The sequence below is a fragment of the Manis javanica genome, chromosome 7 (assembly GCF_040802235.1).
Source record: "Manis javanica isolate MJ-LG chromosome 7, MJ_LKY, whole genome shotgun sequence".
Classification (NCBI taxonomy): domain Eukaryota; kingdom Metazoa; phylum Chordata; class Mammalia; order Pholidota; family Manidae; genus Manis; species Manis javanica.
In genome coordinates, this window is record NC_133162.1 from 74,533,004 (window position 1) to 74,677,182 (window position 144,179).

The following is a 144,179-nucleotide window of genomic DNA, read 5'->3' on the forward strand; positions in this document are numbered from 1 at the left end:
CTGTGTGAGTGAATGGTAGTGCGGTCTCAGCATTAGCACCTGAACAGCACTCACTCTTTCCCTAACAAAGGCTATTAGCCGGTTTAAGATACAGGGACCTAAAGTGAGAAGCAGTATAAAAATAAGCAAGGGCCCTGCCAGGGTGGATATCAGGGTTGTAAACCATGGGGATTTAGTAAACTAGGATTCAAATAGCCCTTGGCAGGCCTCTCGGCCTCTCTTCCTTTGATCTGGTCTCTCTCTAAGTTTAGACATTGAATCTCTTACTATTCCGGAATGGTCTGCTGTTAAGGTTTAGCTAAGTTTTATTAGTTCTTTTTCCTGACTCTTAATGCTCTCTGCACTCCTTTACATTTCCCCCCTTTTCTTGATTAGACTGTGGAATCTTCCACAGCGGCATCTGGGTCCTGATACCTTTGACGAAGGACTAAGAGTTGGACAGTGTCAATTCTTTCCTGCACAAACTTAACAAGCCTGTTAATTATGCACGGGCCAATCGTAAACAGCAACAGCAGGATAACGAGCGGCCCCGCAACGGCCGAGAGAAGGGTAGCAAACCAAGGCTTGTATTTGAACCAAGACTCAAACCAGCCTTCGCTACTTTCATATTCTTTACGCCTCTTCTCTAAATCTTTTTTCAGTTTGGCCAAGGAATCTCTGACTGCACCTGTTTTGTCTACATAGAAACAGCACTCTTCTCTTAAGGCTGCGCATAACCCACCTTCCTTTAAGAACAAGAGGTCCAGGCCTCTTCGGTTCTGTAGGACCACCTCGGACAAGGAGGTGAGGGATTGCTCTAGGTCTGATATTGTCTGTCGGAGTTGTTCTAGGTCTCTGTCGATTGCCAGCCTCAGGGCTGTGAGCCCCTTTTCTCGAGTTACAAGGGCTGCAACCCCCGTGCTTGCCCCTGTCATCCCTAGGGTGAAGAGGGTTCCAATGGTCAGGGCGGTAACAACCTCCCTCTTGCTCCGGTGGGGGCTCAGCCTTTCTTCCCAATAAGAAAGGAGAGATTCATGAGAATGATACATTAGGCGAGGTAGAAGGGCCACCAGCACACAAAACTCACTGTTAGCATTGAACACAGAGGTGGATAGGGCCGGAGTGAGGCCTGTCTTTGAGCAGAGCCACCAGCCCGAGGAGGGTATAATCCACTTTCCCTGCTCCCACGTAGTGTTATTATAGGAGGAGCATAACTGGCTCTGGGTCGTCGGGACTGTGCCTACACACGTACCAACGACTGAGACTTGAGCGATTGTAAGTCCCCACGGTCTCCCGTCCCAGTAAGTGGGATGGGAGTTGTTGATAGTGTAGGAGCCATTTATCCCAATTGCCTCATAGAAGGGGGGTGAACCTGGGTAGCATAGCCAACAGGGATCGGTGAGGGAGGAAGTGGTGTGGTTAAGAGTCTCTACAACTGCCTGCACCATTTCCCACATGGGATTATCTAACCCGGAGGGGGTGTGCTGGGCCCATAACCCAGAGGTCGATGCACTCGGTCCTCTCGTGGGCTCTGGAGCAAGCGTTCTGGTCGGCATTTTCTCATCCTTTTTGCTCAGGCCCTTGTCCTGGATTGAAGGTTTCTGGGGATTTATAACCGAGTTGGGACCTACGGCAGCGGTGGGAGTTGACACGGTTAATTTAATGATGAGGGTCGAGCCAGCATGCCCCCCATATTTATAATACACTATTCCCCACGCTAGTCCATTTATCCAGCGCGATACCTCAGTGTTTTTGCCTGTCTCGGTGAATTGAACTCTTACCCAATCCTGGTCCGTTTTGTCACAAGCCTTGGTTTTGTAAAGGGTCATAGGCTGGTGACGAGGGATGCCCTTGTTGACATAAGTAAATTTGACAGAATCGATTTTTGTAACTGTCCATCTCCAATCCCCATCGTTCGAGGTTACACAGTCCCAGCTGGCACAAAAGAAGTCATGCCCCCCCCCCCCCACAGTGCCTTCCTTTACCTGTTCCTGGGCAAGCATAAAACCCATGGGAGCGAGCCAAATTTGGAGGGATGGATCGGTAAACGGGGTTGATCTGTCGAAAGCAGAAATACAGGTCAGGCCACCAGGTTCCGATTGGCGCACTGTGTTGTGTGGAGTTGATGACTTCCCCATTGTCACTATCAATCAGCATCCAGGTCAGGTTCCTTGGTTGATGGGGGTTGGTGCCTCTGATCCCCACAGATGTGGCTCTCGTGAAGATCCATACTAAGGAGCTTATTAGCAGGATCTCTTTCATCTTCGGCTTAAGTGTAGTTTTAGGGGATTGGCAGGATGCTGCTGCACCTTCCACTTTTCCTTACAGGCCCCTGGGTCTTTATGAGGCAGGACTTTTCGAACGTGGGTGTGGTGTACCCAGGGAGCGATACCATCAACCTTGAGAGCAGTGGGGGTGGTAAACAATACAACATAAGGTCCTTTCCACCTGGGCTCGAGAGTCTTCACTTGATGTCTTTTGACCCATACTATATCCCCTGGGACTATGCCATGTTCCGGGCTCGGAATTTTCCCGCCCTCATAATATGCTCTGATCAGGGGCCAGATTTCTTGCTGCACTTTAGCAAGAACTTGCAACACATTCAGATAGTCAGGGGCCGGGTCCTCTGCATCGGGAAGCTGCACTCGTCGAGTTATAGGTGGAGGGGCCCCATACATTATCTCAAATGGAGTTAAACCATGTACATAGGGGGAGTTCCGAGCGCGGAAGATGGCTAAGGGAAGGAGAGTCACCCAGTCCCCACCAGTCTCCAATACCAATTTAGAAAGGGTCTCTTTCAAGGTCCGATTCATTCTCTCTACCTGCCCAGAGCTTTGTGGGTTATAAGCACAATGTAACTTCCAATCTACTCCCAAAGCTAGGGCTAGTCCTTGCAGGACTTTGCTAATGAAAGCCGGGCCGTTATCGGAACCTATTGCTTCAGGGACCCCATATCTGGGGATGATTTCTTCAATTAATCTTTTTGCTACTACCTGGCTAGTCTCATGCTTGGTTGGAAAGGCCTCCACCCACCCAGAAAAAGTATCTACCATAACTAGCAAATACCTGTATCCATACTTCCCTGGTTTTATTTCGGTGAAGTCTATTTCCCAATTCCTCCCTGGAGCCCTCCCCCTTTCCCGGGTACCTGCTGGGTGCAGCCCTCTTGGGGCTGGTCTTAGCATTGCACAGCTACTGCATTCTTTCATGATCTGGCGAGTCACCTCATTCTGGTGGGGAAACACCAACTGCGCAGACTGGAAAAGGCTGAGCAGTTTTTTTCCACCTAGATGGGTGGACTTATGCAGATTAGCAAGCAGGTACTGTCCTAATGCTTCTGGCAAGATCAATCTACCCTCCTGGTCCCTACCCCAATGTCCCTCTCCAAACACTTCCCCCGGGACTTGTTTCCTAATCCACTCAAGATCTTGAGGAGAATACTCAGGTTTGGGCGGCAGTGCGGGCAGTTGAGGTATGGGTATTTCGAGGGCCGCAAGCACAAGAGAGTCCGAGAGGGCTGCCCTTTTAGCTTCTGCATCTGCATGGCTGTTGCCGATGGCCTCGGGTGTCTTCTTTGATTGGTGGCCCGGTACATGTATAACTGCTACTGCTTTAGGTTTTTCGACAGCAGCTAATAGTCTTTGGACTTCTTGCAGATTCCTCAGTCCCTTCCCTTCCGCGGAACGGAATCCTCTTTCTCGGTAGATGGCACCATGGATATGGACAGTGCCAAAGGCGTATCTGCTATCTGTGTAAATGTTGGCCCGCTTTCCTTCTGCTCTTTCCAGGGCCTCAGCGAGAGCAATAAGTTCCGCCTTCTGTGCTGAGGTGCCAGGGGGCAGAGCTGTGCTCCAGACAACTTCCCCATCGTGGGTTACTACTGCTGCCCCTGCTCTCCTGACCCCCTCCTGCACAAAGCTGCTCCCATCCGTATACCAATTTAGCTCACAGTTCAGTAACGGTGTGTCTTTCAGGTCTGCTCGCACCTGGATAATTTCGGAAAGGATATCTCTACAGTCATGGATGGGGGTCGTCAGATCTGGGTCCGGCAGAAGGGTGGCAGGATTTAGGGTTACCGGGTCAGAAAAGGTGATTCAGGGAGAATCTAGTAGGAGCCCTTGATAGTGGGTGAGTCTTGCGTTCGTCATCCATTTGCCTGGAGGATGCTTGAGGATCCCCTCCACGGTATGTGGGGCTGTTATTCTCAGATTTTGGCCAAAAGTCAGCTTGTCTGCCTCTTTTACCAGTAGAGCGATGTCTGCTAGGATACGCAGACAAGGTGGCCACCCGGAGGCCACTGGGTCTAGCCGCTTGGACAAATAAGCCACAGGTCTCTTCCACGGGCCCAGCTGCTGAGCCAGAACTCCTTTAGCTACTCCCTTCTTTTCATCTACAAACAGGATAAAGGGTTTTTCTGGGTCTGGCAGAGATAGGGCGGGGGCCCGGAGGAGAGCTTCTTTTAATCTGTCAAACGCCTCTTGTTGTTCCTGCATCCATTGCCAGCCCGGCCCTTCTTTGGTTGCTTCATATAGTGGTCGGGCTATTTCTGCGTACCCTGGAATCCAGAGCCTGCAAAACCCGGCTGAGCCAAGAAATTCTCTCACTCCCCGGGGTGAGGAAGGGATGGGGATAGCCAGGACAGTTTGCTTCATGGCCTGTGTTAGCCACCTGGCCCCATTAGATACTGTGTACCCCAAGTAGACTACTGACCTCTGACAGATGTGGGCTTTCTTGGCGCTGGCTCGATATCCCAGTTCACCTAGTTCAGCCAGCAAGTTCCCCGTGGCTTCTTCGCACTCTTCACGGGTTTCTGTGGCCAGCAACAGGTCATCTACATACTGCAACAACGTCACGTGGGGGTGGCTCCTGCGAAAGGGCTCCAAGTCCTGGCTTAGGGCTTCATTGAATAAGGTGGGAGAGTTCTTGAAGCCCTGAGGCAGTCTAGTCCAGGTAAGCTGCCCTTTTCTTCCTCCCCCTGGCTCTTGCCACTCAAAGGCAAACAAAGGCTGACTAACTTCAGAGAGTGGAATACTAAAGAAGGCATCTTTCAGGTCCAGAGTAGTATACCACACATGCGTGGGTGGCAGGTGGCTGAGTAAGGTGTAAGGGTTAGGCACTGTAGGATGGATGTCTTCTACCCTCTCATTGACTTTCCGCAAGTCTTGCACTGGCCTATAATCTTTACTGCCAGGCTTCCTCACTGGAAGCAGAGGCGTATTCCATGCAGATTGGCAGGTCTTAAGGATTCCTGTCTCTAACAGTCTATGGATATGGGGTGCTATCCCTTTCCTAGCCTCTTCTGGCATTGGATATTGCCGGACCCGGATGGGTAGAGCTGCGGCTTTGAGTTGAACAACAACCGGGGATAGGTGTTTAGCGAGACCAATTCCTCCGGTCTCAGCCCATGCGGAAGGGAACTTCTGTACCCAAGAGTCTATCTCTCCCTGGCCCCCCTTTTCTTGATCCGCCTGAAACAGACGATGTTCATCGGCCAGGGAAAGAGTTAACACATGCGCCGGTTGTAGGGGCTGCCCTTCTTTGTCCATGATTTTTATCCCTTCAGGTTCAAAATGAATGCGAGCCCCGACCTTGGTTAATAAGTCTCTGCCCAGCAACGGTGCGGGGCTTTCGGGTACGACCAGGAATGAGTGAGAGACCTGATGCCTTCCTAGGTCCACTTTTCTGTTAGTAGTCCAGGCACATTTCCTGGACCCTGTCGCTCCCTGGACTATACTTGTGCGTCCTGGGTTTAGGGGGCCGTGGGCCTGGTTGAGAACTGAATACTGTGCCCCAGTATCTACCATAATCCCAATGGGAGTCCCCTCCACGCACAGGGTTACCCAGGACTCGGGGAGGGGTGCCGAGCCCCGTCTCCGTAAATCCTCCTCTCCTAGGTGCAGGGTCTTAACAGGGTTCCCTCTCCCTTGTTCCCTCCTTTGGGGGCACTCCCTCTTCCAATGTCCATATTTCTTACACAGGGCGCACTGATCTTGTCCTAGTCGGGACTGACGGGGTCCTGTTCCTTGAGGTGGCCTAGGGCCTTCCTTCACTCCGGCCAGGAATATCCTGGCCATCTCTTCCCTCTGCTTCTTGTTCTCCCTTTTCTGAAATTCCCTGTCTTCCTTCCTATTTTTCTCCTGCATTACCCATTTCTCTTTCCTCAGCCTTTCTTCTCTATCTTCCGGAGTTTCTCTAGCATTGAAGACATTCTCTGCCTGCTGCAGCAGCTCTCTAATAGAGATCTCCCCTAGGTCCTCCCGCTTGTGGAGTTTTCTCCGGATATCGGGGGCTGCCTGGTTGATGAATGAGAGGACTACAGCTGACCTATGTTCCTCTGCTTCCGGGTTTATGGGGGTATACTGCCGGTAAGCATCAAACAGCCTTTCCAGATACGCGGCTGGGCTTTCCATTTCCCCCTGAACAATAGTTTTTACCTTAGCCAAGTTAGTGGGCCGTCTGGCGGCCGCCCGGAGACCGGTCATCAGAGTCTGGCGGTAGACCCGGAGACGCTCCCTACCTTCTGCAGTTCCGAAGTCCCAATCTGGGCGCGTAAGTGGGAACGCCTCGTCGATGATGGGCTGGAGGGTAGTGGGTCTTCCATTTTCTCCGAGGACATTTTTCCTGGCTTCATTGAGGATACGCTCTCGTTCTTCAGTTGTGAAGAGAGTGCGGAGTAATTGCTGGCAGTCGTCCCATGTGGGATGATGGGTAAACATAATGGACTCCACTAAACCTATAAGACACTTGGGGTCCTCTGAGAAGGGAGGATTCTGAGTCCTCCAATTATAAAGGTCACTAGATGAAAAGGGCCAATATTGATATTGCTGAGCAATGCCGGTACCGATGGCACGCACAGGCAGAACTGGCACTGCTCCTTCTGAGGCGGAGGAGGGAGCCTCCCCTTCTTGTTCCCTGGCCCCTCTAGACCTTAGCTGCATTCCTCCAGTTCTACCTGGCGCCCAGCGTGGGGCCAGGGCGGGGGAGTGTGAGGAAGCTCTTTCCGGCATCCCGCCTCCCTCTGCTGAAGAATCTGGGGAAGCTGCAGCCGCCTGGTTCCCACTGGGTTCCCTAGCCGCATTTTCTATCCCCCCGGCAGCTTCACCCCTCTCCTCTGCATACGGGGGTGGCTGCTCAATCGGCGGGAGGGGGTAAAGAGGAGAACTGTCGGGGAGGACAGGCGGCGCACTTGGGCGCACAGGATTTCTGGCCCTGCGATCAGAGGGCTTTGATTTTTCCTGGGCAACTAGGACGGAGGTCTTTTGTGGGTCAGTATGAGGTTTCTCCACCAAAAAGGGCTCCAACCAGGAAGGGGGATTCTCGGCCAAATTTTCCCAGACAAGAATATAGGGAAGTTGGTCAGGGTGGCCCTCAGGACCTGGCCGGGAGATAATGGCTTTGATCTTGCCAATAAGGTCCAAAGAAAGAGACCCCTGGGCCGGCCAGCCTACTCCGATGGAAGGCCACTCGACTGAGCAAAAGGTGTCGAGCTTACCCTTCTTGATGCCAAGGCTCATACTTAAGGCCTGTTCCTTGACCTTGGGGAAATGGGAGAGGATCAGACTCTTAGGAGTAGCCTGAGTCTGACCCATGGTGAGAAAGAAGAAGAAAAAAGAATATGAGGGAGACAAAGGCGAAGGATGAAGATGCCACTTCAAACAAAATGACTGTTGTATGTGCTTATAAACGAGTGCCTGTCGTTGCACAGTTTTTCTTCCGCGGGGGACACAAATTTATCTGGGATTCGCGGCTGTGACCCCCTTATCCTGTCACGGGAGTCTTCTAGCGGCGGGCGCCCTAATGGCTCTTAATTGCCTGACCCGTGCCCACAGGAAATGATGTAGTGGCAGAAAGGAGGAACAGACAAACAAAATGACTGTTGTATGTGCTTGTGAACGAGTGCCTGTCGTTGCACAGTTTTTCTTCCGCGGGGGACGCGAATTTATCTGGGATTCACGGCTGTGACCCCCTTATCCTGTCACGGGAGTCTTCTAGTGGCGGGAGCCCTAATGGCTCTTAATTGCCCGACCCGTGCCCACGGGGAATGATATAGTGGCAGAAAGGAGGAACGGAGAGAGCAGGAGAACCTTAGAACAAGGAAACTTAAAATGAGAAGTGCAAAAAGAAATATAAACCAAAACCAAAACACAGTAAAACAATCAATGATAACACCAAACATACACACCACATCTGATCGCACTCGTTCGGACCGGTCCTTCTCTCACTCTGGTGCGCACCACACTCACCACTTTCAGGGTCCTCAAAAACTCTCGTAATTCTCCCGAAGGGCGTCCACTCGGACTGCCGCAGGGTGACGAGCTCGATCTTTTCCTCCTTGGGTGCCAGTTTTCTGCCGATCGGATTTGCCTTCCTAAGGCCGAGTCACTCGGACCCTAGGGCCAGGATTGGTTACCTGGACTTTTACCCAGGGTCACTAACCTGGGGGCCGGGACTACCAGCCCGGACTTCCTCACTCGGGACCACTAACCCGAGACCATACACGGGATGGCGACTCCCGCTTTATAATGGATTTATGCAGACACGAGGGGGCGACCCTCGAATTACACTGCCCCGTCCGGACAATTAGACCTTGCCTCCAGCTGTCCTTTGTTCTCAGGGAAGCCGCTCGAATCCCGGACGAGCCCCCAAATGTTAGGGTGCAGGCTTCCGAGGCTTCCCCAGAGAACAAACTACACAGGCATAGAGATGTAAATTCAAGCAAAGTCTTTATTCAGCCAACTAGTTGGGGTCCAAGTCAGCCCCGACGCAGCGGGTCTCAACAAGGACCCCGAGCACTCTGAGCCAAGGGTTTATATAGCAATTTCAAAGCACTTAACTCATAGCAATTTTCTATAACTATACATTATTCTTGCAAGACATATATCCTGGGGTTAAGCAAGGGCAGGGTAAGACTACTCCTCAATGGTTAGGGAGGTTCTGCACGATAAGCTTGGTATGTAAGATTTACTGACCAAGGTTAGCTGACCAAGGGTCACAGCTGCCCACCACCCGGTGCTCATGATTAACTTGTTTTTCAAGGCCTTACCCAGGCCCAGGGATTTTTTTTTTTTTTTTCCCTCTGAGTCACACTCTCAGAAAATGGTTTCTAGGTTTCTAAGATGGCTATGCTTATGTTAATTTACTAATCTTACTAATGCTTAGATTCTACATTTCCCCACTTTCCTTTGACCATTCCAATCATGGAATGTTTGTTTCTTCCTGCTGTGTGAGTGAATGATACTGCGGTCTCAGCATTAGCACCTGAACAGCACTCACTCTTTCCCTAACAAAGGCTATTAGCCGGTTTAAGATACAGGGACCTAAAGTGAGAAGCAGTATAAAAATAAGCAAGGGCCCTGCCAGGGTGGATATCAGGGTTGTAAACCATGGGGATTTAGTAAACTAGGATTCAAATAGCCCTTGGCAGGCCTCTCACTCTCTCTTCCTTTGATCTGGTCTCTCTCTAAGTTTAGACATTGAATCTCTTACTATTCCGGAATGGTCTGCTGTTAAGGTTTAGCTAAGTTTTATTAGTTCTTTTTCCTGACTCTTAATGCTCTCTGCACTCCTTTACAACCTAACACTTGACATAAAAATAAATTCCAACTGGATTGAAATCTAAATGTAAGAAATGAAACCGTACAAGTAATAGCAGAAAACATGAATAACTTCCTCTGTAACCTCACTGTAGGAAAAATTCTGGGACCCAATATACAGAACATTAAGAGAAATGACTGATAAATTTAAATACATAGAAATAAACTTTTTTCATGGCCCAGAAACCATCATAAATAAAGTCAAAAGACAATGGACAAACCAGAAGAAAATATGTACAACATGTCTCACAGAGGAATGACTAAAATCCCTCACACCTAAAGGACTCCTCATAATTGAGTGGCAAAAGATCAAAAACTCAATAATGAAGATTGAAAAAAGAAAAGAAAAATGGCACTTACCTGAGAAAAATATGCTCAAATATTCAAAAATTAAAAGCAAATTAAAACAGCACACATACTATTTTTTCACCTAACAGACTGGCAAAAATTAGGAAGTATGACAGCACATTCTGTTAAGGCTGTGCAGAAAGCCTTTCTAGCACAGTATTGGTGGGAATGCAGCCCAAACGGCAGGGGAACTTGCAATAGCTAGCAATATCCAGCAAAATTATACATGTATTTTTTCACCCAGGAATACCAACTTGAGAAATTTACCATGAAGATACATTTCCAACAATATGAAAAACATATGAACAAGGATGTTCAATGCAGAATTGTTTGTAATTGCAAAAGCTTGGACACAACCTATAAGCCCACCAAGAATTAGAAAGCAACTGCTGATATCTGGGAGCTGATTTGATACTCTCAGCTAGTCCTGTAGTTCTGTTGAACATAACCAACTGAAGGTCATGCAGCATTGTTTGTCCCCATGAATAGTTTTAGACTGTGGAAACTCCTGAGGTTAGAATTAATTCCAAACAGAAATAGACAGGGGAGGAGCTTTGCTGATTTTGACAGAGCATAATATAACCTAGAAGTGCTTAGATTAAGTTTTACTTGTGAAACTGCCATGGAGACTCTAAATGGAAGTTATTGCAATTGCAGTCACACCAAGATTTGTGACCTTGGCAAAGCACAACAGATACATGGCTTTCTCCTCTGCCTGTGCACATTCACAGTATTGCTAGTGTAAGTATTACAGTAGATGTATACAGGACTCACTAATTTAACATGAACTTTGGTATCCGATAGAACTGAAGTCAAAATCCCATGCTGTTTTTTTTCTTTTTTTGGTATCATTAATCTTCAATTACATGAAGAACACTATGTTTACTAGGCTACCCCCTTCACCAAGTCCCCCCAACAAACCCCATTACAGTCACTGTCCATCAGAGTAGTAAGATGCTATGGAATCAATACTTGTCTTCTCTGTGTTGCACAGACCCCTCTGTGCCGCCCCCCCGCCACATTATACATCCTAATCGTAATGCCCCCTTTCCCCCACCCATATCCCTCCCTTCCCACCCATCGTCCCCAGTCCCTTTCCCTTTGGTAACTGTTAGTCCATTCTTGGGTTCTGTGATTCTGCTGCTGTTTTGTTCCTTCAGTTTTTCTTTGTTCTTCTACTCCACAGATGAGTGAAATCATTTGGTACTTGTCTTTCTCTGCCTGGTTTATTTCACTGAGCATAATACCCTCTAGCTCCATCCATGTTGTTGCAAATGTTAGGATTTGTTTTCTTCTTATGACTTAATAATATTCCATTGTGTATATGTACCATATCTTCTTTATCCATTAATCTACTGATGGACACTTAGGTTGCTTCCATTTCTTGGCTATTGTAAATAGTGCAGTGATAAACATAGCGGAGAATCTATCTTTTTCAAACTGGGCTGCTGTATTCTTAGGGTAAATTCCTGGGAGTTGAATTCCTGGATCAAATGGTAAGTCTATTTTGAGCTCTTTGAGGAACCTCCATATTGCTTTCCACAATGGTTGAAATAACTTACATTCCTACCAGCAATGTAGGAGGGTTCCCATTTCTCCACAACCTCACCAACATTTGTTGTTGTTTTGTCTTTTGGATGAGTGTGATCCTTACTGGTATGAGGTGATATCTCATTGTGCTTTTAATTTGCGTTTCTCTGATGACTAGCGATGTGGAGCATCTTATCATGTGTCTGTTGAACATCTGAATTTCTTCTTTGGAGAAGTGTTTGTTCAGCACCTCTGCCCATCTTTTAATTGTATTGTTTACTTTGCATTTGTTGAGGTGTGTGAGCTCTTTATACATTTTGGATGTCAACCCTCTATCAGATCTGTCATTTATGAATATATTCTCCCATGCTGTAGGGTGCCTTTTTGTTCTATTGATGGTGTTCTTTGCTGTACAGAAGCTTTTCAGCTTGATATAGTCCCACTTGTTCATTTTTGCTTTTGTTTCCATTGCCCAGGGAGATATGTTTATGAAGACGTTGCTCATGTTTATGTCCAAGAGATTTTTGCCTATGTTTTTTTATAAGAGTTTTAGGTTTTCATGACTTACATTCAGGTCTTTGATCCATTTCGAATTTACTTTTGCGTATGGGGTTAGAGAATGATCCAGTTTCATTCTCTTACATGCAGCTGTCCAGTTTTGCCAACACCAACTGCTGAAGAGACTGTCATTTCCACATTGTATGTCCATGGCTCCTTTATTGTATATTAATTGACCATATATGTTTGGGTTAATGTCTGGAGTCTCTATTCTGTTCCACTGGTCTATGGCTCTGTTCTTGTGCCAGTACCAAATTGTCTTGATTGTGACTTAGGAGTAGAGCTTGACATTGGGGAGTAAGATCCCCTCTACTTTATTCTTCCTTCTCAAGGTTGCTTTGGCTATTTGGGATCTTTGGTGTTTCCATGTGAATTTTAGAACTATTTGTTCCAGTTTGTTGAAGAATGCTGTTGGTAATTTCATATGGATAGCATTGTATCTGTATATTGCTTTGGGCAGGATGGCCATTTTGATGATATTAATTATTCCTATCCAAGAGCATGGAATGAGTTTCCATTTGTTAGTGACCTCTTCAATTTCTCTTAAGAGTGTCTTATAGTTTTCAGTGTATAGGACTTTCACTTCCTTGGAAAGGTTTTTTCCTAAGTATTTTATTCTTTTTGCTGCTATTGTGAATGGAAGTGTTTTCCTGATTTCTCTTTCTATTAGTTCATTGTCAGTGTGTAGGAAAGCCACAGATTTCTGCATGTTAATTTCATATCCTGCAACCTTGCTGTATTCCTGTATCAGTTCTAGTAGTTTTGGAGTGGAGTCTCTAGGGTTTTTAATGTACAGTATCATGTCATTTGCAATTAGTGACAGTTAACTTCATCTTTACCAATTTAGATTCCTTGTATTTCTTTGTTTTATCTAACTGCCATGGCTAGGACCTCCAGTACTATGTTGAATAACAGTAGGGAGAGTGGGCATCCCTGTCTTGTTCCCGATCTCAGGGGAAAAGCTTTCAGCTTCTTGCTATTCAGTATGATGTTGGCTGTGGGTTTATCATATAAGGCCTTTATTATGTTGAGGTACTTGCCCTGTATACACATTTTGTTGAGAGTTTTTATCATGAATGGATGTTGAATTTTGTCGAATGCTTTTTCAGCATCTATGTAGGTGATCATGTGGTTTTTGTCTTTCTTTTTGTTTATGTGGTGGATGATGTTGATAGATTTTTGAATGTTGTACCATCCTTGCATCCCTGGGATGAATCCCACTTAGTCATGGTGTATGATCCTTTTGATGTATTTTTGAATTTGGGTTGCTAATATTTTGTTGAGTATTTTTTCATGTACGTTCATCAGGGATATTGGTCTGTCATTTTCTTTTTTGGTGGGGTCTTTGCCTGATTTTGATATTAGGGTGATGTTGGCTTCACAGAATGAGTTTGGGAATATTCCCTCCTCTTCTATTTTTTGGAAAACTTTAAGGAGAATGGGTATTATGTCTTCTCTGTATGTCTGATAAAATACTGAGGTAAATCCATCTGGCCCAGGGGTTTTGTTCCTGGGTAGTTTTTTTTATTACTGCTTCAATTTCTTTGCTGGTAATTGGTTTGTTTAGATTTTCTGTTTTTTCCTTGGTCAGTCATGGAAGGTTGTATTTTTCTAGGAAGCTGTCCATTTTTTCTAGGTTTTCCAGCTTTTTAGCATACAGCTTTTCATAGTATTCTCTAATAATTGTTTGTATTTCTGTGTGTTCCATCATGATTTTTCCTTTCTTGTTTCTCATTCTGTTGATGTGCGTTCATTCTCTTTTTCTCTTAGTAAGTCTGACTAGAGGCTTATCTATTTTTTTTATTTTTTCAAGAAGCAGCTCTTGGTTTCATTGATTTTTTTCTATTGTTTTATTCTTCTCAATTTTATTTATTTCTTCTCTGATCTTTATTATGCCCTCCTTCTGCTAACTTTAGGCCTCATTTGTTCTTCTTTTTCCTATTTCAATAATTGTGACATTAGGCTATTCAATTCGGATTGTTCTTCCTTCTTTAAATTTGCCTGAATTGCTATATACTTTCTTCTTAAGACTGCTTTCGCTGTGTCCCTCAGAAGTTGGGACTTTGTGTTGTTCTTGTCATTTGTTTCCATATTTTGCTTGATCTTTATTTTAATTTGGTCTTTGATCCATTGATTACTTAGGAGCATGTTGTTAAGCCTCCATGTGTTTGTGGGTCTTTTTTGCTTTCCTTGTTCAATTTATTTCTAGTTTTATACCTTTGTGGTCTGGGAAGTTGGTTGGTAAAATTTCAATCTGTTTAAATTTACTGAGGCTCTTTCTGTGGCCTAGTATGTGATCTATTCTGGAGAATGTTCCATGTGCACTTGAGAAGAATGTGTATCCTGTTGCTTTTGGATCTAGAGTTCTATAGATGTCTATTAGATCCATCTGTTCTAGTGTTTTGTACAGTGCCTCTGTGTCCTTACTTATCTTCTGTCTGGTGGATCTATCCTTTGGAGTGAGTGGTGTGTTGAAGTGTCTTAAAATCAATGCATTGCATTCTGTTTCCTCTTTCAATTCTGTTATTATTTATTTCACATATGCTGGTGCTCCTGTATTTGTGTATATATATTTACAATGGTTATATCTTCTTGTTGGACTGAGCCCTTTATCATTATGTAATGTCCTTCTTTATCTCTTGTTACTTTCCTTGTTTTGAAGTCTATTTTGTCTTATACCAGTACTGCAACACCTGCTTTTTTCTCCCTGTTGTTTGCATGGAATATGTTTTTCCATCCCTTGACTTTGAGTCTGTGCATGTCTTTGGGTTTGAGTTGAGTCTCTTGTAAGCAGCATATAGATGGGTCTTGCTTTTTTGTCCATTTTATTCCTCTGTGTCTTTTGATTGGTACATTCAGTCCTTTCACATTTAGGGTGATTATTGAAAGATAGGTACTTATTGTCATTGCAGGCTTTAGATTCATGGTTACCAAACTTCCAAGGTTAGCTTCTTTTGCATCTGACTGTCTAACTTAAGTCACTTATTGAGCTATTATAAACACTGTCTCGTGATTCTTTCTTTCTATCCCTTCTGATTCCTCCTCCTCCATTCTTTGTATGTTGGGTGTTTTATTGTGTGCTCTTTTGTGTTTCCTTTACCTGCTTTTGTGGGTAGTTGATTTTATTTTTTGACTTTAGTTAGTATTTGGTTGGTCTGATTTCTTTGCTGTGATTTTATTTTCTCTGGTGACATCTGTTCAGTCTTAGGCGTGCTCCCATCTAGAACAGTCCCTCTAAAATACCCTGTTGAGTTGGTTTGTGGGAGTCAAATTCCCTCAACTTTTGCTTGTCTGGGAATTGTTTAATCCCTCTTTCATATTTAAATGATAATCATGCTGGATACAATATTCTTGGTTTAAGGCCCTTCTGTTTCGTTGCATTAAATATATCATGCCATTCTCTTCTGGCCTGTAAGGTTTCTGTTGAGAAGTCTGATGGTAGCTTTATGGGTTTTCCTTTGTAGGTGACCTTTTTCCTCTCTCTAGCTGCCTTTAAAACTCTGTCCTTGTCCTTGATCTTTGTCATTTTAATTATTATGTGTCTTGGTGCTGTACTCCTTGGGTCCCTTCTGTTGGGAGTTCTGTGTACTTCCTTGGTCTAAGCTATTATTTCCTCCTCCACTTTGGGGAAGTTTGCAGCAATTATTTCTTCAATTACACTATCTATCCCTTTTTTTCTCTCTTCTCCTGGTACCCCTATAATGCAGATATTCTTCCTTTTGGATTGATCACACAGTTCTCTTAATATTGTTTCATTCCTGGGGATCCTTTTATCTCTCTCTGTGTCAGCTTCTATAAGTTCCTGTTCTCTGTTTTCTATTCCATCCATGCCCTCCTGCATCTCATCCATTTTGCTTTTAAATCCTTCCAGAGATTGTTTTATTTCTGTAGTCTTCATCCCGACTTTCCATTATCTCTTGTATTTTTCTCTGAAGCTCCATCAGCATGGTTGTGACCTTTATTTTGAATTCTTTTTCAGGAAGATTGGTTAGGTCTATCTCTCCAAGCTCCTTCTCAGAGGCTGTCTCTGTTTTTTTGGTCAGGATCAAATTCTTCTGCCTTTTCATGGAGATAGAGGTAGTTGCGGGGAGCTGGCGTGTGTGTCGGCTGGAGAATGTCCCTTCTTACTAGTTTGTGGCCTTCCTCTCCTGTGAGAATGTCAACCCCTAGAGGTTTGTGCTGGGTAGCTGTATGCAGACGGGACCTCTTATTCTTTCCTGGCCTCTGTGGGGTAAACTCCGTGGTTGCTGTGCATGTGGCTGGCTTCAGGCTGCTCTTCTGCTATGGCAGAGCCGCGTTGGAGGGGGAACTGGTGGGAAGCTGTTTATCGCCATGAGGGCCCTCCAAGCTGTGCTGCCACCCAACGGCTCAGGGCACCTGGAGTTCCCCGGGATTCCCAGCTCCTGGGCTGAGTGTGCGGGGCACTTCCATCCAGGTGTGGGATCCCTGTCCCTTTAAGTCTTTCAAAGGGCACTCACTTTTCTTTGTCCCATGGGTGCCAGCTACAGGGACACACTCACAGATTTTACTGTCCCATTTCCCTAGTGTCCAGCACCCCATGCACTGTGTGTCTGTGCTCCTGGTGCGGATGGCTAGCGCTAGGTATTTAGCAGTCCTGGGCTCCCTCCCCCTTCCCACTCTGACTCCTCTCCTCCCACATGGAGCTGTGGTGAGGGGCGCTCATTTCCCACCAGGCCATGGCTTGTATCTTACCCCCTTCACGAGGCACTGGGTTCTCACAGGTGTAGATGTAGTCTGGCTGCTGTCCTGTGTCCCCTGATCTCTTTTTCAGGAATAGTTGTATTTGTTGTATTTTCAAAAATATATATGGCTTTGGAGGAGATTTCTGCTGCTCTACTCACACCACCATCTTGGCTCCTTTCACATTCAATTGGTCTGAACTTTTGCAATGACTTTAAAAATTGAATCTGAAACCCATGATTCTTGGCACTTAAAGATAAAAACATTCTTTTTCCAAGAAAAATGAGAGATTGTTACCTGTAAAGTATCATTTTATATTTAGCAGATTCATTTCAACTAAACTTTCCTTCCGTATATTTCAACAGGTTTCATTTATAAGAATACAATAGAAAAGAACTGGTCAGTTTCAGACCTGATATGATCCCACTTCTTCTAAATGTACAAGAGACACTAGAGTTCTTCTAAATATGGTAGAAATTAGACCCAACATAGAACTGTCTTGAAAGACCTTGGTCACGATCTCTGCCAGTCTTTATTGGCAGGTCACACACATATCTGTCTAGACTGCAGAGCTTTGAAGTGTCTTGACTGTTTTGCCATGATCTAAGTTCTTCAGGACTGAATAGAAGCTTTATAGAGTTATTTTCTTTCAGAAACTTCCATCTTAGTGCTGATACAGTTCTATGATTCCAGTGGAGGGGAGGTGGTGCAGTTTGGCAACAAGAGGATCTTCCCAAATGTTCAAATCTAATAGGATTGCTGAGTTGGGTGTGTGTTTTCATTATGGCAACCAGGTGCATCCATGTACAGAGTATTTTTCAGGCATGAAAGTGTACCTTGATGTCTATTAAGTTTCTGAAAATAGAAGTCTCAGTGTTGACTTAAAAAGAGAAGAGATAAATTATAGCGTCAATGCACAATTGATGTGTCACATTATCAAAGACAGCTGTTTTCAAAGTGCTATGAAAATGGATTTAATTGAGAAAATGGTTTATGCTATGGCGTTTTGGAACATATTTTTCATTTTAAAAATGTAAAATATATGGCAAATATATCGGTGGGGTCATGTGAACACATCACTTTTTATGCTTTTGTCTTTTTTATTCCTGATATCCAACTATTTAAAAATTCCAGCTATTAAAAAATATTGTTGTCTGTTAGGATTTTAGATGCTGGTAAACTGTTATTCATGACTTTTCCAGTGTTTGATTCTGAACTTGCTGGCTTATCAACTATAACTTTTAAAATCAGATGTATTGCACTAGGAGTTGAATTATTTTTAAGTCATAAAATGAACTGCCAAAAGCTCTTTTCCTACAGTTTTCTGATAAATGTTTTCAGAAATACCTTTAAAATATCTAATTGGAAAATATTTTACATTTTAAAGTGCTCACTAATAAAATTAGAGACAATATTTTTTCTGCACTCTTGCTACGACTAAAGAAGTTGCTGTAATTTTGGGATTCCATTCTTGTTCACATACCTGGGTTCCTCATGGGAAGGTGTTCTGGTGGCATAGATCCAAAGACACTGAAGTAGCTCTGAAATGCAGCCACTTTCAAATACATTCAGTTGGCAGAGCTCCCAGTGCTCCTTGTAGGATTTTATAATATAAATAGTAGATGCTGTTGGTGCCCACCCTCTCTCCTGGTTCACCTTACGCTTCAGGGGACAGTGTTCCCATATATGGAGGGCTTCCTACCTCAAGATTCTGAGTTCCTTGCCTGGGGACTTTCTTTAGTCACAGGAATTTGCCTGGCTCTCTGAAGGAATTCATGGAAAGGAAATACCTCAGCTTGCCCCCTTCTCCATGGGACAACTCTGGAGTGTGTTCTCTATTCCCTTAGAGGCCCCAGTAGGCTTGCATCCCATTTACCCACAATGGTACTTCACATTCTTTCACACACCCTTGATTGATTTTCCTTCTTTTGGTGGCTCATTTTCCTAATGTCTGACTGTGCTTCTCAAAATATTTGACCTCAAGTCTTTGTTTCAGGGTCTCCTTTCTGGGGAGCCCAAAAGAAGATACCACATAGGCTAAGTAATATGACAGAACTGTTAGTCTTATTGGGCGGTAAAAAGTCTTTGTGGCCTCAAAACTACTTGAAAGAATGGGGAGTTAAAAAAAATTACCAAGCCCCAGTAGGAGAGGGTGTATTACTAACAAATCTGATGGACCAAGATAAATAGATGAAGCACTACTCATACCCACACACAAACCCACACCCACACCCCCTACACACCCACACCACACCCACACCTACACGCCCTACATGCACACACACACCCTACACCACCTCCACACACCCACACTGACACACACTACACACCCACACCCCCCACACACCCATACCTTACACACACACACCTTACACACCCACAACCCCCCACACCCCTGCCCCATCCCACACACCCCCTCCCACACACAGATATTGCGAACGAAACGAGTTTTGAACTCAGCATTTAAGGTGAGTTGTTAAACTGCATAATGAATGATAAATATTTATTTGTCATATGTTAGCTTTTTAGATGTTAGTAAACTTTTATTTATGACTTTTCCAGTATTTGATTCTGAACTTGGTGCCTTATTAATTACAATACTTTTAAAATAAAATTTATTGTGCTAGGAGTTGAAATGAGTTGTTTTTAAGTCATAAAATGAGCTGTTGAAAGCTCTTTCCCTACATTTTTCTGATAAACATTTTCAGACATACCTTCATGGATAAAACTTTAAAATATTTAATTGGAAAATATTCTACATTTAGAAGTGTTTACAAATAAAATTAGAGACACAATATTTTTTGTATAATTTTTAAACAGAAATATAAGTATTTATTATTTAGACTAAATAATAAAAGAATAGGAAAGGATGGGAAAGTGGACTGAGAGACATAAAGAATCACTGAAGTCCTACATTTCATGAAGGGCAAATACAAGTTTGCATGTTTATTGTTATTTTAAGATATATTTTAAATGAGGCTGATACTGTTTCAGGATAACAACTGTAGGATCAAAACTGCGCTGTTTTCCTGCTTAACCTTTTAAAAAGGGTAGAAGTGAATGGGAATACATTCACTCATATAAAAACAAGAAATAGACAAGCATAAAAAGTTGGGTGTGGTTTGGGAACATCCACAGTGCACCTCCCTGGTGGCACAGAAGCCCCTTCCCCCTCCCACGGTCCATCAGACACTGCTTCCTCCCAGTTTTACTCCTAACTATTGGATCGATCTGCTGCCTCCTCTCTTTCCTCTCTGCTTCTCCACAGCATGTGGACTTTTTTTTTCTGGATTTCCAGCATAGGTTCTTCAATGTTGATTTGTCTACAAATTATAATTCAGTATGCATATCAGGTACCCCATAAATAATAAGCCTTATTGGCTAGAAAAAAACTCCCAAGAAGGGACTTGGGAGCAGTCCCAAGTCTGATGCTTCTAGAAACAGGTGTGTCTATGTACACATTTATGCATGTTACATATAATGTAATCCTCACAATAACTCTATGTTGCAGGCACTGGCTTTCCCTCCACCCAAGGCACCCATTTTGTGCTTAAGGTCTCCCAAAGTGGTCAGTCTGGGATTCTGCCCAGGTCTGACTCCAAGGGCCTCACTCCTTCCAACTCACTTGAGTTGTCTTGATGGGGTGTGCACTGGACTGCACCAGGGTCCCTTGAAACAAAATAACCCAGAAAGGCTTTATCAAGTATAAACAAAACACTGACATTAATGTTAACATTAAAAAAGCATTGTTTAGTCAACAGAATTTGGATTATATATGCAGCATTTAACAAAAATTATGATCAATACTAAAGACGCTGTTTTTAAAACTGTGAATTTTGTTATTTTTTGACAAAGATTTTGACATAAACATTAAGAGTTAAGGAATATTTGACAAAATGTGCTATTTAGAAACTTGAATTTACTATTATCAGTTTATATTAAGTTAAGCTGGCAAGAGTAGGTATAGAATACAAAACAATAAAACAGAATCAATTGACAGGATTTGAGCTTTAGAGACTTCCTACTGTCTGAAATCTTTATAAATTGTGACGTATAAAGAACCAATACATTACAAAAGTAGAAAATTTTGCAGGCTATAAACCCTTTCCACAATATAGCAAAACTGGTAACAACATATATTTCAATGGAATTACAAAACTATGCATTAAAATTGCTCATTTCTATTTCAAGTAATAATTGGCCAGAGTGGGAAATTAGAGACTACAGCAACATAATATTTATTGAATGACAACACTACGTATGAACATCTGCAGTATTTATCAAAGTAATACTAAGAGAAAATTCACATGAAGTGTTTTTTTTACCACCAATAAAGAAAAAAACAAAAGAAGAAAACACTCAATATTCATTTCTTGGAAAGGGGGATTTAAAGAAGTATCAGACAAAAGTAACATAAATAAAAGGAACATTAAATTAGAAAACAGAAACTAAAAATTATAAACCTCACAAAAGACAACTCACTAAAAAAATTGGTCAAGGACAGATAAATATGTACAAACAGTACTATAATTAAAGAGTCTGGCAATGGTATAATTTACTTTATAAAATTATAAGCAAATACTGGTTGTAACTCAAGTACTTTGGGGAAATTTAATAGGTATTTTGGTGTGATTGGTCTCACTCATGACCACCAGAAGGCATAGCACTTTTAAGTTTCTTTCGCCCTCTTCTTTCCTGCAAAGTCCTGGATGAGTTCTAGGCAGTTGACTTCATCGACAGAGTGGGAGCAGCAAGGCTGCTAGAGGCTTAAATGCTCATGTTCCGAAGGGATCAAGGAGATTCTTGGTTGCTCACCCTCCGCTGGAGGGAACATCAGAATGACAGTCCTAGGGACCTTCTGGGAAAAGAAAAAGACATGCAATTTATAGCATGATTGGTAAATTGATATAGTTTCTATGAAAAGAGTAGGGGATTTGAACAGGAAAAAGATGCTAGCTCAAGCTGTGAAAGTCCAGTTGAGGAGCACTGGGCAGGGAGGGACTGTGCTTCTTCTCTCCGTGTTGAAGGGGCTTCAGAAACCCAGAGGGGAGGAATGTTGTCCCTGCCCCAAGAGGGCAAACAATCTCTCCAGAAAAACAGTGCCAACTTAGGAAAGAGGTTCACCAGAGTTCCTTCCCAGCCTAAGGATTTTATCCTTAAATAACTTCCAGGACCATCTTTGGCCCCATGGTGGTAAGTGTACAAATGCAGGAATCACACACCTGGCAGAGATGCATCATTCTGTGACCCTGGGAGACCACTGGGGGTGCTGTGTGTGTCGTGGAGCTGTGAGGGTTAGATCTGGTAGTAATGTTTCACTCTGTGAACAACATGAAGCTGCCTGTGTACATAACGGTGTCACATTACCCAGTGGTCCTAGAACTGCCCTCACTCCCTCAGACATTCCACAGCACTTTGTCAGTGTGTTTTGCAAACCTTGCTCTTTTCTATGCAGCATTAGCAATAGTTACATATGTCTCCTCTTGACTAGGAGAGCAAGAGCTTGATGAAGGGCATCTGTGAACTCCCTTCATTACTGGCAGCAGCATACATGTAGCAAGTAGTCAAAGACTATTTAGGAAATGAATAAATGAACATTTGTTCAATAATCCCCAAATGCTTCCCATCTTTATTTCTAACCTCCAGAGTAGACAAAGCATGCAGATTGGAAAAGAAGTAGTGAAACTGTCGTTAGTTTGACTTTGTGCTGTATGTAGAAAATCCCATGGAATATGGGAATAAGACCACTAGACTAATAGGATTCGGTTAAGGTCACAGGACACAGTCAATAAACAATTAATTGTATTCATATATAATGACAATTAGAAAATGAAATAAAAGCACTTTTTAATAAGAACATCAAAACCACCAAATATCTAGGAAGAAATCTAACAAAATACCTACAAGATCTCGATACAAACATTGTATGACTCCACTAGCATCAAGGACCTGGAATCAAATTCACTGAGACAGAAAGTAGAATGGTGGTTGCCAGCAACTGCAGGCAAAGTAGGATGGGGAGTTAGTGTTTAGTGGGCACAGAATGTCAGTTTGGGAAGATGGAATAGCTCTGGGGATGGGTGGTGGTGGCTGCACACACAGCAGTGTGAATGTACTTAATGCCACTGAGTTGTATACCTATAAACGGTATGTTCTATGTTATATATATTTTACCACAATAAAAAAGAGTAACAGAATTTTTCATTGACGCTATGTACAGATTGTCATCACAAAAGTTGTGATGACCCGCAACTTCTGTGATGCAGCAGGGAAGGACAGAGCAGAGCTCATGCGTCTCCCTAATGGCACGCTCCCAGATTGTCCCAAAGTCCCACGGGTGCCACAGGCATTGCCATTTGCTCTGTGCAGGCCCTCTCCCAAGTGCTCTCAGAAAGTTGATTTGTGTGCATGATTGGTAAATTGATATAGTTTTTATGAAAAGAGTAGGTTATTTGAACAGGAAAAAGATGCTAGCTCAGGCTGTTAAAGTACAGTTGAGGAGCACTGGGGAGGGAGGGACTGTGCTCTGAGTGGCAGTGGGGTATGTGTTGGGGGCACCGTCACCCTCCTGGGAGAAGCCTTGTTGGGGAGGCTGTGTTAAAGTGCTTGCCCCTGACCCTGAAGCCAGGAAGTCAGCCCCAGGTTTGCAATCTCTGACCACTGGACCCCCTGCCCCCACATGTCCCTTTCTCAGCTCCATCTGCCATGCCACCCCTCATGCTAAACTTTCACCATGGTAGCTCTTCCCTCAGCAGGCAGCATCTGGTCCTGTTTGGGAGGGAGACCCTCCAGGCCTGGCCCAGCTCCTCCAAATGCAGCCGCCAGAGCAGGCTTCCTGGGGCCACCCACTGCCTCTGTTGGAAGCACATGGTGTTTTCTTTTTGCCCAAGGTCAAGCACTCCAACTGCTTATCTTCTTGGGGAACGTGCTCTTTCATATAATCCTCACTTGCTTCCAAATGTCCTTTCTTTTTTAAAGCAAAGATGGTTTTACGATTTTAGGAACAATACAATTTGTAAGAATACAGAAAAATGCAAGGAGGAAAAATTTGTTACTATCAGAGAAAATCACCATGAACATTTCCGTTTCTTCGATGCATTTTAAAGATGCAATGTGGTCATATTAGTGAATAGAAATGGCCCCCTCTCAGTTAAACAGTTATTATTAATTATAACTATGCTTAGGTTGTTGGACACTTAGGAGGTTTCAAATGTGCACTTCAACGCTGGGTACCTTTTAAAGGTTTGTAGGGCTATTTTACATTATTGTGGCCCCTCCTTTGGGAGGTCCTCAGAGCTTCTCCTGCCCACCGAGATTAGGGCACTATCTCTCTCACTTTCTGGGGCTCAGAGGCCACCTCATATAGGATCTCCTCTCCTGCCGTTGGAGGCTCTTCCAATGTGCAGGTGGATGGCAGAGGGAACAGTGATGGGGGACCCCAATGGCGACAACCCACAGTCCTTACAGCACGTTTGTCGCCTACTTGGGCTGCTCGTTGACCCAGACCTGGCGGCCAGCCCGGCACGCTCTGTGTCTGCAGGCTTGAATGGGGCACTGCGCAGCCCACCGGCCCGTCAGTGTCGGGTGGTGTCCCCCGAAGGCCAGCGGCTCTGACGGGCGCACACGACAACCCTGCAGGGGCGGTGGAGCAGCAGGCGCGGTGGTGCATGGTCTCCTTGGGGCGGAATCCTCGGAAAGCTTGGAAGGCTAGATCTTTGTTTATGGTCTGAAGTTCATCGACTTTCCCTGCAAATGGGCCATTCCTACCGGAAGGCAGCAACATTGATTATAATCAGTGGATCCAAGGGAACTTGCTACCCCCCTTTGCAATTTCGTGTGATATATCTCACACTGTGTGACAATCTGGCCACAAGGACGGCCTGCGGGAGGGGCAGGGAGTTGGCGTCCGCAGGTGCAGCCGTGGCACGCACCGTCGTGAGGGTTAGAGCCACAGGCTGCAGGAAGGGCCTTTGTGGCTGGCCAGAGCTTGCCCGCAGGCTTGGGCATCAGAGAAGTGCAGCTCCCACGATCTTCTCAGTTCCAGTCTGGCTTCTTTGTCTTCTATGATTGATAGAGGTAAAGTAACCACTTCCTGGTTAACTCTGCCGAGTTAGTGATTGCTCAACCATTTTAGGTTTAAAACTGTCCGAATCCTCCTCCCCTCGTTCTTGGGTTGATTCTAACCAGGGAGCACAGGGCTTGACACAACTGCACATCTGGCGCTGGGGCCAGAGTGAGCCCTTCTGAGTGCCCCCGGGGGGTGGTCAGGTGGAGGTCCCAGGCCCAGCCGCAGCCAGGTGGGGCCTTTCTCATGACCCTTCACTGTCAGTTCCCAATCCTTTACTGAGAAGAGGAGGATCGGGGCAGGACTCGGGAAGTGTTGGGGTCTCTGAGCAGATACAGTAAATACATCCCCATATGTCCAAGTTCTGAACAAATAGAGGAATATCCCATGAGAGTGGTAGATGGAGGCCAAAGCATGTCTCCAGCGATGTAGTCAGGGCCAGATGCCAGGCTCCCTTCTCAGGTCTGTTATTCTTCCCTTGGCTTATTCCAGGGTCTTCAGATTCCCACTAAAATGTATAATTCGGCTCAGATTGTGGGGGTGGGGTGGGGGCAGGAGGACTTTGTGTCGGTGGCTTGGCAGGCAGCGCAGGACACAGTGCCCACTCCCCGAGGACGGGGTCCCACTTGCGGAGCCACGGGCAGCTGTGTCGGCGGACCTGACTCGTGGGGGCTGCTGGTGGCTGGGTGGTGGGAGACGGGGCTGTGGGAAAGGAAGGGAGGAAGGAGAGCTTGAGCGTTTGTCTCTCGGGTTTCCTGAGATAACTGCTGGTGGGCCCCTGGGGCCTCACCTTCCTAACTCCGGTCAGAGCAGAATCAAACCTCAGCCTGCGTTTTGAGTGCCGTGGGCGTCTTGCTGAGTCCCGCTGGGCTTGAAGAAGGTAGTCTGCACAACATGCCAGGCCCAGAGAGGTCCCACGTTCTGACAGGAGTCGTTGTACGTGGATGAGGAGATGGAAACTGGTTAGAGCTGATTCAGGGACTTGTCAGTTCATGGAGGAAAGGGGGTTGGCTGAGCCATAATACTCAGCCTTTCCCTTGCAGCATCCCTTTCCCAGGGTCCTAGAGAGCTCTAAAGGGCCTCTGGCCCATTGTACTGCTCCCCCCACCGTGTACCCACAAAGACCCATTGTCCCCACACTCAGCGCCAGGCTGCTCCTGTGCAGCTGTCATAACACAGATCCACTGGCCCTTCCTCAGACAGTTTTGTTACCAGATCTGGATCTCACATTTGCACTTTATCTTGCCCCCACTCCAGGCCCCACTACACGGAGCTCTAGGCATCCCAGGTCCCCTGCGTCCTAGCTGACAGGCACCTTGGGCTTCCGGAGTCTTCTCTGTGCCCACACCTGTTTTGCTGTGGGAACTTGACCTGGCTTCTCTCCTTGCCTGAGAGTGCTGGAAATGTCAGACTTGGGGGCAGGGGACACAGATCTCTGCTGTTCCTTTCCTCCTTGTTTCCCTAGTGAATACAGAGGTTTTGCTTTAAATTAGAGACGATGGCCCTTATAGCTTTGTAAATACCCCTTGGTCTCCGTCTCTGACGGTTTTCCTTCTTCCTCTTGACACCGGGGCACTCATCCCTGGGTCCGGAAGCCTAGAGCCATGTTACCAACTCTCTCCCCATGCTTCCTGGTTTTAGTAGAAGCAGACACTTTTCTCCAGTGTCCTATTCTCACTCCAGCCTCTCCAGCCCAGGATTGTACTTGCTAATTATGTGCAAAGGATGTTCATTTCCTAGTCACATAACTTCTGTGAGGTCACAACCTCCGGTAGTGAAACTGAGGCAGGAGGAGTTCAGGCGCTGACCCGGGATCATGGAGTCACTGGAAGAGCTTGGCCTCCCTAGGGTTCTCCTGGGCCTCAGCTCAGAGCCCTTTCAGAATCGGAGCTGCTGTGCTCTGCCATGTGGCCGACTGCCCCGCAGAAGGGCTGCCATGCAGAGTGCTTGAACCAGCAGGCGCCAATGACCTCTTTTCTGTCATTCCAGAGTTGGGTGGAAACAAGCTGGTGGGACTCACTTACCTGAGAAAGGCTTTCTGTTTGCAGAACACCTTCAGCGTCTTGCAAAGCACCAGTCCAGCCTGCAACGACGGGCGAGAACAGCACAGCACCGCCTCCTTCCTCCGCCCTCCTCCCTCCCATCACCCAGTTCCAAAAGTTGTGGAAGAGAGATCTTTTTGTCATTTACACGACATCTTCTGGGACTCCTGTGAGTTAGTTGCTCGCTAACTTAAACTGAACAAATGATAATCGCAAAACCGGAGAAAAATTGCCACTCAAATTCCTGCTTGGCATAGAACTGTGTATTATAACAGTTTCCAGTAGGTGGCAGGAAGGTGTTGTGAAGGGCAGGTGCGGTGATGCGATTTGTGCAGCGTCTGTTAGCTGGCAGCGGGCCTACCCTTGGCACCTCTGTTAAAGCTGTCTCCACTGAGCTGGGGCTGGGGCTGGGGGAAGACCTCGCTGGGGGCATGACCTTGAGGCTCCTGCTGCCTGGAGCCCTGGAGGGAGCGGGTGCAGGGTCCTCCCTTCCACCAGAGCCAGCAGGGTGGAACGCAGGCCTGGTCCTTGGGACTGCCCTGGTGGCTCCCAAGGCACACGGTTTAGTCCAGGGTCCTTGAACCGTGGCAGGTTGGCCGAATCCAGCCACTGCCCGGTTTTGTTTGGCCGGCAAGGTAAGAATGGTTTTTACATTTTTTAATGGTTGGGGAAGAAAACTCAAAAGAAAATAATTTTGTGATATGTGAAAATTACACAAAATTTAGATTTCAGTTTCATGAAGGGTGCTTTATGGGAACACAGCCATGCTTTTTTTGTTTACCTGTGGCGCTACAGCTGCTTCTGCTCTCTAACAGCAGAGCTGAGAAGTCGTGACACACTCTGTGGCGGCAAAGCCTAATATGGCCCTTTACTCGAAACTGTTGCCATTCCCTGGGTTGGTCCTTTGGGACTTCCACTGGCTCCCAATTGTCCTGGTGTTTTCGGGTCTGCAGACATAAGGGGCACATGAGCTTAGGCTGAGATGGAGCAGGAAGCAGTGGGTGGTCTCTGGGACCCCTGGTAGAGGTGGCTGTGGGCTCTCTGTTCCTGGCCGTATGTGGGGGCCCACTGCCTTGGGGGAAGGGTCTTCCCTCCCCTGCGGGAGCTGGCCCCAGGCCTGGCTCCAAAACTCTGGCGTGTGTCTTTGCTCTAGCATCCGTCTGACTGTCCCTGCATCCATGGTGACCCCTGGGCCTCGCAGAATGCTTCCAGCTTTTCACACTCTTTTGCTGAGTTTCTAAGAATATGTAAGGGAAATCCTTCCGGACCCTCCAGACAATAGGGTGATGTTCTTGGTCAAGAGGCTGCTATGCTCCGAAAACCTTGGCCTGCAGCTCCTGGTCCAGCAGTGGTCCAGGGTTCTCCGTGGAAACATCTCCAGCAGACCAGTTTGGTAGAAGTGGTGTCCACAGCCCAGTGGTGACTTCCTGGGCCACATTCTGTCCAAATGATGTGCTTCTGATATCTGACCAATATCCACCATTTGCCAGGAGGTCTGTCTCTACTTTCAAAAAATATCCAAGTTTCAATTTTACAAGGTGGAAAGAGTTACAGGGGATCGCCACACAACACAGTGTGAATGCGTTTAATACCACTGAACTGTACACTTAAAAATAGCTAAGATGGTACATTTTATGTTCTGTGTATTTCACCACAGTAAAAATGAAAAAGGAAAAAAATGCAAAAAAAAAATATGGTGTTTGAAAAGCTGGAAGCATTCTGTGAGGCCCAGGGATCACCATGGATGCAAGGATAGCCAGGGGGATGCTAGAGCAAAGACACGTGCCAAAATCCAATCACTTACGTCTCCTGTGCTGTCACTTGGTCCAAGCACTGCCACCGTGTTCCTAAGGATTATTGTGAGAACTTACCTGTCTCCCTGCTTCACGCTTCCTTGGCTGTGGTCTGCTGTCACCAGAGCAATTTCAAATATCAGAGAGCTCACCGCCCTCTTCTGTTTAAATTCCTGCCATACCTCTGAGCTCACTGAGAGCAGGAACTCAGTCCTTTAATTGTGCACAAGTCCTTCTACAATCTGGACCCGAATCTCTGACCCATCAGTTTGCCCCTCCCTCATTCCAGTCTGTTTCCTGTGGCCTCCTTGCTGTTCCTCTGTAGCAGCAGGCATGCACCCCTTGAGAACATTTGCACTGACAGCTGCCTCTATCCGGAATATTCCTCCCCCCGGTATTCTTCTAGTCAAATGTCATTTTCTCCATGAGGTTGAGCTTGACTCTCCTTAATGTGGCACCTGCCTTCCCACTGTCTTTGTGCTGCCCTGTTTCTTACACTATTATACTTATCCTCTCTGATGTACTGTATGATTTGCTTGTTTATTGTCTGCCATTTATTCTTACGAGGGTTGCAAACTCCATGAGGTCAGGCATGTTTTGTTCATTGATGTACGCCAGGTGTTTAGAATAATATCTGGCACATAGCAGCTGCTCAACACATATTTTTTGAATGAATAAACAAACAAATCCTTGAGAGGCCAGCTTTCCCCAGGACTGAAGACTGTGTTGCAACTATAGGTGCCTCCCCTGCTAATAAACTGTCTCGAAACGGATAGAGGTTGTTGTAACAGGGTTCCTGGCTAGGATCCATGAGGCAGCTTCTTTAAGTGAGGTAGATATTCTTACTATTTTTGTTAAACAGAGGAAGACACCAAGGCAGCCCACGGACTTGAACCCAGGGCTGCTGGCTCTGGAGTCCATGTTGTTAATGCTACGTCATGCCCCTTACCTGCAGTGTGCCACAACCCAAACTCATCTTCTCTCCAGACAAGGTCATTTCCTGCCTATGCCTGATTGGCTTTTTCCTTAGTTGCCCTGCCCCTTTACCCCCACTTTTCTGGGAGGGAGTACATATACTTTTCCCTTTCCAAGGGGGGAACTGAAGCCTAGTTATTTTCAGTAACTTGACCCCAATCACAGTATTAGTAGGTAGTAGAGCTGGCCTGGGACCTGGGCCTTCCCAACTCCACAGCTGAGTCCTTGTCAATAAATAGGGTGAAGATACCGAGTAGTTGCCAGTTAGGTCAACAATAGTAGAGGTGGGTTTATATATACAATATAGAGGAAGAATTTAGAAGTCTCACTGGGGCCCTTGCTGGCAGTCTGCAGCAGTTTCCCACGTTGCCTAAGTGTCACATTTGGCATGCACTCCTGAAAATGAGGAAATATTTCAGTCTTTTTCAATTAAATTCCATGATGCTGTCCCTCTTGCCAGCCTGGTGTTAATTTGCCTCACAATGCTGCACCTTCAGTGGGTTCCCATTTCCTTTAGCACAGACTCCAGAGAAATTCACAATCTGGCACCATATGCCTGAGACTGTTACTTCCCTCCCATGTCCTCTACTCCAGGCTTCGCCTCAGCGTGGCCTTGGATTCCTGAGATGGGGCCTCGGTGCTCTGGGTCTCTGAGCCAGGGGGCCGGGTATATCAGTGGGGCACAGCCTTCCCTTCTGTGCCCTGGGGTTCTTCTTTTACCTCTTCTCATACTGTAGTGCAGTGGAGGCTGTGATGAGCAGGGAGGGAAAGTCACTCTTTCTAAACAACTGTGGGCCTCTTTGAACTCAGCCAAGATTGCAGAGACTTACACGTAGCAGGCATTCAGCAACAGGAAGCTCCACAACTGGATAATTCCTGCAGTGTGGAGGCACCTCATTGTCTGGTCTATTTGATCTTCACATGGGAATCCCCCTGCAGGTAAGACACAGCTCACATCTCCTTCCAAGTCACCTGCCTGCCAGTCTAAGCATGCCTACTTCCGCTGTCCCTCCTGTGGCAGCACCTTTCCCCTTCCTTGATGTTCAGGCTGGCACAGTGTGCTCCTCCTATAATTATATTTGCCACCTCCCCTCATCTTACTATTTTTGTCATAAGGAGGCTATAAACTAAAATCAGAGAGAAGAAATGCAAAACAGTTCCTTTCAGAATCAAATGGGACTAGACCAGCACTGTCCAGTAGAAATTTAATGTGAGCTAGATTTATACTTGAAAAATTTCTAATAGTAGGTGAGTTTAATTTGAAAAATATATTCTATTTAACTCGATAGGTGCAAAATATTATTTCAACACATATTAATATTAAAATGATCAGAAATATTTTGTTTTCTGATTTGCTGTTCCAGGCCTTAGAAAACTGGTGTGTTTTTATCCTCAGGGCACATTTCAGTTCAGCCTCGCTCTATCCCAAGTGCTCAGCAGCAGCCTCTCGTAGCAGGCGGCCACTGTGCTGACATGGCAGGTCTGTGGAGGGTGGAGGCTAAAGGGTGCTAGCTCTAAAGTCACATGGAGCCGAGTTGGAATCCTGGATCTGCCGCTGCTAGGCTGTCTAGATTAAGACAGTGCCTTCACTTTTATAAGCTTCAGTGTTATCTATAAAAATGGTGATATTAGTTAACCCACAGAGGGCTGTTGTAAAGATAAAATGAGATAATGCACATTCTGGCACATAGTAAACATTTAATAAGTGTTAATTGCTCTTATTATTTTAGCTAGATTTAAAATTTGAACATTTATGTGTAAGACTAGTGATGGTATATTTTCTTGCACCAACTTCATTCCATCAGTGTCCATGGGAGACAAGTTAAGTTACTTTGAGGACTTCAATTGGTGGGCAGACTTAAAGAACACAACCATGAAGCTGGTTTTAAAAATTTGTGTCTTTTTAACATTTTATTATGAAAATATTCAAACAGAAAAGTTGAAGGAATAATGCAATGAACACCTGTATATGTATTGTCCAGAATCTAAAATGAACATTTTACTCTATTTACTTTATTAGATACCTATCTTTCTATTGTTTTATCCATCCATAAACTCTCTTATTTGATTTTTTGAATTTTTACAATTATTGGGGCCAATGTTCATACTGCAAAAGTTAAAAAACCTGTTAAGATGCATTAATTGTGTGTTTTTGCACATCTTTCAGAGAATTGCCAAAATACTGACAACAAATGTATAAGAGTTTAGATGATTTTTGTAATACAATTAATATTATTGATGTACTGTAATATTTAATAAATAAGACACATACTCTTTTCTAAGACCCGGGGAAATTTTATGACTATTACTACAAAAATAAGCAAACATGCATACTATCCTTTCTGGAGGCAGTAACTGCAAAAAAGGGAGTCCATCCAAACTGATCTACTTTGAAAATAAAAACAAAACCAAAGAAACTAAACCACGGTTCTAAACAATGCTTGATTATAGGGAATATCAATTAGGAAGTGCAGACTATTTAGAAATGAATACTACCTGCAGCGTGACATATTATATCTCCATGCAACTCAGAAGAGGGTTCCTGCTTTTAAATGTATTTTAGGAAGAAGTCATTAAACAGTAAAGAAAGCTCAAATTAATGAAGATTGACAAGGGAAAAAAGATGATTCTTTGAAAGTATTAAAATAGATGAACTTCTTGACAGTAATCAAGAGAAAAAGAGAAGACAATATCAGGACTGCATAATGAGAAACAGTGTGGTTCATGAAAGGTAAGGTATTTTAAAAAGAAGAAATTCTTTACAAATATTTTTGAACAATATAAATGAGAAGAACAAATTCTGGGAAACTATAGATTTCTAAACTTGATTCAAGAAGGGTCCAAAAAGCTCCCATAAATATGGAAGAAATTGAAAAGGTGTTACAAAATACTATGAAAATAGTCACTATCTTTCAAGGAACTGATACTTTCTATTATTTAAACTGTTCCAGAACACAGCAAAAGATGAAACAGTCCTCATTTCTTTGTAAACTGTGAACATAACCCTGGTCCCACATTGGAAAAAAGAAGAGCATGAAAAGTAAAATGTATAGGGTAGCCTCATTCATAAACAAAGGTGCAAAATCTTAGTTGAAATGTTAACAAATCAGTGTTCATAAAGAGTAGTAGGTACTGACCAAGAATGGTTTGTCCCAGCCATGCAAGGATAGTTCAACAAAAGGAAATTTGTTAACATTATTTGCAACGTTACTAAGGTAGAAACAAACTAACCCCCTGATCTTCTGAATAGATGCCAGAAAATACATTTGAGGAGTTGTAAAACTCTTACTTGAGGATGTCCACTGGGTACAGTGCTTGAAAGGGTAAACAGATGCCACTAAACAGTTGTCACAATGGCCCTTCATTGTCCCCAAGTGGGTAAATGTCTATTGGATTAAATTAATGTGTTCTTTAACCCCTGATTCTGCCTAAGTCAGTTAAGAAACACCTCCCTCCATGGATATGCAATGGGGAAATGACAGCCTCTTCAACAGCTAGTGTTGGCAAAACTGGACAGTAACATGTAAGAGAATGAAACTGGATCACTGTCTAACCCCATACACAAAAGTGAACTCAAAGTGGATCAAAGACCTGAATGTAAGTCATGAAACCCTAAAACTCTTAGAAAAAAACATAGGCAAAAATCTCTTGGACATAAACATGGGCAACTTTTTCATGAACATATCTCCCTGGGCAAGGAAAACAAAAGCAAAAGTGAACAAGTGGGACTCTATTAAACTAAAAAGCTTCTGTACAGCAAAGGACACCATCCTTTGGTGTGGAACAAAAAGGCATCCCACAGTATGGGAGAATATATTCATAAATGACATATCCGATAAGGGGTTGACATCCAAATTATATAAAGTGCTCATGCACCTAAACAAACAAAAAGCAAATAATCCAATTAAAAAATGGACAGAGGATCTGAACAAACACTTCTCCAAAGAAGAAATTCAGATGGCCAACAGGCACATGAAAAGATGTTCCACATCGCTAATCATCAGAGAGATGCAAATTAAAACCACAAAGACATATCACCTCACAGCAGTTAGGATGGCCAACATCCAAAAGACAAACAACAGTAAATATTGGCAAGGATGTGGAGAAAGGGGAACTCTCCTACACTGCTGGTGGGAATATAAATTAGTTCAACCATTGTGGAAAGTAGTATGGAGGTTCCTCTAAAAACTAAAAATGGAAATATCAATTTGACCCAGGAATTCCACTCCTAGGAATTTACCCTAAGTATGCAGGAGCCCAGTTTTAAAAAGACATATGCACCCCTATGTTTATCGCAGCACTATTTACAATAGCCAAGAAATGGAAGCAACCTAAGTGTCCATCAGTAGATGAATGGATAAAGAAGATGTGGTACATATACACAATGGAATATTATTCAGCTGTCGCGTGCCCTGTCCTCGCCGGCAAGAACAGCATGCAACAACAGCAGGATTCTTCTGCAGAAAGCTTTATTCTTCAGCTCTTTGTGAAACAAATGAGTTGGGCAGGACCCAGAGGGGAAGGAGAGGCTTGCTTATATAGTTCTCATGCTCTGACCTGGTTGGTGCGGCTCCATATGCCTTATTAGCATAACCATTTGGTGGGTCTCATTGGTCCTTATGCCAAGGCGCAATTAGCATGTAGTTTAGTGGTGTGGGATGATTTGTCATTAGGAAGTTCGGGGCCTTCCGGCTGCCCTGCATGGGGCGCTATTTTCTGAGCGCGGCTGCCAACATCTCCCCCTTTTTTGTCTAACAGAAGCTCAAGGCGGAACTTGCCAGCAGAGGCGGAGACAGAGGCCTGACCTCCATCATACTTCTTGATGCCCCCTTTTTGGAGAGGGGTTCTGGGCATCTACCCCTATGCAGTCAGGCATGCCTCTCAGAGGGGTCCAAGACCTCTTGCAGTGCTTTGCCTCGCATCCTCTGGCTGGTGTTGGGACCGCTTGGTACAAAGGGTTTGGACCCTTTTTCTCAACCCTCTTGCACCATGAGCTTCTTAAAGAAAGCTGTGATTAAGCATTGAGGTACTCGGGCCTGGTGCAGTGCCACATGGGCTCAGGGTGCAAGAGCTACCTCAAGCTAAAGCCGAGCTTCCTTCTTAAGCATGTTGAGCCACACTTGGGGAGAGGCGCCAACGTCTATCGCCATTAGGGCTTGAGCAAGGATCACCTTGTCCTGCTTATGTTGGTTGCGGAGTCTGCATAACAACCAGAGTAAGAGCATGAGACCTCCAAGCAGGAACACGCCCATCCCAGCCATGCCCGCCCACTCCTTGACGTGGGAGAGAGCTCTGAGGAACCAGGAAGAGAGTCCTTCCGCTACGGAGATATCTAGACGGGTGGAGTTGATGTGGATAATTTCTCGCCGCAGCTCTTCTAGTGTCCCATCGAAGTCTTGGGACCAGTTTCCTGAAAGATACTGGGACAGGTCTCGTGACAGATTAGCTGCCCGTGTAAAATTTTTATATTGAATGCTAGTGATGCAGAGGGCACGATATTTCCGCTCACATCCCAATTGGGCCATTTGCCAGAGCACTTCCATTTGTTCCTCCACGAGATCTATGCGTTGATTGAGGATCATTATTCCTCCTTTCAGTTTGCCATCAAGTGTGGACTGTTGGTCCAGGGCAGAAGCTACTGAGGCTGCAAGGTTATTGAGCTCTGTAGCCGATTTGATGGAGGTGTGTAAAGCTATACCAGCGGCGGTGGCTGCGACCGCGGTCGCGGAGATCAGGAGCACTATGGCGGCTGTAACACCGAAATCGCGCCTTTCTCGAAACAGAGTCATGGTGTTAGGGGCGTCTACGGGAACAGGGACCCAACGGGGGATGCGGACTACCAAAGCATTGGTAAAGTTACGCGCATCCCAACACTGAGACAGAAAGCAGGTTTCATTGGAGCAGGAGTCAAAGCTACTATTGGATAAGATAAACAGAAATGGGGGGTATACGCATACTGGAGAAGGTGGAAAAAGGGAATTAGGTGACTCTGGACCTGATTTTGCTGAACACGTGTAGTTCTCGTTGTTATGGGTCATGATCATGTTCCAGTGTGCGCGCATGTGGTTATTCTCGCACCAAAAGGTGATATTTTTTACACCGATTCCCCCACCCTGGAGGGCGGAAAAGGGGGAGAGGTCGGTACACGAGCCATTGACTCCACACAGCATCCATTTATGGAAGGGGTTCATGCTCAGCTGCTGACGAAACTCGCCTTCGAGCACCTTTACTGGCCACCAAGCCTCATTGGCTGGCCGTCCCTCCATATCTGGGGAGATGGTAAACTCCTGCCTCTCAGTTGCCCACGTTACTACAGTTGACTGACAGTCAGTCCAGGGCCACAGCTCTCCCTCATAGTCGCCCACACAATGGGAGGCATATTTGGGTTGACGAGGCCTGTCGGTGGAATTGTTCCTGGGAGAGTGTACAAATGTGCCATTGATCCAGAGAACCATCTGGTGGATAGTCATGTTCTTATAGGACGGGCTCCCTTCCTTATTAGGCCCTTCAAATTTAGCTGACATAACGGGGAGGCTACTGGCCTCTAGAATTATGTCACTGAACCATCCGTATTTCCTCCGTTTCAGGGAGATACAGCCAGCTAGATTCTGAGTGGTGAAGCATAATGACCCATTAGTTACGAAGGATCGGTTTTCTCCCAGGGGAGCTACTAGGGTGTCTTTAACTAAGTAGGGCAAGTTCATACTAGTATTGGTAGTGAAAAAGCGCGGAAAAACGGCTGCATTGAAACGGACAGGCATAGGCTTAGGAAAGGCAGACAGGATTCCCCATCTCAATACTCCCTGAGTCGGGGTCTCCAGTGTCAGGAGCAGGGTCAGGAGGTACAGCGAAGTCATCTCCTTTGTTTAGGACTTTCCTCGTTAGGCGCTCCGGGATCCAGAAGGGATTTTCTTCACCCTGGGGGAAAACACACACAGCTCCCCTGGATCTGATTATGATTGGATCCGGGCCCTTCCATTGGTTAGATAACACGTCCTTCCATTTTACTAGTTCTTGTGGGTCTTTTGGCCACTGATTATGGCGATCCGCTGCTGTATGGCTTTGAGCATCCAGATTCAAAAAATTTATAGTGAAAAGTGCTAGGGCTATGGCAGTTTTTGGTGTGGGGGGTATATTTTCAATTCCCCCTTTTTGTTTAAGTAAATAGGATTTGAGCGTGCGGTTCGCGCGTTCCACAATCCCTTGACCCTGTGGGTTGTAGGGAAGGCCAGTGATATGTTTTATCCCCATGTGATGACAAAATTGAGCAAATTTTGTAGAGGTATAGGCTGGGCCATTGTCTGTTTTCAGAATCTGTGGTAACCCCCATGCGCTCCAAGCTTCAAGGCAGTGCTGGATGACATGGGAAGCTTTCTCTCCTGACAATGGGGAGGCAAAGATGACTCCTGAACAAGTATCCACGGATACATGTACATATTTCAGTTTCCCAAAAGACGAAATATGCGTCACATCCATTTGCCAAACTTGTAAAGGCCTAATACCTCTGGGGTTGATCCCAACATGAGGTGTGGGAAGGAAGCTGCAGCAATGTTGGCAGCTAAGGACAATGTTCCTAGCTTCGGCCCTGGTTATGCTAAACCGCTTGCGCAGTGTTTCGGCAGTGACATGAAATTGTGTATGGAATTTTGAAGCTGTGGTGATAGGGTCTAGCAGGGGAAAAGCTATATTTCTGGTTGCGAGGTCTGCCAGGTGGTTGCCTTGGGTCATAGGCCCGGGAAGGCCTGAATGTGCTCTGATATGAGTTATATACAAAGGAGATTGCCTATGAAGTAGTGCTGATTGTATCTGTTTGAACAAAGTGGCTACTGGGCTGGACGCTTTGATTAGCCCGGCCACTTCTAGAGATTTGACTGCATTAACTACATAACAGGAGTCAGACACAATATTTAAAGGTTCAGGAAAGATTTGTAGGACCTCTAAGACTATGCGACATTCCACTATTTGTGGAGTGTCAGGCGTGTAGCCTTTTGTCACAACTTTGCCATCATGGACATAGGCACCTGTGCCTGTCTTAGACCCGTCCGTGTAAACTGTTTTTCCATGAGGCAGCGGGGTTAGGCTAGTGACCCGAGGAAATACTAGGAGATGATTTTTGGCGAAGTTGATGAGGGGATGTTTAGGGAAATGATTATCAAAGGTTCCTGAGAAACTGTAAGCAAGTATGGCCCAATCATCGTTCATAGCACATAATACTTGTATCTGTTCTACGCTGTAAGGGGTTATAATTTTAGCTGGAGCCTCTCCGAAATGTGTCATGGAGGTTTTTACTCCTCTCAAAGCAAGTTTGGCCACGGCTGCTGGATAGTACTCTATTGTCCTAGCCTGAGAGGCTTGGGGATGGATCCAGATCAGTGGGCCGTGCTGCCATAAGACTGCTGTTGGCAGCTCTGGGGTGGGAAGGACACACAACTCAAAGGGTTCATTCGATTGCACTCTATTTAATTGTGCTGTCATCAAAGCCTGTTCTACTTTGCGAATGGCTTGTAATGCTTCAGGTGTGAGGGAGCGCGGTGACGTTAGTTGTGGGTCTCCTTCTAGGGTTTTAAATAGTGGAGTCAATTCAGTGGTGGGTATCTTTAAGTATGGGCGCAACCAATTAATATCCCCTAGGAGTTTTTGGAAGTCATTCAAATTTCGCAATTGATTATGTCTTATCTCAAGCTTTTGGGGGCAAATTACATCTGTGTAAATGGTTGCTCCTAGGAATTTGCTAACACTAGATTTTTGGACCTTCTCGCTTGCTATATTCAGTCTCCAATTTTCTAGGGATCTAGTGAGATCTATATATGCTTCTTCTATTTCCGCTGGTTGTGGGGAGCAAAGAAGGATGTCATCCATGTAATGGATGATCTTTAGCGTGGGATAGGTCTTACGAATTGGGTCTAGCGCTCGCTGAACGTACAGTTGACATATGGTGGGGCTATTTGCCATTCCTTGAGGGAGGACCTTCCACTGAAATCTGGCATCGGGTTGTTCATGGTTAATAGCTGGCAAAGTAAAAGCAAATCTTTCCCTGTCCTTGGAGCTTAGAGGTATAGAAAAGAAACAATCTTTAATATCTATTATGAGCACTTTCCATTCTTTGGGTAAGGCAGAGAGGAGTGGCAGTCCCCGTTGTACGGGTCCAAGCATTCTCATTTGAGCATTTACTGCTCTCAGATCATGAAGCAACCTCCATGATCCTGACTTTTTCCTGATTACAAATATGGGTGTGTTCCATGGGGACACAGAGGGTTCTAGGTGTCCCACTTGGAGCTGCTCTTGCACTAAGCAATGAGCTGCTTCTAATTTTTCAGAGGATAGGGGCCACTGAGGAACCCATACGGCCTCCTCTGTGAGCCAAGGTATGGGCATGGCATCTTCAATGGCCCCTATGAAAAACCCAGGCCGTGACGGTCATTCTTTACTTTGGGCAGGATGGGCTCTATGTGTCCCTGTTGGTGTTTCCCCAGCCCCTTGCCAGGGATGTATCCCATGTCCATCATCATGCCTTGGGCGGGGGTGGAGTATTCATTAATGAGTTTGAGGCCTAAGTCTCTCATGACATCCCTCCCCCATAAATTGACCGGTAGAGGGAGTACATAAGGGGTGACTGTACCCTCTTGTCCTTCAGGGGCTCGCCATTTCAATGGTTTGGCACTAATTGAAGGGCTTGACTCATATCCTAAACCTTGTAATGAATGTGAGGATTGGGTCACAGGCCACTTGGAGGGCCACCAGGTTGCAGAGATAATACTTTTATCTGCTCCAGTGTCTAGGATTCCCTCAAAGCTCTTTCCCTCTATTTGAAGAGTTAATTTTGGTCTGTCTGCTAAATCTAATACTATGAAGGCTGAATCCCAGTCAGAGGAGCCGAAGCCCCTTTCTCCCCTCTCCGTGTTGGTAGCAAGATAATTGGCGTGGAGACTAGGTAAAACTAAGAGCTGGGCTATGCGGTCTCCCGGGGATATAGGATAGATTCCTCTGGGAGCCGAACACATGATTTTTACCTGTCCTTCATAATCTTGATCTATGACTCCGGGATGAACTACCAGGCCTTTCAATGCAGCAGAAGAGCGCCCTAGGAGTAACCCAATGGTATTTGGTGGTAGGGGGCCTTTAAAGTCTGAAGGGATAGGCTGAACTCCCATCTGTGGAGTCAACACTATTCTGGTGGTGGCACGGATGTCCAATCCCGCGGAACCTGAAGTGGCTCTCCTTGGGGGGCCTGGTTGTTCCCGAATGACACTTGCGTGCTGGTTGCCCCATATATTTGCGGGCCCTGGTGACGGGGGCCCCTCTGGGCGTTTTTTGGCAACTCTAAGGGTTTCCCTTCTATATCTTTAATAGACCGGCACTCATTAGCCCAATGCCTGCCTTTCTTACACTTAGGGCACAACCCAGGGGTCTTTTGGGTTGTTTGTTCTGAAGCTGGGCTCCTACACTCTCTCTTTATATGTCCTAATTTCCCGCATTGAAAGCATTTGATACTTCTGTTAGTGATCCTGGCTTGTTTGTGGCTCTGTAATATGGCCGCGGCTAGGCCCGCATTGGTGAGTGGCCCTCCTATTTCTCTACAGGCTTTCAACCAGGCATGTATCCCTTTTTGTTTCCAGGGTGTTATCGCCTGTCTGCATTCCTTGGTACATTGTTCAAACACTAATTGCTCCACTAGGGGCATTGCTTGTTCCTGATCTCCAAATATTCTGCCTGCGGCCTCTATCATACGAGCGACAAAGTCAGAAAATGGCTCGCTCAGCCCCTGAATAATTTTTGTCAAATTGCCTGATACTTCTCCTTTGTTGGTGAGGGCTTTCCATGCCTTGGCGGCGCACGTGTTTATTTGTGCATACACCTGTAAGGGGAAGGCGGTCTGGTCGGCTACCCACTGTCCTTGGCCCGTCAGCATATCATATGACCATGCAGGCTGTCCTTCGGCCGCGTTTGCGCGTGCCTGGGTCATGCTGATATCATGCCACAATGCCTTCCATTCTATGTATTGCCCCATACTAGAAAGGCATGCCTTAGTTACATATTGCCAGTCTGCGGGTGTCATGGCTGTCTCTGTTAATCTCTCAACTTGTGCTATGGTATAGTTAGCACTGACTCCATAAGCCCGAACGGATTCTGCTAACTCCTTAACTTGTTTATGGCTCAGGGGCTGGTGAGAGCGTACACCGTTATCCTCAAATACAGGAAACATTTGTCTAATTGCCTGAAGAGTATCTGGGTGGCAAAAGGAGAGTGCGCCACTCACGTAAGGTGGCGGGGCAAAGGGCGTCGGGGGACACCCTGCTTTCATTTTTTCCTTGGTCCGCTTTTCAACTTTGCTGGTTCCCTTACTTCTACACTCTGCGGTTTTATTTTCTTCCCCTTCCTCTGCGGACGTTAATTCCTCCTCAGATTCCCTATTGGAGAGTTGGAGGTCCCTCAACTCTTTCCAGGGGTATTTACTATTTTCTCCGAGGCGATTGTCACTCGCTTCTTGGGGCTCTTTCGCTTTTGCCCTAGGCGGGCTTTCTCCCTCACTCTGAGGTTTCTTTACCTTCGTTTTTGTGGCCTTTTTTCGGCCGCGCGCGCTCTCTGTTTCCCGTTCCGTTTCTGACATGCTCTCTTGGATATCTGTCAATGCTCTCTGACCTTCTTTTATTACCTTTTCACATCTCTCATCTTGCAGACAAGCTCTAATCAGTTTCCAGAGGGGCCTGGTGCCTCCCCTCAGGCTACCCTCCTCCTCCTCTCTATCAAGATCTTTCCCCAGTTTGTCCCAGCTCGGGATTGAGAGGGACCCTGAACAAATGAACCAGGGGGCCACACGGTCTATCTCCTTCACAAAAGATCCTAAGACTTTGCTGGAGACCTTCAAGTTTCGCTCTTTGAGAGCTGTCTGCAGCGCCGTGACTAATGACGGTGCATTCCCCATGGTGCCTCCTTATTTACAGAGAACCATCAACCATCATCCTAAAAAGCAGGGGCCTCTCGGAACTTACCCCTCCGGGCTTTCTTCTGACCTGCAGTTCTGAATCCTCTCCAGATGTCTGAAGGGTCCTCCCTGTGCCGGTGATGTTCTGGTTCCCGGGATTCGGCACCACTTGTCGCGTGCCCTGTCCTCGCCGGCAAGAACAGCATGCAACAACAGCAGGATTCTTCTGCAGAAAGCTTTATTCTTCAGCTCTTTGTGAAACAAATGAGTTGGGCAGGACCCAGAGGGGAAGGAGAGGCTTGCTTATATAGTTCTCATGCTCTGACCTGGTTGGTGCGGCTCCATATGCCTTATTAGCATAACCATTTGGTGGGTCTCATTGGTCCTTATGCCAAGGCGCAATTAGCATGTAGTTTAGTGGTGTGGGATGATTTGTCATTAGGAAGTTCGGGGCCTTCCGGCTGCCCTGCATGGGGCGCTATTTTCTGAGCGCGGCTGCCAACATTCAGCCATAAGAAGAAATCAAATCCTACCATCACAACAACATGGATGGAGCTAGAGGGTATTATGCTCAGTGAAATAAGCCAGGTGGAGATAGACAAGTATCAAATGGTTTCACTCATCTGTGGAGTATAAGAGCAAAGCAAAAACTGAAGGACCAAAACAGCAGTAGACTCACAGAACCCAAGAATGGACTAATAGTTACCAAAGGGAAAGGGTCTGGGGAGGATGGATGGGAAGAAGGGATAAGGGGGAGAAAGGAGCATTACTATTAGCATGTAAAATGTGGTGGGGAGAACATGGGGAAGGCAGTATAACACAGAGAAGACAAGTAGTGATTCTATAGCATCTTACTATGCTGATGGACAGTGACTGTAATGGGCTATGTGGTGGGGACTTGATAACAGGGGGAGTCTAGTAACCATAATGTTGGTCATGTAATTGTACATTAATGATAGCAAAATAGAAAATAATTTTTAAAAATTAGGTATTCTGTGTACTTGGATTGATAATATAGCATTTTACTGTGAAACACACATGAAGAAAAAAAAAGAAACATCTCCCTGTCTTCAGCTCTGTTTATTTACATCTTGGAGAACATTTATATTGTTTTTGTCAATTTTAACCCCCAAAATGCAGGACCTACAGCTATTTTACCCCTCCAGGATAGAAGTGGAGTTACAGGCTCTGAGATTCCAGGAGGTACATGCTTCTGTGCTAATGGCACAGAGTCTTCAGGCAAAGTTAAGACAGTGCTCATTCCAAATGGGAGACTGTGAGCAGGGTCCCAAACTGTGCAACACACATGGTCATGCTTTGACCTTTCTCGTGATGTGGGGTAACTGGAGGATTTATACAAATCGTGTTTTAATTGTAGCATAAGTTGTTAATTTAAACCAGACAAATGCCCTTGGGGATTCTTCATTCTGTGGAGGGGTTTTTATAAACTTCCATGATTTTTCACCAAATTCTCCCATGTTGACTTTTGTTGAGACATTGCAATATTTTATAGTTTAGACTTTTTCACCTTTGGAAATAAACCAGACTTGGAAAAAAAAATCTTTTGTGAGAATTTTGGATGAATTTAGAAAGCTGTGAAATCAGGAATGCTAATTTAAGGAAGTGCAATAGACGGAGTGCAGCCTGGGCCTGGGTCAGTCAGCACTGGGCCTCCTGATGTGGGCCGGGGCTCAGATGCCGGAGGCTGTGGTCTTCTGGACCACTTGTCCATGATGAGCCCAATGGGATGAACAATCGACCTTGGTTTTCATGGTACCCAGCACAGAAACATTTGGCAGAAAGGGACCCCATGAGAATTCAGTTAATTTCTCTGAATTTTTAATTAGATCAGTAAATAGTTTCTGACAGAACAGCGCACCAACTGACTTCAGGCAGAACTGGCCCACTTGCACATGGCAAATTTATCTCAAAGGATCAAAGGATGTGTGTCATGGACACAGTTAATCAACTATTTGGTGTTTGCATCCTGAAAAACTCCCTCAGGGGCAGAGCACACACAGTGGTTAACTATGCTGCCTCTACTGTTGCCCACATTATCTCTTGAACTTCTCCCTTTTTCTATTTCCTATCCCCTGGGATGAAGCTGAGCACCCACCCCAGTTCTTGCTGTGGATGAGATACAGAAATCTTTATTGGAATAGCAGGGTCTCCTCTGGGCAAGAATGAAGGTGCATGTCATCTGGGACAAAGACAGAAGCTCAGAGCTTCATGACATTGCAGAGTCCCTGTGCCAACCAGTTCTGGAACTGTCTTAACTCTTGGACCTCCACTTACATGTATTAATTGTTTCGAGCAGAGCTGAGTTGGGCTTTCTCTTATGTGCACTGTTAAAGCTCCTAAGTAAGAAACAGTGAGAATTATTCTCCGTAGTTTTCTGAATGTATGACTCCTACTTCCCTTTCTATGGACTCTTTCCTCACGTACAGCCTTAAAGTAAAAAATCTCCCAAGCTAGCCATTTCTTCCTTTAAATTGTTTCTTTTTAATGGTGTTTTTAAGCCCTGGATCATGGAGTAGATAGCCAATATTTACTGTGCATTTGCTACTTGTTGGGCACTTTCAGAAGCATTTTTTTTTGTGCATTTCATACAGTAAAACAGAATGCATTTAGAAGGGGTAAGTTTGCCTTTTCCCCAAGAGAATATTTCAATTATTCCTAGTGTGGGTGGGTAGTTAAACTCTATGTATGTATTTATTAACTAACACCTACTCTAACCTTCTATTCAAATGGCTCTATAGTGCTCTGAGGCCAAGGCTGTCAGTCCCCAATTTTAAAGACTGAGGTAGAGACAGGTGCCTGAGGCCACACATTGATGACAGGGCTGGACCCAAGTGCAGTCCCTGGGACTGTGCACTTTACCTCCTCCGTGCGGGTTTGACAGGACATGACTGGGCTATTGCTGCATCTTTATCCAGATATCATGGGCAGGCTAAGCAGAGAGGTGAGTTTTATGATAAATATTTGAACTAACATTATCTCTTTGTAATTGAAAACACGATTAATTGTTATAAGTGCCCCTAAAGCACTATTCGGCAATCAAGAGCAAAAGTAATGTGAATGCTTCTGAACCAAAGACTGATTACATAGTATTTAGATTCTTTATATCTTCACTTTTATGTACTTGACCTGTATAAAATGTGTATTAAATATATAATAAAATGTATATTAAAGTAGATATGTTAAAAACCTTTCAGAACACTGGTTTATTTTAGTTTGCCCTTATAATTCCTGTAGGAATAATTTTATGTGTTGACTTAGAATGTTATTTGGGCCTGGAACCTTAGTAAGGGTTAAGTGTCCTTTTTGAAAAATTGTCAAAAATTTTTTTATTAGAAATATTTTGAGTTGAAATATAGTTGACAGTGATTTAACAATTGTATACATTACAAAATGCTCACCACTGTAAGTGTAGTTACCATCTATCACCATCTGAAGTTATTATAACACTATTGACTATATCCCCTATGCTGTGCTTTCATCCCCAATACTTATTTTATAACTGGAAGTTTGTACCTCTTTATCCCTACTTCATCTGTCCTTTTAACCTATGGCAACCACCAGTTTGTTCTCTGTATTTGTGAGTTTATTTCTGTTTTTTCATTTCATTTTTTTGGATTCCACATATACATAAAATCATATGATATTGTCTTTCTTATTTCACTTAGCATAATACCCTCTAGGTCCATCCACGTTGTTGTGAATGGCAAGATTTCATTCTATTTTGTGGCTGAGTAATATTGCATTGTATATTACACATCTTTATCCATTCATCTATTGATGGACACATCACAATATGACCATCTTTGTGCCTTTGTATGTCTTTCCTGCCCCTAGAATTCTATGTTGTGTTTATTGGGTAAACATTAAAAAACTATTGAAGATTTATAATTACACCTTTAGTAACAGACCAAGAACAAAGGTATGACATGGCTTCTTTAAAAGATTGTTTCTTCCTTGTTTATTCTTTATTTGCCCCAACAAACAAACAAGCAAACAAACATGGAGACCAGTGGAGGACCAAGGAAGGGCAGTTACTATCTGTCAACATAGGAAGATGTTACGGAATCACAGGCTATAAACTTCATGCTGTAATGCCATCCCCATGATCAATGTATGTTATGACTGAGAATTTTTGTGCCCCTTTATCCCCTTCACCCTCTCCATCCACCCATCCCAACCCCTCTCCTATGGTAACCACCAATCATTTCTCAGTGTCTCTGAGTCTACTGCTATTCTGTTCCATTTGTTTTGTTCTGTTTTTACACTCCACAAGTAAGTGAAATCATATGGTGTTTGCCTTTCTCTGTCTGGCTTATTTCACTTAGCATAATACCCTCTGGGTCCATCCATGCTGTTGCAAATGGTAGATTTCTTTCCTTCTTATGGCTGAATAATATTCCATTGTGTATAGGTACTATGCCTTCTTTATCTATTCATCTATTGATGGACACTTTGGTTGCTTCCATGCCTTTGCTATTGTAAATAATGTGGCAATAAACATAGGGTACATAGATCTTTTTGAATCAAGGATTTTGTTTTCTTTGGGTAAATTCCTAGAAGTGGAATTACTGGGTCATTTGGTATTTCCATTTTTATTTTTCTTGAGGAACTTCCATACTGTTTTCCACAGTGGCTGTACAATTTACATTCCCACCATCAGTGTAGGAAGGTTCACCATCTGTTCTAGACATTTAACAAATACTCTTTCACATAAATGAGCTTATCTTAAAACCTATACTTATATATTGACTAGGGAAATAGTTATCTACTTTACAATTTGGATTTTCCATACGCTATATTTCAGACTATTCCTGACCCAAAGGGACAATCTAGGCAAAGTATAGTGAATAGACATGGAGGTAAAATGAGTTTCATATTTCCCCAAAAACCACTGTTCTCCACAGTTTTGTATTAATATAATGGCCTCAGCTTTCTTTTGGTTGGTTTGCACTGGTCCTTTCTTTGACTTTTAGGTTTCTGAGATTTCACTTTAGGGATCTCTTTTACAGTTGGGCTTGAATTTTTTGGGCCAAAGTATTGTTGACTCTGTGGTTCAAAATGATTTTTCTTGGTATGATCTTTTTAGTTGCTGTTTTTGTTTAAATCCATGGTAACATAGTTGAATTACTGTTGGGAGTAGCCATTTCACATAACATTTAAAAATATTGGCCAAATCTGTTTGGCATAGCACTTTACAACAGTAGGATTAAATTCTCTTTAATGAATGTTTTAATTGCTGAGAAATGAAAGGAACCTGGGAGGGCGTCTGGAGGAGTCTCGGCTGGTGTCCCTGTGCCTGTTACCAGGTGCTCTCAGTGCCGTGAGGAGCTCTGGGGGGCAGGAGGATACCAGGAACCAGTCCTGCCAATTCGGCATGTGGCTTCTGCAGGTTCCTGACTGTCCACCTCTCCCCTCATGCCTGTTGGACATGGCGGGACTCACTGTGTCTCTATCCCCAGAGTCCAGTCAGGATGAATTGCATGGGCCCTTGGTGAGGGAGCAAGGAGCCTGGGACGGGACTTCCGCTCCCTTCCCAGGACGTGTCTGCCTACACAACTGGTCGGTCTCCCATGCAGAATTGCTTCAGTGCTCATGTATGCAGTTCAAAATAAGTTGTCACTTGATTCAAAGTTGTTATGCTTTATTTTGAAAGTTAACATGCGACAAGTGTGACTTCCCTGGGGTGTGCGTAGTTCTATGAGACTGAACACATGTACACACTGTCCACGATCAGGACCCAGCACCTTCCCTCCCTCCAGAAACTCCCTGGGCTGTTCTGTCCCTTAGCCTCAGCCCCTGGCACCTACTGAACTGCTCTCTGTCACTATAATTGGGTGATTTTGAGAATGTCGTATAAACGGAATCAGGGTACATAACCTTTGGGACTGGCTTCTTTGCCTCAGCATAATGTCTTTCAGATTCATCCAAGCTGTTGTGTGTATGATAATGTGTCTTTTTGCTGAGTGGTATTCCATGCATGGTATGGGGACACCACAGTTTGCTTATCTATTCAACCACTGAAGGAAACTAGGTTTATTTTCAGCTGTTGGTGGCTATGAATGGAGCTGCTATGACCACACATATAGGTCAAGTTATTTTTAAAAAGCTCCTTTTTATGAGATTTCTTTTAAAGAGGTTTCTTTTTGAGTATCATTGCTTCCTGTGGAGATTTAAAAATGTTCCTGTAAATTCTTTGACATTCTTCCCATTAAAGGTAGTATCTATGCCTCTTTCCTCCAAATCTGCGTGGGCTGCCATGAACAGTAGTACATCGCAGAGGTGGTGCTACGTAACTTTGGGACTAGGTCGGAAGAGACACGCGGCTTCTGCCTTGTTCACCAGAACACCTGCCCTTGGAAGCCTGACACCATCTGAGAAGTCGGCTCCTCTGAGTCACCGTGCTGGAGAGGGTAGGGCTGGGCTTGCTGGCAGCTGCAGCTGAGCCGACCTCCAACCTCCTCTATGTTGCTGGACACGAGTGAAACCAGCTTGGTCCCTCCTGAAGAGTCACCTGCCAGCTGAGTACCGCCAAGTGACCTCTGGAAAGCCACGAGGAGCAGGAAACCCCCCAGCAAACTGCCACATTTCCTGAGCAAAGAAACTGGGAGATATAATACCATGGCTGTTGTTTTACCCAGGAAGTTTGGGTTTGTGGGGTGAGCCTCTGTGGATAGCTGGAATGCTCCCCAGTGTGTTACGCTTCACAGGAACACGGACTGTGTTCGCTGACATGCCTAAACCTTTTGCTGCAGTGGTGATCAATAAGCATCACTTCTAGTTTTTAAGACTGATTTCCATGTTGTGCTTGGCAAGGCACCTTAATAATGCTGTGTGATGGTGATGATAAGGACGTGGAATTACTTTAACAGTTACCTCGGTGATAAGAAAATTATCCAAAAGCTATCAAATGCCCTCTTTTTACTAATGGATTCACCACCTGCTGAAGCTGGAAAGGGGGTTAAAAGGCCTTGTATTGCATTCATGAATCAATCAGGCAGGCTGTGAGGTCTGAATGTAGGAGGCTCTGACAGGAGTGAGGATTTGGAATCCAATGTCTGATTTCCAGCTCCAAGGGGATCAATCCAGGCCTCTGTTCACGTGAACAAAGTGTGGATGGGCCGCAAAGCACCACTGGGTGGCTCTGTGAGCCAACTGTGCATAAGCAGGGGTCTAGCCAGGCAAGCAAAGGACCTGACTCAAATAGCTGGCACAGAAAACAAGTGTCTTTACACAGTTCTGCTCTGTGATCTCAGAAGACATTCAGGCCTAGCTCTTTGGTTAAACCCAAGTGTAAGGGTGTTATGGAAAAGGAGCAATAGGAGAACAAGAGTGTGCTTCTGGAAAAAAGACTCCACAAGGCCCAAATTAAAACAAAATCACTAGAGTGACAAGTGACCCTAAACTGAGGTGGAGAAGGAGTAGAACTTGAGGAATCCTCACAGATCAGAGCAAAAGTAAAAGTGCTGGAGATTATGGGGAAGAAGATATAAAGGAGAAAGATGGAGGGCTATGAGGAGTTTCTTTGTGTTTTCCATTTCTTCTTATTTTAGTTCTGGTAAAATAGACATAACATAAAATGTACCATCCTGACCATTTGTAAGTGTGAAGTTTTGTGGCATCAAGTACATTCACACTGATGTGCAGCCAGCACCACCATCCACCCCTAGAGCTCTTTGCATCTTCCCAAACTGAAGTTCTGGGCCCCTTAAACATCAACTCCCCTCTGCCATCTCTGGCACCCACCATATTGCTCTCTCTGCTTCTATGCAGTGGCTGCTTGAGGTAACTTCAGGTACCTCGTACACTAAAATTATATGGTATTTGTTCTTCATGAGTCGAACACCCTATTTCACAAGTATAATGATCTCAGGGTTCATCTGTCTTGTAGCATAAGTCAGAATTTTCATCCTTTCCAAGGCCGAATAATATTCCATTATAGACAGACACATTTTCCATTTCCATTCACCAGTGGATGAACACTTGGGTTGTTTCCACCTTTGGCTATTGTGCATAATGATGCTGTGAACATGTGTGGACACGTATTTCTTGGAGACTCCCACTCTCAGTTCTGTTGGGTATATGCCCAGAAGTGGAATTGATGGATTATAAGAGAGTTCTATTTGTGGAGCAACCACGATACCATTTTCCACAACAGTTGCACCACTTCTGTTTCTACCAACAGTGCATAAGGGTTCCAAATTGTCCACGCTCTTGTCAACACTTGCTATTTCTTGTTTCTGTTTGTCTGTTTTTTTGTTTGGTAGTAGCCATCCTAGTGAGTGTGAAGTGTGGTAGAGGTTTCTTTTCAAGCTACATAAATGTTACTGTATTGATTTTACCGTAATGATCTGATCGAGGGGGAATTGGAGGAGGCAGAGAGGAGCTGCTGGGTGATTGAATAGACAGAAGTGTCAGAGTCTAATCCTGGGTGGAGAGCATCCTGGCTAAGAACTCAGAGGCAGGAGGAGAGGCAGAGCAGATGGGCACATATGCAGGTGGGGGGATTGCTCTTCCGAATACTCGGTCTTCTCAGGGAAATAAAGGCCACTGTCCTAGAGGGAGCATTTGGGGAAGGTGCTGGAAAGTTAACGAGAGAGTAGAGGGTATCAATAGTTGCTAAGGCGAGTGGAAATGTGAGGTCTGGGGCTGCAGGGGTATTTACTTTCAGGCAGTCCTGGGAAGCCCCTGAAGATGCTTGTGGTCACTAATTTGAGATGCCACCTGTCCTTCCCAGGCACATTCAGCTGCTTGGGTGCAGGCAGTGAGGTGAAGAGAGTAGGATTAACCATGTGAATGCACAGAACTGAGAGAGGGACAAGGTCCTTGAGGGCATATTTAAGGCAGGGCTTCAGTTACAGGTCATGGAATTCAGGCTGGGGACCAGGACAAGCAGGCGACAGTGGTAAGGTGCAAGACTGAAGCACCCAGTGAGGGCAGGACTGTCAGAGTCAGGGCACAGAGGGCACCATGGGTGTCAGGAGAGGAATGGAAGTGGTTGGTGAGCATGTCCTGGCTGACCCGAGCTCCTAGGGTGACTCCTGTGATCAGGACAAAGTCCACGAGTCAGCCACCGGCCCCAGCCCAGTCCCTGGCCCCAGGAGTGAGTGTGTGTGCAGGGATGGTGGTTCTGGAGCCCACCTGCCCTTGGTTGACATTGGTGTGCGGGCTGTCTGGGGTGCTCCACCTCCCCTTAAATCTCTGCAGAGAGCCTGCCAGTAGGCACGACTGCTACTGCTCGTCATTATTGACTCCTTTGCACCAAGTCTTGTCAGGGGAGGGGAATAAGAACTGGAAGCAAGGCCTTGTGCCCAGCACAGCTCCTCATCTCCTCATGCGCTGGCCTCTAGCACAGAATGCCCGCTCCCACCTCCACCCGCCTGCTGAACTCTTGCATTTTCCCCTGACTCAGGGCAGGATACATGGTTCACCTCATGGATGCACAGGGACACTGGAAACGCCAGGCCCAGGTGCCCAACCCGCTCTGCCCTTGAAGGAAACAGATATCTCTCTGCAGCAAGTCCAGGACCTCTGGAGAGCTGGGGTTGCATTTACTAATGATCATCACAATGGGGAGCACTCTTTGTGCCCAGGTGGCCATCATCCACCTTGGCCCAAGTGGCTTTTGTCCACCACCATGTCCACCTGCCTCCTCCGACAATGGGCCACATGCTCACTCCTGCTGGAGCCAGCCACAGATATTGGGAATGTGTTTCTTCAATGGAGACTGAGAAGCTGACCATGCCTCTCAGCAGGAGAGCTTCTCTGGGTAATAAACCCTGGTGGGGAAACTGGCTGCTGGGGGACGGCTTGCTCTGGTAGGCGGTGGCTTCCAGATGCTGGTAAGGTGGTCAGGAGGAGTGGAGGGTGGGGGTTCCCTCTCCATGTCCTTGCTGCTGCCTTAGTGGAGGGGGACCTCTGACTGCTTGGATCTGTCCCCAGGTCCCAGAGGGGGTGCAGTGGGATAACATCTCTTTTTGACACCATGTGCTCTCTGCTAGCCCCTACTCCTTGGGACAGAAGCCTGGCTGGTGGTCTTGGAGTAGTGAAAGGAGAAGGAAGCACTCACATGATTAAAAAAGAAACATTTTTTTATTGTGGTAAAGTACACATAACAGAAAATGTACCTTTTAAATCATTTTTATTATACAGTTCAGTGGTATAAAGTGCATTCATATTATTGCAACCATCACACCCTCCCTCTCCACAGTTCTGTTTACCTTTCAAAACTGAAACTCTGTACCCATTAAATAAAAACATTCCATTCTTCCCTCCCCCCAGCCCCTGGAAACCACCATTGTACTTTCTGTGTCTATGGATTTGACCAAACTCGTATGTTGAAACCTAATCCCCAACATGATGGTATTTGGAATGGGAGCCTTTGGGAGGTGATCAGGTCATGAGGGTGGAGCCCTTATGAATGGGATTCATGCCTTTATGAAAGAAACCCTAGAGAGCCCCCTGGTTCCTTCTGACATGTGAGGACACAATGCACCAGGAAGTAGGCTCTCACCAGACACTGAATCTGCTGCCATCTTCATGTTGGGCTTACCAGCCTCCAGAACTGTGAGATATAAATTTCTGTTGTTTATAAACTGCCCAGTCTGTGCTATTTTTGTTATAGCAGCCTACCGGAATGAAGACCTGTAGGCACCTTGTTTCAGTGAAGTCATACCATACTTGTCCCTTTGTGACTGGCTTACTTCTCTTAGCATAAGTCTTTAAGGTTCATCCCTATTGTGGCATGTAAGAATTCCCTTCCTTTTTAAAGGCTGAATGGTAAGCCATTGTATGGATATACCACCTATTGTTTATCCCTTCAACCACCAATGGACATTTGGGTTGTTTCTACCTTTTGGCTGTTGTGAATAGTGCTGCTGTGAAAATACGAGGACCCATATCTGTTTGGATCCCTGCCTTCAATTCTTAGGGGTGTATATATACAGAAGTAGAATTGCTGGATCCTATGGTAATTCTGTGTTTAATATTTTGAGGAACCACCATTCAGTTTTGCATAGAAGTTGCATGATGTTTTGGAAGTGGCATATATTCGACATACTTTTTAAGGTAATATTTTTGACCAAATGGTTGTCCTAACCATGGTGAAGAGCTGCCAGACCCTGGGAAGGTGGCCGGACAATGGCATTCTTTTTCTTTCTTTCTTCATGTCCCTGCCAGGCCTGTGCCTTTGATGTCAGCTTGGCTTCTATAAGGAACTGAGGAGAGGCCCTGGTGTGGCACTCTGGGGCCTGGCGTGCCCTTTCCTTAGTGCCCACTCACTCTTTTTTCCTAAAAGAAACATAATTTCTATGTGGGTCTCCCTCCCTCTCTATATAGCTGTCACAGTAAGTTGAATGTTTCTCGTTTTGCTTTGGGGGAAAGCAGCGGGATCTCAGGAGGATGCAGAAGAAATGGCTGTAGACCAGCTGCTCAGCAAGAAGAAAGGGCCATGAACTGCTAGGATTTTGGAGGTGTTGAGCCTCTCAGAGTTCTGGGCCCTATTTTACAGATAAAGGGGCAAATACTGCTGCAAGGAGGAGAATATGAAAGAAGACAGTTCCAAGGAAACAACATGCAAAGACGTGCTTAACAGTCCCAGAGGAGGACAGCATCAGTCATCCTGGGTTCCTGGCCTGGGGCTACTCGTGGCATTGTGTGGACACTGCGTGGGCACTGTTCATGTGGACAGTTCACATTTTCCTCCATGCATCATGGATGATCCTATAGGTTTGTTTGCCTGTGTTGACTGAGGCAAACTGGGAAGTTTGTCTATTTAGTATTTATCTGCTGTGTGTTGAAAAGAGAGGTGGGGGCACAAGATTAGGAAACCTTTAAGCAAGGCTTTAAGAGAGCTAGCTTGACATTCAAAATCGAACACTTAGATGCCTGGTAATATGAAAGTCTTGCCAGTTCTCATTACAACACACATTGCAACATGCCTCTCTGCTCGTAAATGTCTTTTCAAGGTCACGTCAGCCCGGCCTGATGCCTCTGTCACTTGACCTTCTGCCAATGCCCAGCTGTGAATCAGTGGAGCCAGCTGCCCTCTGCCTCTTGCTCACCTGCAGGTAAGGGCTGGCCCAGGAACCAGGGGAGGTACAGGATCAGTTCAAGGACCAGTGTGTGGTCTTTACACTCCACTGCGCACGGGCCTGTGCCTGGCAGCCTCTGCTTTCTCACAGAAGCCCATGCCACCCATCCACACTCTCCTCCAACCTGTCCCTGCCTCACCCTTCATCCCAGTGCCTCCGTGCACCTCCTACCTTGTGTAGAAGTGGGTTCTTGCAGTTTTCTTCCAGACCCATAGGTGCCCTTGCCAGCTGCTCCTTCTGTTCTCAGGTCTCTGAAGCAAAGGTGCTGCCCTCTTACCCAGGGATGTTCCTTCATCCTGGATCTTGATGCCTCATCTCCTTTCTCTTAGATACTTTGTTTCTTTCCTGTATTGAACCCCTGACTTTCCTGAGCTCTCAAGTTTCCTTCTTTGACCCCTTCCCACAGACTGTGAGCATGTACAAGTTCAAAACACCAGCAGCAGCAAAATGGGGGAAGAGAGCAAAAATGCTCTTGCTCTGCAGCCCGGCTGAGAGCAGTCTCAGCTTCGCAGGCAAGCTTCTGGCAAGAGAACCTGGCATATGCTGCTCCTCTCCCATTTCCCCTTTCATCACTCAGTGCAGAGTTTACCCCCCCAAACTCCACGGGAACCGGGCGGCATCCAAGCCCCAATTACCAAGATGCCTGGGAGATTTCAATGGTCTCCTCACCTGTTCTTCTTCCAGCCTCTGAAGGCATGGCCTTCCCCTTTGGCCCCAACAATCCTGTGGCTCCCAGCATGGTGGAGAGAGCACGCACTTTGCAGTAAATGGCAATCTTAGCTCTGCCACATATTGGCTCTGTGGTTTTGTCACTGAACGGCTCTGAGAGTCACGTTTCTCATCTTTGAAAAGGTGAGAGTAGCAACAATGGACAGTCTTTGGAATGACTGATAAGGCACAGAGAGAAAGTACTTGGCACACAGAAAGGTGTGTACCTCACGCATATCTTTGTTCTATAAACTGTAGGAACTAGGTGCCCCATGAGGCTCTGCTCCCTGTTAATTTGCCAGATGCCCTTTTTGAGTACCTCACACCCCTTGGTGTTCTCCTACCATGTACCTGTTTCCTGACCCCAGGGGGGCCAACCTGGCTTGCCTACTGGATCGTGGCCCTGGATGGTCCTGTACTCACAGTCAGGACTGAACTCCTTTCCTCCCCGACATCTCCTCTTCCCTGTTCCTAGTCTCAGTCAGAAACCACCACCTTTGGCTCCAGCTCCTCACCCTTTGCACTGGGGTCCCTTCACTCCTATTACGGCACATCTTTGGAACTCACTCTCCTTTAATAGGCCTGGGATTACTCTCCTTTCCTTATTTATATTGTTACTTCCTTAGTTTAATTCTTCAAGAACTTGGCATTTGCGTGAGGCACTTCCTCTCTCTGAACTGCCTTTCTCTTTTCCTCTGCCCATCAGATTCCCACCGGTCCCTGGCTCAGTGTCACTTCCTGGACTCGCTGGTCACCCCCTATGCTGGGTGCCCCCCTTGTCTCCCATCACAGGCCAGCTGTGACAGTCTGTTCTCCGGCAGCTGGACCCAAGCTGCTCAGGCCGCCACCGCCTCTGCTCCCCATGCATGTGGAGAATCCCCAAAGGTGCAAGGAGTGAGTTAAATGTTCAGAAAAATACACCTGTGAGTAGCGCATTTATCTCAAACAATATTCATATGATAAAAATTAAATTCAGGAAGGAAAAGGCAGCCTCTGTGGACCCTGGCCTGTGATGTTAACAGGCATGATGACACATGATGTCAAGCTGAGCTGGAGGCTCTGCTGATGAGTTTCTGGGGCCTCCAGTGATGCACTTGTGTGAACAGGCTGAGTGAATGACATTCACGTACTGGAGCCCGATTCTTCCTGCCAGGAGGGTCCCGTGCAGCCAGCGGCCCTGCAGGCAGGGTGCGCAGTGAATGGTGAAGCTCCCTGACGTGGCAGGGAAGCAGGTCCCTGGCCCCGGAGAGCCCACGATAGAAACTCCAGGGCCCCTTGTCAAGGTTGTCAAGGCCATTTCTGTCTTGAGTCTCCTTCTGCTGTGTGTACCTCCCCAGGCCAAGCTCCCCACACCACCTGATTCTCTTCCAACCCCTGGCTGCTCTGGCCTCCATGCTCCTGAGACCTCTTTTCTCCAGCATGCTTTCAACCTGTGGGATTCTTTCTGCCAGCTGAATGGCTGATGCAGACGTTGGTTTTGAAACAGTCAGCACTGTGACTGCAGAGCTCTGACACACAGAGGGGCTGGGGGGATGCAGTACACATGGCTGATCCTGACCTGGGACTGACACTCCTGGGCCCCTTGGACTTGCCCTTTGCCCCCTCCTCTCACAGCTCCCCTTGGCCATTCAGCCACACTCTGGATTGTAGTCTTGGGGCCGTTGGCTCCTCTGTAGTGATTTCAATGGTCAAAAAGCACTGGCAGGAGGATTGTTATAAATAGATGGTGCATTAAATACCCTGTGGATAGTCCCATCGAATGACCTCATTCCTTAAAGGAAATAATTTGACCACAGTATGAGGTTGTGGTTACTGCTAAATGACAGTGGAGTCCCAGGGACACCAGCATGGCAGCAAGTGTTTGTGAAGAACTCCCAGGGATTAAAATCCAAGCAGGAAGCACAGAGAAGGAAGCAAGGAGAAGGTTAGCCAAAGGTTTGCTATAGGTAAAGGCATGGTCCTGCCTTTGCTATAGGTAAAGACATGGTCCTGCCACAGCAGAATCACCCAGTCTGCTCCTTGGACAGGGGTAAAACCAGACTGGGCTTTGGCTCTAAAGCCCACAGGCTTAGAGTAGGTAGCTTTCCATGCAGCCAGGGCACGCACAGCATCCTGTCTTCCTTGCCTTGGGTTTAGCAGCTTTTCTTTCTTCTGGGTTTACAGGTTCTTTTGCTGAGAATATAATGCAATAAAGAAGAACTACAGATTACAGTCTCCATTTTCTTCCTGCCACTGGGACTTCCCAGCAGGGTAAGAAGACTGTTCCCTTTCTCTCTTGAGCGATTTCTTGGGGACACCTAGGCTCCTTCTGTTCTGTTACTGGCACTGTGTTGGTAGAGATTTTGACTCTTTGCACTCTATCTGCCGGCCTAAGAGAAAACCCGATGCTGCCCATTTAGCCTCACCTTTGCAGCTTGATGGCTTCAGCCACACCCTCGATATCCCCAGTCTTACTCAATTTGATCCACTTTCCATGTCACCACTGGCATGTCCTCAATGGGACATGTACATGAGGGTGTCACTCTTTGGCTCTTGTCCTTTGCTGGTTCTTTGCCTATGAAATGGCCTTCAGATTTCTGAGTGTGCAGCTCAGGGACCCACCCCACCTCCTTACACACCACCTACACTTCAGTCTCTACGACTGAGAATATCCTTATTTTCCACCCCACCACATCCTCTGTAAAATGCTCTGACCTCTCAGACTGCCTTGTCACAGAATTATTTATGGGTGTGCCTTAGCTCTTCCAGCAGTGAGTGGCCTCCTGCATTTTATTAATTTTTAATTTCCCCATGGGAGCTAGCATGGGGCTGTGTGTGTGTGTGAGTGTGTATGTGTGTGTGTGTGTGAACGTCAGTGTATATGAGTGTGTGAATGTGAGAGTGTGAGTGTGTGTGTATGGTCGTTATTGATTTTCCAGGCTCGTTTTGAAGAAAATTGATTCTGCCTCATCAAGTTATTTCAGGTAAATAGAAAGGATCTCAGCGTGCTTTGCTATAATCCAGCATCATTTTCAAAAGAGAAATAGTGTCATTCATACTCACTCTTGCCATTTATGATAAAGGCAAGGAATCCTATGAAGCTTGATGATAATTGATTTGAGGAAAGCAATCTATTACAGTGATTACATTACATTAAGCTGAGAACACTTAGTTTTGATTTATTTTGAATTAGACATCTAGAAATACAGATGTACACAAAAATTCATGCTTATTCTGTACTGTGGAGGGGGGATGTCATCCATTATGTCACTGACCTATCATCATTTAGTTTAAAAACATGTCTGGTAGAAAGCATCTTCTTCTGAAATAGAAAGTGAGAAATGTTCCCACAGAGCCAAGTCCTTTAGGCCGAGTGGGTGGCAGGGCTTGCTTGCCATGTGAGTGAGTGCCCACGTCTGCCAGACAGGCCCCCCGAGCATGAGGCAGGCCCCGAAGATGCAGTGGGACCCAGCTGCCCCCCAGAGGGGCTGGCTGTCACTGGGCAGGAGAAACAGTCGCTGCCTACATCAGTGCCCCTGGGAGCTGACCTTCTCTGAGCATCTGCCCTTTTGCCTTCTTGGCATTAGCTTCTCCTGTCAAGGAATTTCCCCAGTGCCTGCAACCCCCGTTTCTGCACAGTGCGCACAGCTGCTGCTGAGAGGTTACACTGTCCATGGGAAATGTGATAATGAGATTTGAGTTTAATCGAGCTGGTCTTATGGACGTGATTTGTCTGTGTTGATCTGCACTCAACTCAAGCTGGTTACCCCATGTCCATGTCTGTACTCCATGCTATGTTTTCCCTGACTGACCCTCTCCCTGGAGTGGGAGGGGGAGAGTGCCAGCAGATGACGGGGCTTGTGTCCTCCACACCAGGGAGTCTAGGGGGAGGATAGCATCACCCTCCAGTCGCAAGACAAAGCCTCAGAGCGGGACTCTGGTCAGCCAGCTGGGCCCGCTCTGCCATCCCTGGTTCCAGAGCTGGGGAGGGGGTCCAGTCATGGCCATGTGCCCACGCGGCCCTTCCTCAAGGCATGCAGGTGTTCTTACCAACCAGAAAGAGAGTAGGTCCTTGGGGCAGAGAAAGATAGCACACGTACACCACACCAGCAACATCCTACAAAATGTGTTCATGTCTGAGAATCATGATATCAAAACTTTAAATGAACACTTTGTAAAATTACTGTTAAGTGAGGGGCACTGGAGGTCACCAAGCAGCGTCTTGTCTTTCCACCTGGACAGGCTGGGCCACCACATGTCCCTCTGCATGTGTTAATGGTGGCTGCTTTTCAGAAATGGGTCAGGCTGGGCCCCTCCGTGGGGACCCCAAGACAGTGTTCTGTACTGTGGAAATGCCAGAATGGGGTGAGGAAGGAAAGGAGGGACTGCACGGCCTTATTTTCTCTGGTGTTCCACAACCTCTCCAGGCACCATGACATCACCATTTCATGCCAGAGGATTACGTGTTTCTGCTTTGCCCAGAGATATCTCTGTGGGGTCTGCTGGGACTCTGACTGCCTTCTGCCACACCCCCCACCTGACTCACAGGCCAGCCAGGCCTCGTACATGAGATGGCACTGAAGTCAATGGAGCAGCCCTGGCTTATTTACTTCTGAGGGTTGTGTGGGTGTACTGGATTTGTGCTGTGTCTAGGTGAGCAAAGATATGTGTTCGTGCATCTCAGTGCCGTGATGTGATTGCACGCAGTTCTCTGTGCATTTTTGTGCATCTGCATTTGTGTCTCTTGTGCTCATGTGCACAGGTAAGAAGACATGTGAGCTGGATGGGTGTCTGTGTTTAGGCTGATCATGGGTATATCTGAGTGGCCAGGGCAACAACGTTCCTTTCCTTACATTTGGTGGTTTTGTCCTTGAGGTGCTCACTTTATGAAGCTGCCAGCTGCCCCCTCTCCCCCATCCAAGCAGAAGGCAATCTGGCCCAGCTGTCTTGCTGGAATGCTCCAGCTTTTCCTGAGCAAGCTTTATTCCAATTATTTTTTTTATTTTTTTTTATTTTTTATTTTATTTTTATTTTTTATTTTTTTGAGAGGGCATCTCTCATATTTATTGATCAAATGGTTGTTAACAACAATAAAATTCAGTATAGGGGGGTCAACGCTCAATGTACAATCATTAATCCATCTCAAGCCTAATTCTCGTCAGTCTCCAATCTTCTGAAGCATAACGAACAAGTTCTTACATGGTGAACGAATTCTTACATAGTGAATAAATTCTTACATGGTGAACAGTACAAGGGCAGTCATCACAGAAACTTTCGGTTTTGATCATGCAATATGACCTATAAACAATCAGGTCAAATATGAATATTCGTTTGATTTTTGTACTTGATCTATATGTTGATCCCCCATTTCTCCTACTATTATTATTATTTTTATTTTTAATAAAATGCTGAAGTGGTAGGTAGATGCAAGATAAAGGTAGAAAACATAGTTTAGTGCTGTAAGAAGGCAAATGTAGATGATCAGATGATCAGGTGTGTGCCTATGGACTAAGTATTAATCCAGGCTAGACAAGGGCATCAAGACATCCACGGATGCAGAAGATTTCTCTCAAAGCAGGGGGGGTGAGGTTCTGAGCCTCACCTCTGTTGATCCCCAAATTCTCACCTGATGGCCCCCCTGCGACTGTGCCTGTCTTAGGTTGTTCCTCCCTTGAGGAATCTTACCCGTCTCTGGCTAACCAGTCATCTTCCGGGGCCATACAGGGAAATGTAAAGTTGGTAAGTGAGAGAGAAGCCATATTGTTTGCAAAGGTTAGCTTTTTACTTCTTTGCAGATTTATGCCCTGTGGCTTCTATGCCCAGCACTTGTCTCAAGGTATCTTTACCACCTGGAGGAATTATGATACTCGGTAAATTCGATATGAGGCACGAATTCTATTTAAGGGTTGTAATTAGGAAGGAAGAAGAAAAGCTATAGATGTAGCATACGAAGGAAACTTGGGAGGATTGATTATTTCTTTGACATATCTTCTTGTATAGTACCTTAAGTATGTAAAGGTTTTAAACTACTAACTAATTTGCACACATATATTAACATAATAGGAATACGGTGACATAAACAAAGCAAATCTATAATTACCATCCATCTCCAGTGAAGCCAAGAAAACCATTTAGGCACCCTAGGCATTTGTGAAAATTTATCTATGATATGATGGATATTGTCCAACTGTACTTGAACCATCAGACAAATTAAAGCAGCCCATTTCTGGGATCTGTTCACATCCCATATGTTCTTTTAACCATAGATAGTCTATAGTCATGAGATTTTGGAGTGCTACAACTTGCACCCCTCCCAACTCCTGGTTGAGTTCCAACAGTACAGATCCGGTCAAATTCGTTGTCTCACTGTATGCACATGCCAGCCTAGACATCTCCCTCCTCATTCTTATGGCAAGTCCAGGAGATGGTGGGCTGGATGCAGCCACAACCGCAGCATCGTCCGAATCCCTGTGGAGGCTTTTTGATGATCATCCCCTGGCACAAGTCCTCCAGAGAGTGCTGATGCCGGAAGCTCCTCCTCATATCGTATCTTAGTTCATTTTCTGGGTATCCAAGCTAGGCCTTGATCTCCTGCATAGAAACAAACAGACCCTTTGCCCACACTTTGACATGCCCTCTATACCACTGTGCAGAACTCATTGGAGGTCAGCACACAGTAACTGCTTTTTTTATTTTTTTTAAATTAAGAGAAAGGAATATTATCAGAAAAGAGTACCTCCATAGCTGATCATCTGACACCCTTTAAGTGATCAACATTAAGGATATTTAAAGCATGCGTTGATCTTTGATTTACCAATAGTTTTATCCTGTTAAGGAGTAATCCCCCTTTTCCTTCTTTCTTTCTTTCTTTCTTTTTTTTTTTTTTTTTTAAATTTTTAATCTACACTTACATGAAGAATACTATGTTTACTATGCTCTCCCCTATATCAGGTCCCCCCTAACAACCACATTACGGTTACTGTCCATCAGCTTAGCAAAATGTTGTAGAGTCACTACTTGTCCTCTCTGTGTTGTGCAGCCCACCCTCCCCTTGCTCCCTCCCCCCCATGCATGCTAATCTTAATAACCCCCTTTTTCTTCCCCCCCCTTATCCCTCCCTGCCCACCCATCCTCCCCAGTTCCTTTCCCTTTGGTACCTGTTAGTCCATTTTTGGGTTCTGTAACTTCACTGCTGTTTTGTTCCTTCAGTTTTTCCTTTGTTCCTATACTCCTCAGATGAGTGACATCATTTGGTATTTCTCTTTCTCCGCTTGGCTTATTTCACTGAGCATAATACTCTCCAGCTCCATCCATGTTGCTGCAAATGGTTGGATTTTTCCACTTCTTATGGCTGAGTAGTATTCCATTGTGTATATGTACCACATCTTCTTTATCCATTCATCTACCGATGGACATTTAGGTTGCTTCCAATTCTTGGCTATTGTAAATAGTGCTGCGATAAACATAGGGGTGCATCTGTCTTTCTCAAACTTGATTGCTGCGTTCTTAGGGTAAATTCCTAGGAGTGGGATTCCTGGGTCAAAAGGTAGGTCTGTTTTGAGCATTTTGATGAACCTCCAAACTGCTTTCCACAATGGTTGAACTAATTTACATTCCCACCAGCAGTGTAGGATTCCCCTTTCTCCACAGCCTCGCCAACATTTGTTGTTGTTTGTCTTTTGGATGGCAGCTATCCTTACTGGTGTGAGGTGATACCTCATTGTAGTTTTAATTTGCATTTCTCTGATAATTAGCGATGTGGAGCATCTTTTCATGTGTCTCTTGGCCATCTGTATTTCTTTTTTGGAGAACTGTCTGTTCAGTTCCTCTGCCCATTTTTTAATTGGGTTATTTGTTTTTTGTTTGTTGAGGCGTGTGAGCTCTTTATATATTCTGGACGTCAAGCCTTTATCGGATCTGTCATTTTCAAATATATTCTCCCATACTGTAGGGTTCCTTTTTGTTCTATTGATGGTGTCTTTCGCTGTACAGAAGCTTTTCAGCTTAATGTAGTCCCACTTGCTCATTTTTGCTGTTGTTTTCCTTGCCCGGGGAGATATGTTCAAGAAGAGATCACTCATGTTTATGTCTAAGAGGTTTTTGCCTATGTTTTTTTCCAAGAGTTTAATGGTTTCGTGACTTACATTCAGGTCTTTGATCCATTTTGAGTTTACCTTTGTATATGGGGTTAGACAATGGTCCAGTTTCATTCTCCTACATGTAGCTGTCCAGTTTTGCCAGCACCATCTGTTGAAGAGACTGTCATTTTGCCATTGTATGTCCATGGCTCCTTTATCAAATATTAATTGACCATATATGTTTGGGTTAATTTCTGGGGTCTCTAATCTGTTCCACTGGTCTGTGGCTCTGTTCTTGTGCCAGTACCAAATTGTCTTGATTACTATGGCTTTGTAGTAGAGCTTGAAGTTGGGGAGTGAGATCCCCCCTACTTTATTCTTCTTTTTCAGGATTGCTTTGGCTATTCGGGGTCTTTGGTGTTTCCATATGAATTTTTGAATTATTTGTTCCAATTCATTGAAGAATGTTGCTGGTAATTTGAGAGGGATTGCATCAAATCTGTATATTGCTTTGGGCAGGATGGCCATTTTGACGATATTAATTCTTCCTAGCCATGAGCATGGGATGAGTTTCCATTTATTAGTGTCCCCTTTAATTTCTCTTAAGAGTGACTTGTAGTTTTCAGAGTATAAGTCTTTCACTTCCTTGGTTAGGTTTATTCCTAGGTATTTTATTCTTTTTGATGCAATGGTGAATGGAATTGTTTTCCTGATTTCTCTTTCTATTGATTCGTTGTTAGTGTATAGGAAAGCTACAGATTTCTGTGTGTTAATTTTGTATCCTGCAACTTTGCTGTATTCTGATATCAGTTCTAGTAGTTTTGGAGTGGAGTCTTTAGGGTTTTTTATGTACAGTATCATATCATCTGCAAATAGTGACAGTTTAACTTCTTCTTTACCAATCTGGATTCCTTGTATTTCTTTGTTTTGTCTGATTGCCGTGGCTAGGACCTCCAGTACTATGTTAAATAACAGTGGGGAGAGTGGGCATCCCTGTCTGGTTCCCGATCTCAGTGGAAATGCTTTCAGCTTCTCGCTGTTCAGTATAATGCTGGCTGTGGGTTTATCATATATGGCCTTTATTATGTTGAGGTACTTGCCCTCTATTCCCATTTTGCTGAGAGTTTTTATCATGAATGGATGTTGAATTTTGTCAAATGCTTTTTCAGCATCTATGGAGATGATCATGTGGTTTTTGTCTTTCTTTTTGTTGATGTGGTGGATGATGTTGATGGATTTTCGAATGTTGTACCATCCTTGCTTCCCTGGGATGAACCCCACTTGGTCATGGTGTATGATCCTTTTGATATACTGTTGAATTCTGTTTGCTAATATTTTATTGAGTATTTTTGCATCTACATTCATCAGGGATATTGGTCTGTAATTTTCTTTTTTGGTGGGGTCTTTTCCTTGTTTTGGTATTAGGGTGATGTTGGCTTCATAGAATGAGTTTGGGAGTATTCCCTCTTCTTCTATTTTGTGGAACACTTTAAGGAGAATGGGTATTATGTCTTCTCTGTGTGTCTGATAAAATTCCGAGGTAAATCCGTCCGGCCCCGGGGATTTGTTCTTGGGTAGTTTTTTGATTACTGTTTCAATTTCTTTGGTTGTAATTGGTTTGTTTAACTTTTGTGTTTCTTCCTTGGTCAGTCTTGGGAGGTTGTATTTTTCTAGGAAGTTGTCCATTTCTTCTAGGTTTTCCAGCTTGTTGGCATATAGGTTTTCATAGTAGTCTTTAATAATTCTTTGTATTTCTGTGGAGTCTGTCGTGATTTTTCCATTCTCATTTCTGATTATGTTGATTTGTGTTGACTCTCTTTTTCTCTTAATAAGTTGGGCTAGAGGCTTATCTATTTTGTTTATTTTCTCAAAGAACCAGCTCTTGGTTTCGTTGATTTTTGCTATTGTTTTATTCTTCTCAATTTTGTTTATTTCTTCTCTGATCTTTATTATGTCCCTCCTTCTGCTGACTTTAGGCCTCATTTGTTCTTCTTTTTCCAGTTTTAATAATTGTGATGTTAGACTATTCATTTGGGATTGTTCTTCCTTCTTCAAGTGTGCCTGGATTGCTATATACTTTCCTCATAAGACTGCTTTCGCTGCATCCCACAGAAGTTGGGGCTTAGTGTTGTTGTTGTCATTTGTTTCTATATATTCCTTGATCTCTATTTTGATTTGTTCATTGATCCATTGATTATTTAGTAGCATGTTGTTAAGCCTCCATGTGTTTGTGAGCCTTTTTGTTTTCTTTGTAGAATTTATTTCTACTTTCATACCTTTGTGGTCTGAAAAATTGGTTGGTAGAATTTCAATATTGTGGAAATTACTGAGGCTCTTTTTGTGAGCTAGTATGTGGTCTATTCTGGAGAATGTTCCATGGGCACTTGAGAAGAATGTATATCCTGTTGCTTTTGGATGTAAAGTTCTATAGATGTCTATTAGGTCCATCTGTTCTAGTGTGTTGTTCAGTGCCTGTGTGTCTTTACTTATTTTCTGCCCGGTGGATCTATCCTTTGGGGTGAGTGGTGTGTTGAAGTCTCCTACAATGAATGCATTGCAGTCTATTTCCCTCTTTAGTTCTGTTAGTATTTGCTTCACATATGCTGGTGCTCCTGTATTGGGTGCATATATATTTAGAATGGTTATATCCTCTTGTTGGACTGAGCCCTTTATCATTATGTAGTGGCCTTCTTTATCTCTTGTTACTTTCTTTGTTTTGAAGTCTATTTTGTCTGATATTAGTACTGCAACCCCTGCTTTCTTCTCACTGTTGTTTGCCTGAAATATGTTTTTCCATCCCTTGACTTTTAGTCTATGCTTATCTTTGGGTTTAAGGTGAGTTTCTTGTAAGCAGCATATAGATGGGTCTTGCTTTTTTATCCATTCTATTACTCTATGTCTTTTGATTGGTGCATTAAGTCCATTTACATTTAGGGTGACTATTGAAAGATATGTACTTATTGCCATTGCAGGCTTTAGATTCGTGGTTACCAAAGGTTCAAGGTTAGCTTCTTTAGTATCTTACTGCCTAACTTAGCTCGCTTATTGAGCTGTTATATACACTGTCTGGAGATTCTTTTCTTCTCTCCCTTCTTATTCCTCCTCCTCCATTCTTCATATGTTGTGTGTTTTGTTCTGTGCTCTTTTTAGGGGTGCTCCCATCTAGAGCAGTCCCTGTAGGATGCCCTGTAGAGGTGGTTTGTGGGAAGCAAATTCCCTCAGCTTTTGCTTGTCTGGGAATTGTTTGATCCCACCGTCATATTTAAATGATAGTCGTGCTGGATACAGTATCCTTGATTCAAGGCCCTTCTGTTTCATTGCATTAAGTATATCATGCCATTCTCTTCTGGCCTGTAGGGTTTCTGTTGAGAAGTCCTATGTTAGCCTGATTGGTTTTCCTTTATAGGTGACCTTTTTCTCTCTAGCTGCCTTTAAAACTCTTTCCTTGTCCTTGATCCTTGCCATTTTAATTATTATGTGTCTTGGTGTTGTCCTCCTTGGATCCTTTCTGTTGGGGGTTCTGTATAATTCCATGGTCTGTTCGATTATTTCCTCCCCCAGTTTGGGGAAGTTTTCAGCAATTATTTCTTCAAAGACACTTTCTATCCCTTTTCCTCTTTCTTCCTCTTCTGGTATCCCTATAATACGAATGTTTTTCCTTTTGTATTGGTCACATATTTCTCTTAGTGTTGTTTCATTCCTGGAGATCCTTTTATCTCTCTCTATGTCAGCTTCTATACGTTCCTGTTCTCTGGCTTCTATTCCTTCAATGGCCTCTTGCATCTTATCCATTCTGCTTATAAATCCTTCCAGGGATTGTTTCACTTCTGTGATCTCTCTCCTGACATCTGTGATCTCCTTCCGGACTTCATCCCACTGCTCTTGCATTTTTCTCTGCATCTCATCCCATTGCTCTTGCATTTTTTTCTGCATCTCTGTCAGCATGTTCATGATTTTTATTTTGAATTCTTTTTCAGGAGGACTAGTTAGGTCTGTCTCCTTCTCAGGTGTTGTCTCTGTGATCTTTGTCTGCCTGTAGTTTTGCCTTTTCATGGTGATAGAGATAGTTTGCAGAGCTGGTACAAGTGACCGCTGGAAGAGCTTCCCTTCTTGTTGGTTTGTAGCCTTTTCCTGGGAGAATAGCGACCTCTAGTGGCTTGTGCTGGGCAGCTGTGTGCAGACAGGGCTTCTGCTTCCTGCCCAGTTGCTTTGGGGTTTATCTCCGCTGTTGCTGTGGGCTTGGCCTGGCTGGGGCTGTTCCTCCAAAATGGTGGAGCCCCGTTGGAGGGGGAGCAGCCAGGAGACTATTTATCTCCGTAAGGGGCCTCTGTGCTCCCTGCTGCCCAGGGGGTTAGAGTGCCCAGAGATCCCCAGATTCCCTGCCTCTGGTCTAAGTGACCTGTCCTGTCCCTTTAAGACTTCCAAAAAGCACTCTCCAAACCAAAACAACAACAGCAACAAAAAGGAAAAAACAGGCGATTTTTTTTTTTTTTTTTTTTTTTTGTTCTCAGGTGCCGGTCCCAGGCACCCGCTCACTGGTCCTGCTGCCCTGTCTCCCTAGCACCAGGGTCCCTGTCCTTTCAAGGCTTCCAAAAAGCACCCACCCACCGGTCCCGCAGGGAAGGAACGCTCGATATTCTTTGTCCTCAGGCACTGGTCCCAGGCACCCGCTCACCAGTCCCGCCGCCCTGCCTCCCTAGCACCGGGGTCCCTGTCCCTTCAAGGCTTCCAAAAAGCACTCGCCAAAAAGAGAGAAAAAAAGGGGAAAAATGCGCGATTTCTTCCGTCCTCAGGTGCCGGTCTCAGGCACCCACCCACCGATCCCACAGGGAAAAACGCGGGATATTCTTTGTCCTCAGGTGCCGGTCCCAGGCACCCGCTCACCAGTCCCGCCGCCCTGCCTCCCTAGCACCGGGGTCCCTGTCCCTTTTAGGCTTCCAAAAAGCACTCGCAGAAAAGAGAAAAAAAAAGGGGAAAAACGCGCGATTTCCTCTGTCCTCAATTGCCGGTCTCAGGCACCCGCCCACCGGTCCCGCAGGGAAAAACGTGGGATATTCTTTGTCCTCAGGCGCTGGTCCCAGGCACCTGCTCACTAGTCCCGCCACCCTGCCTCCCTAGCACTGGGGTCCCCGTCCCTTCAAGGCTTCCAAAAAGCGCTCGCCAAAAAGAGAAAAAAAAAAAAGAAAAAAAAAAGGGGAAAAACGCGCGACCTCCTCCGTCCTCAGGCACCGGTCTCAGGCACCCGCCCACCGGTCCCGCAGGGAGAAACGCGGGGTGTTCTTTGTCCTCCAGCGCCGTTCCCAGGCACTTGCTCACCGGTCCCGCCACCCTACCTCCCCAGCAATGGGGGCCCGTCCCTCTAAGGCTTCCAAAAAGCGCTCACCAAAAAAAAAAAAAAAACCGCTCCGGTTTCTCTCCACCCGCCGGGAGCCGGGGGGAGGGGCGCTCGGGTCCCGCCGGGCCGGGGCTTGTATCTTACCCCCTTCGCAAGGCGCTGGTTCCTTGCAGGTGTGGATGTGGTCTGGATGTTGTCCTGTGTCCTGTGGTCTCTATTTTAGGAAGATTTTTCTTTGTTATATTTTCATAGCTCTATGTGTTTTTGGGAGGAGATTTCCACTGCTCTACTCACACCGCCATCCTGGCTCCGCCCCCCTATTCCGATTATTTTTAAAGCTTTTGGAAGACCTTGTGAGAGAGGTGCTGGGAGTTCATTGCAGACTATGCTTAATGGCAGAATTCCAGAGGGACGTGGAGAGCTGGGTTTCATTGGCAAACTCTTTTCTCTTCTCCATCTTTAAAGTAAACAAGGCTTCATTTTCTACATTAATGTGTCCTGCGTCCCTTCCGTTTTTAATAATCTTACAAATGTACCCATGGGCTCCCAGCCGATGTGCATGGAGCCCTGTCTGGGGACACATGTGTTCCTGGTCCTGTGTGGGAGAGGGGCTCAGCAGAGCCTTGAGGACCCCGCTCTGTGCAATTTCATGGGTCCCCACAGAATCCCCGGCCTCCCCCTACTAAGGTCAGAACATGGGGTGGAGGGCACCCCATCAGCTGGAGAAGCTTCTGCTATGCTTGGTGGCAGCTCCTTCCTCCAAATAGCCACTTTGGTCTAACACAATCCACTTTGGTCTAAATATGTATGGCACCCCTGCTTAGTTCCAGGTGTTTTTTTTTTTTCTGTGTGTGTGTGTATGTGAATGAAGGCTGAGACCCCTGCCTCTCCTTGAGAGTGTTGATGTGTCAATGATACTGGCCCAAACCTCAGTTCTTAAGGCTGTGATATGGACTCCCTATGTCTGTGGGTCCTGCTGCACCCTGGAGCTGATGGTGTCAGCTTTCCTAATCTGCCTTGGTCATGGGCAAGGAAGCCTGCCCTGGCTTCGGCAGGTCCGTGTGTAGCCAGCCCCTGGTGATTCCTGTGCTGTCAGGGTGTGGAGCCGCCTACAGTGCCTGCTCCCTGCCTCAGTGCAGCCAGCCTCCCATGTGGCCTCAGGCCCCCAGCACGCCCTGCTGGCTGTTGCGGGCTTGCCACGTTTCTCTGAGTGAACAGAAAGAATTTTGAGTTGTGCACTGTTGTGCCTAGCAATGTATATGGAACACACAGCCCGGGAGGTGCTTGTTTCCCACCACTTTCATAGGATCACTACTTGAAGGAGAAATTGCTTATGGTTAGCAATTTCAGGAAAATGGTTCCCTCACTATTTCCAGGATTCCAGGAACCAGTGAGGGCTTCGATATATCTGTTTCTCCAAAGCCTATCTTCCAGCCTTCCCCTTCTTCATCTTTCTCCCTCTCTCCTCCTCTTTTTCTCTCCCATATCATAAAATGTGAAAGCTGCTCCCTGTGTCACAAGGCCAGCTCACAGTTAGCTGGAGGGCTCACAAATCTCTCCGGTATCAGGCCTGCACAGCTGTAAGAGCCCAGGTGTCAGGAGCAGAGCCAGGTCTGGGGACTGTCACAGCCCTCCAGGGGCTGGTACTCTCCAAGGGGCAGAGGATGTGTGCACAAATGCCATAAGGAGAGCGTGGTGAGTGCTGGGAATCTGGAGTCTGGGGGGTTCCTCCTGGCTGAGGCTCAGGCACAGCTCTGCAGAAGACAGAATGCAGGCTGCCCTTAGGCTGCGTGAGATCCAGACAACCTGGGGAAGAGGAAGACAGCCAGGGTTGGTGCACCGCATGGCAGGAGCATAGGGCTGAGCAGCTCCAATGTGTGACCTGCTCCACGTCCCCAGCACTGAAGGGGCCAGCAGGAGCTAGATGGGAAAAATGGGCTGAGCCACATCTAGGAGGAAATGAAGACAAGAAGCAGGGGTTTGGATGTTGTTATTGAAATATCTTGAATAAGGAGGGATGTAGGCTGCACTTCATGCAATGGGAAAAATAATACACTTCACAGTAACTGGAGGTTGGCAAGGACAGGGTCATGAGCACCCCACTGGAACACTGCCGCATGCTTGCCAAGCCTCAGGTTAGCCCAGGTGTATTCTTGGTTGGTTGACTTATTTAGTATTAGAGTGACTATTCTTACTAATACCAATAACAGGGACATTATTTAATCCTCTTTGTCTCTGCGAACAATTTTTTTAATGCTATATTTAGACTTCTTTCCTTACATTTATCCCCATAACAAAAGTACTTCTGATAGGTAGGACAATTCCATGGTTTTAAAAAACTAAGAGGAGAGGCTTTTTTCCCTTTCTTTTATTACGGGTTTGAACTTCTGTCTTGGAGCTCCCGCAGCCTCTCACACTGTAGGAGGTTTGGAGGTTTATGTGACGTAGGTGTGTGCCTGCTCTGGGCTGGGCAGCTTGGGGGAGTGGAATGTGAAGTACAAAAGGTGTGTGTTTGCAGGTGAGTCCACCCCACCTCCCCACCTGTCCACATCTTCACTGTTCATCTGCTTTTGAGCTGGGGATTGTCAGAGCCCCCAAAAGTCTCTTCTGCTGCTTCAGGCATGATAGTTAACCTCCCCCTTCATGTGTATATGGAATGTGCTGTAGAATAGCTAGTTGCTGTTGGAAATGGCCCAGGAAAGAATTATTCTTTCCTGAAAGCACATGCAGAATCCCTCTGTTCTGACTCCTGCAGGCGGTGGGGTGCAGGCAGGTTGGGGAACCCTCTGAGCTCTGATACACTGTCACAGGAGAGCTGGCTGCATGCTGGTGGAATGTTTTCTCAGATTCCCATCTTTCCAGGAGTAGGACAGCAGGTGGGGGCAGTGTTCCCGCCAGGGACTCATTCTCCAGGGCAGAGGAGGGAGGGTGTGAGGGGCGGCTGCTGTTGGAGTGGTGGGCGCCCAGGCGCCCAGGTGCCTAGGTGGCATCCTGGTTTTTCTGCCCTTTCTCAGTGATCCTTGCTTGTTTCCACTAATGACCCAGGTATGGGAAAAGGACAGACATGTTCAAGCTTTCTCTGGACTGCTGCCCTCAGCCCTACCGGGCAGAGGAAGGTAGGCATCCTCAGCAATCCTGCCTCTGTCCTGGCCACAGCTGTCCCTGGATGCTGCCCTGGGCTGTCACTGGCTTGCTCTTGCTCAGTAAATGTGTCTGGGGGCAGGCTGACCTGGGTTGTGGGCCTCCAGAAGCCACGCTGGGTGAGGACCAGGGGCCCCGAGAGGAGTCTGGGAGTTCCCACGGACCCAGTCTGAAGTCTCAAGGGGGAAGGAGGAAGAGGCCTGCAGGGAATGCAGACAGCGGCTGTGAAAGGCCTCAGGGCAGCCAGGCATGCATTCTGACTGAGGTTGGGAGCCAGGTCTCTGCACTGCGGAGCTGCCCCTGGGACAGAGCCTCGCACGTGACTGAGGAGCATATCAGGGGCACTCCCAGCATAGCCCTCACCTTGGTTCTCCTGGAGGAAGATGCAAACCTCAGGATTCCCAGCAGCCAGCAGGAGCTCTGTGGAGACCCGGCCCCTGAGTCCACAGCAACGTCAGACACTGACTCCCCATCTGGTGCTTTCTGATGACCTTTGAGTGCCCCTCCTGTCCTGTGACCTCTTATATCCCAGCACCTTGACCTACATCCCAGCCTGGTTCCAGATGAGCTTCTGCTTCCCAGCTCCTCAGCCAACTCACCTCGTTTGTGCTCTCCTTACTGAGAACCTACTGTGCGTCAGCTGCTGGACTCCAAGCCTAGCTGTGACCTGAGGCAATTTTAGCCCCGACTAATCTCTCTTCCAACTTGTCCTTAAAATACACATGAAAGCACAGAAAATGACCAAAACCACACAAACAGTCCACAGGAACACTGTCAACAATTGTTAGCCTTGTTCCATTATCACCAGCAACAATGAGACAGATTCAGGAGCACAATTGATGACACTTTCATTGTTAGTGGCTCAGTTGGCCAGAGGTAGGTGAGAAGAGGCCCTCTACTCCCAAAGGTCAAAAGAAATTCTCAAATGAGCGGAGTATTGAATGGGACCCTCCCCTCCTCCTCTGCCCCAACCCTTTATGATCTAGGGCCTTGTGGGCCAGGCACAACGAATCCTGACAGGTGTGCCCCAAAGGCACAGCGCTGCTGTCAGGGCTGAGGGAGGAAGAGCACTGCGTTGCCTTCTGTGTGTTGTGTCTGACAGAGGAACTTTACGCCCCCTGCCCCACATATTTATGAGAGCAGAAAGTGTCCCTCGGTGTGCCAGCCGAGTGAGTACCTGACACCAAGCATAGACACTGGGATGGGTGTGAACCGACTTTTCTTTCTGGCTTTGGCTCTGCAGGGGGCCTTCCCAGGGGACCAGGGGCCACGGGGTGTGCCCAGGGGGTGAAATTGGGCTGCAAGTCTTCCTGCGGCAAGATGTTTATGCAGGATGAATATGCAGAAGACTGGACCATGGCAGAGCCCATGAAAAAGATCCAACCACATTTGAAAATACAAGGTTTGCAAAATTTACTTTCAGGAGGAAATAAAAAATAATTTAAAGAACACTAGTTTATGTTCTCAGTGAGCTTTAAGAACATGTGAGATCATTAGAAGAGATCAGGATGATGAAAAAGCAATAGGCTCTGAGAAGGATTTTGAGGGAAAGGATGACACAGAAATTGGGAACAGATTTTAAAAAACTTACTAGTGGCACAGAGCTAACATTTATTGGAGACAGTAAAGGAAAGCACAAACTGGCTGAAAAAGTGCTACAATGTTGTGCTAATTGCTCTCCTAGAATTCATTGAAGACAAATGGATCAAAAAACTAAGAAGAAATATACAGGCACACCTCGGATATACTGCAGGTTTGGTTCCAGACCATTGCAATGAAGTGAGATAAACAAATTTTTTGGTTTCCTAGTATGCATAAAAGTTATGTTATTTGTTAAGTGTGCAATAACAATATGTCTACTAAAACAAGGTACATACCACAGTTAAAAAAGTAGTTTATTGGCCGTATATGACAACCCACAGCCAACATCATACTTAACAGTGAGAAGCTGAAAGCTTTTCTTCAAAGATCAGGAACAAGAGAGGGAAGCCCACTTTCCCCAATGTTATTCAAGATAGTACTGGAGGTCCTAGTCATGGCAATCAGACAAAACAAAGAAATACAAAGCATCCACATTGGTAAAGAAGAAGTCAAACTGTCACCATTTGCAAATGACATGATACTGTACATAAAAAACCCTAAAGACTCCACTCCCAAACTACTAGAACTAATATCTGAATTTAGCTAAGTTGCAGAATACAAAATTAATGCACAGAAATCTGTGGCTTTCCTATACACTAATGATGAACTAATAGAAAGAGAAATCAGGAAAACAGTTCCATTCACAATTGCATCAAAAAGAATAAAATACCTAGGAATAAACCTAACCAAGGAAGTGAAAGACCTATACCCTGAAAACTACAAGACACTCATAAGAGAAATTAAAGAGGACACCAACAAATGGAAACTCATTCCATGCTCTTGGCTAGGAAGAATTAATATTGTCAAAATGGCCATCCTGCCTAAAGCAATCTACAGATTCAGTGCAATCCCTATCAAAATACCAACAGCATTCTTCAATGAACTGGAACAAATAGTTCTAAAATTCATATGGAACCACAAAAGACCCTGAATAGCCAAAGCATTCCTGACACGGAAGAATAAAGCAAGGGGGATCTTGCTTCCTAACTTCATGTCCTACTACAAAGCCACAGTAATCAAGACAATTTGGTACTGGCACACAAACAGACCCACAGATCAGTGGAACAGAATAGAGAGTCCAGACATTAACCCAAACATGTATGGTGAATTAATACATAATAAAGGAGCCATGGACATACAGTGGGGAAATGACAGCTTAAACAGCTGGTGTTGGCAAAACTGGACAGCTACATGTAAGAAAATGAAACTGGATCACTGTCTAACCCCATACACAAAAGTAAATTTGAAATGGATCAAAGATCTGAATGTAAATCATGAAACCATAAAACTCTTGGAAAAAAACATAGGCAAAAATCTCTTGGGCATAAACATGAGCAACTTCTTTATGAACATCAAGGGAAACAAAAGCAAAAATGAACAAGTGGGACTATATCAAGCTGAAAAGCTTCTGTACAGCAAAGGACACCATCAATAGAACAAAAAGGCATCCTACAGTATGGAAGAATATATTCATAAGTGACAGATCCGATAGAGGGTTGACATCCAAAATATATAAAGAGCTCACACACCTCAACAAACACAAAGCAAATAATCCAATTAAAAAATGAGCAGAGGAGCTGAATTGACAGTTCTTCAAAGAAGAAATTCAGATGGCCAACAGACATGTGAAAAGATACTCAACATCACTAATCATCAAAGAAATGTAAATTAAAATCACAAAGAGATATCACCTCACATCAGTAAGGATTGCCACTATTCAAAACACAAACAAAAAAAAAATGTTGGTGAGGTTGTGGAGATAGGGAAACCCTCCTACGCTGCTGGTGTGGATGTAAATTAGTTCAACCACTGTGGAAAGCAGCATGGAGGTTCCTCAAAATGCTCAAAATTGACAGACTGTTTGAGCCAGGAATTCCATTCCAAGAATTTACCCTAAGAATGTATCCACCCAGTTTGAAAAAGACATACGCACCCCTATGTTTATTGCAGCACTATTTACAATAGCCAAGAAATGGAAGTAACCTAAGTGTCCATCAGTAGATGAATGGATAAAGAAGATGTGGTACATATACACAATGGAATATTATTCAGCCATAAGAAGAAAACAAATCCTACCATTTGCAACAATGTGGATGGAGCTAGAGGGTATTATGCTCAGTGAAATAAGCCAAGCGGAGAAAGACAAATACCAAATGATTTCACTCATCTGTGGAGTATAAGAACCAAGAAAAAAACTGAAGGAACAAAACAGCAGCAGACTCACAGAACCCAAGAATGGACTAACAGTTACCAAAGGGAAAGGGACTGGGGAGGATGGGTGGGAAGAGAGGGATAAGGGGAAAAAAATGGGGGCATTACTATTAGCAGAAATAATGTAGGGGGGCACACAGGGAGGCTGTAAAACACAGAGAAGACAAGTAGTGATTCTATAGCTTCTTACAATGCTGATGGGCAGTGACTGTAATGGCGTATATGGGGGGGACTTGGTGATGGGGGGAGTCTAGTAAACATAATGTTCCTCATGTAATTGTAGATTAATAATACCAAAAAAAATGCTTTATTTGCCAAAAATTGCTAACCATCTCCAGAGATTTCAGCAAGTGGTAATCACTGTTTACAGATCATCACACCAAATACAATAATAATGAAAAAGTGTGAAATATTGTAAGAATTGCCAAAATGTGACACAGGGACACAAAGTGAGCAAATGCTTTTAGAAAAATGATGCCTAGATACTTGGCTCGAAGCAGGATTTCCACAGGCCTTCAATTTGTGAAAAACACAGTACCTGAGAAGCACAATAAAGTTGGCTATGCCAGTAATAGTTACAGAGTCTAATAAAAGGATAATCAATCTTTGAACAATACAGCTATCATGAGGGAGAAATAAAAGTAAATGTAAAGAGGCAATAACCAAAGCATGTTTGAAAACTTCTCTTGGCTGGGAAACATGTTTTGGTTTGTATACTACTTAAATACTGATATTTAGGGCAAATTTGTCAAAAAAAAACCCCCAATCAGACATTATATCCTAGTAATTTAATCAGCGATTTAGAAATGGGTATAAAAGCATTCAATCTGAGAGTAAATGTAACTCTGAAAGGAACAGAATGCCAATCACGATAATGTTAGACCGTCCATAGCAGTACGTTTTGGAAGACAATGAAGCAACTCCTAAGTTTTCACAGAAATAATGTTCATTGCCCCCAATTTGACTTTTGTAATTTAAAACGATGAAAGCACTTTTCACATGCAAGGGGTCTGAAAATATATGCTAAGCGTATATTATTATAACTGGGGTGGAGAGATCAATTGATAAGTGTCTGCATGATGCCAACTTGCATGAAAAGCCAGAGATCAGAACCAAGGCTAAAAACACACAGTGAAGAGGTACAAACTTCCAATTATAAAACAAGTAAGTCACGGGAATGAAAGTACAGCATAGGGAATACAGTCAATAATGTTGTATTGACTTTTTGTGACACATGGTAAGTACACTTACTGAGGTGAGTACTTTGTAATGGATATAATTGTTGAATTGCCACAGGATTTTTTCAGTTAGAATGTACTTGTCTTCTAGTAGTAGAGACCAAACATCATAATGTCTAGGATCAGAAAGAAGGGTGTTTTTCCTCTCGTATGTGAAGAGTAAGATGTGCATCCAGGGACAGCATGGTGGCCACAGAGATCAGGGACAGAGACATCTTCTAAGTTTTGCTACCCTTAGCCTGCAGCTTCATCCTCAAGGTCAACTCAGAGTCTGTGATGGCTGCTAGAACTCCAGCCATCACATTTTGAAAGAGGAAGGACAAGAAAGCTGGAAAGGCTCATGCTACCTGTCAGTCTCCCTCTTAACCTGCTTTCCTGGGAAGTTCCACTCACAACTTCCACTTACATCTCTTTGGCCCCCTCTGTCTCAAGGGAGGCTGTATTGCAGTTTTTCTGACTTTTAATATCCTCAGCTACAAAAATAGCCTCAGCTTCACCCCTTTGTGGTCTCTTATTCATGCATGCACCCATGGCACCAGGGCTGAGGGTGCTGCTGAATGTGTTGGGCCTGGTGATAGGAGCATGCACACGACAGGCTGGGTGCAAAGTGCTCTGTGGCTAGCCCTTCACCTAATGCTCTCCATGGCACTGGGCTGCTTTGGGTCCATTTGCTGCACAAAGACAGTGGGCCAGCAGTGTGGGCCTGGAGATGGGCCCACCCCAGTGCCATCAACATGGTGAGCCCCATGGGCCCATTCATTGAAGCCCGCAGACTTGCTGATGACTTGACAGCTCTGCACAGGGTGCAGGAAGTGTCTGAACAATAACTCTCTGCACACCCGAGGTCTGGGCACGCACATGGAGGTTTCCCCTGCATTCTGGAATGTTTAGTATGACTGACCTTACCAGTGATTTAAGAAATACCTTAAAAATAGTTTTTACCGAGAGATAAAATATGGCCTGATTCATGCACGTACAATGACCATTGTACTTGTTGATAACTTTAGCTATAGTTGTTTGAAATCAGTATTATATTCACTCAGAATACTTAATAGTTTCCCCAGTGAGCACCCTGCTTCAGAGAATTTCCTCTGGTGGTACAAGAAAAGCACTCATGTCTTACCCTTAAGAGGTGATGGATAAAGTTATCTTGATTATGAAGAAATTATTTGCCCAGTGAAAAAAGTCTGCTGAGTCCATTGTGTAGATACCCACATTTTTTGGAGTCTGACCTCCCTTGGCTCTGGCCCAGATCACTGCCCCCTTGCTCTGGAATGCCTCCTTATGTGGCCAATGGGAGGATCCCTCCCCACCTGCCCAGCCGGTTCTGGTCTGGGCATCCACCTCCCTAACTCTACTCGACACAGAGAAGGCACCTGATTCACGGTGTTTCAGTTTGCTTCTCATTAATTGGCATTTCTGTTTAAGCATACCAAATGTCCTCAGTTTTTATGCTAAATTCGTAACATAATTTATGGATGCACATCTTCCTCTTTACATTTCTTTCCAGATCAGACAGGTGGCAGCAGCCTCTCCTGCCAGCTCTGTCCTGCGTGTGGCACTGACCGAGTCCCTTGCCTGTCCGATGGGCAGTCTACGGGCACCAGGCCAAGATGCCGTTGCCCTTGGCTCAGAATGAACCTAGAGAGTGGGAACGAGGAAGGGCTGGCGATGCGGGAGGCCACAAAGTGCCAGCCCTCAAAGGAAGGCTAAGTCAGGGTCACCTGGCTGTCATGGGCTCGTTAGAAATTGTGGGTGATAGAGCAAGGCAGGAGCAGACCCCAGACTCTAACTCCTCCAGTCAGTGGCTTGTGACCTTGAGCAGGTCATCAGCCCTCTCTAAGTCACTTTCTTTATTTTTCAATTTTTAGAGCAGTTTTAGGTTCAGCAAAATTGAAAGGAAGGTACAGAGATTCCTCATCATATGCCCTCTTCCCCCACACATGCATCCCTTCCCCACTATCACCTTCCCCCACCAGCGGGGACATTTCTTACAACTGATGAACCTAACTGACACATGTCATCACTTGAAGCCCATAGTGTACGTCAGGGTCACTCTTCCTGGTGTGCTTTCTCTGGGTTTGGACAAATGGATAATGATGTGTATCCACCACTGTAGTGTCACAGAGTGTCTTTACTGCCCTAACATCCTCTGTGCCCTGTCTATTCATCCTTCCCTCTTTCCCAACCCCTGGCCACCACTGAACTTTTACCATCCTGGGAGTTTTGCCTTTTCCAGAATGACATGTAGTTGGAATCACACAGTATGTAGCCTTTTCAGATGGGCTTCTTTCACTTAGTAATTTGCACTGAAGTCTCCTCCATGTCTTTACATGGCTTGATAGCTTATTTCTTTTCAGCACTGAATAGTATTTCATCATCTGCAAGTACCACAGTTTAGTTGTCCTTTTACCCCCCAAGGACATCTGGTTGCTTCCAGGTTTTGGTGATTGTGAATCAAGCTGCTGTAAAGGTCCATGTGCAGGTTGTCAGTGTCACGTTCTTCCTCAGCAGCAATGTGGGGACGTGGGAAGCCTTAAAACAGGGAAGACACAGACAGCCCCCAGCACCCTGCCTGGTGTCCCGCGTGCTCCTGGCCTATTCCCTAAGACCACTAGTATCGCCTCCTCTCCTGCACTAGTGACAAGCACACTGATGAAGACACAGGACAGTCTTTAGGTTTCACTTACTGGAAAGGGAAGGGAGGTTAACGGAACATGACTCTCCAAAGAAAAAGAACATCATGAAATGCCCACATCACCCTGGGAAGGAGCATGCCCCCCACGAACTGCACAATTTGTACTTTCAGGGATTTGTGGGGGCTTGAAAGAAGGCACACAGGCCATACACAGATTTAATTCATGGACCTAACAGAGAGGACAAAGGGTGTCCACCACTGGGCACCTGCCTGCCACTGTGACTCCTGGAGGTTAGAAGCATGAGTCTTACAGTCAAAGAAAAAGTGACAGTTAAAAGGGACATCACTGCATGGAAAAGGGCTGGAGGGAGCTCCAAAACTCAGTGCTGGGGGAAGCCTGGACAGCAACAACACTCACCCTATGCAGAAACCCCTGTGCATCTGTGAGGAATGCAGCCTGGCGGGGAAGGCCTGGGCTTCCTGGCTCTGCTGTGTGGCTCTGGGGAAGTTATTTAACCTCTCTGATCCTCAGCTGGGAGATGGCACTATGACACTTATCTCTCAGGGTGCAGGGGGTTAAATTAAGTAATATTTATGCAGTACTTCAGGAGTGGGTGGCCAGCGTAGGTATTGGTTGTTTTGACAGCCGGCCACCTGGAAAGGCAGAATGGTCCCAAGTGTTGCTTGCAACCATCAACCAAGGCGACCCATTCCACTGTCACATGTGCCCTTCATCTAAGCTGAAATCCGTCTCCTGGTAGCCGAGCTGAAATCAGTTCTCCTGTGCACATAGAATGAATTTAGAACATGCTAACTTCTGCTGTGTGAACTATTTCGAGATGTGTGGGAGTGACGACATCTTCTTTGTGCCCTGACCATGCCCTCTCCTGGCTAGGGTGTCCTCAGTGACTCCAAGTGCCCCTGGGTGGGAGGAGATGGTATATAACTTATCAGGCCTGAGATCAAGAACTGGAATTTGACACATGAAATCACAATGATTTATTCAAAGCAACAGGTTGATAATGGCAATTCTATCTTATTATTATGGAGGATTTACAGAAACATTTTCTCTACATATGTTATCTCATTAGATTCTCATTTGAGCCTATGAATTAAGCATGGGAATTATCATCATTCCATTTGGAAAAATTAAGGAAGTGATGTTCAGAGCAGCGATTTACCTGCCTGAAAGTAGAAGGGGATAGGGCTGGTGCTTCTCTACTCCCAGTCCAGCTGTCAGGCTGTATCATGCACGTGTCATAGGGCATGGGGTTATCACCCTGCTCTGGGAAAGCATGAAAAGCACACACTGGTTCTGTCTACAGCATGAAGAGTGTGTTTGTAGGCTGGAGAGACATAGCAAATATGGCAGACAGTTCTTAAGATCATTTTCAAAGCTAGAAATCCACATGCTCAAGTTGCCATGGAAGCTTGAGAATGCCAGCTTTACACAGAAGCCTGACTGGTCCATGTGGGGAATGGTGGTTATCAGATAGGGTCAAGCTGGACAGAGTTGTATCTTGAACAGGGCTTAACAATTGAGACATATGACATATGATGACAGGCTGGTGGGTGGAGGGAAAGGGGTGGGGCACTTGGGAGGAACTGGGATGAAGACAGTCAGTTGCCTTCCAGCAAGCATGAGTGAACTGGGGGCAGGGTTATGCAGAGGCCAGAGAGTCACACAGCCCCCTTCTAAAGTATGTTGGCAAGAGGCCCTATTAAGAACCCAAGAATGAGCAAACACACATAAGCAGCATCACGAAGGGCCACACAGCAGGGCCTGAGCTGCCGCCAAATGCCAAATGTGCCTCAGCTAACTGAACACGTGGAGGGAAAACGTGCAGGTCTTGTTTCCACCCCACCAAGGACCTTGAACACAATCAGATCCAAAGTCAGTAAACCGATGCCCTCACGGTGGGACCAGGAGAGAAAGTGAGCTGGAAGCAGGATGTGGTAATTCTGGAAGGAACAAGGCTGATCGTGGCAGAAGTTTCAGTGGGCACAGAAAAGAAAACCAAAATCAGAGAAGGATGCTGGGGCTGGGGTGTGGAAATGAGGAAAGAAATGAAAGGGGAAGTGTGACTTCATGAGCTCTGGGAAGAGCACACATAACTGAACTGAGGGGCTGATGGGATGGGTTTGGGAAAGAAAAGAAGAATCTTAAGTTGAGAATGTCTGAAGTGGTTCCTGAATCATCACTTTTGAATTAAAATTTTATATGTAAGATTAAGTTCTGTTGAGCTATTGCTGACAGGATATGTCACATCTCTGTTCATCTTGTTTGCTGCTCCAAGGGTTTGTAAGGATAACAGAATTCAAAGTAAGTTGCCATTTCCCCCCAGGAGGGAAGCCTGGAACTAATTAGGAAGACTTTTCTCTGGTTGCTCCAAGTTGTAGTTAAGAGAGAGGAAATGAGCTATGAAAAAAGGTGTGTGCTTGCTAATGGGCTGGAATCTCAGTGGCTTAACTGGGTCTTTAGAGGCAAAGCTCCATGGGCAGGAGGTAGAGGGGACAGCATAGTGGACAGCAGACCAAGGAGGACAAAAAAGTGGCAGAGAGGGCCTGAGGCCTCAGCCATGGGGTTGAAAGGTGAAGCGATGACTTATCTAAGGTAGATGGGAAGTTACCAGCCCCAAGATACCAACGCGAGGCCCACTTGTACAGGGATGTGAATGACAGACAGGCTTTTGATTACTACCCAAAGTATAAGAGGTGGGAAACATTAGAGGCACTGTAACCGAAGAGAAGTCTTGATGAAAGTTGCTTTAAGAAAGATCACTCTATGACTGTATGATCAGGTTCTTCAGAGAAAAAGAACCAATAGGATCACAGGAGACTCATTATAGGAATTGGCTCATGTGGGTATGGAGGCCAAGAAGTCTACACCCTATCTGCTGTCTGCAAGCTGGAGGACCCAGGGGAGCCAGCACGAATCACCCAGAGACTGAAGCCAGAGAACTGGCGGTGGGGCTGATGATGTAAGTCCCCATCTGAACTTGAGAAGGGGGGCACCGGTGTCCCAGGGCAGGGACGTCCCAGCTCAAGCACAGTGAATGTTCCCTCCCTCCACCTTTCTGCTCCGGACTGGATGGTGCCGACCCACATGGGGGAGGGCCATCTGCTTTACTCAGTTCACCAGTTCAAGTACTAGTCTCCATGGAAACACCCTCCCAGACACACCCAGAATTGTATTTTACCAGCTAACTGTCCTCAGTCCAGGCAAGATGGCACCATCACAAACTGGCTATGTCAGCTCCTCTCTCCTATGCTTTTTTTTTTTTTTGGTATCATTAATCTACAGTTACATGAGGAACATTATGTTTACTAAACTCCCCCCATCACCAAGTTCCCCGCCACAAACCCCATTACAGTCACTGTCCATCAGCGTAGGAAGATGCTGTAGAATCACTACTTGCCTCCTCTGTGTTGCACAGCCCTCCCCTTGCCTCTCCCCACATTATACATGCTAATCATAATGTCCCCTTTCTTTCTTTCCCCCTTTATCCCTCCCTTCCCACCCATCCTCCCCAGTCCCTCTTCCTTTGGTAACTGTCAGTCCATTCTTGGGATCTGTGAGTCTGCTGCTGTTTTGTTCCTTCAGTTTTTCCTTTGTTCTTATACTCCACATATGAGTGAAATCATTTGATGCTTGTCTTTCCTTGCCTGGCTTATTTCACTGAGCATAATACCCTCTAGCTCCATCCACGTTGTTGCAAATGGTAGGATTTGTTTTCTTCTTATGGTTGAATAATATTCCATTGTGTATATGTACCACATCTTCTTTATCCATTCATCTACTGATGGACACTTAGGTTGCTGCCATTTCTTGGCTATTGTAAATAGTGCTGCAATAAACATAGGGGTGCATATGTCTTTTTCAAACTGGGCTACTGCATTCTTAGGGTAAATTCCTGGGAGTGGAATTCCTGGGTCGAATGATATTTCTATTTTGAGTTTTTTGAGGAACCTCCATACTGCTTTCCACAATGGTTGAACTAATTTACATTCCCACCAGCAGTGTAGGGAGGTTCCCCCTTTCACCACATCCTTGCTAACATTTGTTTTGTTTGTCTTTTGGATGGTGGCCATCCTAACTGGTGTGAGGTGATATCTCATTGTGGTTTTAATTTGCATTTCCCTGATGACTAGCGATGTGGAGCATCTTTTCATGTCTGTTGGTCATCTGAATTTTTTCTTTGGAGTAGTGTCTGTTCAGCTCCTCTGTCCATTTTTTTTTTTGAGAGGGCATCTCTCATATGTATTGATCAAATGGTTGTTAACAACAATAAAATTCAGTATAGGGGGGTCAATGCTCAATGTACAACCATTAATCTATCTCAAGCCTAATTCTCATCAGTCTCCAATCTTCTGAAGCATAACGAACAAGTTCTTACATGGTGAATGAATTCTTACATAGTGAATAAATTCTTACATGGTAATCAGTACAAGGACATTCATCACAGAAAATTTCGGTTTTGATCACGCATTATGAACTATAAACAATCAGGTCAAATATGAATATTCATTTGATTTTTATACTTGATTTATATGTTGATCCCACATTTCTCCCTTTATTATTATTATTATTTTTATTTTTAATAAAATGCTGAAGTGGTAGGTAGATGCAAGATAAAGGTACCTCTGCCCATTTTTTAATTGGATTATTTGCTTTGTGTTTGTTGAGGTATGTGAGCTCTTTATATATTTTGGATGCCAAGATCTTCTGACAAGATGGCTTGAATGCTTTTTCTCTGGGAGAATCTTACTCTACAGCGAATTTCTCCCAGTGAACTGTAAAACATGTACATGAAAGCTGATCCCTCAATAGTAGGTCACATCTCTCCTTGGGTTTGGAAAGATATTTTGAAAATGATAATGTTACCTTCCAACATAAAGGCAGAGATTGAAGGAAGATTTTCCCCACAACAGGAATATTTAAAACTGATGGAAAAAAAGGTGTATTTTACCAACTGAGCCTGCATTTTTTAATCCTCCAAATCATACACAGTTGAAGATGGAAAGGACCTTAGAAACTGAAGTCAAATAATTACATAAAGGTGCTTTGTAACCTGTAACACATTTTGCAAGAGTAAATGTTGATGATAATGAAGTTCACCCTCTTCCTGTATCTGGAGCTTTATTATTCCCATGATCCCTTAACTGGGGCTCAGACATGGGAAAATATATCCTCTCCAGTGTCAAGCAGATAATAACTGGACATCACAGATTGTTGCTTGAGGACATTTCAACAAGTCATAAAAACCTAGTAATTGCAGGTCAGTCAAAAATGAAAACAAAAGCATTTAGTTTCTTTTGTATAAAAATATTTTTCATCTGTACCAGAGATGGATCCCAGGGAGCTACTTTTTGGTGGGACACTAAAGATAAGTCTGTCAGTCCTGAACCTCCAAGTCTAAAACGTGTTCATGGAGGGAATTCAGGCTCATGTACGCAGCCCAAACTGAGGAGCAGAGGGGCACCCTCTCTTTAAGGCTCTTCAGTGACAACATCTGGAACACACAGAGTAGACTCACATCTTACATGGCTGATGGTGAGGTTCTAAAATCAGTGCAAAGGTAAAGATCCTACAAAATTAAAATTGCCTCTGAGAATCCTTCATATTTGCAAAAGCTCTAAGACAGATCATACATTATTTTTGTCTCTGGCAATCTGGGTGAGACATCCCTTTTCTTAAGATGTTGGAAGTCAAGGTCTTTCTTGAACCGACCAAGGTAGCATAAATACATTATATATTGTGTTCCCTCTGAGCTTGATTGGTTGATAGGTTGAGGAATTGAATGTGATCAGATTTTGCTGTAGTGCACAAGTTACATTGGCCACAAATTGACTCACGGTGAAAGGACTGACTTGTAACTAAGTGAATTTGAGCAGAGGTTATAATAACAAATATGTAGTGGTGTTAAATAAAAATGATGTTCTTTGGCAATGTGTCTAACCTGTGAAGTGACATTGTGAAGAATGGCCACAAAATGCCCCAGTCAACCTTCAGGATGCTTGTCTGAGCCAGGATCTGGGGTTAGAAAAACACTGGGGGTTGGTGTGGGGTTTTATCAAGTGACGGCCACCAGCAATTCCTCCCATCTGTATTTGTGCATTCTACTTCTCCTGTCCACAGGTGGAATCTATTTCCTCTCCCCTTGGATATGAGCTGCCCTTAAGAGTTGAAGAGGCCAGTAGAATAAGACAGAGGTGGTTTGTGCCAGGCCCAGGCCCAGCCATGTACAGCCGGACAGCTTCTGCTTTAGATCCCTAGAGCCCTGAGCCATACAGCGAGGCCAGTTATGCTGCTGGGGAGAGAGGTCAGCCAGCCCCAGCTCTGCAGCCTCCTCAGCAGAGGACCTGTTGTGTTAGGGAAGCTGTCTTGGTCATTCCAGCCCCCATCCGAGCTCGAGGATGAATAGGCAGAATGAATCCCCCTGATTCCATATGGAGCAGAAGAACCACTTACTCAAGCCCTTCCTAAAATACAGAATCATAAGCAAATAAATACTTAGCATTGTTTTAAACACTAAGTTCTGAGTGCTCTGATAAACAGCAGGAGAAAGCTGAGACAGTGCGCCAGGAGATTTCTTCCCATAGATTCATTTCATGGGCTGTTCCCTGATCCTTTTACTTCCTGCACACAGACTCTTCTGCTTTTATGTCTTCTAATGCCACCCAGACTCTTGGTGAAGAAGAGACAAACAAAACAAAACATCACAGACTTCCTCGGGGGTAGACCCTGCCTAATCCTTGCTTGCACCCAAGTAGACTGTGGACTGGAGCTGCTGGCTCCAGTGCCTGATGTGGCTCTCCGCTCTGTAGGAGCGGACAGCAGAGGGGCTCAAATAAAAGTAACGGTCTGGGAAAAAAAAGTGAAATGGCCATCTGTAAACAGGAAGGGTGACTTATCCACAGTAAGCTTAATTCCGTGAAACACAGTTGCTGGATGTATGATGATTATTTAGTAAGACATGTCACTTGAGTTGGACAGAAGAACACAAAACGCTATAAAATTGGTGTGTCACTTAAAATACACAAATGTAGCACTTACAGACCAAACAGATATTTTTTGACAGAAAACACCTTTTCAAACCTTGGCAGGGCAAAACAATGTGCTAAAAAATGTTTATTGTGTTAGTTGAAAACTCAGTCAAATTCAGTAATGCTGTCACCTAAGAAACACCAAAGCCCGGATTTTAACCTCACTGAAATACTGATGCCATAACATGAAGGCAGATGAAATAAAAGATCCTTATTACTTTCAGAACCCTGGAATAACCTTCTACCTGTAGACTACAGAAAAAAATGTTTTCCTACTGTCATTCCTCCCCGCCCCATCCCTGTCTTCTACAAGAGGCAGCCCTACTTTTTGTTGACAGGGGCCTGGAGAAATTTTTTTAAATTAATTAATTTCTTTTTTTTACTTTTTAAAAATTAAGATATCATTGATATACGATCTTCTGTTCAAGTTTCACATGAGCAACATTGTGGTTATTAAATTCCCCCCTATTATCAAGTCCTCACCACATACCCCATTATAGTCACTGTCCATCAGCAGGTCTGGTGGAAATTTTATAAGATTTTTCAGTGAGGCATCAGTTGTTTTTAATACTTGAAGAAATCGAAGGGAAGGATTCAATTACTCATGTGAAAAATGAACCTTCTACTGAAGGTTTGGCCACTGCTGGTATGCTTGTTTTAAAACTGAATTATAGGTGCAATACATTTGGCAGACACGGGGGCATTAATTTTTCTCAAACCGTTCAAGACTAGGGAGGACAGAACAGGAGGGAGCAGAGAGAAAATAAGATAATAAGAGTTTCACGTTGATTTATTCACCTTTGTGCAAAGTAATGGGAACAGGCGGGGGCCTGAAGGAGAGATAGAGAGACTCATGGAGGGAAGGATCACAGGCAGCCTGCCAAACAGAAAGTCAGATTGTTGTTCTTAGATGATATAAGATTGCTTTATTTCTCTAGCTGCTTTGTAAAAATACATATACATAAAAATATGCCACACGGTGCAGCTGGAGTGAGCAGAGGCCACACTGTTTATCCAGGGAACAGTTGTATTCCCAGCCTGCCTGTCTGTTAGCTCGATTCCTTTAATAAAGATAAACGAGCTCTGTGCATGGCAGAGCCCAGGCTCTGGTTCTGGGCTATCTGAGTCTGGTAGCGCCAGAGAGATGGGCTCGCAGCCTCCCTGGGGCAGGTGGATGGGTTCTTGAGGCACAAAGTCGATGCACCCAGAGGTCTGTGGTTGTGACCTATCTCACAGACCTGAGATAGGATTGCTTAATGTAGATGGTAGGAGGTCCTGGGCCAGGAATCCGTGGAGTCCTCCCTCAGCCAGTAACCAGCTCCATGCAGGATCAGATTCATCACTTGTGGCGCTCAGTGCAAAATGCAAATGTAGGGCTTTTTGTTTAAAAAAATGGAGAATGTTTGGACTGCAACAGCAGAGCATGAAACAAAGGGTGCAGCTCTTCTAAGCAGGAGCCCAGAGAGGCTGCCCAGGCTTCATGCCCAAAACCCCATTCTGGCTCCAGGACTTGGTGACAAGAAGCCTCTCCTTTGGAGTCCTCAGCTTCCACATGTTGAAATCAACTGAATTGGACATAATCAGCAGCTTTTGTGTTGGGTAGTGGAGAGGGGCATTGGTGGAATCATCAATGTCCTCTCTATTAGGAAAATCAAGTCTTAAGTCTGAAGAAACTCTCTCCATCCTGTTCTTGAAACCATGGTATCTTTGCAGAGAGGTTCAAGGACCCTCTTGGGTACCCAGAGAGTGGGGAGCAGAAGCTTGCGGCCACTGTCTCATAGAGAAAAAAAGAACCTATGCTAAAAAAGAAAATGTATTTTCTCATACTTAGGAAATAAAATCAAGTCCCTACAGTTGCATTAAAAGTTGATCTTTGCCTTTCTTCTAAAACAAGTTAAGGCTCTTTTTGTCACCAAACAGACATTTTGAAAAGTAGCAAAAGCTCATTTCTCTTGGATCTGACTTTGCAAGCAACATGGGCAAGTTTATCTCTTTCAAAAGAGAACTTGAGACCCAAATACTTTCTTCAAAGCTTGGTCTCTGAAGTTGAACTTCTGGGAGATGACAGATGAGAATGGGATGAAATATGACTTTTCTTGCCTTAACCATAACAGAATCACTCAACGTGAGCACACAGATTCGGCTTGTGAGTGCTGAGAGACATCACTCGGGGTCCAGCAGCTGCAAAATGACTAACACTGTGGTTCTCTGGGGCAGTTAGGGAAAGTTCTAGAGTTGCCAGAAAAACATGCTGATATTTCAGTTTCTAGTCTTGGTGAGAGCTATGATTCTGCAGACATGCTGTTTTTCCACTTTTCATGCCCGAGAGGATGAACGGTGAGTCCTCAAAGCCACTCATGAGGAGAGGGAGAACAATCTCATGGCAACTTGCTATTTTGTATGAATGCTATGTTTCTGACCTATAGATGTTGTACTTTATTTTGTAAGAAGGGAGAACCTAAGGGGAAGAGCAGAAGTCCTGTAATGTATTTGGCCTGCTTTTCCAGGTTTGTAACTTCTCTTTTCTAGTCATCCCATTTCATAAATGCAGTTGTCTTGTGTTATTTACAGATTTGTGTTCATGAATTCACCTGCTTGCTAAAATTTATTTGCAACCCCAAAATTAATACTTGCACCACTTTCAAGGTCTTTTTTGGATGCGCACAGACATACACAAAGTTTGAGTCATGTGCACGTGTGTGTTTGCATGTGAAGTCAAACAGAGCAGCTCTCTGCCTTCCTGATTCAGCTCTTATAGGGCAAACAAGTGTTCTTTTTGCAGCCTATTTAGTGTCATGTTTTTCTCGTGCTTTTTGTTGGTGATACTACTGTTGGAAGTGGCCCCCACATGTAGTGCTGAAGTGCTGTCTAGAACCCCTCAGTGCAGGAAAGCTGTGACATGCCCTATGGAGAAAACACGTGTTGGATAAGGTTTCTTCAGGCGTGAGTTACTGTAAGGTTGGCAATGAGCTCAGTGTTAATGAATCAACAGTATGTAGTAAACTAAGGGGTCTTTAGACAGAAATATATAAAACAAAATCATGCATTGATTGGTGGATACAAATGTTTTGACCAGAGGCTCATGGGGAACTAATCTTACGTTTCCACTAGGACAAAAGTTCCATATTAGCGATTTCAGTATTCACGGAGACGTAGTAGAAATAAGTACCTAGAATAAAGAGGATGGACTGCATGTGTTGAGATCCCATCCTGTTCAAGTGTTTGGAAGCAAACAAAAGGCAAGAGACTGTATCCCATATCCCATCCTCAAGGACTGTGTTTAATGGCAGTCATGACCAGCCTTGAATACTACTTATTCCAAGTGCCTTAAACACAGTACCTTCCTTAAATCACCCCTGGCATAAGTTGGGCACTGACTCAAGTTGGCAAGTCTGCCAGTGGCACCCCCAAGATTTGGCCCAATGATGTTCTGACTCCCCAGATCATGCATTCACCCTCCCAGACTCTTCTCTCTGTCTAGTCAAGGTGAAGGCAACTTGCACTCTGTCACTATTGGATTGAGAAAAAAGAGGGTACCAAAACAGATTATTGCTGCTTGGTTTCCTCAAAAATACCACGTCCATCCTAATTTCTTCCTTTAGCCTGCTTTGAGATATCTGTAAAAATGTTCATAGGGAAGCTCTTCTAGAATGTACAACCCTTAATATGTCTTTTTTCTTCTGCTATGTTGCATTAAATATAAGACAGGAATTTTAGACAAACAAGAACTTTATATTCTGAACTCTGATCATCCATCACAAGAAATGCCATTTTATGTTTTTCTGGTTATTGTTGTCCTTGTTTGATCAATTTATAGATCATATCTAAAGCTTTAGGTAGTTGTTTCCATGAAAATAACATATTTTAACCCCATGCCATCAGATTCTTACTCTTATTATTTATTGTTTTGACTTAACCCATTTGCAATGAATGTAACCATCCTCAAATGACAGATTAAGAGGGGCTTTCCTATTACCTTTAAAAAAACTAAGTTTAATAATTTTTCAAATTATGAGATTTCTCATATTTTATTTTCTTCTTGTCTTTCCTTTAAAGATCTGGGAACTCTTACATTAGGGTCTGTGCTGCATACCTGTCCATTCCTAAAAGGACTTAGAACAATGACATTTGTTTTTCTGTTCCTTCAAGGCTGGTGTAAGGAGAAAATGAAATAATTGTAAAAATCACGTTAGACAGTACCTAGATTGTAGTTGGTCTCATTAAATATTACTTCCTTTCCTTCTCCCCATATTAGGCAGTTTACTTCTGCTTAGCAGTTGAGGTCATTTATAAGGAGAGTGTGTAGATGTGAAAGCTCCTGTGGCAGATTTTACTATGTATCATAGCTTTACGTGTGTAGAATTGTCTACAGTTTGTGGAGCACCTTCCCTGCCCCTGAACATGTTTCATTCAATTTAATCCTTACGGCATCCCTGGAAGCAACGTGTTAGACTTCCGCCGTGTTCGTTATATGAGTCAAAGCATGCATTACATCATATTGCTTACTAACGGCACACATTTCTTGAAAATATTCAAAACCACCCAGATTATAAATCCACCAGAACCTGACTCCAGCATGCTGCTTTTTGATGCTCTTCTTCTGCCCAGACATCTCTCATTTCGCACTTTTGTCTGAGGAAGACAGAGAAAGCTTGGCTTTCCCACGCTGGGTATCCTGTCAACAGATGCTGAAGAAGTGCTCCTGGTCTTCACCTTGTCCCGCCACTAAGTAGGAGACTCTACCCATGGTCCTCTGTGATACATGACAAACAGGCCTTTTGCAAATGCAACTGTAGATGAATTTGTGTGCAGTGGGCACTGTTGAGGGCGTGGAAGATCTCTCTGTGTTCAGGAGACCACGTTAAGTCTGGGTCCAGCGGGCCCAGCTCCAGGAGTGACAGCAATTGCCAGAGAAGCCACACACCGGTGAGCTGCATCTGTGGCTCCGCCGCCTCGGAGTGGGCTGTTTCAACTCATCTGGCTGCTGCTGCTTGCAAAGACGCTTGATTTTCAACTCTAATTGCGGCCGCTAATTCAGGCCTGGCCTTCTGATCATTCATCTTTTAAGAGTTCAGCTTCTGAATCCCATTTGGTTCCCTGTCCCCTTGCTTTCCTACCACCTCCCCTTGATGTGGGCAGAATAGTTAACTCAAACAATTAGTAAATGCTGAATCATTGAGTCAGTTGAATGAAGCGAGTGTCTGTGTGAGGTATACAACTTCCTGAGTGGGTTTAATGGAAAGCCTAAAGAGATTTTTCACAGATTCATGAGTTTTCAAAGGAGAAATTTGCATATTAATAAGAAGCTGTTCAGACTGATTTGCTTAATGTGTTTGAAGTAAGCATAATTAAATGTCAAGGGAGATATATCATGAAGTAATGAAGCTGAAGCCAATTTATCAAAAATAAGGCCTAGGGAGAGACATTTCAAATAATGAACAGTTCTCTAACCTTCCTTTTTAAGGTGATTTGCTTAGTCTGGGCCAAGATTTACATGTTTTTTGAGACTCATTCAAACAAAGATTCTGAAATGGAGTGGGGGGTGGGGAAGGAGAATGGACATTTTTCCTATTCGAGTTTATAACATGCAAGGGGGTCTTTCCTGCCTGAAACACTTTTTAAAGGGACAAAACCGATGTAGTTTTTCTCTCACAGATACTGGGCTGTAGTTAGCATCGGCAGCCTGCTCCGCCCACACTCGTACAGCGGCCGTTTGCAATCTCCTGTTCTCATGAGAGGACATGTCCTATGTGAGGGTGGCTAGTTACTCAGGAATTGCAGCTATAACAAAAATTGATTGGCATTGAAAATCCCAACCCTGGGTTCTGGATTTTGAGCTGTTTACAGTGAGCATGTCTAAGGAGTGGGCCATTCTTTGAACCAACTCAGTCCATGGTTTGTTTTGAATTCACTTAGGAAAGAAATGATAAAATCACGCAGCCATTTTTTAGGCTTTATTCCCTAAGTGTTTGATGAAATTAACCAAGAAATTCAGGCTCTTCCAAATGATGGTTTCATGAGGTCACAGGTCAAATGACAAAAATGACAATAACAGTAATAACAAGATAGCTCACATACACCATCTCTGCTCCCGACAAAAGCCAGAGAAGGCAGGCATTATTACCTCCATTTTTCCAGATGACTCACTCAAGTGCAGGGAGGTTAAGCAACTTGTCCAAAGTTACTCAGGGGTTAAGGAGTAAGGAGGAGTGGATAGATTCTCCTGAATTCTGGATGACACTCAAGAGACCTCAGCTAGAGTTGCTTGAGTGGATCAAATGGACACATTCAGTAGGGTTTGATTCTGCTCATCAGAATGTGAAAGCTGATGGATTCCTTCCTGGGCAGACTAGAGTGAGCAGGACCCTTGCTGAAGGTGAGATCTTCCTCAAGGAGGGCTTAGGGGAAGAGATGAGGACTTTGTCAATGGGGTAAAACTGCTAGGTGGAAGAGACTAACAAAATGAAAAGTCACATTTATATAACTGAGAGATTAAAACGTGTTTCTACTTGGAATGACTGTGCATTGTGCTAACTGTGGCCACTGGGAGCACTAAGCAGAGAAAAAACCACAATTTAGAGATATAAGCTTTTTGAAGCATCACTTAAATTTTGGGGTGGCAGCTGGGTTCTCCACATTCCACAAAGCAACCTGATCTTGAGAACCATTGAGAATAATGTGCCTTGTCCTATATCTGAACAGACTGTGTTAACATAGGGGTTTTACAAGTTATTAATGTGTTCCCTGCCTTTGTAAGAACACTGCCTCTGAAATCTGCCTGTCTTGGACTCAGTTTCCAACACTCCTCCTTAACTCCTTAACCCCTGAGTAACTTTGGGCAAGTTGCTTAACCTCCCTACCCTTGAGTGACTGATCTGGAAAAGTGGAGGTAATAATGCCTGCCTTCTTTGGCTTTTGTTGGGAGCAGAGATTGGTGCATGTGAACTATCTTGTTATTATTATTATTGTCATTTTTGTCATTTGACCCGTGACCTCATGAAGCCATCCTTTGGACCCATCATTTGTGAACATCCTTTACACTCAGAGTGATGTGAGACACTGGACCCGCCATTTCCTCTGACTTTCAAAACTAAAAATAAGATCTGTATTTTAGGTGGGGCAGTATGTATCTGACCAGGAGAATTCCTTGGGAACTTTGCATTGTATCTGTTCAGAGCAGTGAAAAACAGGGCATTTCTGTCCCTGTGATCAAGCCCCTGGTCATGTCCCCTCTGCTAATGACAGATTTACCTTCCACTGTGTGTAATGTGTGTGCACGTGTGTGTGTATGTGTGTAGATAGATTTACAGTTATGGTTTCAGGTGTAGGCACCACTAGCACTCAGTCTTGTGAAAAGTAGAACCCTGTTGCCAACATTTACCATATAATAGAATCTGTGCTGCTAGAATGAGGGTGGGTGGGTGTCTAGAACCCAGCTGCTTAGCCCACCCTATCATTTTGTAGGGTGTTTTTAAACATTCAGCCTGTAGCTCTTTGGCTTGCATTTTTTCTAGCTGTGTTGGATAGGTTTGCATCATTGTTTTAGTGATGTACAATTTTTATCATATACCTGGAAGTTCAAATGAATATAAAAATATTGCACTGTGGTCACAGATGTCCCTTCATTTTGCAGAATAGGAAATTCTTTTAATAGATATGGGATTCAAGGTTGTTCAGCAACTCAGCAAACCATAGACCTGGAATTTCTTCAAAGTGTGCTTCCATTTGGGAGCTTCTCTCCTGCCACAGAAACAGTCAATTGAATATCCCTTGGCCCCACCATTCGCTGGACTCCTCAGAACATGACTGGCTGGAAGGACCATCTGCATACCTAGCTGGGGATAAAACCCATTTAACTTTATCCTTCAGTCCAGAGGCAGCAAGTTCAAAAATAGGAGATGAATTTTTTGAAAGGAGTTCTTTTGCGTAGTACTGTCACACTTGGATAAGAAATGCTTCTCAAGTCCTCAAAGCCAAGCCTCAAACTGTCTTCCCTTTAATGTTTCTTCTGCAGTGTTTCTGGGTGTTAGGAAAGTAGGTATATTTTGTGCTCAGATATGACTGGGAAATGAATTCAACAAACTCACACGGATTTTTTTTTTACAGTGGACTTTTAAGAGTTTTGTTTCTAAGGTTTACTGTGACAGGTCAAATGGGATCTGTCATAGGCAGTGGTTCTGAAAAGTATTTGTCACAAAAACCTACAGGCTTTTGTGCTCCTTGGAACACAGTTTGGGAAATGTTTTTTTTAAAAAAATAAAAGCAAATCTTGATTTACAAAGTGAAAACTTTGTTAGGATAGATGAACTTAGTTATTAGAATTTGATAATGGTCTTAAGGAAGTTATTTTAGGATCCCATACCCAGGTCCTCTTCTTAAATAAATAGACAGTGGTAGGAACACTAACTGCCTATTTCTTTCCTGAAAACATGGGCCTAGAGACTGAATTTTATGTGATGGATTGGCATTATGATATGATTAATTGTGCTGTACCATGGGACAAGCAATTTGTTTTCTCCCTAACAAACAGCAGGTGTTACTTGTTCAAGAAAACCACCTACATCAAAGTAAAATATCTCTTATTTTTAGGGCTGTCAAAGCTACTATGCTATGGATTTTTCCATATTTCATTGCTTTGGGTTGCTTGTTATTCCTCCAGGGTTACCGGTTTTTCCCTATCAGAGTCCACAAACCACTAGGACTGTCTATGCAGGGCACTGTGGCAGCTGTGTGTCTTGGGTCCCGTACTTTGCAGCTCTGTCTCCTCAGTCCACCCTCCTCCCACCCACCACATACCCCCACACTCCATTCCCATGCACCTCCCATGGTCCTGCATCCTGTGTCTTTGTATTACTGAGCCTTTCCACACATGTCCATCCGTCTGCTTCAAATGCCTATTTTCTTCTTTTGTACCCATTAATCCCCACTCATTGTTCAAAGGTAAACTCAAATGCCACTTTCGTCATGACTTTGCTCTCCCCAGTGGCTTCAGTGGTTGGACTCATCACTGGATCCCACTTGGTGTACAACTCATTGTCAGTCATCTTCGCTTCTCCAGGAGGCCGATCCTGAGGAGTCAAGGAATGCAAATGATGCCATGAGGTCAGTGCAGACCTGACCATCTCCGCCAGCCCCTGGGAGACCTGGAGCAGGTTGCTCACTGGAGGAGCCCCGCTTGGGCAGACAGGGCCACATGCCTACGCTGCCACCTTGTTCAGTCATTGACCAAGAGCCTCCGAGAGCCACCTGTTTGCTTGATGGCTCACATGGGCCCTAAGGACTGCAGCAGTGGGAGCCTGTCAGTGACCACACTTCACATAGCCAGGTTCCAAGTCCTGTGAAAGGGATCAGAGCGGCTCTTCTCTGTGTCTTTCATCTTTACACTGCCTGTCAGAGATTTTATTCCTTGACCCACATCCACAGAATGTAGACCCAAAAGTGGCTTTAGAGATCAGATAGCTGAGCTTCCTCATTTTCCAGACAAGGAAATGGAGACATTGCTGCCCACACTGAACTGATTTCCTTCATTGTACAATCCACATTGCGTTTGAATTCCAGGCCAAATTCTAGCAGATCAAACCAACCATTCCCATTTCTATCCCTTCTTCCGATGACATCCAGGAATCCATTTGTCCAGCCACCCCCAGAGGCACTGCATTTTCCTGGGGACCAAGAGGAATGAGTGTTGATGGATTTCAGGTCAGAAAATGGGGAAATTATTAGTGCTATCTGCACAAACCGGAGCCATTCAATTTCACATTTAAAAAATAAAACATCGTTGACCCTTTAAATGTGAGGCTTTTGCGGCTGAAAGTCCCCAACTACAGGTAATGAAGAGGAACTAACCCCACAAAGCCAGGTCTGCCCAGCAGTAGCTGGGGGTCCACCAACAGATTTTTGTTAGTAGAAGGAGGAAAATCAATGAGCAGAATGGAGTCCGTCTCAGCAGTGTTTTCCATTCTCAGTCACTCTTCCTGGAAGCTGCTGGGCACCAAGGCTGTGTTAGATGCACTCCCCAGGATTGTGTTTGCAGCCCTGGGTGCCTCCTGAGGGATCTCTGTTGGTGGGGGTGCCACTCCAGCCTCCCCCAGGGTCTGGCCCACTAGATCGGTGACTGATAATGCCTTAATTGCCAAACCTAGAGCAGGTGACGTCTGTCTTCTTGGACCTGAGGGCTCTTGATTACTCAACTCCCTAAAAGGAAACACTTTCCACATCAATAATTAAACAGAGCAATTAGAGGAAATTTAAAAAGTATAATTAGAATCAACTCTGTGTCCCTTGAGCATTCTCTCTCTCTTTTCTTTTTCATGCCCCATTCCCTCCCTCCTCTTCCCTCAAAGCATCATTTTGTGGACACAGGAGGCCTCTATTTCATTGTTTTTAAAGCCCAGGCAGAAAAGGGAAAAAATCCATTGGCAGGGATGAACTTGAGAAGTAGAAGGTAAGGGCAGACCCAGGCTGCCTGGTTTCTGTTCTTCGGGCTTGCCATTTCCTCGTGGTAGCCGGCCTCTGCGTTTGGGGCTTTAGGAGTGGAGACGGGCCGGCTTTTCGGGACTGGCCCACATGGTGTTCAGGGAGCCTCTGGGAATGAGGCCCAACCTGGAAAAGTGAAGTGTCCATCAGAAGCACAGAGGGTGGCAGCCCAGAGGGGCACCTCTAGAAAATAACCTGTGCTGGTCAACTTTCCCTTCACTCTAATCTGTCCAGTGTCCTCAGGTGAAGAGAATCTGTTTTCTCAACTTGAGGAAGTGAAAATCTATCACAAGCCAACCAGATAATGTGAAAATATGAAAATTAAAGCAACAAGGAGAAAACAATAGCAGTGAAGGAGCAGGTCACCATCCACAGACCAGAAGACCCCTAGAGCTCTCTGGGACACAATGCGGGGGAATTTAGATTGTGCCAAAGGCAGCAGGGAGTGACAGACAGGCCTGGGAAGGAAGCAGAAGGGGCCCCTGGAAACGCCTCTGCTGAGGCAGCAGGCCCTGTGGGAGGCTGTGCGGCAGGGCAGGGGCCCAGGGTGCATCCTGAGTCTCCCCAAGGCAGATGCCAGTGCCAGGACTGAACAAGCAGCCTGCTCAGCGGCAGCTGGCAAGTTGGGGCCTGGGGCACTGACCCCACCCTTTCAGGGCAGGTGGGGACCCAACACAGCTAATTTCAGGTCTCCTCCGTGGCCTCTGCCTGTGTGTGCATGCCCTACCTCCTCCTGGTGGACTATTTGTTTTGCTTTTAATTTGACAAAGTAAATCCCAGCCATTAGGTAACTTCGCTTTTCCCTTCTTCTGTCCCTGATGGATTTCAACAGGAACTCAGAAACAAAAAAGCCATTTCATCCTTAAAGATGGACAAACACAGATTCATCTCTGGAGCCCTGTAAGGTCAGCAGGCAGAAACATGATCAAACATGTCTCAGTCACTTAAAAGAATACAAGCAGATGGAAGAATCGGAGCAAATAGCCTCTCTTCCTGCCCTCCATGATACAGAGCTTCTGCATGGAATAGGAGAAAACTTGAGAAAAATCTCTCATGATTTTTAGTCTTGAATTGAAAAGGTTAAGTGAATGTCATGCAAAAATAATGAAAAAGGCCTACATGTATCCTGATTCCAAGGAGAAAAGTGTAGTCAAAGAATGAAGGTGGGAAAACAAAGCAAAGCAAAGCCCTCCAATCATCAGGATGATGAAAACAGGTTCCTCAAAAGTTCGCATTAGATGTGGTCCTCAAAATGTTATATTTCAGAAAGCAGGAGCCAAATATGACAATCTTGAGGAAGAAAAGGTTTGTAATATAAGAATTTTTAACCATCCCAATGATCTCAAATGCTTAAGCAAGTTAAGGCCTCCCAATAAAAATGAATGAAGGGAAATTACATTGTAAAAAAGGGTATTAATAATCTGTGATGGTTGTTCTTTGTTTACAGGAGTCATGCTAAAACCATATGAAATAATGTTTACAAATATGAGAATGGTCAAAACTGAATTACCAGGTGCACACTTACACACACATGCACACACACATACACACACACACTCACACACACATGCAAAGAGACAAAAAGAAATGAAAGAAAGCCAGGTGGAGTGACAAAATACACACCAATGTAAAATTCAAGATTGAACTTTGAATGAAACAAAAAGATCTATCTTTAATAATCAGGAGTATACCCTCTAGCTTAATTTTCATGAGCTTTTGTGTGCCAAGTGAAATACCATTCAGCATTAAAATATATAAAGTGAAAGCTGTTAGAAATGCAGAGATTTTTTTATGTCTTTGTTTTTGTCTTCACTTTTTATTTTGAAATAATTACAGATTTACAGGATTGCAAATAAATGGACAAAAAGTTCCCGTGTACCCTTCACCAGCTTTCTTCAATAATAACTACAATAACTATAGTACAATATAAAGCCAGGAAATTGACATTGATATAATTTATAGAACAAGCAGAGATTATGATATCACAATTCTACCAGAATATTCTAATACATCCATTTAATATTTTGTCAGAGCAACTGGGAAAATATGAATAAACATATGGAACTCTCAAAAATATATTTAATTTTGATTTAACAAGTAGATATCAGAAGGCTACCTAGGAGACACACAGAAAGTGGGCAGTCTTTTCAAAAGTCTGTGGCACATTTATAAAAATGTTCATATACTTTCTTTTTTGGCCACCAAAAAAGCATAAGTTTCCTGAGAGTTTAAATTCTATTAAATTCACACTTTGACTATAAATTAAAATTAATAATGAAAGGAAAAATACGATGGATAAAACTAGTATAAGGTTAAGAATTATATTCTTGAAAATCCTTGAATTAAAGATGAAATCAAAGGTGCAGTTAAAGATCATTTAGGTAAGAGCCAAATGATAAACTAAATACTTGTCATGCTTACATAATCAGGGATGTCAGTAGACTGAATTCATGTCCTTATATATTTTAATGTCAAGCTAGAAAGGAATTGAAATTAGTAAAGTCAACTTTCAAGTCCAAAAACTAGAAAAGGAGCAAAATATAATATTATAACAAAAATATAATAGAATGAGAATAGATGTGGCAAAAAAATATCAAAGAAATTAGAAAACGTACACTGTCTAACTCTATAATAGTGAATTTAAAATATAGTTGAAATAAATTAGTATCTATTGAAAGATGCAAATCACCAAAACTGCCAGTAGGAAATAAAGGGAACATCAGTTATTGAAAGATGATCTGAATTAAATTAAAACAACCAAACGAAAGCAGATGAAACTTACTGGGAGAAAACAGAGATTTCTCCAGGTAAAACCAGCTCTCATCTATTACCTAAAGTATTAAAAAATCCTGCCTCACCACAGAGAGCATATATTCTAAGGAAACCATTTTTACCAAGGGCATATTTGACACTATGGATCAGGACCACTTTTTAAAAGGTTTTCCTTCATTCCCTGGTTTTCCATTGACACCCCTCTCCTTTGCTGGCTTGTCTTCCTAATTTACTCCAGGTAGACCCCATATGTCCAGGCTTTGTCCTACCAATTATTAGGTCCTTTGTCTCAACTGATTGTTTCTTCTCAAAATAACTGAGCTGACCACATTCTTTATCTTTTCTTTATTATTTCACCCACTTTCTGCCCAACTACATGGCCAGATCTTCAAATCATTTTTCTTCTAGAAGAGAACTGTGTGAGAAGGAAAGGACAAAAACTTCGCTTGCTTTTGGCTTGCTTCTGGAGTCGTAGGTGCTGGACCCTTGAGATTCAGCTTCTCCTCTCTCCTTTATGAGCCCTCCTGGCTTAGTATACTACTCACTTTTGACCACGCCTCCTGCCTCTGGGTCTTATCTTGACCCATTCTGGTTCATTCCCAACCACTCAGCATTTCTAACTTGGTTCCGATGCTGCTGCCGCTTGAGAACTTGCCCTTCCACTGCCTGGTAAGCTCCATTTTTGTGTTCTATAGCTAATATGACCAAAACTAAGAGCAACATCTTTATGCTCACCGTTTTTTGTGATCTGTGAAGCTAGACTTGAAACAGCTTTAGTATTGTTAACGTCATTTTACCTCCGTCATGGATTGCCTCCTGGGACAGATGATAAACCCTAGACAACAGAGTCTGGCTTCTCATGTTTTCCTTAAGGACTTAGTCAAGACTCATCTGGTCTTTAATCTGTTGGATGACACATAGCATTCTGTTTTGATACTTTTGTATATCAAAGGTAAAGATAAAAAAACACAGTTCTCTTAATAAGGCAGAAGACAAAGTGCCATTAATTGTTGAAAGAAAACCATATTATATTAAAAAACAGCTCAAAATTATTGAGAAAAAATAATTTCCAGGTGGGAAATTAATACCCATATCTTAGCCATACACAGATAAATAATTGTTTTCCAGAGTCAAAATACTCTTATCAATATTTTTCAAACATTTTTTTTACCATGATCCACATTGTTAATATGCATACATACATGCTATACATACAAACAAACAAGCACGAAATGCATATTCATGAAATCATTGAAGGGGTATCTCACCGCGACCCTCCTTACCCAGAAGGACTCAGGAGACACGGGCCCACGCAAGAGATTTTATTTGAAAGAGAAAGTGGCTGCCCCTGAGTCCTTCTGGGTAAGGAGGGTCACAGAGAGATACCCTTTCAATCAGGAAAGAACATTTTCTCCCATCTCAGGTGGCACTGTCTGATAGTTTCCATCCTATTGTATTTTATTTCCTCCTATTCTTTTTTTTTTTGGTATAATTAATCTACAATTGCATGAACAACATTGTGGTTACTAGACTCCCCCCATCAAGTCCCCACCACATACCCCATTACAGTCACTGTCCATCAGCATAGTAAGATGCTATAGAATTACTACTTGTCTCCTCTGTGTTGTACGGCCCTTCCCGTGCCCGCTCCACATTATGTCTCCTAATCATAATGTCCCTTTTTCCCCATTCCTTCTATTCTTTTTAATGCAAGTGGCAGTCTTTTAAAGCAGGGATTATCAACAGGAGGTGATTTTGTCCCTAGAGGGCATTTGTCAATGTCTGGAGACATTTTTGGTTGGGGGTTGGGGAGAATGCTACTGGCTTCTAGTAGGCAGATTCCAGGGGTGCTGCTCAATATTACAACACAAGGGGCAGCCCCACAACAAACACCTCTCTAGCCTGAGATGTCAGTTGAGTTGAGCTTGGAAAACCCTGAAGCCTCTAAAGGGTTGTGACCACAGACCTAAAACACTTCTATTCTAGGGTTATCAAGAAGGGGCAAACATTGCCTATAATTACACACCAAGGTTATTTCAAAAAGAATGCTAAGAACAATTTTTGTCTTTATGGGGACCGCACAAAGTAGATGCATTTCTCCTTATTATAGGGCTTGGTGCATTCTTTCTTCAAGTTTATGTCAACCTTTGAGACTTAGGTCTCTGAGGCCATTCAGGGCACTTTGAGGTTAGAGAGCTAATGAATGCTTCTCTCAGTGTCCATGAAAGCTGATTGAGCACCCAGGGCGATTAGCAGTGTTGGGTCAGAACTAATGAGCTTCGGGTGCCAGCAGCTGGCACTGGAACTTAGTGGGGCATTAAGACCCATCAGCACTCAACTTCTTTCTGACCTGCTTGGGCCTCTGTTACTTCAACACCCAATAGGGAGAAAAGTGCTGAAATGGCAGTCTATTCCCCATCAGGCTAATTACTTCTTTTCCCAAGATCAACACTGTATTTTTGAAAGGGCTGAGACATCTGAAAGCAGAGAACATCCTGCCTTCTGGGGCAGGGAAGCTAAGGCCATTTTTGTGCCCCTCAAAAGAAATAGGCGATTAGTAAAGACACTGGAGGCAGAACCCTAAGTGGAAGGACTTCTACTGTGGTTTGTAGACCAACCCCGCCAGGCAGCAGAAAGCTCGGAGGCATGGGTTTGGGAAAGGTGCCACCGCAGCCCCCTGCAGCTGTGTAGACAGAGAGCATGGCAGGGGACTAGGAATGTGTCACAGAATTACATGTAAATGTTAGAGAATCTGAAAAAAAGCATAGGAAGTTGTTTTTGGTGGGAAGATTTGAGGTTTCCTAAGCAGGCTCTTATCAAACTCAGCCTACAGGGATGTGCTAGTTTTTCTATGAGTAAGCTACATATTTTATTTCTCCAAATGGAAATATTTTGCATATTCTTCAACATTCTCAGCTGTAATCAATATGGATTAGTTCTACAGACATATGCTGGTTGGGAAATATTTTAAAGGTTACTCTGGCCTAGGTAGGGTCCTAGAGTTTTGTTCTTATTTGACTTGTATAATGTTGGACAAATTATTTTACATCCTCCACCAGGCTTTTGTTCTACTTCAACATGTGGTTGGACTGGTATGACCTCTAAAGGTATATTTCCCATTGAACATGCTATGCATTTAGGAGAATTGGATAATAATGGAACTGTCCAAAGTACAGCACATCCTCTATATCTCCACTCAAGCAGGCATAAGAAAATAAAAACATACTGGGGAAAGGGAAGTTAACAATAAGTCAAAACTTTTTGGTTCAAAGAGATATGGAGAGTGCCAATAGCAATAGCATATTACTCTTTGCTGATCCTTTAGCAGGTTTCTTCTTATTTTGAAGGCAGAAGTAAAGGGATGGTGGCAAATAACTAAATTATATTATATTTTTATAACAAGGGAACTTTGATTATTTCTATCAAATAGATAAAGAAACAGACACAGGGAAGTTAAGACACTTATGAGTCAAGTAGTTATTAGGAAATGGAACCAGATACTTCCAGTCCCCAAATGTAATCCATTGTCATGCTGTTTTCCCATATTACTACCTCTAAGTTCTGTGCTTCACACCAGGGGATGATCCTCTGATATTTTGGACTTCTGTAGCTATTTTAACTGCCTTGCAAGCAGTTAATAGTATTTACTGAAGCTAATGTGGGAGAAAAATCCAATCAAATTACTAGTAGTTTATCATTTCTTTCTCTTTTCTAGACTTGGTAAAGGTTACACCATAACCCTAACTTCTCTCCTACAGTTGGCATGAAAGACTGAAAATAACTGTGCACATCAATATCCAGTTATTTATTAAACATCTCACTTATTTTAATCATCTGAGAGCCCAAACTAGCTCAACCTCAAGGCACTTATGAGTTGATAAGGGACTTGGCTGATACTGTGGCTAAAAATAAACGCATCTTCACTGTCATCATCAGAGCCATGGTAAACAAGAGTATTTGCTCATTGGTGCAGCACTTTGCATAGCTTTAAGAGTTTCTCATCATGGCTTCTCCCATATGTAGTAGATTTAATCATTATCTCAATTACCAGACTCCAGGAGGAGCCACTGCATCTTTACAAAAGAAAAATGGGCTAAAATAGAGGGTAAGTGGCTCATTCACTGATGTTCCAATTATCAGTGTTGCAGACAAGAACAAAGATTGACCATTCTAAGACTTTATCAAACACAGTCCATGTAGACTTCGGCTTAAGGCCACCAGCAGCTGCCAGGATTAGGACCTATTTTCTTACCTGCTCTACTTTGGCATTTTAAGAACAAGTTAAGGAAAGAAAATGAATCAAATCAGAAGTAGCAGTTCTATTTCTTAGAGAGTACAGACAAACAGTATTTGTAAATACAAGTTGACCAACAATTCCATTCTGTAGAGGTAACCACTCTAAGTAGCTTGGTGGACATCTGTCTACATATTTGGTGAGTCTGTATTACATACAAATAGAGCATGTTAGTTATTTATGGCTGAAATAATGTTTCAAAATATTGCCACAAACCTCAGAGGCATACAGTTATTTGTTTGACAAGGCTGTAGGGTTCTGCTGGTCCAGGCATTTTTGATATTTCAGCCAGTCTTGTTTATGTGTCTGTGGTCAGCTATGGATCAACCTGACGGCTCTCCTGATCTTGTCTGGGTCTGCTCACATGTATGGGGAAAGTAGCTGGCTGAAGGTTGACCTAGGGTGGTCTTTGCTGCGATAATCTGAGTAACTCAACTTTATTGCATTTGTTTTCTATCCTCCATAAGGCTCATGCAGACATGCCCCCACAGCGATGGCCAGGAACAAGAGCATGAGTGGAATATGTTTTCAAGCTGCGGCTTGAAATAACTAACATCCATTGGCCAAAGCAAGTCACGTGGCTGAAGTCAATATCCAGGAATGGGAAAGTAGGTTCCAGTCATGATGAAAAGCTGCAAATCTATGGCAAAGGGCAAGGATAGAAAGAGTGATTAAGAATTGGAGGCATGAACACACTCAAGTCTACCAAGCACTGACACATTCTAAAACATAAGCACTGGTTTTTTTTTATTGCCTGTGTTTTTAACACATGAGATTATATCCTATCATTTTATGGCTTATACTGTATTGAAGACCTGAATTTGAAAGAGATGTAAGTCAATCTTTATAATATTGCAATACGTTCCATTATACAGATATAACCAAAGTTTTTAATCCAGACCCCTACTGATGGACATTTAAGGTGTTTCCTGTTTTCGAAGCTTTTTAAAGGGGGGCTTCAGTGGACACCTGCTTGCATGAATGTTTGTGTATACATACTGGTGTTTCTGTAAACTGAACCTGTCGACATAGGACTGTGGCATCCCTCATACTTTATCCTCCAGCAAGACTGAACCACTGGTAGTTCCCTGGACATGCCACAATCTCCCTCACTCCTCAAACTTCATTTTTCCTAGACTCCTCCTTCTTATCCCACTTGATTCTGAATTAACTACAGTGAAACCCATGATAAAGTGTATCTACATGTAACATGATTGGTTATTGGCTTCCAGCTTCTGTGTGAGCCTCATGCTACAGCATCTCAAGTTTGCACTGCATGTAATCAAACTGTTTTGGGGCCACTATAGCCCTGCCCTCATCATGGCTCGGGCCTGCACCCAAGCACCACCGTATTTTCAAAGCTCTCTCTAAAGTACTCAGGCAGGTCAGGTACTCCTTTTCCATAATAACCCACTCCCACTATTGTAATTCTGCCACTGAAATGCATTGGCTGTTACATTCTTCTACCAAGATGTTAAGCTCTTTGAGAGTAGGGACGTTGTCTTTTCATCCTCATAGTTAGTTCCATTTTCTTAAGGTGCTTGGCCAAAATAAACACTCAGTAAATGTTTGCTAAATAAAAATCTTATGCCTAGGGTCAAGCTTAAAGGTAGCCAAATAATAATTCAATAAATATTTATTAATTCACTGATAAATATTTATTGAATATGTGCAGTGAATCAGATATGTTTGAGGTGAGAGGATGGGGAGAATGTGCATGTGCCTTATTGAAATGGAATGGTGTTTTTAGACAGTCTGGTGATATTTCAGACTTTTCCCTCCAAAAAAAGTGTATAAATGCTCATAGACCCATTTTTACCTCTGCTTACAGTGGGTTCACTATTTCCTGATACTCAGAATTGAAGCTTTGGTTAAGAACCTATGCCTTCAATCAACAAAAACATGGTCCTATGTCAGGCTTAGCTATACAGAGGACAGATTTTGGGGACTTGAGGTTAGACTGTCCATTATGACCCACCCATTATAGTCCTTCATTCTTATCTCATGTACAAGTGACCAGAACATGGATTCTGTCATAGTTTTGTCTTTATCTATATTTTTGTTATCTTGCTTTTCCCTAAAATATTTTAATTTTAGAGCCTCACATTATTTTAGGCTGCTGATAATAAGACATGTGTAAATGAAAAATCTACCATAAGTATGTCTCATGACACATTTGACATTACTTAGCCATAATTCTATGTAAACACATAAGTCTGTTTGATTTAGTGGAAGAAAGAAAGTTTCAAAATAAGCAAAAAAAAAATCACTGGGTAAGAAATATGATTTCTGCATCTTAAAGAACATTTTAAGGTGTATCTAGAATAAATGAAGCATTAATATTCCTTTCAAAGTAGTAGCAAAAACAGAGACTGTTTAGGAGTCATATCAACAAGAAGTATGCACAACATGCCTAGAAAATACGTTCTGAGAATTTGCTCTAAGGCAAAGAGTTCTTAGATATGGTGCTAACAGCGTAATACACGGAAAAACACTCCAAATCCTGCATCCAACAAAGGACTTTGGAGTCCCTCATACTTTAATATATTATTAGACTGCTGGAGGATAGACTACATAAATAACTTCTGAAAAGTTCAACAGTAATAACCAACCCAGTTAAAAAAGGGGCAATTCCCATTAACAAACATTTCAACAAAGAGGCAATTAAGCAAATGAAAATAGCTTCACAATCATTAGCCATTAGAAAAATATAAATTAAAACCACTATGAGATACTACTATATATCCAATAGAAAGGCTAAAAAAAAATAATCCTGACAATAGCAACTGCTGATAGGGATTGGAGCAAATGGAACCCTCCTACCTCACTGTGGGAATGCAAGTGGCACTGCAACTATTTACAACTGTTTGACAGCTTTACCTATAAAGTTGAACATATATTTATCAAATGACTCATAAATCCCACTCCCTGCTATTTAACCAAGAGAAAAACTTAACTCTTGCACACAAATCTGTACCATGTATTTATAGGAGTTCCATTCCTTGTCAAAAACTGGAACCAACTTGTGATACAATGAGTTATAAGAAATATGTATTTGGTTATTCATATGACCAAAAATATATTTCCCAGGTATATTTGGTCTTCCTCCACAGTTCCTGAAGACACTGCAGATTCTTAAAGGTGAAACAGGTGTTTTGTCATGTTAACAGAGACTTTTGGACACCCACACAAGGGCGGGGGCTGGAGGCTGAATCAGCTAATGGTCAATAATTTACTCAGTCATGACAATGCAATGAAGCCCTCACAAAACCCATGAGAAGAACTCTCTCTGCCTGCTCTGCTCGGTTGGATCCTGCTTCTTGGTCAGAGAAAACTTCTGTGTTTGAGGAACCAGAACACCTCCATGTGCCACTGAGCCAGGCCTCAAGGTCCACGAAGATAGCAGCTCCTTTATTTGGGACTTTGCCTTTTGTATCTCTTCATCTGCCTATTAACTTATCTTTCGCAGTATCCTTTATTAAACTGGTAAACCTAAATGTTTTCCTGAGTTCTGTGAGCCACTCTAGAAAAGTAATCGAACCTAAGAGGGGCCGTGGGAACCTCCAGTCTGTAACCAGTAGGTCAGAAGCACAGGTAACTGCCTGGGCTTGTGACCAGCATCTGGAGTGGAGGGTGGAGGGCAGTCCTGTATGACGGAGCCCTTAACCTGAGAATCTGGTGCTGTCCTGGGCAGAGAGCATCAGAACTGAGTTGAGTTCTCAGACACCTGCTGGTGTTCAAGTATTGCTTGGTATAAGTATGTGTGGGAAGACCCCCTCCCACATACATATACACACTGGAATCAGGTCCAGGTACCTGAATGAAGTTACACTAATATTAGTTCTGTGTATAATATTGTTACTCTTATACATATACATAGGTAAGAAATATACCATAGCATTTGGTGTTGGAAGAGTGGGAATCACACAACCTAACTGTCCTCCAACATGTATGACTAAAGAAATCAGTACATGAACTCAATGGAGTACTACTCAGCAATGAAAAGGAGCAAACTATTGCTGTGTGCAACAGCTTGAAAGGATCTTAAAGATATAATGTAACTGAAATAAATCTGTGCCAAAGATTATATATTATATGATTCCATTTATATGATATTATCAAGGAGACAAAAATATAGTGATAGAGAACAGATCAATGTTTGTCAGGGGTTAAGGGTAAAGGGAAGGTAGGACTACTAAATAATGGCATGGTATTGGAGTCCTGGAACTGTTTTGTATTCTGATTGTGGTTGTGGTTACACAAATCTGGATACATGTTGCATTTCATGTAATTGTGTTCTAAAAAACTCAGTTTTAATATGTTAATTTAAATATAAATACAAGCTTTACTGAGGAATATAAAGGAAGATCTGTACAAACTAAAACCATATCATCTTCCTAGATTGACAGGTTCAAAAAAACATTATTTCTTCCCAAATCAGTTCTTACTTTTTTTATTTAAGAAAATTTTTTTATTGACATATCATTGATATGCAATCTTACATTAGTTTCTAGTATACAACACAGACTTCAACAGTTACCCATAATATTAAATCCTCAACCCCACTAGTGCAGTTAATATCTGCCAACACTGGAAGATGTTACAGAATCACTGACTGTATTTTCCATGCTGTACTACTATCCCCATAACCAACAACCATTATGATTGAGACTTTTTGTGCCTTTTTATCCCACTCAACCTCTCTATTGACCCACTCCAACCCCTCCCCCATGGTAACCACCAGTCCCTTCTCAGTGTCCGTAAGTCTACTGCTGTTTTCTTCCTTCAGTTTTGCTTTGTATTATGTCCCAAAAATAAGTGAAATCATATGGTATTTGTCTTTGTCTGCCTGGCTTATTTCACTGAACATAATACCCTCTAGTTCCATCCGTGTTGTTGCAAATGGCAGGATTTCTTTTTTTATGACAGAATAATATTCCATTGTGTATGTCCCATATCTTCTTTATCCATTTATCTAAGGAAATCCCAGTGAAAGTGAGAAGAGAAAGAGGACTTGATGAACCTATTTTATAATTCTTCAGCCCATTTGGAGGAAAATGCGTTCGATAAAAAACATTCAAGAATAGATATAGACAGGCAGTTTCACAGATTTGAGACCTATCATAAAATTATGATAATTAAAATAGTGCTCTACTAGTGCCAAATTCAACACAGAACAGAATATAAAAAGTTAATAAGCAAAATGAAACTTTCATAGTAATTTAGTATATGAAGTAAGTGACATATCAGTATTGGATAAAAAGACAGTTATCTATCATTAAAAAACTATTCAGAATTCAACCTCAGTAATAATTTAAAATTAATTCCAAAATAAGTAAAATTAAAATCAAAGTTGGATATTTATTTAATATTAAATTAAGAAAGATCTTACCTAGAAAACATCTAAAGCAAAAGTCATAAAGAAAAAGTCTAACTGATTTAAAAACATTAAGAAAAACAAAAAGGACAGAGAAATGATAAGCCAGAATATTTTCTACATAAAAGAAAAGGTAAAAATATAATTAATATAAAGAAATGCTTAAATACTAAGAAAAAAGACAGCCAAGTAGAAATAACAGGCAAAAAAAAAAAAATACATAACCAGGAAATGTGTTTAAAATCATATTCCTAATAAATGTCTGGATATAAATAAATGCTTGCTAGTTTAAAATGTAAGTATTAAAATATTTAAAAATCATTTCCCTATGTTTATTGGCAGTAATTGTGCAATATCACAATACACAATATTAATGAGTACATGAGAAAAAATACACCGAATATACTGATATAGGACTAAGATATTTAAAATAATATATTAAGTTTCAAAGACAACATTTACATTCCTTCATAGAAGGCAAATTTGCAATATGGTTTAACTACGTTTAAAATATACATGCTTTCCTTTCTACATCAAGAATATACACATGTGAATGAAAATGTCTAACTTTGATCACAACCTAGATATCCAACAATGAGGGATTCACTAAACAATTTGTCAATTCATTTAATGGAATATAGTACAGTCACTTAAAATGAAGTTGATATGTATTTAACACCAAGAATCATGTTTCCCATTTATTCCTAAGTGCAAAAGGCTATGTAGAATGGTGTATGTACAAAACAATCTCATTTTATCAATAAGTTATAAAGAGCTGCATAGAAGAGTGTGGATGGACATATTTTAAAATACTGCATCTGAGTGATGGGTTGATGATTTTAATTTTTAGAATTTTATGTTTCTCCATCTTTTCCAATTTCCCACAAGGAAATTTTTTACTTGGGCAATTTTTAAATTTCTTAAATATTTAATTTAAAAAGCCCTCCATTTGGAAGGCAATGATGTTCTCCACAGTCCCCCCCTTGAGCCTGTGATGTTTTGTTTTCCTTGCAGAAAGAAGAGGGACTCTTTCCTGTTCAGTCACACAGATGTGGCGAGAGCAACTCTGTGACATCTCCATGGCGGCAAGACCCCCTCATCCATGTGAATTGCTTCATTTGGAGAGTTCGATTCCTGAGGGCCCTCAGGCTTGATTTGGAACAGAGCCTCACCTGCCTGCCTTCTTCTTCTTCATAATGACTTCACTGAGCCCTGGTGCATTCTCCTCAGGCCCACCCTTAACCCTGTCAGGTCCCTGGGCAAGAGTACAAATGGAGGCCCCTTGTCCCATATGTCTAAACATTTAAAAAGTGATAAATCAAACTAATAAACTGTTAAATATAATATATTCTATTCTCCTTTTTTGATAGATATTCCTTCACAACAATAAAACAGAAAAATGTTTAAATTGATTGTTTTTATATGTCTGAACATTTTGGCAAAATACCAAAGATGACTAGATTTAATCATTATCACTCAGCTGGATATTCTGTTGATGGGGCAGCAATGTTTGGGTGAGTAATAAAATGAAGACATACACAAATCATGAGCTATTACACAGTTACCCAGCACAATTTGTTTTGCAAGCTTAATTTCAGCAATATACTAATTATGTTACAGTCAAAAGTTTTATATTCATTTTGCTCTATTGACAATAACGATCTAAAGCAGGGGTTGACAAATATTTTCTGAAAAGGTCAAGATAATAAATATTTTAGACTTTGTAGGCCGTATGGTCTCTGTCACAACTGTTTGAAAGCAGCTATAGACAATACACAGCAAACAGGCACGACTATGTTTCCATAAAACTTATAAAAATACATAGATTTGACTTGTGGACCACAGTTTGGTGACCCTTTACCTGAAATATTTTTAGACAGCAAATGTACAGATTTGGACATATCCTGATCTAGACTGTAAATTGAAGTAAACGTAAAAATGAGAATTGTTTTCTTATGTTTTTATATTTTTCTTCTAAAGTATTTCAAATTACCTATCAAAACCCAAAAACAAAACAAACATCATAACAAATATTATAACAAAATATCATAATATCAAAATAAATATAACAAAAACATAACAAATATTATAACAAATATCAGAATTTGAAATCAATATTAAAGTTGACTTTTTGTTAATTCTTAAAAATTATCCTTAAATCTAATGAAACACTTTCATGAAATCAGGACTACTCTCAACTGTAGCTTTCAATGTCCAACTAGTTGCCAGTGAAAAGAATTCAGTATCATGCTTCACCTGTTTCACTTAGACTTACGTATCTACAAGTTTTTCTGTGGCATCATTTGTTCAATAAAAGAAAATATCTCTCTACCTCCATGTGCACCTGTTGTGTGTACCATGCTAATGTATGAGTATCCCCAGGCCCAGGAATTGGAATAAGAAGCAAAAGAAAGAAATGAGCACTCAGTCATACTAGCAAGTGGTACTTTATATCGAGAAGCTGTTCCATGCTGTCTGATGAAGCACTTACTCAGTTTTGTATCTTTTCTCTCAGCTATTTCCCTCACTCGAGACTTCCCCAAGCTGAAAGCAATATTCATCTCCAATGTTGGCCACAACACAAACCCATGTATGGTTCCAGCATTCAGAGCTTTTGTTTTGAAGACACGGGAAGAGGTTTGGAGAAGCTTCTCCCTGGGACCCAAGCAGCGTTAGTCCTGAGAGTAGAACTGTAAGGTTGTTGTGAGGTCGCCCTGTGCCAGTGCTTGAATGACAGCTTCTTTAATAAACCTGCGTATGTGATATGTGGACTTGTTAAATTATGGGACTTTCAGCTGGGGCACTTCATATCTAAGGGCGCTGCGGAAACTGTCACCCATGTCCCTATCTGAGCAATGGTGTCGTCCTTCAGAGTGGCATGCTTTACAGCTACGCTGACGGACTGTGTTACACGGACCCTCCTTGACAGCTTTCCTGGGATTTGTTTTGTCTGCATGCCTCACTGCATGATGATGTCATTATTTTGGAGGTTTGTTTTATATTCTGAGTGAGATTATTTTAGAATTTCTGTTAGTGAGACAGAATGTGTATCATTTCTGCTGTTTAGAAAGAATATCCAGGCAGTCCCATCCCCAGACCATGCAAAATCATACATAGCTTCATGTCACATTTTCTGTATTAATCTTAAAAGACATATTGAAGTAGCACCTACTCTGTGTCCAGAACTTAACAAATGAAAGAAAAAAAAAATCAAGGATACCAAAACAAATTTTAAAAACCCCTTTGCCAAAATACAGCAAAGGACCTTTCTAAAATTTCAGGTTTTACCTCAGCATGTCTGTCTCTCAGCTTCTCCACTCTCGTTAGGTTGTTGATTTCCAGGCCGGGAAAGCACGCTTCTTATCTGCAACAGCACATATGCAAAGACCTGATAAGTCCCGGCTATGAGGGCCCACGAGCTGATAGGATAGCACAGCCCTCACACTGACCATTTATAAAACTCCTGTCAGGACCGAAGAAGAGCACGCATGGGAGGTTTGTGGTGGAAGTCACTGCACGCTGGTGCCTCCCCTTGGCCCGAGCCCTGCCCACTTGGATTAGAAATTCCATCTTCCCCTTCTAGATCGTTGATCTTAACAACATAGTTAAAAGGACCAGATGGAATGAAGAAAAAACAATTCTTCTCCCTTAATGGGGCTTTCTTGCTTCAGAAGCCCTACAAGGGAATTTCCCCTTCATGGATGCACTTGGTGTTTCAGGGATTTGAAAATTCTGGGTGGCTGAGCCCTGGGCGTATTATAATTCTAGAATAAGGGAAGAATGTTATGTCCAAGAAAGAACCGTGAGCCAAGGGCAGAAGCCCAGAATCTACGCCAAGCTCTGGGTCCATTTGGCTGCAGGATTTCTCAGCCCTGAAGGGGCTGCCTTTAGGGGATTTCTAGGATTTCTCCCTGTTCCAACATTCAGTGGTGCTTAGAGCACAGTCCTCCTGCTTTCCCTTCTCCACGCACATTCTTCTCTTGTTCTCTCCTGCCTTCTTGATCTCTTCAGAACCTCTCTGTCTCTGTCATCACCAAGTGTCTATCTCTCCCTCCCTCCCTCCCTCTGTTTCTCTTTTTCACACACAGACACACAGACACACACACACATTCACACTTCTAAGGGTTTGTAAATATTCATCCGGCTTTAGATCCTGACTCATTTAATTATAGTTTGTCTCTGCTATTTAGAGTCAGCCTTTATAACTCGATTTAGAATCATTCTTTAAGGTGTATTTCTCTTCTGATTTTAGATGCCGTCTGTTCCTTACACCCTGACTCCTTCACTCTGGAGCTTTGTATTTTACACTGTTGTTCAATGGAAAAGAAACTTCAAGTTTGTTTTTCTCAAATTTACTGAGATGCTACACTTTTTTGAATCTTTGCATATCTGAAAATGCTCTCTTGATACTATTTTAAATGGAATAAAACTGAACTCAGTATAAAGGTGCTTTTCTCTTTAATCTTTTATGACCTTTGGACTTTCAGAAATAATGCCAACCCACCCCTCTCCCAACTTCATTTGTCAGCACCCTAGTTACTGTGTTATTTTGCTTGCCTTTTCCATATGAGTGCATATGAAATACTTTCTTTATTCTCAAACTCTAAAAATGTTGCTAATATATTTTCCAAGTGTGGATCTTTACCAGGACCAGAACCAGTAGTACACAGGATGTAAATTTGAGGAGATTCTTACCTGCAGGGTAGTACAAGGGTCGAGTTCTGCAAACAAAGATAGAAGAACTACTGTCATTAGTTAGCTTGATGCATAAAGAATGTCTTCTGTCCAGAGATACCTGCTGTGGGGAGGCATAACATGTTCTTACCTCTTCCCTGGTGGTTCCTTAGGCCCTGATTATCCTATGGATTCTGACATTATTTTTAGGCTGTCTGTGAATTTTAGTTTTTTAATGTTGTTGGGGTTTTTCTCCTGGATATTATTTGATATTTTGATAGGACATTGGGAGAAACATCAGTTCCCAAGAGCCAGACACTGTTTTAAATAAGAGTTTGGGATAATGTGTACAGGGTAAGAAATGATATTTTAAATCTCAGGAGTATATGAGTTCCCCAATGAAGTAAACTTAGAAGGAAAAGAGCGGAGGGTAAAGCAGTGAGCCTTGTAAGATCTTGGTCTGTTTTTGCATTTCCTGAGAGTCACTGAATGAGATCCTGTGTGGGAATGCTTGGGGCACTCCACAGCCCTCCACAGACTTGACGGACTATTGCTTGAAATTTACGTTCCCAGAAAACTCTTGCCCCATCCCTGTCAATACTGTTCTCCTCTCTGACCTGGATACCATTGCATTTTTTGCCCTTTCATAAGGTTCCTCCAATTTATCAAGCAAGAACCCTGGCCTTTTCTCTCCTCCCCCAGCACTCCCAGGAGCGTTACGCTGCTTTCTTGAAGCAAGCATTTAGTCTTTGTCATAAAGCCTGGTGTGAGTAAGGACCATCTCTTTCTCTTTCTTTATACGGTGGTTCAGAGTTTTAGGACTCTGCTCTCAACAGCCCTGGGAAGCGTACCAGCCCTTAAGTTTGAGGCTTGACGTATCTTGACAACGGACGGTTTGCTTATTAGGATTGTACGTCTACATGCAGTCAGTGTGGGAGCAGGTTCGAAAACATGTCTTCCTCTCCCACAGAAGCCAACTCAAAACAATGAAAGGGAGTTTTCTTTCTAGTCTTACAAGTCACGTTTTGAGTGGGGTCCCACATAACAACAGCAGGAAAAGAAATATTAATGTGGTCGGGCCTTGGCCCCAGGAAGGCAGGCTGACAGCACCGGGAGTTTGTAGCAGCTTCCTCTCCTCCAGGCTCATGCCCACAGGGACCCACGGGAACTACCTTCATGTCATGGCCATGAAAAGAGCATGTTTTTCCTAGAATTTTTGGCTGCTGGAGGCTTCCAAAAATAGACACAGGGCTCTGTTTGGTTATATATATATGTACACGGGCCAGATTTATTTATGCCTCAAAGTGAATTACCTTTACATTACAGCTCAGGGACTTTCTCTTGCAGCATTTCCTTCTCTTACTGAAGAAAGTCTTTGAAAAACATGCCTCATCTTTTAATTGCTTGCAAGGTTCCAGGCACAATGATTTGCACTCTGAGGTGAATAGGGAAGTGGTACATTTAACTCTCATATGTTTTGACAGAACATAAAAGACGGCCAATGACATCATCACAAAGAGTTCTGCTCATGTTGCCTGGGGGTCTGGGAAGGTTGTTAGGACCCATGCTTCAAGCTGAAGAGACCTGGATTTTCATTCTGTCCCTTTCACACACAACTGTGTGTTTTTGGACATGTCACATTACCTCTCTGAGCCTATTTCCTCATCTGGGAAATTACGCTGATAATGCTAGTCTTCCACTTTGGTTGTGAGATATATGAAAGAATCCATCAGATCCTGGCCTGTGGTAAATGCTTAATAAACGTTCGTTTGCCTTTGTCTTCATCGTGTTCTTCCTGAGACACCTGAACTTGAATTATTCCTTATCCACAAACTTCATCTTCTCACAGTCACACCTTATTTTGGTGTTCCCAGCACAGAGGAAGTGTGGGACAAAGATGGGTCTCCTTAGTCACGGCTTTAAAAAAAGAACTGTACAGCAAAAAAGAAAAATAGGTAAAAGGCTTCAGCAGCCCTTATCCATTTGTATGGAACTTACTATATATATGTATATATACACACGTATAAATAAAATGAACTCGGACTTCCTGGTCTTTCTGCTGCTTCCAAGTGCTAGGGAAGTGCTAAGTGAGCCTTCGTTTGAAGTAACCTCAGTGCTTTCCCTCCGTACCCATTTTATTTGAGCTGTGGTCTTTCAGACCTCATTGATTTCGATATCAATTCTGTTGATGCAGAATCGCCCTGCCTAATGATTCACACAAATCTTTTGATTTGATCGGCAGAGTCACACTTCATAGCAGAGCAGCGTGAGGCTTTGCAGAGCTTTGAAATCGACAAATTCACAATAAACTAAAGTCCTGCACCTACAGGAAATCTTGGAGGTGGACGCCTTAGAGATGTGCAGACAGTAGTCTTACTCTGCTTAGGTGATTCACTCAAGATCAGAGAGCTTATTGAGAAAAGAATCAAAAGACTGAGTCCACATTCCCATTCCCAGTTTTGAGTTTCCTACAGCTCTGTGGTGCCCTTTCTGTGCACTGTTTTAGAATAGAGCCATAGTGTTTTGTCTCCATCAGCATTCTTAGGCAGAAACCCTAACTGTTTAACATTAGCCTCAACTCTACAATTTTTCCCTTTTTTAGGGGAGCCTACTTCTTTCTTCAAACTGACTGTTGTGCCCTTTTGGGGGGAGGGGGTAAAATTTCTATCATTTTCCATCTGCAAGATTTGGGATCTTCTTTGAAAACTTCTACTTTGTTCAAACATCGGCTACCTTGCTTCATCATTTTTCCTGCTTAATCTTTTGTTGTCACAGCTCCTTTCTTTCCCACTACCAGCCCCCTAACCCAGGTCTTTAGCTCCAAGCCTGGATTGTATTAGAAGAGCCTCGCAAAGTATTAAGCTACCTCCACAATTTTCTTGCTCTGTTCAAACAGGCACATGGCCTCAGACTTTATTCATTAACCACAGACATGAGTCATGCCATCATCTTTTCAGTCTCATTCCATACAACTCCCCTGGTGCATGTGGGCACATTCCTTCAGCTGTATCCAATTCAGCATTTGAATCTCAGGATCCTCACCACTACCCTCTGGTTAACTTCCTCATGTTCTCTTGTTCTCCATGTATCGACTTTGCTCCACCCAAGCCATCTTGTGCATATTCTTCTCCTATCTCTTTTGTCTGCTGACTTTCCTCATCCAGTGCTATAGGCATTACTTGGCACGAGGTATCAGGAGGACCATCCATCACCTGCCGCACGCCGACTACGGGAACTTGCAAATGCTGCTCAGCCTCTTGGAATCTCCGCTTCCTCATCAGAAAAACTGGGGAATGTTATACCTATGTTTTCTCTCCTATTACTAAAAGATTAAATGAGGAAGCAATTGCTAAAATGTTTGCAAGCAACATGTTCTTCAAATACCTCTGTAACCTGGGTCCACACTCTAGAAACACATCCATTACAATACCATGGACTCTGCTGGGGCATAGGCTATGCAGCCCCTCTGCTGATGGGCAAGAAGGAAGGGGTCACTGAGAGCAACGCTGGTTCCTAAGTAGGGAAGCCCATCTCCTTTTCCTTTATGATCAAAATTGCCATCAGTTTTCAGTAAACATTGGAGATGTAGTTGGTTTAACAAATGCCCTACTTTTGAAATGAATTTTTTTGAGAATTATGGAAATTTGTCTATTTTTTTATAAGTTTTGAAAACTTTTTATTAAAACATAAAGATATTCAGAGGACATAAATCCCATATCACAGAATGAGATATTTCCATCTCCCCAGAAGTCCCCTATGCCCCCCTTCCAGTCACTGATTACCCCAAGAGTAACCACTATCCTGACATCTAACACTATAAGTGAATTCTGTCTGTCTTTGAACTTTTTATAAGCGGAATAATATATGCATTTCATGACTGGCTGTGTTTGTTAACATTGTGTTTGTGAGATTCACTCACAGGTTTTGTCATTTATGCCAACTCTATAGTATTTCATATACATATATATATATACACATGATAGACATATACACCATACATATATATGTTTATATCAATAAAAATATATGTAAACACACATATATACATATAGATATATATCCTGTTTTTGCTGCATGTTTGGGTAGCTTATGTTTTGGGCTATCATGGTTAACTATGATAACATTTGTGAACATGTCTTTTGGCGAATGTTTGTATGATTTCTATAGAGTATATTTGTGGGAGTGAAATCACTGAGCCATAGCTTATGTACATGCTCAGCTTTGGTGGATACTGCCAAACAGCTTTCTGAAGTCATGATGTCAATTTGTATCCAGACCAACAGAGAGTCAGTTGTCCCATATCCTTGCTCGCACTCTGAATTCTCTGCACTCCTAGCCATTCAGGTGGACCTATAGAATGGTGTTTTGATTTGCATCCCCTTGATAACTGATGAAGCTTAGTGCTTTTTCATACATTTAGTGACAATCTGGTACTGTTTTTTGTATGTAATGACTATTCGAGTATTGTACCCATTTTTCTTTCATGCTGTCTGGTTTTTCTTTTTTACACTCATTGATTTAAAGGAACTCTATATATTATGGATACAAATTTTTGTCAGATATATATATTTAAAATATTTTCTGTTTTAAGGCTTGCCTTTTTACTTTTCTAATGGTATCATTTGAGGAATAGGAATTCCTTCTGTTAATATAATCCAATTATCATTCTTTTCTTTGCAGTTATTCGTTTAAGAAACCTGAGAAATATCTGCCCCTCTCAGAATCATTAAGATACTCTCCTAGGCTTCTTTCCAAAACTTTTATTATTTTAGATTCACATTTATACGTGCAAGCCATCTGGAGTTGATTCTGGTAAAATACGTGGTAAGAGATATATGTGGTAAGAGATAAAATATATGGTGAGAGATCAAGATTTATTTTTATACATGAGTAACCATTGACCAATCACTCTTCATGAAACATACAATGGAGAAGGGTAATTTCTTTCAAGAAAGAAGTCCCCACAGAGACGGCCAGTGGTAGTTCCAGTGGGAGGGCAGGGGAAGCAAGAAGACAAGATGAGGGCAGTGGGAATTCAGGGGCAATGGGCCAAATGGTAAGAAGGCCAAGGCACAGGAGATGAGTTCCTTTAATACACTTTCCTGAATGTGTTATATGCACAATGAATATGTATTGTTGAGTGCCATCAAGGACTCCCTCTGGGTAGTGCCCTGCCTGTGGGTTCATAGCTGGCCGAGGTGGTGTAGACAGTGCTAAAGCAGTGTCCACTTTCTCCCAGGGGAGGCCTTATCTCGAGGACTGTTGTGGGTTGGGGGCACTGTCCTGGAGGCAGTAGGAAAGGTTTCTGGGTCATCTTAGTAGTCCTAGAATAAACTACTCACTTGACTTAGGGTTTGAGTAAAAAAGAACACACAATTTAGCAGGTTGATCGTGGCTCCTGATTGGCTATTTCCTACTCCATAGACTATGTAGAAATCTGCTCAAATAACTTCAGGCCCATAGAAACTTATCCCAGAGTGAATGATCAGATCCAAAATGAAATAAATCCAGGACATCAAAGTAGCACAAGGTCATGGATAACATGGAAGTCTTACCAAAGAGCTGCATTCTTGGTATAACTGTACCACATGGCATGGGAGGACATGGACCCCCCTTAAAAACTGAGCTCATCTCTCTCACCATAAAACAAGCCAGTCCTTCCAAAAAGATTGGCTTTGCCAGTTCATGGCTTTCAAATCAGACATCCTCACTGTCTGAATATCATACATATGGGGCCTCACATGGATAGGTGTGTGGGTGTTTCAGGAAAAGGTGAGAGATTCTGTAATCTTCTCTGGACCCTTGTGATCTGGGCTGGATGGGGTGCTCCTGGCAGAGGAGAATTCCCAACACCAGGCATCGGTTTCTTAAGAACAGTTCTTGGTATACTTGCCATAGTAATGACACTCTGTTTACAGTCCAGATTTTCCAAACCCTTGGCTTGGTTTTTCTGGTGAAGTGAGTAAACTGAGAATAGAAAAGTTTAAATGACTCACTTTTCGTCACCCAGCCAGCAGTGGACAGACACAGACCACAAACTTCATTTTCTAATTTCAGACAGCGCCATGGAATCTCATAAATTATCATATTTCCTTTGGTCTAGCAAGAGCAAAGCAAAACCACAACCTCCTTCCAGTAGCTTGTGCTAATGTTTAATCATCTGAAAAGCCAAAAAGACTCCTTTGTCTAGTTAAATTCCATTGATGGAATTGAAGCCCATGTCTTCTGGTGAGTTCTCTTTTTAACAAATTATGGTGAAATAACATACAGCTTACCATCTTAACCATTACTAAATGCACAGTTCAGTAGTGTCCAGTGCCTTACACTGTGAATAAGTACTCTCCAGAGCCCTTGTCATCTCACACAATGGTACAGAAAATTCTGTACCATTGAACAGCTCCCTGTTGCTCCTCTCCCAACCCTTACAATAACCATCCTACTTTCTGTCTTTATAAATTTAACTGTTCTAGGTCCCACATGTAAGTGGAATCACACAATATATGTCCCTCTGTGGCTGGCTTATTTTATTCAGCATGTCTTCAAGGTTCATCCATGAGCAGCAGGTGTCAGAATTCCCTCCTTTTTAAGCCTGAGTAGTATTCCATTGTATGCCTAGCCCATCCATTCATCCATCCATGGACATTTGAGATGCTTTCACCTTCTGGCTATTGTGAATTTTCATTACATTCTTTGGGGAGAAAGAGCAAATATGTGCGCCCACCTCATAATCATCCTTAATTGTTTATGAAATCCTTTCTTATCCTTGCTCTAGTCAGGAGAAAACAAATAAGCTTCTCTAAATTCTCCTTGTTATTCTGGTTTCTACCCATTTCCCACCCCCTACCTACTATAAATGACTCCAAACAGTCTATGCTGTTAGCCTGGAAATACCCCTCCCAGCTTGGTCTGACTTGAGGCAAACTTCACGTGTCTTTTCCCTGCACACACTTTTTGCTGCCATACCTTATCTGGTATATAACAAAGCTTTCATGATCTGGGATGGCTTTCCCCTGGCCCATGCCGAGCCCAAGTCCTTGTAGAGGGCAGAGTCAGTGTATGCCTCACTTAGGAAAGGGAGGACTGTTTCCAAGTTCTCCTAAACACTTTGAAATATGGTATTCCAATTACATGTGCATTTCATTTTATGTCAGAGACGACCTCTTTGAGGGACACTAAAATTCAAATTGCAAAAAGAAAACAAAGAAATTAAAAAGCACATCACTATTTAAAGAATCCTGATGTGAGTCCTTCTACAAAGCAACCACTCTCCACAAGGTAAGCTTCCTTAAGGATGTATTTAGACGATCAGTTCTTTCTTTTTGAAAAAAGTAGCTTGCAGGCATGCAGTTTAGTTAACCCCACTTCTCACTCCACCCAATGCTAAACCAGTTTGTCTTCTGCATCCTGTTGATAACAGTAATTAATGCTTTTCTCTTCAGAAATCCTATTTTAGCTGTTTCTTCTTCAAACTCCTCCTATTTTGGATAGCCTTTCCCCTGCTCTACAGAGGTAATTTAAATGTAAAATATGGTTTCTTTTTTCAGAGTTGTTGGTTGCATTTCCTCTTGCTCAGCACAATGTGCAGTGTGAATTTCTGCTGAAAGGCTCCTGGGGATTTGTGCATTCCCCAGAGATAGGAAAAGAGGAGGGCTGCGACTGCCAACCAGTAGCTTGGGAGGGAAATATGTTATCTCTATTTTACTGGCTGAAATAGGAGGTCAAGCGGTTAAAAGTCATGGATTATAGGAAAGGAAGCAAGAACCCCTTTTTTGAAAATCAACAAATACTCTTTCTTATCACTGCAGTGAGATTTGATGTTTGCTTTTGCTGTCCAAAACTTTTTCAAACGGTTGATCAAATTTCCTTCACTGAGATATTCCAGCAATGTCTGGATAGAACTCCTGGCTCATCTTAGAAAAGTGTATGCTAAGCTTCCAAAGTTGTTTGGCCAAGCCAGTTTCTCGCCATCTGTGAAGGGAGTTTCGCGGCGGCAGGATCCATCAATTCTGTCCCACAGTGACGCCAGCATGTCATAGGTGGTAACGATAACCTCTGTGTCTACCTTGGGTCAGCCCCAAAGTCTCTGGTCTTTGCTTAATCTTGGCCAGATCTTAAGGTATATTGAAGGAGTAGGGAATGGGACACATTACAAATTCTTTTGCAAAAGGAATTACAGACTTCTTAAAGTAACCACAACAAAAGTAACAGAGATCAGATATCTAATTATCGTTTCCCCCGCAAAAAACAAGGAAAGATAACCTGCCTGAAATATCAAAGAAAGCAAAAATGTGAGAAAACCTGCGTCTTTAAACTAGCCCAAGGTCAGTGGCTTATGGCCACAGATGTTGAGGAATTTGTGCCAGAAATAATGCAGATGGGAACCAGGAAGTGTATGACCAATTGGTATGATATCTGAGATAGACTTCAAAGTAATTCATCTGGAGTGTGGGAAATAGAGATGGAGAAGTTATGAATGAAATGAAATTGGCCACCGGGTTGTTACTCCTTGAAGTTGGAGGTAAGGTATGTGAAATTTATGTTTCATTTCTCTCTACTTTTAGATATGCTTGAAATATTTCATCATATATATATTTTTAAATATAGAATGCACTTTAATAAATCTCTTAGATCCATAAGAATATATTTTCAAAGAGCAACTTCACACATCTTTACATGAATTTCTTTTTTTTTTTGAGAGGGCATCCCTCATATTTATTGATCAAATGGTTGTTAACAACAATAAAATTCTGTATAGGGGACTCAATGCGCAATCATTAATCAACCCCAAGCCTAGTTCTCAACAATCTCCAATCTTCTGAAGCATAATGAACAAGTTCTTAGATGGTGAACAGTGCAAGGGCAGTCATCACAGAAACTTTCAGTTTTGATCACGCATTATGAACTATAAACAATCAGGTCAAATATGAATATTCGTTTGATTTTTATACTTGATTTATATGTGAATCCCACATTTCTCCCTTATTATTATAGTTATTATTATTATTATTATTTTTAATAAAATGCTGAAGTGGTAGGTAGATGCAAGATAAAGGTAGAAAACATAGTTTAGTGCTGTAAGAGGGCAAATGTAGATGATCAGGTGTTTGCCTCTAGACTAAGTATTAATCCAAGCTAGACAAGGGCAACAAAACATCCACGGATGCAGAAGATTTCTCTCAAAACAGTGGGGGTGGGGTTCTAAGCCTCACCTCTGTTGATCCTCAATTTCTCACCTGATGGCCCCCTGTGACTGTGCCTGTCTTAGGTTGTTCCTCCCTTGAGGAATCTTACATCTTCCGGGGCCATACAGGAAATGTAAAGTTGGAAAGTGAGAGAGAAGCAATATTGTTTGAAAAGGTTGGCTTTTTACTTCTTTGCAGATTTATGCCCTGTGGCTTTTATGCCCAGCATTTGTCTTGAGGTATCTTTACCACTTGGAAGAATTATGATACTCGGTAATTTCATTATGAGGCATGAATTCTACTTAAGGGTTGTAATTAGGAAGGAAGAAGAAAAGCTATAGAAGTAGCAGATGGAAGAAAATATGGGAAGATTGATTATTTCTTTGACATATCTTCTTGTAGAGTAACATAAGCATGTATAGGTTTTAAACTACTTAAATTGTGCACACACATTAACATAATAGGAATACAGCTACATAACCAAAGCAGACCTACAATTACCAGCCATCTCCAGTGAAACCAAGAAAACCAGTTAGGCACCCTAAGCATTTGTGAAAACTTATCAATGATATGATGGATATTGTCTAACTGAATTTGAATAGTCTGAGAAAAATCAGACAAATTAAAACAACACATTCCTGGGAACTGTTCACATCCCATATGTTCTTTTAATAGTAGATAGTCTGTAGTCGCAAGATTTTGGAGCGCTGCCACTTGCACTTCTCTTAATTCTTGGTTGAGTTCCAACAGTATAGATCCAGACAAATTTGTTGTTTTACTGTAAGCACAGGCCAGCTTAGATATCTCCTTCTTCATTTCAATGGCAAGTCCAGGAACCGGTGGGATGAATGCAGCTACAACTGCAACAGCGTCAGGATCTTTGTTGAAGTTTTTTCTTGTTCATCTTCTGGAATGACTCTTACAGAGAATGTTGATGTTGGAAGGTGTTCTTCATATCGTATCTTAATTCGTATTCTGGGTAGCCAAATTAGGCTTTGATCCTCTGTATAAACACAAACAAACCCTTTGCCCACACTTTGATATGCCCTTTATACCACTGTGAAGAACTTATTGGAGATCACCATACAGGAACTGCTTTTTTTCTCTTTTTTTTAAGAGAAAGGAATATTATCAGAAAAATGTACTTCCATAGCTGGTCATCTGACACCCTTCAAATGATCAAAACTAAGGATATTGAATCGTTGATTTACAGTTAGTTTTATCCTATCAGGGAGTAATCCCCCTTTTCTTTCATTTTTTTTGTTATAATTAATCTACAATTACATGAAGAATATTATGTTTACTAGGCTCTCCCTTATACCAGGTCCCCCCCACAAACCCCTTTACAGTCACTGTCCATCAGCATAGCAAAATGTTGTAGAATCACTACTTGTCTTCTCTGTGTTGTACAGCCCTCCCCTTTCTCCTACCCCCCCCATTATGCATGCTAATCATAATACCCCCTTTCTTCTTCTCACCCCTTATCCCTCCCTACCCACCCATCCTCCCCAGTCCCTTTCCCTTTGGTACCTGTTAGTCCATTCTTAGGCTTCTGTGAGTCTGCTGCTGTTTTATTCCTTCAGTTTTTGCTTTGTTCTTATACTCCACAGATGAGTGAAATCATTTGGTATTTCTCTTTCTCCGCTTGGCTTATTTCACTGAGCATAATACCCTCTAGCTTCATCCATGTTGTTGCAAATGGTAGGATTTGTTTTCTTCTTATGGATGAGTAATATTCCATTGTGTATGTGTACCACATCTTCTTTATCCATTCGTCTACTGATGGACACTTGGGTTGCTTCCAATTCTTGGCTATTGTAAATAGTGCTGTGATAAACATAGGGGTGCATCTGTCTTTTTCACATTGAGTGCTGCGTTCTTAGGGTAAATTCCTAGGAGTGGTATTCCTGGGTCAAATGGTAAGTCTATTTTGAGCATTTTGAGGAACCTTCATACTGCTTTCCACAATAGTTGAACTAACTTACATTCCCACTAGCAGTGTAAGAGTTTTCCCCTTTCTCCACAACCTCACCAACATTTGTTGTTTGTCTTTTGGATGGCAGCCATCCTTACTGGTGTGAGGTGATACCTCATTGTGGTTTTAGTTTGCATTTCTCTGATAATTACCGATGTGGAGCATCTTTTCATGTGTCTGTTGGCCATCTGTATTCCTTTTTTGGAGAACTGTCTGTTCAGTTCCTCTGCCCATTTTTTAATTGGATTATTTGTTTTTTGTTTGTTGAGGTGTGTGAGCTCTTTATATATTTTGGACATCAAGCCTTTATCGGATCTGTCATTTACAAATATATTCTCCCATACTGTAGGGTTCCTTTTTGTTCTATTGATGGTATCTTTTGTTGTACAGAAGCTTTTCAGCATAATATAGTCCCACTTGTTCATTTTTGCTGTTGTTTTCCTAGTCCGGGGAGATATGTTCAAGAAGAGGTCACTCATGTTTATATCTAAGAGGTTTTTGCCTATGTTTTTTTTGAAGAGTTTTATGGTTTCATGACTTACATTCAGGTCTTTGATCCATTTTGAATTTACTTTTGTGTATGAGGTTAGACAATGGTCCAGTTTCATTCTCCTTACATGTAGCTGTCTGGTTTTGCCAGCACCATCTGTTGAAGAGACTGTCATTTTGTCATTGTATATCCATAGCTCCTTTATCAAATATTAATTGACCATATATGTTTGGGTTAATGTCTGGAGTCTCTAATCTGTTCCACTGGTCTGTGGCTCTGTTCTTGTGCCAGTACAAAATTGTCTTGATTATTATGGCTCTGTAGTAAAGCTTGAAGTTGGGGAATGAGATCCCCCCTACTTTATTCTTCTTTCTCAGGATTGCTTTGGCTATGGATCTTTGGTGTTTCCATATGAATTTTTGAACTATTTGTTCCAGTTCATTGAAGAATGTTGCTGGTAATTTGATAGGGATTGCATCATATCTGTATATTTCTTTGGGCAGCATGGCCATTTTGACGATATTAATTCTTCCTAGCCACGAGCATGGGATGAGTTTCCATTTGTTAGTGTCCTCTTTAATTTCTCTTGAGTGACTTGTAGTTTTCAGGGTATATGTCTTTCACTTCTTTGGTTAGGTTTATTCCTAGGTATTTTATTCTTTTTGATGCAATGGTGAATGGAATTGTTTTCCTGATTTCTCTTTCTATTGGCTCATTGTTAGTATATAGGAAAGCCACAGATTTCTGTGTGTTAATTTTGTATCCTGCAACTTTGCTGTATTCCGATATCAGTTCTAGTAGTTTTGGAGTGGAGTCTTTAGGGTTTTTTTATGTACAATATCATGTCATCTGCAAATAGCGACAGTTTAACTTCTTCTTTACCAATCTGGATTCCTTGTATTTCTTTGTTTTGTCTAATTGCCATTGCTAGGACCTCCAGTACTATGTTAAATAACAATGGGGAGAGTGGGCACACTGGAGGTCACTGGGGCTCAGGAACAAGGAGGGGTATTTAAGGGTGTTATAGCTAGTGACAGCAGAGGGACAAATTTTACCTGCCCCTGGTGCCCAGGTTCACATGACCCTCCCCCACTCCAGCCCCACCCTGTTTGCTTTTATGAAGGACTGGTTGGAAATAGAAGGTTGTCACAGGGACGTTCCTCCTGGAGGACAAAACAGTTCAAAGAGAACCGCAGAAGAGCCCGGGTACCCCACCCAAAGAGCTATTGGGGAAGCACTAGACTAAGGTACCAAGGTATTCACTGCCTTGGTCTTCATGTCACCTTACTCTCAGGGGAGCTGAGACAGAAGAGGTGATACAGCAGAGAAAACTTAGCTCCATTTAAGGGAGGATTTTACAATAATCAAATCTGGAAGAAATGTGCTGGGCTCCCAGGGAGAAAGGGAGCTCCCCCCACTGGATGGGAGGGTGTGTGTGGAAGAGGGGACCCAGAGAATGGGCCCACACTCCAGGGATGGGTGTGCCTTTCCACCCTGGAGTCTGCGGCTCTCTTACCTCACAGCCCCAGGACAGCATAAGGTCACTGCCTGCACCTCATGCCGAGGTTGGCCACTCTGTAGTCCTGTCACCCCATCACCAGGGGCCTGTTAGAGTCATGCCTGCTCAGGTCCTGCTGCACCTACTAAGCCAGGAGCTCTGGGGGCACAGCCAGAAATCTGTGTCCTAAGAAGTTCTTGGGCAGTTCTGATAATCTCTTAAATTTGAGAACCACTGGTCCAGAGCAACAATTTCTCACTGAGATAACCTATGGAGTAAAATGTACTGCCACCAGTGTCCCACCCTGAGGACTGATTTCCCTGGTCACAGCCTGGGAGTCAGCATCCCCACAAGCAGCACTGGCTGAGGCCCCTGCCCTGAGCTTCCCCAGGGGCTCTGCTGCCTCTAAACTCACTTTTCATGTCTTTGCTGCTCTGCATTTCATTTACTAAATCCTCTTCTTGGATTCGCCTTCTTTTTTTTATTTTTCCATCTACTCCTTTCCAATGATAATCTCCTTTCCAAACACTGATGGGAAAAATTGCTAAACAAGATAGATACTTGTGAGCATGTCTTTTGTCTGGGGGTTTGCACAAGTATGCTAAAAATAGTACATTCCATTTTGCCTAATGCTTCAGTCTATAGTCCTGGGGAATTACAGCATTTTATATTGAACTTGAGAAACTAAGTTTTTTTTTAAACAAAATGAATAGTATAGTTTCTGGTCACATAACATATTAACATATATTGCAAATGTAACCACATGTAAGTGCTCAGAGAAATATCACCTTGTTGCATTATTCAAATGATGATCACCTGACCAAGGCAAAATCCTCAGGGAATGTGGGTGTCAGTGACAAAACCAGGCCACGCTTTGCAGAGACTTGACTTATGGCAGTTCTGTGGCCTTCCTTCTTGGGATAGAAAGTTAGGCTTTGACCAAAGAGAAGGTAAGCAAACTTGGACTTGGCTGGGTGACGGGAAGAGAATTCCAGAGAGGTGAGCCTGTAGGAAGGCCCGCTGCCCTCTGGGGAGCCCTGGCAGGAGTGGCCGTGTGTGGTGGGGAGCAAGGTGTCCGCCTGGTGGAGCTGGTGGCCAGGGTGGAGGACATACCGTAAACTTGTGAAGGAAGCAATGGAGAGTCTGTGGGTTGTGAAGGAAACTGGGCAGGGCAGAAATGGTCATCAGGGAGGCATCTTGGTGGAGGGCAGGAGCTGAAGGATAAGTGGAGCCACGTAGTGGAACATGGTATGAACATGTGAACAAAAACCATGGGGAAGGAGCATTTCGGTGTTGGGAACCTCACAGATTTGTTCCTCCTTGATCTGAATCCTGTGAAACAGCTTGTGCATGTGTTGGGAGGAGATAGAAGTCATTCCTAAGCTGCACTGGACATTTCTGCATATCCTAAGCAATCTCAGGGTGGGAACCAGGTTGAGGGGTGGGTGTGGGGGGGATACTGGTGGAGGGTCTGTCTTATTTTACTTGGATTCTTGTTTTGATGGGAGACCATCTGGCTGCTCTGAGAAGGGCTCTGTCTTTGTTACACTGGTACTGGTGGTGCCGGGCCCACTGGCAGGACAGATGGTGGAATGAATTTGCTGAAGCTGGAATAATTGGGAGTGAAAATTAAAGTTGAGAATCTGAACTCCCAAGAACACATATGTTCAAAACCATGGAGACCTGTGGTTTGTGAACCGTCAACAAAATTCAGAAATGGTGAAATCCAGATGGAAGTTTCTCAGTTCACAGGTGAAGTAGCCAAAATGGTTTGCAAACCACGTCCTTGCCAGCAGACTTATAATCAGATGTGCCCCATGTGCCCAAACCTCAAAGGAATGCCTGGTTCTAAGGAGCCCTAGGGTTTGGTCCAGAGACACGACTGTCTCAACCCTTCCAAAGCTGCAGGTCAGGGAGCGACAGCTAGTGCTGTGATGTAACCTCATATGTTTGTGTAAATATGCTATTAACAAGTAATTGACATTTCTTGCAGTGATTTAGTGGTGGCCTGAGGATGGACACTTAGGAGTTAGAAACTTCCCTGGAGTTGGGCAGAGTTGGGACTCTTACCAATGGAGCCAGGGCCCCGGGGACAGGGCCCAAAGCCCCAGATGAGTGGGGCATCTTGTGGGAGGCTGAGCCAGGGTCTAGGGGGGCCCAGAGGATGGGTGTGAGGTTGCAAGAAGAGAGCAGCACGGGGATGGGGAACGGAAGGGCAGCAGCGAGCTGAGCCCCGGATGGGTGGACTGCGGGCCTGTGTATCCTAAGGCCAAAGCCAGGGCACTAAGCATGTGAATTTGGGACAGTTCCTGACCTTTGGCTTTGTGACAGTGTGTGCCTTTGTGCACCTCGAACAGCTCAGGCCAACCCAGCAGGACCACACTGGGGGGCTGGGATCCTGTTTGCCCGCTGTCCTGAGCCCGTGGTTGCCCAAACTTGCGGCCTGTCAGCCAGCACTGGGATACCCAGCAGGGACTTCTGTGCAGCTTGTGTGTACCAGACTCGCTGAGAGGCAGGGTCGCCCCTGAAGCCAGGGCAGCCCCTATCCCAGCAGAGGGTGAAGGGTGCCAAGGCCTTCTGGGCTCGAAGTGACTCCCTCTGGTGACCATAGCCCTCAGCACACCTTCCTTTTATCTTTCAATAGTTAGTCTGAAACACACAGGAAGGAGTGACAGGTGAGACGGAGCCTCGATAAAGAATGCAAAGACTCAAGGTTCTGCTACTTTCACATACATGGTTTAGGGAAAGAGCTCAACTAGACTGTTTGCTCATCTGCAAAATGGGAATAGCATTTCCTTGGCAGGGAGCATGGAGCATCAGGAAGTGTGTCCCATGCCCAGCTCATGGGAGGATGTAGTGAAGGCTAGGCTGGTACCCTGCCCTGAACTTGGGCACCAGCTCTGCTTTACCTCTGGGCCAGTCCAGGGCGGTCCCTTTTCCCTGCTCAGTGAGCTATGGACAAGGAACCCCAGACAAGGAACTCGGGACTCAGAGAGGCTTGGAGATTGGCCAGGGTCTCAGGTGGTCTGTGGTGGGCTGGGCACTGACCTTGGGCCCAGTGATGCCCCTCTTCCCATGCTGGCCTTCCTGTGTTGTCCTGGCCTCTGGGGACTGTGAGGGTCCCGAGGCCTGGCCAGGAACACGGGGGCCCCAGAAGACAGCACCAGGCTCTGTTGGAGAGAGAAAGACCAGCGGGAGTGGGACCTGTGCCTGAGGCCTTCCCAGACTTTCCTGGAGGGAGAAGAGAGGCAGAGAACTAGGAGAGGGACTTCTGCCATTCTAGGAGGAACTTAGCACACCCCACAAACTCATTGGTCATTCGATAAGGTGGCCATAGAGTTTGCCATTCAATTAGGATGTTCTGGGAGAGCACGGGTTGTGTAGGCCACAGGCACACACTGGGGCTCTCTGGGCACACTGGGGCACAGGGCCACTCTATTCCCAGATGACTTTGAAAGGGTTTCTGAGCAACATCACTGATGCCCTTGATTGCCCAGGAGATGAGCCCTCATTCTCTCTCTTCAGGAATTTTGGGATTCACATCCACCCTTTCTGGGACCCCAGGCTCCAGGCCCTGGCTCCTTACCCAGACCCAGCACATAGAACCACAGGACCAGGCCTGGGGAGGCCAGTGGGTGCTCCATGAGCCCTGCCCAGGTGGCACTGGGCTCCCTAAAAGGCCCCATGGTAGTGTGGGGCCCTGCCCTGCTGCCCCCTGAGAACACAGGCCTCATGCTGAGATCTGGTTTCATTACTCTAGGAAAGCTCAGAGGGAGGGCTGTGCCTCTCCTGGGATGGCTCAAACCCAGCTTTTTCCAGAGAGCGTGCAGAATGCACTTGGATTCCAGAGCTGCAGCTCAGCGTGCAGCGTCGGACCTGCTGAGCCTCCCTGTCCAGTATGCCTGGGGTCAGCGGCATCTTCACAGCCAGACTAGGCAGCTGCTTCACTCTGGGAGGGCTGCGCTCGCTGCAGGTGGGGAAGCTCGACATCGGCAGCTGGTCATGACTGCTGTCTTTGGGCCTGAGACATCACCACCTTGTTGTAAAGCCTACAGCTCTTTACGAGAGGAGAAAAGCAGCCATTAGATGTGTACTGAAATTGTACAATGTCTCCTGATTTTTGAAACGGAATTTTTAAAAAAACTTATTAAATCGAGGAAATCTAATGTTATCTGTCTTCGTTCCTTCTCCTCAGGGAGGGTGAGCAAAATTCAGATTTTATGTGCACGGGAGTAGTACACACACATTTTATACCATAATCTACAGTAAAAATTACATTTGACATTATAAAACATATGCATACACACACGCACACATGTGTACAAATTGTTCTTCCTCTTAGATGTGACATAGGCCAATGTTTAAGCATATTACTCTCATTTCTTCTCTGTTTGATACTATTTTGATTTCACAGCCTGTTGCTGTCCAGCATTTCCTCTAGATGGTATCCTTGGGCTGTCCAGGACAGACCCACACTGTCCAGCCCACAGCCCCTGGACGTACACCCCCTCCGCCTGGGGTGCTTTACAAACTGCAAGGTCGGGTTGTCCAGGATCAGGTCTGGCCTCCCCATGTCCCAGCTCTGAGAGGGAGGCCCCACAGCTGCTTTGGGCTTCTGTCTCTGAGTCCATCACACGGGAGCGGGCTGTACCTTGCAGGATTGTGGGGGGACTGAAGAGGACAGTACCTCCATGGTCCTGGTGGGCACAGGCTGCCCCAGAAATGCCAGCTGGATAGAGCATGCCTGACCAAGCATTTATTGTCCCCACTGGGAACTCTGTCCTGCCCACTTAAGGAAACATGCAGTGAATGCATTATCCTTCAGTTCCCCTTGGCCACTGGGAAGGGCAGGCCCACACAGCCAGCTGGGCAGGTGCTTTCACAGAGAAAGAACTGGAAAGAGCTGGTCCCTGGCATCAAGGCTCCAATGTGGTGCTGGAGAGTCCCCAGAGTGGCCGGAAGGAGAGCCACCTCCCCCAAACTCAGGAATGCTCAGGACTGCTTCCTCACAGCCCAGGAGCACATGTGACCAGGGCCAATGTTCAGGGAAATGCCCAGGAAGAGGCAGGGACAAGGTGAGCCTGAGGCTGCATCTGGGGCCTTCCAGACTAACCAAGACTAGGCTCTGCCCCTGAGCAGCTCCCCCAACTGCACTGCAAGGCTTGGCTGCTGTGGAGAGCTGAGCCCAGCAACTGCCACCATCAGCCCTTCCCGACTTCTTGGCCCTTTCCCTGGCCTCCTCCTAGAGGGCTGGCCATCCTTCCGAGGTGTGGCTGTGGGCATCTGCCTCTATGCCAAGCCAGCAGCATCTGGGGTGGACTGAGGCCTCCCCCTGGGCAAGGCAGTGGAGAAGGCATCAAGAGCTCAGGAAGTGAGGTGAGGATCCTGCAGGTTAAGAGCTCGTGTCTGGAGCAAGCAGACCCAGGTGGGAATCCCCACTAGCCACTCCCTAGCTCTGTCCACCAGGCAGACACAGCCTTGGCTTCCAGTGGCTGACCTGCCGACCCTTCTTTTCCATTTGGCAGTGTCTCTGGGGTCATGCTCCTCTCGGCTCTGGGTCCTGAGGTCTGGCCAGCCACCCACGGCCCCATCTTAGTCAGGCCTGAGATGAAGCTCCAGTAAAAGAGATCCCATCCTGGGACCCACACCAGCTGTGCTGTCCTCCCAGGGCCCTACTGCAAAGCCAGGCCTACTGGGCGCAGCCCAGCCCGGACCACCCACATGGTCTGCACAAGGGACCCGAGCAGGTCCCTGAAGGAGGGAGTGCTCAGAAGAGGCCGCCTATGGGGAAAGGGTGATTCTTTAATCTGGACTCACAGGAAAAGAACCACTATATTCTTTTATGCGCTGGAACTTTAGTGGGGAGGGCCAGGCACAGGGGATTCTGAAGATGAGCAGCGTGTGACCACTGGCACACAAACATGGGCATGAGCTGAATTTGGGTCCAACTTGTGACTTCCCAGCGCGGTCTTGAGCGTACAAAGACACAGCCTCACAGCCAGTACTGCTGTCTCCTCTTTAGATGTGAGCAGGGAGGCTGCAGCTCATTAACATCCCCTCTAGCTGTCAGGCCATCATTCAAGAAATCTCTCTAACACCTTCTCTGTGCCAGCCGCAGAGCAATGAGTGAGCAAAACACACCAAGCCCGTCTCTTTCCAGTTCTATGGACCTTCTCGAGTGGGGAAGCAGGCAGTGAACAGTGCCCCAGGCACCAGGGAGGGGTTCCAGGGCTGTGGAGGAGCGCAGGCAGGATGAAGAGGGCAGGGCGTACTGCAGAGGCTTCTCTAACATAGGGATGGTGAGCAGAGACTGAGGAAGGTGGGGGGGCCAACCCTGCCATCTCTGGGCAAAGGCCACATGGAGCAAAAGTCCTCTGCCAGGGCCAGGCCTGGCCTGTTCAAGGGACAGGAGGTCAGCGTGGCTGGAGCAGAGAGGCGTGAGGTCAGAGGTGATGGGGCCAGCAGGGTAAGCCGCTGTTGGCCTCTGGAGGGTCTGAGTAGGGTTGATATGGCAGGGCAGCCTGAGAGGTCACTGCAGGGCCCTGGGGTGGGCCAGCTGTGATGGATTCTGGATATATTTTGAAGGCAAGTAATCGGGTTTTTTAATGGTTTAGTTTGGGGTGTGACAGAATAAAATACATTCGAGATGACTGTAGAGCTCTGGCCTGGGCAACCTGAAGTCATTTGCAGAAGCAGGAATGAGCAGATTGGGGGACCAGTAGGAACTAGGAGTTTCTTTCTGCATATGATGCATTTCAGAGGAGGACCTGGGCGTGCCAGCCTGGAGTCCAGGAGGGACATTGCTCTGGGCTCTTAGCCTTTCCTTGGTGCTCAAGGCTGAGAGAGTGAACGAGTCCACCTGGAGCAACAGAAACAGACGGAGCTGTGGGAGTGCCTACTACGTGTACATGTCCTGAGGATGAGGAGAAATGAGGGGCTGAAGCTGAGGAAACAGCCGTGGTCCTGAGAGTCAACCAGAAACTATTTCAAGGAGGCAGGTTGATGTGGTCAAAAGGTGCCGAGGACCTGAGTTCCCTGGACTGAGAGCTGAACCCTGGATTCCCAACACGGCAGTGACCTTGACAAAGAGCTCTTCTAGTGGACCGAGTGGTAGAGTCAGAATGCTTGTTGGAGCAGGTTCAAGGACATTAAGAGAGACAGGAGAGAGATTGGACCTGGAAAATACAGACAACGCTCCTGAGGACCATGTGAGGAGGAGGAGAGGAAGCTGCAGACACTGGGGCCAAGGATATAGCACCGGGTTGTCTTCATTTTCTATGGGAGATACTATAGTATGGTGGACAGTGAAAGATTTTTGGTGCAGGGGAGAGGGGGTGTCAGGAGAGACATCCTTGGGCAGGTGAGGAACACCGGGCTCCATTCAGGGGCAGGAGACCTGGGAGCAGGCGTTCCCGGTGAGGTGTTAGCAGACACTGTGAGAGGGGGGACAGGCAGTGGGGGAGAGGTGAAGCTTTTGGAAATTCCTTTCCTGTTGTTCCCTTTTATTCTGACATAGAAGCCAGACCATCAGCCCCTCATGCAGAGGGAAGGAGGGAAAAGTGTGGAGCAAACACAGCAAAAGGAGGAGCAGATGGTTCAGGAAGGGAGGTAGGGTCCTGGCAGCAATGAGGACCTGCTTCTGGTTAGGTCATGAGTTTGAAGGGATCAGACATGGGTGTACACTGTTTTTCAGAGCTCCAATCCCCTGCAGAGGTGCAGGGCAGCATGGACTGAGTTAGATTGAACTGGGGGTGGGGCATACAGCAAGGACCAGCTGGCCTTCCTCCAATCAGGGACCCTCCCCCTCCATTCCCAGGGATATCAGAGAATGCCAGGCTTCATCTTGGGCTCCACAATGCTTGGCTTCTGTTTGGTTACATGGGCCAAGGGGTAGCTGCCACTCAGTTGCCCCAAAATGAGTGTTAACTCCTGCAAATTTGACAACACACCATGATATTTGAGAGTAGCTCTAGTTCCAGGTAGGGACAGCTGGGCTAGGTTGTGGCTTGCCTAGAGGCTGCTGTCCTGGGGCTTGGTGATGCCTGGCAGCATCCATCAAATGTGTGTTCAACACCTACTATGATGAGCAGTGTTTAGGGCACTGGGACAAAGCTCCCCTAACCCCTCACAAGACTTCATGGAGCCTACAGCCCTGCAGGGGGCCCCAGGGATGGGGTCGCCTGAGAACTCCAGTGCCCCAGTATGTTCTCTCTAGATTCACAGGCTGTGGGATAAATTGCAAACTGCGCCCATGCACCCACTCCTTGGGCTGGGCTGCAGGTCACCACAACGGGGTTGCAGGCTCTGCCAGCTCACTGGGGAGATGCTGGGCAAGCTGGGTTGGTGTTTCTGGATGCCTTCAGGGAAGGAAGAGGGCCTATGCCCCAAACAGCATTTCTGCACCTTTTACAGGTGGGTGGGGCTCTGGACTGTTTGTCAGTCACAGCAGGGCAGCTGGCTTGTATGGTCTTTCTTTGGGGTTCAAGCTGAAGCCAGGGAGAGGGCTCAAAGATCCCTAGGGAGGCCATGGAGGCATAGGGAGGTCTCCCACATGACATGTGCAAGCACCAGCCCACGGCCCCATCCTCCTCCCTCCTTTGCCTGACCAATTGCCCCTAGGGATGGTTAGTTGGGTGTAAGTAACAGAAATCCTCATTCTGGAATTCATGGGCAGGGAGTGTGGCTGTACTCACAAGGGACCTTCCCTGACTCTCTGGGCCCTATATGGATGGCCCCATTTCACCTGTGGCTCGGGCTGCCTGGTCCCTCAGCTTCACCTCTCTGAATCCATTTCCTCCAGTTATAAGCCTGTCTCCTAGGACCCACACTCTGAGTGCACAGTTCTCAGTTGCAGTCACAGAGGACCCAGGAATCCATTGAGCTCTGAGTCTCAACTCTGAGTTCCTGGGACAGAGTAGATGGGCTGGCCTGGGCCAGGGGTCTATACCATCCAGTTGGTTGTGGCATGGGGTGGAGGGATGGGACCCCTCATGATGCTTTGCTCTTATGCTGGGCTCCTCACATGAACTACACCCCTGGCAGAATTAGCTCCCAGCAGGACACCACCTGGGCTCTCAATAGCTGTCATCCTGGACCAGTAAATCACCCACAAAGGAATCTATTTCTCTCAGGTCTTAGCTTCACCAGCACTTTTAGGGAGCTCTTAATGCTCCATGCTCCCCTGACACCTGGATGCACCCTGTCTTCCACTTACTTTGCTGTATGAAAATACTCACTTAACTGCAAGTTAATCCTTCAGGCTTCAGGATTCACAAACCCAGGAAGCAGCCAGCTTGCTCGCAGTGTCCATACCACCTGGTACAGGGTCAGCATAGCAGCTGTTATAAGCCAACTCATGAGGGCCATCAGCCATGTAACACATGATGGGCCATGGACTACTTTTGTTTTTTCAATGCCTTATCATTCTGAAAAGACATTATTCTGAAAAACTAATGTGGAGGTGGTTGATTCCTGGTGCTAGCACAGTGGGGGAAGGTGCTGGAACCAGCATTGCACAGGTGCCCAGGGATCCTACAAGACCCCCACCAAGAGGACTGTATATTTCTCCTGTGTTGGATTTGAGAAAGAAAAACCAAGTCTGGAAAATTCCAAATGGTAACACTAATTTCAAACCAATCGCTGCTACATTGGAATACATATCTTTATTAGGAAAATTATAAGTGCATATACATCTTTCAATAATATGACTTCAATGAAGGAATTGTTGTTTCTCAAAAGGAGTTGTTACTTGTTAAAAAAAAAAAGCGCACTACATACAGGAAGCAGCCTTCTCCTGGACCATTTTCACATTATGTGGGAGATGCAAATTAAACAATACAAAATACACTATTTATCACATTTAACACTGAACCCCTCACTGCTCAGAGACTGAGAGTCCAGCGAGGTTGCAGAATAACAAGTTTCCTGTGGGGCTTTTCAACTGGGCATGTGAGTGGTCTGCTTAGGGCACTTGAAGAATTTCTCTAGGGAGCGTCATGGGGGTCCCCCTGGCACAGCTGAGCGATTGCATGGAATATGGAGCTCCCTTGGAATGGGACAAGGGAGATGTATAGGGGGATCAGGGCCCCACAATTTACAGCCAGCTGCAAAAGGGGGTGCTACCTGGGAAAGGTGATGAATGTCCAGGGTAGGAGCCCATGGCGACAGCACCAGGCAGTGGTCAAAGAAGGTCAAGTCGGATCCAAGGAAAAGGTGCAGAAGTTCTCTGGACTTCCTGCACAGGGACTGCAACCTTTTACTATTTGGCCCTCAGCCAAAAATTAAACCTCTTTTCTCTAGAGGTCAGGCAGCCGAGCAGAGGGCACTCCTGAGCCTCCTCGCTGGGGTCTTGGCACCTGGCTGGAATGGGACAAAGAACAGCACAGACAACACATGGCAGAGATTCGGGTTCTAATACTTAGAATGTCTGTAAGCTTGGCGGGGTCCTGGTGCCAAGGGCTGGCAGTGAGTGGAGTACCTCCTGGAGGTCACAGGAGCCCAAGGGAAAGTCGGGTCGGTGCAGCGCTGGGCCTGGAGGGACAGCCGGGTGGGCGATCCCAAACCAACTGATGCACTTGACTGGTATTTTGAAATCAAGGGGGACCAAGAGAGCCTTTTTTCTTTGCATATAGACTATTTAAATGCATATTTGCTGTGGCTCCATAGTCTCCACTTAGGAGCAGATTACAAGCAGAGGAATTGTTACACAAATAATTTTCCCTGTAGCTTCTACTCTTATCTGTTTTTCCCCCAACAGGGGAGAAATGGAAATGATTCTTCACTTAATCACATAGTCAAGACTTAGAGCCACATTTACATTCTTGGAGCAAGAGACTTAATGGTTCTGGTCCACAGATTCCAGAGGAAACTGCCTTCAAATCATCCACAAGATTTTTAAATATCTTGGATTACTTGAAAAATGACCAGACCTCTGAAAATTCAATCATTTCACGTATAATTCAGGAGCCCTGTAGAGAAGACAGGTTAATTTCAAAACAGAGTTTTAAAACCAGTTCTGTATCCTTTATAACTAATAAAGACCCCATACTCTATTTTTTTCAATAGAACATAGCTGGTTTGAGGATGTGAATTTTTGTTTGATTGATGGGCTGGCCTTCTACCTACCATGTAGATCCTGTTTAAAGGAATATTTATGGAAATGCCTAACACATGTTACTGATACTCCAAAGATTATTAAACCTAAAAGCATCTACAATGCAAGATTATTTGACTCTAATATACTTCCTGCATGTTATTTATAGTGTCCTGTCAATTAATAATTTCCTTGTTTTACCCTTCCTTTTCCCTTCCTTCTTAATTTAAAAAATTTTACTGGGGTATTTAACCAAAGGATTAAAGTATTAGAGAGGCCAAATGAAAAGCAACAAAACAAGTAAAAAACCGTCAGAGCCTTCCTATCTTTTCAAAAAGTGAAAATTTTAAACTGCTTAATGCAACTCCAAAAACTGCTCTCAGGAAAAGGAAATAAACTAAATGTCAGGCTTTTTAACTTACTTTCCCAGGTATCCCAGCATTTGCTAAGAGGAAGGAATGCTCTGCTGGCTGTCCTTGGAGCACAGAAAGAGCAGCAGCCATGAAGGCCCAGGGCCAGTTGCAAGGTAAGGTGATGGGATTGCCAAATGCTGGAAAAGATGAGGGTGGATTTGAATGGTGAAGACATCTTCGGGTCTAGGATTATTTTATGGATTGGGTTTTCAAAACCAAAGAAAAAGTTGAGAATTCTTTTCATCATGTTATTCCACAAAGAATGCTGGGCTTGGCACAATGAAGAACAGCTCTCTATAGTTCTGATATATTAACCACTATGGAAGCGCTAAGGGTTGGCACCCTCAGAGGTCAGGGCTGCAGCTAACCCAATTCCCTTGGGCTCTGTTGACCTACCATGGGTTTGTGATCAGTAGGGAAACCAGCCGTCTACCCCAAAGGTAACCGCCATTATCGGAAACCTGGTCACAGGCCCTGCGGGCATCTCCTCACTCTCAGCCTTTGCACACGAGGAACTGACAGTGCGCACCAGAGACGCTGGCTTTGAATAGAAACACAGGATTGGACAATAGACAATATTCCAAACAAGACACAACGTGCACAGTGTTTTCAGGACTGGGTAACACGAGACATTTTGAACTGCTCCTTGGTGCTCAGTTTAAATGAAAGCTTTGGTCTTGAGAGAGTCCATTTCCAGGGTCATGGAGACAATCTTGGAGACAATGATGATGGATGAGAGAGAGAATGATGAGAAGAACATGATGGGATGTAGAGAAGAGCACAGGATGGGGGGCACATCTCACCTTACCCTGGCCTCACACTGCTTGCATCAGCTCAGGGATGGCCTGTGATCCTCACCAAAGGGGGAGCTGAGCTCCTCTCTGAGGGAAGGGAGGCGCCTGCCTGGCCCTCTAGAACCTAACCCCCTCTAACCCTCACACAGGGCAGCCTTTGCTAGCGCCTACCCATGCTGCTTAGTCCTGACACCTCCTGGATGGTCCCAGGATATGATGATGTGGCTGAGGTACCTCCATCTAGGGTCCAGCCTCTGCAGCTCAGAGATACAAAACTCAGGAACCTCTGGTGTGACCAGGGGCTCCATGGAAAGATATTGAAGTAAAGCTAGTAAAATAATGGCCGTAGACTATGTTCCTATCTGTCACCAGTGACACTGGATAATCAAACTAAATGAAAAATAAACACCATATATTTTGCTACATAACCAAATGGTGAACGTAAGGCAAACTGTGCAAAATAAAGCCCTTGGGAATGCATCCAGCCCTGCCTGGTCTCAGGCGAGTGGCTGCAGGCCCTTCCTAACACTGCTTTCAGACCTGGGCTCCTACTGAAAGGGTTCCTCAGGCATCTGACCCAACCTGCACCTCTCACATCTTGAACCTCCTGTTAACAAGAACAGAGGGAGGCACCATTAAGGTGGGTCCCCAGGCCGCACCTGAGCCCACTTGGAGGCCAGGGCCCCCACTCCTGACTCCCAATCACCCTCCAGCAGGGGTAGGGGCAAGGAGGGAGAGAGCCAGGTAAAGAGGGAGGGGAGGAAGAGGGGCAGGTTGAGGGGGAAGGGAGGGAGAGAGCCAGGTGAAGTGCAAGGGTGGATGGCAAGCACGTAGGGTGAAGACAGGTGGGTGCAGCACGCAGCGGGCACAGCAGGCCGAGGAACTCAGGGCAGCCACTTGGCAAGATAGGCGCAATGCTCCTGCCCAGCTTGGCCCTTGGGGCTGTCTGACCAGCACCAACAGCCACTTCCACCTTCCAGCCACACTGGCCAGGGCTGGGCAGCCAGCACCACACACCACTCACCTGGCCCAACCCAATGCTGCCCAGATTCAACCCCCTTGAATGACAGGACGTCTGGCTGGGCTGTGTGCTCTCCCAGGGCAACCCCGTCTCCAGTGGGGTCACTGGGTTCACAAGATCAGCACTGGAGCTTGCTAGCCTTTCCTAGTAGCCCCGCTCACTTCATCCCCAGGAGTGGGAGGTGCAGTCCCCCAGCACTGAAGCAGTCGGTCACATTAGGGCAGCAACAGCTTGTCCCACTGTCGCAAGAGGGCAAACATCCCGTGGTTCCCAGATGGACGTGCCATCCCTCTCTGGGCTGGGTGAAGAATGACGGAGAGCATGGGGCACAGGTCTGACCCTCTCACAGGGGCTTCTGGGTGATCAGAACAATCCCGCCAAGGCCCCAAAGGCCAGAACCGCTGCTGGCTTCCAAAGAAAGGAGAACAGCCCCAGGCAGCCCAGCACACTTCCAGATGCCATTCAGGTGGGAGCAGGCCTGCCGATCCCAGTGCCAGCAAAGGGCTGCAGGCTGGGACAGTCAGCCAGATTAAAGGGAGGGCAGCGGCAATAACAGATCTGTCTGCAGCACCCTAGTGGGCAGGAGGGCTGCAGTTCTCTGTCTGCAATCACACAGGAGTGCTCGAAGCATGAGGGGACACAGTGGGTCTGACAGCGAGGGACCTTGGGTTTTCTGTCCTGGTAGTCCATCTGCTCTGTCCTCCAACCACCTCAGCTTTCTGGATCCATGTACTGAAACTATGACCATGGTCTAGGGTGCAGGGTGAGTGACGGCGGGTGGGAACACCCATCCAGACGGCTGAGGCACCCTTTTTCAGAGCACTACTGAAATCAGGGCCTTGCTCTTCCATGTGATCCCCCTCCTTCCGGTCCAAGCTACAGTTACTTAGTAAGACATTTCAGACATGAATCTGGGAGGGGAGAGGAAAGTCCTAGAATTTAAACCATGTTCACTGTAAGCAGATTTTTCCCGTGAGTGAAGACGGAGGCAGCTGTGTCCTGGAACCTAACAGCACAGGGTCATGGAGACTCTCCCAGCAGGAGTGAGGAGTCCCTGGAGCTGCAGGCCCTCCACACCGTTCCTCATCACTGGGGACTCGTTTAAGAATCTGCAATGTGAAATGCTTGGCCCGGAGGCTCCCTGAGGATTTTCCACAGTTGCTCCTGGGAATGCAGAACTCCCACCCGTCCTGCCCACAAGCTTGGCAGAAGCCCACCATGCTGGGAGGTACAGCTGTTCTCTCAGCCCAGGCCCAGGGAGGCAGTGCTGGAAGTGGCCCACTCCAGGCAGCAGAAGGTGGAGAGCCAGCAACAGGTGCTTGGGAAAAGGGGTCAGTTATCACCTAGTGGCATGGCCACAGCCAGCTCTGCCTCTACAAGGCCGTGATGGGCAGAACCTGCGGAGGAAAACAAGAGGGAAGAAGGCAGAAGGCATAGGCCTCATGGAGCTGTGTGAGCTCTGGAACCATCCTGTGCCTCCCAAGAGAGAGGGCGTTGTGTCCGTGGAAGGCTCAGCATCCCCGGTGATGCCAGAGACCCCAGGCCACTCGAGATGGAGTCCCAGCTGTCCTAGAGTCCTGAGCGGGCTCCACATCTCAGACCCCAACACCAGTCTCTGCACAACTACTTTCTCCATACCTTAGTGGATCAGGAAGGGCCGTAAAAAGCACATAAATGCAGGAGCCAGTGGGGCCACAGGGGTGGCAAAGCACTGCTTCCCCTTGGAAGGCTGAGCGCCTGCCCAGTGGGCAGGGTCTGCCCCGGAGGAGGGGTAGAGCAAATTTACAGGGCGCCAGAGAGACAAGAGCAGAGGGCACTGCGGTCCAACTCGAGGTGGCAGATAACTAGTTTTTCCTTTTCTGGGCAGCCTTTCTCTTCTTCTGTCGCTTGTTTTTTCCTATCTTGTCTTTTTTCCCCACTTTTTCTTCTCTGCGCCCCCTTAGATAAAATTAGTAGAACCATTAATGATGTTGAAATACACAAGAACTGTGTCAGTCTGCATAACATTTAACACTGGACCATTTGTTTTCTTCAGTCCCCTGCCTGGAGGCCCCTGGGCAAAACACTGTCCATCAGTACTTCATTAACAGAAATCAGACATTTTCTCCCACTCAAAAAATAAGCTTAGAGGGGTTTCCACAATATCTGTGAACTGCTTAGAGCAACTGCCAATTTACCAAGCTGAGGCTGGCCCCAACTATTGCCCAAGGCTTCCAAACAGGGAAGAAATGCACCTTCAAGAGGTGAAATTCACATCACACCCCAGGCACCAGGCTGGACTTGGTCAATTATCTTACTCAACCTGGCCTCCTTGGGCTTCATTCCTTCTCAGTGCAGAGCTGAACTCTTCACTTGAACTACAAAACCCCTGCATTTCAAATAGAATAATGCTTTTTGGAGTTTGGAGGCCCAGTATTCACACAGCCATCTGGAGAAAGAAGGTGGCTTGATTCCACCTTCTCCTTTCTGGAGCCTATAGGCACCCCTCGGAATGACTGAAATTGTTCTGGCAAGAAAGGGAGAGAGATGATCAGCAGAATTTTATTAGAGCAACTGGCTCATGACTGTCACATTAAAATGACTCAAGCAGAATGGTATTTAATGAATTATGTGGAAGGACCACCTGTTTTTGTGAAAGCTTGATATTAACCATGGCCTGGAATTATGGGATTTTTGCATGGTAAAATGTGAAAACTGGATATTACGAGGATTGAGTCTTTGGAGATTATATGGGGATGTTAGGAGGACTGGGGAGAGGAGGGAGAGAAGGGGAATTAGTGAGTCATATTAATCTTCAGAAAACTTGCACTGCTGTTTCCACTGGGTTTAATAATTTTAAAAGAAGAGGCAAAAATTTGAGTTACAGATCTAAACTGCTTCTGAGCAAGGCCCATGTGCTGGCCTCACACGTGAACGAGCAAGAGGCGTCTAAGGCAGCCGCCAGCAGAGCAGCATTTCTTCATCAACTCCAGACATGTGTGTGAGCCCCAGGTCTGAACTAATGAGTTTTATTTCAGGTAAATAAATTCCCACATACAGTAGGAGGTTTATGCCATGAAACAATTAGCATTTTATTGCTAGTACATATGTCACATTTGATACAATCTTAATACAAGTGAAAAAATACGCTGTGGCTAACATTAAAAAGCTGCAATCACATTTATAGTTCATTATTTCTTTACAAATTGCCAGTAGTTGAAGACAATAGAGAAACATAATCTACTGACATTCATATGGCTTCACTTCAAATATATGAATTGCTCGACTGTAAATATATTCTGAAATACATTTGTTTTCTAAAGAAACATTTAAAAATGTGCACAAAAAGTATATATTTAAAAAATGTCTTGCAAAAAGTTTCAAATACAACCAGGCCCATCTGTGGATCACATTTATGCATAGAAATTTCAACTTGCCAACATCTCTGACTGGAACCTAACTGTTGTGGTTCAGGAGAAGGGGTTAGTGGCAAGAGGCTCATTTATTCATTTATTTTTTCACTTCTGATTTCAGAAACTTCAGAATTTATAGAGAGCCTCCATGAGGCAATCTCAGAATCCAAATTCCTCAAAGCACGCTCTCAGATTGAAAACGGCATCTGATTCTGCAAAGAGTTGCCTTTCTTGGGATGTAAGCGTGAGAGTCATGATCTCACACTCCCCAGGGGAGGGCCAGCCCCATTGTGGACGAGGCCAGGGAAGATTCTCACAGAGGGCCTGGGCAGGAGGGGAGGCCAAAGGGAGGAGGGGGCTGCAGGGCAGGAGCCCCAGTGAACCCCCTCCTCCTGCTGAGCAAGTACAGAAATGAGAAGCAGGCGAGACATGAAAGCATGCTGTGGGAGGCAGGGAGAGGGCTGGGAATGACCGGGAAAGGGTCTCTGTGCAGTCCCCAGTGACAGCTGCTTCTACACGGAGCCTGCAGATTCGCTGGCTTGAAAGATCAGGTAAAGCTGGTGGCTGCTGCCTAGCAGTACTCAGTACTAGGAGCACCTGGCTGTCATTCAGGAGGGATGCCCTGGCAGGAGCCACCTGCCGTCCTCCTCCAAGCCTTGGCATCTGGAGGAGGGACATTTTTCTGAGCTCCATGCTTGGCCATCACCTAACTGTGCTCAGAATCCCCAGGGCAGAAAGGAGAAGCCCCAAAACAAGTCATGTACAGATCTTGAAGTAATCATTGATTGAGAAAAGGGTAATGAAATGATGCTGACTGTTATGATAATGAGGGTACTGACTGGTGGGAAATGCAGTTGGGATAATACAATTTCTTAGAAAACCCCAGTTATAGGACAGCCAGTGTGCAAGGGCACAGGGCATGAGCGAATACAAGCTGCAATACACGATAAATGCAATTGTCTTCATGCTGGGCAAACCTCCAGCCCGTTCCCAGGTCAGTGTGCTACCCATAGGCACACCTGGTGCTGCTACTCAGGCTATCCTTCCCCCACCTCTGCCTTCACATCCCTCACATGGTTTTAAATTTCTCAAGTGG

The 144,179-nt window shown here is 44.5% G+C and overlaps 1 long non-coding RNA gene and 1 pseudogene across 1 annotated transcript; one reads left to right on the top strand and one right to left on the bottom strand.

Moving 5' to 3' along the window:
• Positions 1–26,909: 26,909 nt before the first annotated feature.
• On the top strand, positions 26,910–110,149 carry LOC140850430 (uncharacterized). Its single transcript, XR_012133267.1, has 5 exons — positions 26,910–27,451; positions 53,492–53,593; positions 55,032–55,248; positions 56,489–56,575; positions 109,567–110,149. It is a non-coding gene; the product is annotated as an uncharacterized lncRNA (long non-coding RNA).
• Positions 110,150–141,421: 31,272 nt separating this feature from the next.
• Positions 141,422–144,179, bottom strand: part of LOC140850306 (stromal cell-derived factor 1-like) — an 8,708-nt pseudogene continuing 5,950 nt past the window's right edge.